Raw genomic sequence first — 137,845 nt, 5'->3', positions numbered from 1 at the left:
AAAAGCATTGGCATTAAATAGATATTTAAGTGCTTTCTGATAATGTGCAAGAAGGGCAGTAAGACTCCATAATGACCTGTCCAATGTGTGAGGACTCAACTTGGCACATGACCTAAGAGAAAATGAGTTTGCACCAACTATTTGAAAAGACATAACTAGGTTCAGGGATCTCGCTACATGCAAAGATACTAAGCTTTATTCTAACTTCTACTTAAATCTTAAGGGTTGACTTTTTAAAGCTCTTAATCATGTTTGAATCTGATAACACATGTAATACATCCAAACAGAATCCATCAATATATACCCAAAAGTCGCTGTGGCGACACATTAAACAATGACAGGTTCAAGAGGCTTAGCACATTTGTTGTTAACATTATTTTGAGTAACTAAAATTAGCAAGACTACACTGTAAAAATATGTGAACACAAGTAAAAGTCATTCATTGACATTTCTCAGGAAGCAGTGTTAGTAAAATGTATGTACAGGATCACAATTTGCCCTTGTGGGTGTTATATCTAACTATATATAGCCTATTTTATATTAGATTATTATTACTAATACATTAATGTGTCCTTTACATAAGTAAAAGTTCAAACAGTACACTGTAAAAGTCATCATTGACATCTTCAAGCAAGAATTATTGGTAAAATGTATGTACAGTATCATAATTTTCCCCTGTGACTGTTATATCCTACTATATATATAGCCTATTTTATATGAAATTATTATTACTAATACATTAATATGTCCTTTACATAAGTAAAAGAGACATTGCTACACTGTAAAAATATTTGAATACAAGTAAAAGTTATGCATTGACATTTTTAAGCAAGTTAGCAAAATGTACTTACAGTATCAAAAATCCCCCCTGTGAGTGTTATAGCTTACTATATAAAGCCTATTACATATTAGGTACATACATATAGGTTATTATCACTGTAAGTAGCATTTTACTGTTGTAGTTGGTTAAGGTAGAGCTTACTTGAAGCTATTTTATATACTTTTGAGGATGTATTGAAAATCTCATGGCATGTCTCGTTGTAAGTTTAAAGTTATTAATAACTATCACGTAAATGCAGTGAAATAAAAAGTTCTCTCAGAACTTTAGCACAGTGGGAGTATAATGAGACATGAAATGGAAATATTCAAGCAAAGTACCTCAGAGTCTCTAAAATGTGTACATAAGTTCAGTATATAGAGTCAATATGCTAAGTTACATCCCACCTAGGCTCAAATTACAGACACTAAAGGCAGGCATTGCTTTAATGTGCTCAGAGATCTGTGGTGTTCAGAACAAACTGTAAAGTATTCATGCAGTGCTGCATGAAAGGGACACAACTTGATTTGTAAATGGAAGCAGACTGTAGCTGCTGTCCATTGATTAAACATGGCATCTTTTGTAGCCAGGGGAGCTAAATGAGTCAATCCCTGCACATTGACAACACATTGTCTCAATGCATCACAATAAAAGGAAGAACTGACCATGGCAAAACCATCCAGTCGCCAGAAAAAATGTTGGCGTTGTACGTTTCTGCAAGTCACTGATACATTACATTTTTGTTATTTTGTAGTGGATACACTGAAAGTTTATGTTTCAACAATGCTCTGATTAACATGTGGTTAACTTTAGGCACAAAAAAGGCTTGCGTATAGTTAGAAAAAGATCGTGTTTTGGCTTAAAATACTCTCTTTTTGTGGCACTTACCTGGGTAAAAACAACCACTTATTGCGGCACTATCCCTGATGGAAAAAACAGCGACAAGTCACAGCAAAACACCCACGCTTGGTGGCTAAAATGCTGCTGGAAACAAAGCAGTGACTCTCTGAGCACAACTGGTTGTGCTGTTTGTTGGTCTCGAGCAGTGTTCTATGGTGTTCAGCAGCATTGCAGGCATCTTGTCCAGCGTTGCTGCCATCCACCGTCCCCTCCACTTCTTGATGACAGTCAGCTCATATACTAAATCATCTCTGAAATATTGATTTGATAGGTGTGAAATGTGCACATTTACTTAAAACAATGTTTTCTTGTGGCGACTGGGCTTTGCATAATGTGGCCATTTAGGACTAAGATTGCCTCCAGACATGTTTTAAGACACATGCAGTGATAAGATACATCAAGTGATAATTTGTTTCGGATATGTTTTCCTAGAAAAAAGTTCAGTTACTTCCATTATAAATTAACATCTTGTTCCTCAGTAAAAAAAATCCAGAATCTATGAATATATACATACGTTTAACTGCTTGACACAAGATGTCTCTTAATTCCCGTGTGCACATTGGTGGTGTCAAATTTCCACATCACACTTGTGCATGTAACGAGTTGGACTATATTTGGCTTCCAGACTATTTTTTAGGTGTCAAAAAATCCTACTCATACAAACACTTTAAACTGATTTTCAAGGTGAGCACAGAGAAGCTTTCTTTCTGCTGTCAGTCTGCGCATACATCAGTTAAACAACGTCAAATAAAGTGGTTGAAGATTAAATTTTGCTGCTGCTGCGTCGCTTGCTGCAGCAGTTGGAGATGAATTCACGCTTAACTGTGGCTGCCCGGCCAGCCGCTTTCTGTGAGCAAGTGCATTTGAGATGGACATTTTTTGCAGTGCAGGGGGGAATGAGGAAGAAGGCGCAGGCAGGGAAGAAAATGGATATCTGTACCTATTAGCTCCAGAGCTCCCGTCTCAGATCCCAGGAGGATTTCTAACACAATGTTCTACAAACTGATGTTACTGGAGGTCGAGCAGGGTTATCCGCAGCCTCGGAGAAAGAGACGTACTTCATCTGACAGCCCAAAGGGTTCTGATCCAAGGACTGTACTACCTGAGACTGAGGCTGGTTGGAAGTCTTAATATATACAACCTTACCGTGCATGATTGCGTTCTTTTATCTGTTTGGTGTCATTCACGTTTCTGTAAAGCCTCAGGGAGTTTGGAGAGTTTTGCTGGGTCAGTACCCTCCTAAGTTCCCCTTTGATGCTCCATTAGAAATTATTCAAATTTCATGTAAATTGTGTGAAAGAATTTATTTTGAAAGTTTACTCACAAGTGGATGACCTCTATGAATAAAAATAATCCCACGAAACTATTTAGACAGTTTTCTTTAATTGGATGCAGAGGATTTCGCTGTGCCCCAGGTGCTGCTCACTCAAACTGTAGTAATTATGCAGTTTTTCAGATACTTCCCATATGTTCCCCTTCCTTTGCTTGTTTGGCTTTTTCCAAAATGCTACTCAAGATTTGTGTTGTCTGTAAATTTGGAAGCAACCCTCTGCCTGTGATCATTTGACAAATGCCCTTTCAAGGGGCCCCAGCTCTGTCCTAATGATACCAAAGAAGGCTGGTGAGAAGCTGTAGTCTTTACGTAACCAGTGTTTAATGGGTAATCCTCTGATTTAGGGTCACTCCGTTATTTCGCACCGTAATTAAGAGGCAAATATCAGCTAAAGTTGTCCATTTTTCAGCCTTTTATTGTTGCGCCTGTCTGCCAGCTTCACTAACAGGATGACAGGCTACCTAACAAGGTGACACATTTGTTTTCATTAACATGTACATTATAAATAGACAAAAACACACACACACAGACACAAATTTTACAGTTGTCAGATTTATGGCAAATCCTAGTTGAAAAAAATATATAAGAGCTGAGTCACCTGTTTTTTTTTCTTCCTTAAAAATGGTTAGATGCTTTTGTGTTCATTTCTAAATCATCTGTATTGGTCTTTAAGCTGCCCAGTTGCAAGAAGGCCAGGTCGGGCTGGGCTCGGGCTCGGGCAGAGAATCTAAGCTCTACCGTGAGGTACCGTAGTACTACAGTACTCCAACAATGCTAGCGCGGGTGGCAGCCAATCATGCGGGACATGGTCTCAATTTGTGTGACGCGTGAAAAGAGACAGAAATGCTCTGCAGTCCCACACAATGCGAGACGTCTGGTCACCCTACTTCCACTGCCACTCGCAAGCAGCTGCTAGTAGGGGGCCCCATTAGGGAGGATTCCAACGTGTTGTCGTTGTTGCAGTGTCTATAGGGGTTCCATCATATTGTCATTGATATGGACCAATGTCAGCTGTCTCTGGGGGGCCCCTTCCAGCTCGGGGCCCTAGGCAATTGCCTAGTTTGCCTGTCCGGTTGCGATGGCCCTGGTTATATATCTGTGGTTTACACAAACATACAATGCCATCATTCATCCTGGAGATTTAGTTGCTGTAAGAAGGCTCAGCGTAATTAAAAGCCAACCTGGCCTCATAGATATATGTGAAACGACCATGACCTCTTAACACAGCATTACATGGTGATGGTATATATTGTGCTGAAATTACGTGCCAATGGAAAGTCGGTTAAGATCCTTTGTTGTGGTGGATCCATGAATTCCTTGGTTCAATGACGTCATGCAACGGTGTTGATTAATGTCATGACCCCATAGGAAGTGTGAAGAACAGGAAAGTCCTTGTAGCATCGGGTGGTGGATGGGTCAACAAACACCAGACATTCAACTGTACTTAAACCCAACTGCTCTATCCGGCACGTAACAAACATAGTTATTTAAACCAAAAGTATGATATTTTTCCCCGAACCTAACCAAGTTGTTCTGATGCCTAAACCATGACAAGATGTTACCCCGCTCTCACTGAAAGAAAAAACAACCACATATAAAGGTCGACTGTACAGCTTACCGCAAATCATACTTACGTTTCTTGTAAGGTGACACCCTCTAGTGGCCATAGTAATTATTCCAGGAGCAGAGGAGGAAGTGACGTGACACAGCAGTAGTGAGAAAATTGGTGTAATGTTGTAGCAATGTTGAATAAGCCCTTATAGGCTGGGCAGACGCAGTGGTGGATGGGTCAAACCAACATGACTTTCACTCAGGAGACTGGCAGTCGCATTCCAAAGTCTATGTTACATTCTTCTAATAACAACGTAGCCTAGTATGTCAGTGCGTGTAGCAAGCTGTGCTCGTGACATATGACATATGTCACATCAAAAACATAATATACCCTACATGTAAGGGTTATACACTCTGGATTTCAGGAACAATAAACAAGACTGAGATAATTAATATTTTCAGAGCCTATTTATCAAGCATTGCAGAATCTTGTGTAAGAGAGGATTCACTGTGCACAAGGTTAAATACACAGACAGCCCACGTACTAAAGTTTTCCATGTCTGTGTCACTGACTATATTCCACACTTGAATAAAATAAAGCAGTGTCCAGGTGTTGCCATGACTTGTACTAATGTTCCTCATGTGCATACTGGTGCCATGCCATTGTTCCGACGGCAGAAAATTACAAAGCCCCATTAGTCCAAAAAATGTTCCATTTGATGCCGAGCCATTTCTCTGGTTATCCCAAAGACAAACACCCATTGCTCAGAAGTCCCATTTCTCGGAATATACAAACTCCTTGCAGTTAGTTCCAGTTTACCAGCCGCCTATGTGCCAGGGTTCTGGATGTTTTTACTGACCCTTCATGGCGTTTCTCAGCAGCATTGGAGCCACCAACCCCAGTGGCCCCAGGTGTTTTTACCTTTGTTTTGCAGGGTTTCCAAGTGGTGTCCAAGCAATGACAGCAAGTGTTTTTACCAACCCATCCCTGCTTTTCCAGCAACTATTGTGCCACGAAAAGTGTGTTTTTAAAGCCAAAACATGAGAAATTTCTAACCATATCCGAGTGGTTTTTGTGCCTAAACCTAACCACACATTCATCACAGCTAATCTCAGGTGCTATATCATAGGCAACTGGACTCACATCTCATCCAAGAGGCTTCTTCACTTCATGCTGAAGAAGTGTTTTTCCATGTCACATTAAAAACTATGATGTTTTTCCTAAACCTTACCAGGTGGTTTTGCTGACTAAACCTAACCCCATAATTAAAGAGCAGAAGTGCAGCTGATCCATGATGTAAAGAACATGTTTAAAACTGTAACCCTTAGAACAGTAACAGGAACCAATTTCATCATTTAGGTATGACAAGTATAACGTGATGTGGTGTTCAGAGGTCGTGGTCATTTCACTTATTTCCGTGAGATCCTGTTCATAGCGTTGTCTATTGATGCCAGTTGTAATTTTAGACATTTGTGCCCCTTATTTTTGTAATTATGCCCCTTATTGACTAGAAGTGCAGTTATACATTTCATCATGAATCTTTTTTCTGATGCCCCGTCATGCTACGTACCAAAAACCTGGGCCGTTATATACCAGAGCTGCATTATACTATAGACAACATGGCTGGACATGAACAGAGAAAAAAGCAGCATCCACAGAAACTAAAGGCAAAGTTTTACTCTAAAACCAAATGTGAAGCCAGCTATAAACACTTCTGTCATCAGAAGCGGTCAGACAACACATACATTATATTTGCCTTATGTTTGCATTGTAAACCCTGGATAAACCCTGTATATGTTACATTTGTCAACAATGCTGTAATGAATGTTGGTGAAGAGGCTTCTTCAGCATGAACTTTAAGGGAAATTTCCGTTTATTTCAATCCGTCTCCTATCGTCCTAAATTTGTTTCAAGCCACTAGTGACATAGAAATAATAGTTAGCATTTTAGCCGTTAGCCTAGATACAGCCGTAGCGTCAGACCTGTTAAAACATAAGTGAACGGGCATCCCTTCAAGTGCAAAGTTAGTCCACTAAACAAGCTTTTTCTCCACAAAGACCGCCTCATATCATTAGGATAAATGTCAGAGAACATATAGAAAATGACATGTAAACGCGTTGTCTTACCTTACCGGTGTGGTGCAATGTTTGTTGTTTACCATTTAGCTAAGGCTGCAACCGGTCCTATTCCTTGCAACAGAGATATTCCTCGTCTGTGGGCATTGGGGTACAGCATTCACAGGTAATGTTACACCACCGATCTCCAGAGCTAAAGCCTTGCAGCAGCCATTGCTCCTCTGTAGTCCTCTACCTGTTGTGCCTCTCTCTCTTTCCTCCTCCGTTCTTCAATTTCAAGAAGCTCTTCGTCAGTGTATTCTGGCTCAAATAAATAAGGGCGGCCATAAAACTCTGCAAAATCAAATTCCTCCTCCACAAAGTCGAAGTCTGGCAAAAAGTCAGCCATTATTCTATAAATCTTTCATAAAATAAATGAATGAACCTTTCAGGCTACTGTCCGGTTCTGCCTTGCAGCTGCTGCGGCTTGTTCTCGCGATATTTCGGCCGCGCTTTGGGAAGCAGAGATAAATGGTAAACAAACCGTAAAGTAAGACAACAACTCTGAAGACCACCTAAATGTGTAATGTTAGTATATAGGCTTTCCACATCGAGAGGCGATGGCTGCCCTGGCTGCTGCAAGGCTTTAGCTCTGGAGATCGGTGGTGTAACATTACCTGTGAATGCTGTACCCCAGTGCCCACAGAAGAGGAATACCTCTGTTGCAAAGAATGGGACCGGTTGCAGCCTTAGCTAAATGGTAAACAACAAACATGGCACCACACCGGTAAGGTAAGACAACATGTTTACATGTCGTTTTCTATATGTTCTCTGACATTTTTCCTTAACGATGTGAGGCGGTCTTTGTGGAGAAAAAGCTTGTTTAGTGGACTAACTTTGCACTTGAAGGGATGCCCGTTCAATTAAGTTTTAACAGGTCTGACGCTACGGCTGTATCTAGGCTAACGGCTAACATGCTAACTATTATTTCTATGTCACTAGTCACTTGAAACAAATTTAGGACGATAGGAGACGGGTTGAAATAAACCGAAATTTCCCTTTAAGACGCCTCTTGGATGAGAGGTGAAACGTCTTCAAGAAACTCAAGCAAGTCCAGTTGCCTACGATAAAGCACTTTATATTACCATGACCTGGATGACTGAGAATCTTCACCAACATTCACCACAGCGTTGATGACAAATGTAACATATCTGGGGTTTACGGAAACTTACAATGCAAACATTGTTTCTGGTGATAAGGTGCACAGAGTGTGTATTTTCAGGGAAACGGGACTTGTTTGTGGGATAACAGGCTGTCGGAAAAATGGGCTTTTGGTCCAATCGAACATTGTTGGGACTAACAGAGCTTTGAAATTTTGGGCCGTCGGAACAATGGGCAGTCCCCTGCATGTATTTACCTTCTTTGACAGAAGAAAAGAAACATGAACAGACTTTAAACAAAAAAGACGCATGCAGGTTTAAGATATAACACAAGCTAAAATTCATTATCCAACTCAAACAACTACAGAACTTTCTGTTCAGTATTAGGTTGAGATCTTTTGTCACATTCTCCTCATTAAACACGAGCTTACAATAATATTAATGAAAACAAGACAGAAGGTTGTTTTAAAACTCTTGTTAATGGATTCTCTGTTTGTACTCGCCTGACAACGGATCAAAGAACAAACTGATGCAACAGAGACATCAGTTCAGGGAAAATGTTTAGGTTAAAAAAATACCTCGCTTTTCCCTTCATGAATCTAAAAGCTATAAAACAAATGATATTTCCCTCTTTTTAAAAAAGAGGTCATTCACAAATAAGAGCTGCTTTAGTCTGTGCACTGATTAGTGTGTCACGTACTGTCTGACCACTTCAGAAGACAGAAGTGTTTATAGCTGGCTACACATTTGGTTTTAGTGTCTGTGGATGCTACTCTTCTCTGTGCGTATCCAGCCATGTTGTCTAAGGTATAATGCAGCTCATGTCCATAACGGCTCAGGTTTTTGATATATAGCATGACAGGAGGCATCAGAAAAAGATTCATGATAGAAATTTCTCATGTTTTGGCTTTAAAAACACACTTTTCGTGGCACAATAGTTGCTGGAAAAGCAGGGATGGGTTGGTAAAAACACTTGCTGTCATTGCTTGGACACCACTTGGAAACCCTGCAAAACAAAGGTAAAAACACCTGGGGCCACTGGGGTTGGTGGCTCCAATGCTGCTGAGAAACGCCATGAAGGGTCAGTAAAAACATCCAGAACCCTGGCACATAGGCGGCTGGTAAACTGGAACTAACTGCAAGGAGTTTGTATATTCCGAGAAATGGGACTTCTGAGCAATGGGTGTTTGTCTTTGGGATAACCAGAGAAATGGCTCGGCATCAAATGGAACATTTTTTGGACTAATGGGGCTTTGTAATTTTCTGCCGTCGGAACAATGGCATGGCACCAGTATGCACATGAGGAACATTAGTACAAGTCATGGCAACACCTGGACACTGCTTTATTTTATTCAAGTGTGGAATATAGTCAGTGACACAGACATGGAAAAACACTTTAGTACGTGGGCTGTCTGTGTATTTAACCTTGTGCACAGTGAATCCTCTCTTACACAAGATTCTGCAATGCTTGATAAATAGGCTCTGAATATTTTAAGTATCTCAGTCTTGTTTATTGTTCCTGAAATCCAGAGTGTATAACCCTTACATGTAGGGTATATTATGACAAAATGTAGCTGCAATAATACATTACCATATCTTAACATCTTCTGCTTTTCCATACTTGCAAGGACCAAAGCCTCTTTTAGATGCTCAGGATGACTGGGGCCGTGATGGCACCATACCCAGAGCTGATTCTGCATTTTTGCCTTGAACCTTTATTGTATAAGTTGACCGCGGTGACTTCACACCTCATGAAGCCAGTCAAGGGTGCACTCAGTGCATCATAAAACCCCTCCAACACAGCTTGGCAGTGTCAAGGAGGAGTTAGGATCTCACACAGACAAAAAAGCAGGATATCGCCCCGCTGTGAAAAATCTGCATCACATTTACTGCAATGAAACATTAGTTTGGAGGGGAGGGAGCTTCCTGTGAAAGAAAAGACCTGAGGTGTTTACAGTGTGAGTTATGTCCTGGCTCATTCTTGTTTATTGCAGGGTTTGGGGAATATTCTGAAGGCGTTTCATGGTGACATTTTGTGATGTGTTCCGCAGGGGGAGAAAAGGCTGCAGAGGGCAGTAGAATTTATTGACTGAATTTCACAGTTATAAATGGGTCTTTTACAAGTGACATAAAGAAAATGATCTGTTCTCTGCCCAGGCGGTGGAGATCTGTAAACTGTGTTCTGTGTACTGCCAGCAGTCATGGCTCTTGTATTGAATAAAGTTTCATTCAATAGACTATAACTTTGCTTTTGATAAATATGTGCGTAGAATCAAAGAGGAAGGGGAAGTATTTAAAGCACCTGAATGGTTCCTTTAATACAAACCTTTAGCCGCTGTGCATATTCTGTCTACCAGCAATATGTTCATTCTGCTAAGGCAGTGTATGAACAGACTGCATTTGCATTTTCGCATGTAGCCCGAACTGTGTTCACTATCATTGTCTTATGTGTTTTGTAAAAACCTTAGGCTCCCATTCTGCTCTGAAGACAGTCTATGGGGAGATTTCCAGAAGAATAATCGTCTCTAGAGAAAAGCTGTATACAAAGAGACCACTGTCTGTGCTGCTCAGTGTTACTCAAACAATACATATCCCTCACAAAACCACCCCAAGGCTTTAATGTCTTTCCTCAGACTGCTGCGGTCTGAAAAAGACAGCTGCATTGCTCGCTGCAAAAATGCACTGTTTAGAAATCTGACAATTTTGTCTTGAATTTTTAGTTTTCCGCAAACTTGGAAAGTTATTTCAGCAAATAAAAATTGCTTGCTGGTGGAGGAAGGAGACGGTCTAAAGTGACGCTCAAAGTAAAGTCAAATCATTGAAGAGAATTCAGAGAAGCAGCTTTTCACAGGAAGTAGGAGATTTTTTGTCAACCATTGGCAGATTTTTTTTTGTTTTACCAAAAAAAAAGGTGGAAGACATACTTACATTCCTTACTTAAAGGGATAGTTCATCCCAAAATCAAAAATACATATTGTTCCTCTTACCTGTAGTGCTGTTTATCCACCTAGATTGCCTTGATGTGAGTTGCAGTGTTGGAAATATCAGCTGTAGAGATGTTTGCCTTGTCTCCAGTATAATAGAACTAAATGGCACTCAGCTTGTGATGTTCAAAGTGCCAAAAAATAAATAAATTAAAAACTTAACAGCAATGTCTTTCCCCTGAAATCATGGCCCGTTTAAGCGTGATTTATGGATGGGCACTCAACACTTGTGATAAGTGTCGCTCAACAAAAATGACACATTAAAATGTTGCTCAATACTTTCCTTTTATTTCATGCACCTGGAGAATGTTTTTATGTTGTAAACACCATCATATTTTGGAAAGCAATGTGACTGGGTAGTCATGGTGAGCCTCTCTGATGTATCGACTGAAGTTTTTTGTGTCCCAGCATGAGAAACATGATGCCGGATCTGGTTGACCACAGGGGGGTTGGGGGGGGGGGGGGGATTTTGAATAATTCCCTGTTAAACACGTGATTTTAACGTATTTTGACAAAGAATGAGCACTCGTCTTTCATCTTCTATTATTGGGTTGCCCAAATTGTTGGAAACCCGAAAGACTTTGAGAACAACTTTGCAAACACAGTCTGAAACAATGCACTGATCACAAAGAATATAGTGATGTTGCACATCAAATTTAACAACAGAACCTGGGCTACAAGGCTGCCGTAGAATAGCAATGAAAAAAAAACAAAAAACTTTTTTTTGTTGTTGTTGTTATTCAGTTTCAGTTATATATTCGGGGGGACATTTTGGGCATATCTGAACATTGGGGGGGACGTGTCCCCCTCAATGTATATGGTGACTACTGCCCTGATGGACACACTGACCACCTCTTTTTCTTGCACTGCTGTTGTCTTCCTACTAGATTAGGTTCTAAATATCCTCCTCTTCAATTAAACTAATTGATTTCATTAAATCCTCCATTATCAAAATCTAAAGGAATACAAAGCAGCACAAATATAGATACATGACAAAACTGTCAGAGGGACATATATACTGATCGAGATGATATGGTCTAACCAAACAAGCTAGCTGGTAGATAGTGTCTGGTTACCATGAAGATGACCGAAACCTTCTGCTGAAGCCTAAATCGAAAACGTAGACCGGCTCTTTAATTTCTGTCAAGCCACCGTCCTCATCAAAAGTGTCTAGCACCCTACCATAAACCAGGCTTTGCTCAAGATAATCCACAGACCTTGTTGTGAGCAGTTTCATGAAGGAACCATTTTCTTTCTTCCAAACTACACCAGGCAACTGTATCACTGCGTAGAAGGAAGTGTGCATCTACTGCAAGCTCACCTAGCACCACAGAGCTGGGTAACGTTACAGCTCAGCTGAGGAGGACATTGTTAATGTTTCCATCTCGTACTGTCATGAGCATAGGCATCTCGTCCTCCATGAGTAGATGCATGGTTCCTTCAGCGCAGTGATACAGTTGGTGGGTGTAGTTCAACTGAAAGAAAATAGTTCCTACATGAAACTGCTCACAACAAGGTCTGTGGATTATCTTGAGTAACTGGGTCGTGATTTCAGGAAAGAGACATTGCTGTTGAGTTTTTCAAATGTACTTTTTTTTTTTTTTAGCTTTGAGCACCACAAGCCAAGTGCCATCTAGTTTCATTATACTGGAGAGAAGGCAGACATCTCTACGGCCTATACTGTATCTCCAACACTCAGCAACTCACACCAAAACAATCTAGACTGATAAGTAGCACTACAGGTAAGAGGAAAAATATGTACTTCTTATTTTGGGGTGAACTGTCCCTTTAAGTACAAGTGGCAATACGATGCTTTGAAGATTTCATTATAGTTTACGCCTGCATTCACATTTTTAGGTAAAAGTCCAGGCATAATAGCAGCAAAACACAACGAATCAAAACCTTACAGTACCTTGTTTATTCTACCGATATAAATTGTAGTACACCATGCTTCTCTGAATGGCATGTCTGTTCAAAGATTTGCCTTCTGTAACCTTTAGCTCATTAAGCTTAATTTCTAGATTTTCTGTAACATTTGATCAAAACTTTGGTGCTGCAGGCAGTCAGTGTTTTGTCATATTTGCCCTGAACCTGACAGAGATCACCTGTGTGGGCAGCAGTGTTTGGGCTTGTATTCTCGGTTAATGAGGTTTGTCAGCGGCACTGTTTCCTTTGTCTGTTTAACCATTGTGGCTGTTACTGTGTGCACTCTTGACACTCTCTAAGTTTTATTTTTTGTATTTCAAGCAAACAAGTTCCTGTGCACCAGAGACAAAATGCTGCTTGTTAAGAGGAGCTAATGTGAAAGTTCGATGTACATTGAGTCACTGCTACCTACAGTGTTATTTCAATCAGTGGCGGAAATGAAAATATTACACCACTGAGTTGTAATTCATCAATATCCTCCAGCGCTGGAGGCCTTTAAGGATCACACCGATCACGTTCCCTTGAAGATGCCGTTCTTAGCTCTGATTCCAAATCTATTTCTAGCTAATCACACCCACTACAATGGCGGTGACGTCAAGCATTATCCCTCATGGGTGCTTCTTTAAATAATAGTTGAGACTCACAGCGCAGGTTTGGGCTCACAGCGTCTATCTGTGTAAAACAGAACAGGCAGCCTGTGCTTTGGTTAAAGCCCCGAAGAAATGACAAACCTGGACGTCAGCAGACTCTTAAATGCAGGTCTCAAAATTCCAATTAAGCTCTTTATTCTCTTGGAATTTGCTTCGCATGTGCTGAGAATAAAAGGAGACAGAGATACAGATATATCTCTGGTCTGTTTAGCTGTTGTTGTTTTTTTGCTTGTTTCTGTATCATGCTGTGCCTGATTGAATTAAACCTAGTGCCCTTTATAAACAACTGAGGGAAATTGTATTTTCTTCCTGATAATCATACATCCATGATGGATGATATAAGAATACCCCCACAAGTAATGGCCCTGAATGGGTTCAGAAACAGCATGCTGTCTGCGATATTACGCATAATCTGTTTCATGTTGGAAATTTTAAAAATACCTCCTGCTACTGTATGTAAATAAGTACATTTCATAACGAGATGTATAGATAGAAAATAAGCCTATTTGCTTTACCTCCTGTAGCGATGAAACGCCAAACATCGCTTACACTTTACCAATTTGCATCACATTCATAGTACACGCAAGTCAACATCTCTAATGATAAAATGGACAAATGCTTGGAGTCCGCATGCTGGATCCTGAGTGAGTCATTATGCCACAGTATGTGATGACCCACTTCACATTAAAAGACTATCTGGCTGTTGTGCGGCAGGCCAATTTACTTCATAATGATGGCAGAGGAAGAGAGAGTGACAGGGAGCAAAAGAACGAGAGAGAGAGAGGAAGAGAGACTTGTCATGTTAGCTGCACAGACCTTGTTCTTCTAAAGCAGTCATAATGCTTCAGTTGCGCCCACACACCTCTCTGAACCTCCCACACGCGCATGCACACACACAGATGCGCATACACTTCACAGCCTGAGGCACGATCTCCTAGTGTGGTCAAAAAAAAAAAAAAAAAAAGCCTGGAGAGTACTTCAAGTGCTGATCAATATGCAGAAAATTTTCAGAATTAAGTCAAACAGCTTTTTCAAAAACTCACTTATGTGGTCAGTTTCTTGACTAATTGACCGTTCGCTAAGCCTCAACCTCCCTTAGTTTGGTTGCTATGCCTGTCTTTTTTTCTGGCATGGCACAAATGCAGTTTACAAAGATAACTGTGGAGGATGTACAACTCAAAACTCTTTGTATTTTTGTAACAATGGGTCTTTGATTTCAGACAGAAAAACAAAAGCAGTTTTCTCATTTCTAGGCAGTGACCATCAATTTTGCTGCCTAAGATATCAACTGTTACTGGCAGGTATAATCAGCTATAGCTAGCTTGCTAATTAAGCTAATATCTGCTTCACTGGTTTGTAGAAAATGCTGTCTTTGACTGACATTTTAATGTTTCCAGTTGACTCATTTCAAAAACAAGAATTTTAGGGGGTCTTAAATATATGGCTACATACATGCCGTCATGCTAAAAGACTGAGGATAAAGCTGCATGTCCCGGTTAAAAAGTGAGCATAGAAAAGGCATGAAAATAAAGAAGCAGCTTTGTGTTTATATTGCAGTGTAGAGCTCAAAGTATGATGAGGAAATATATTACATTGCTGTTATTTCCCTCTAACGTAACCATGTTTGGCTCAAGCCCCTGCGACCAGAGCTGGACTGTGAAGCCTCTTTGACATAATGGCCAAACCATCGATGTATAGACTAAACAGTGTCATCTGGTCAGCATTGGTCATTGGGGGGGGTGTTGAGGGAGCCCCTCTGCATGTTCTGTGTCAGTGTAGGTTTTTTCCAGGTACTCCAGCTTCCTCCCACAGTCCAAAGACATGCAGGTTAATTGGTGACTCTAAATTGGTCGTAGGTGTGAATGTGAGTGTGAATGGTTGTCTGTCTCTATGTGTCAGTACTGTGATAGTCTGGCGACCTGGCCAGGGTGTACCCTGCCTCTCGCCCATTGTCAGCTGGAATACACTCCAGCCCCCCTGCAACCTCTAACAGGATAAGTGGTTACAGAAAATAAGCCATAGTGGCCAAACCATGGATGTATAAAGAGAGCTAAATATAGTGGTGGTCATTTCTATCATAGTTGTTCAGTGGTGCATGAAGCCAAAAAAAAAAACACTATCTCTGGTAACCAGACTGTAAACATTCCCAAAGCCAGTAAGATGCAGGACACAGCTGCTAATGTTAGCCAAAATTCGATATATCAGTTTTCAGGACTAGGGCTTGGTATCGATGCTCGATACCTTTAAGGTATCAACTGAAATAACCCGGTATCAAGTAGTGTTGAAACGTCTCCAGTTAAACGATACCTGCCTCCGATCTTTTTTGCGCTGGAGGCCTGATCCTGGACAATCCCGACTCCCTGCCGGATGAGCAAACTATCTGTTGCTGCCATCTCAGCAGCCACTTTCCTGTTGGCGGATGGCAAGTTCAACATCTGCCCAGTAAGCATGAGTTAATAAAGCAGCAGCAGCTCACAATCCTCACAAGCCTTGAAACGGTCCCAGTCACAATGACAAAGAGATGGCTCGACTCTGTTGATAAACCTGTTAATAACTGTTAGGCAACATTAGCCGTGCAATGCTAACAGTTAGTTCTGTCACAGCATGTGTGCTGCCAGGCGGACTCTCACAACTGTCCCCAGCGCAGAGCTCACACTCCCTCAGCAGGGGGGTAGCATACAGTCTGTGGTGTGATGGAGTCTGGCACGGTGTATTGATGGAATTGGCAGGTCAGCCCCTTGAGATGCCACCAAAATGTTCAAATGTATGGCTTTAGCCTACTACAGGCTGGCTCGTTCACATTATGGTTATCGCGTTAAGTATTCTACTGGCATCAGTATCACTTTAATGGCACTGGTATTGGTACTGGCATAATGATTTTTTCCACTAGACCCAGTCCTGTCCAGGACTAGCTGCCACACAGTGGATGTGCTAATTGTGAACTGGGACTTTTGTGAAAGATAATTGATATGCAAACTCCTGGCTTTGTTATTAAAGTGCGGTTATTTCCAAGACCGGGTAGTGAGCAAGTTAGCCGGACATGCTGATGAGTGCAGCTTGTGTTAAAGCAAATGATCACACTTTTTAATCCATCTCTGACAATTTTGGTCTTGTGATTTTGGTGTTAGAGAAGCCTCCAAACTTTAAATAGTATCACTCTCACTACAGCCTCAAGCACACTGCTTTAGTATGTAAGGAACTCCAAAGCTTGACAGGAACTGCTGTGCCTAGTTACAGTTGCTAAGCTATGATTGGACAGTCGCTGTTCAGGGGAGGTGTAACGAAGGGTCAGTTTATCTGGCTGACCAAAAAAATATCTGTCTCTGTGTTAAATATTGAGAAGTAAAACAGAACAGAAGATGCATTACCTAAGGGGGCTGTACTGTAACAAAAGATGAAGTATTTGTCAGCGGGTCAGCTTGGCCACAAGTTCATCGTGCTCAACCTCTCCAGCAGCCCACGGTGGTTGCTCCGATGCCCTTGTCAAAAAGATCACACCTCACAAGTAACAACTCAATGCCCTACCGTAGTTGCGATGTTATGCAGTCAAAAGAGAGCTAACATTTGTATTCCTCATCATCCTCGCCGCGCTGCACTTACTCCTAAGCCCTGTCTACAACGCAAGCAAAGTTTACGGCATAAAAGCTAAGTTTTTGTCTTTTCACCGTGAGAGAGCTGAGGCTGAGGAATATTGCCTGAGGATGTTTCATATCCCCACAGCCCTGACTGCACACTCTCTGCTCTCTGCTCCCTCCTTTATCTCTTTTTCTTAATCACTCGTCTTTTCACTCTATCTCACCATATCTCTCCCTTTTTTTTCTCTCTGAGACTAACCTGCCTCTTTTCTCCCTCTCTTCTTTCAACTCCCTTCCCCTTCCTGCTCTCTGTCTCTGTGCATGCCTTTCCTTCACTATCTCTTTTCTGCCCGCCCCCCACCTCCCTCCTCCCTCCTTGCCTATCTTGGTGAGAGTGCAAGCAGGTCTCTCTGTGCTTTCTGGGCCTCCCCTCTCCCTGTCAACCCAGCAGCATCCAGAGGAAGAGACAGCGCTGTCACTATGGACTGGCTCCAAGAAAGATGATGCAGAGCAAGTGAAAGTTACAGAGAGGAGGGAGAGTAGGAGAGAGGGGGGAGGAGAGGGGGAGGAAAAACATGACAAGGAGGAGGTGTACAGATGACAAGTCCCTTCATGGGGGAGTTTTGTGAAGTGAGGGAGCTGCAGAGAGGGAGAAAGAGAGAGAGACGGGAAGGAAGGGAGGGGGACACCAGCAGGCATGCAGGATGTTTTTTGAGGAGAAACAGCTCAGGGATGGCACTCGTGCACTTCTCCCCACAGGTTGGCTGTTCTTCTGCGAGCACTCCTCGAATAAGCTAGCCGACTGCACAGTGCAGTGGGCAGATGTTGCTCACATCCAGCACCGTGGCTGAATGCATAATTCGCTGGCTGTTTACCTAAACCACATATTACCCGTCAGTTGAAGGGCATGCAACATGAATTTATCGAGTCAGGTACACAAGGGCGGCTTTCACAGAGCCGTGTGCATTCGCTTCACGTGTCATGTTTTAGCCTACTTTGTTCATGTGTGATACAGCCATGTAAGGCTAATGTTTTGATCTGTCCAACTCAGCAAGCATACATCCTCTTTACCTGAATTATTGATTCACAGAGCTCTGTCGTTAGTTTAGCATTAGTGTTTAAGCCAGCACAGTATGGAGCCTTAATAAGTCACTGGATTGGATAAGAGAACATTCGCCCCCCTTGATCCGCCATACCTATTTCTGCCTACTCTCAGTTCGCTGTCCCAACATCCGATCAATAAAAGCTCTTTCACTTCAAAGTGCAGATGCATTTATTTTGAACAATTCCACATGGGAGGTTGTAAGGCCTGTTGATCACGGCTCATGCCATTCTCTTTGATGTGCACACATAAGTTTTTGAGTTAAATAACCCTGAACGGTGAAAAAAAGCTCTACAGATGATTTATGTTTGTCCCTGAGACACTGTGCACAAAGATCAATTACTTTTTTCCCCCTATTGAGACCAACAGGAGTAACACCGCTCTTTTGATGAGACAATTTGACCTGGAGATTTGGAGAGCTGCAACACCACAGTAGTACTTCTCCAAATGATGCTACAAGGACCCACTGGGCAAAAAAACACATCAGTGTAAAGAGCAGTGGTGGGTAGAGGACTGACAATCTGTAGTCAAGTAAAAGTACAAGTGCTCCCATTAAAAAAATGACTCAAGTAAAAAAAAAAGTAAGATCAAGAGAATGATTTTCAGGTGAGACTTCTCTGATCACTTTTGGAAGCTTTAATGAAGACAGGTGGAGCGCACGACAATCTGTATATGTCAGCCAGATGGTGCATCATCCTGCATCAACCCTTTTAATGCTGGGATCAGGATGATAGAGAGGATGGCTGTGTTAGATAAGGCAATCCTAACGTCATACAATCATGCTGTGACTTGGCCAAGGCACACCAATCTTAGCTTGCCGTGTTTCACGGCCTGCGTGAAGTGCAAAGGTAACTGATGTCTACTAAATAAACAGAGGCCTTTTTTTTCGGTGTTCCTATCACCCCTCAGCCCCTCTCCCCGGCTGGTTACACTTTACCTGCTCTCTGGGGGAGATGAGCAAGTTATCCGACATCTTGTGAACACGCTGTATCGTTATCCTGTCAAAACGATAAAAGCTTTCTGGTGCCAATGATGATTTACATTGTGGAGCGTTCAAGCTCTTTTCAGTAAAAATGAGTATGGGGCAAAGGTAAATTATAACATTCTCATGATGTGTTCATTGTAATCTTGTAAAATGTAGCTTTTAGTGAGAAACGATTAAAAACAGCTGTTTGAAGGAGAAATTTATTGATGATTTCACAGCTCTGTAAAATAGATATTAGAGAGGGAATTATGATGTGTCATATGTAGTAAAAGGCTTTTTGCTTTTTTTTGTAGATGTTTTTCATAAATGTGTATTAATGAATTGTGCTCATATAAAGGTAGTGTAATGAATGAGTAAATGTTTTTAAAACTGTCCTTTTTTTCATGTAGATTTGCATTTTTCCCTGAAACCAAAGAAGTATAATAACAAAATTTAAAAAAAGAAACACCAATCTAAGAAACACTGGTGTCGGCTGTTGGCGAAATTGTTATTTGAATCACTGGGATCAGTACTGGCCCAGAATTTCAACTAGCTCAATTAGAAAATTAATTTTACATTTTATTATTTTACAATGTCATGTGTTAATTTATTGTTTATTCTTCTGAACAAGTGAATGTGTAATTCTTTTTCTATTGATTATTGATTTATATTATTAATATAACACATGTACAACACGTTGCCAAGGGCATCAAATGTGCCAGGACCGCAACTGATTTACTAGATAAAGATAGTGGAGTAATGGCGTCCCATGCAGTGATTGAAATCATGCTACCCCTTGTGTTGTAATTTGAGCTAACACCGTTGGCTCTGTCAGCACTGTTGCCGTTGTTTAACATTGTTCATAGAGTTAGCACCATTAGCTGCTAACTGCCGACTCAGATCTGTGTCCAGACAACTCATATGCTCTGAAATTGCACAGAGCCCCTTTTAAGGGTGTGCAGACCGGTGCAAAACAATAATTAAAAAGGAAAACAAATCTTCTTCAACCATAATTATGGGAAATCATTTTCTAGCTACAAGTTAATGTCATTATCATAACAGCAAAGATTAGAATTATTAGCTAGCTAGCTACATTTTCACTTACAGTATGTGCTTGTTCGAGGAGATTTTAAGAGTGGATATCTCTGTGTTTTACAGGAGGCATGGCAGTCACTTTGTCATGTAACTGTTGTCCTTTTACATTTTGGTATAAAAAGTGTGGCCAGATGTGACCAGAGATTGTTTCTGAAAGCTGCCTTTTGTTCTGGGTTTTGCTCTGCATTGTGATTAAACGACAGGTGGCACTTCTTTTTCTTCCAAGCAGATGGCAACAGAGGTGCTCCTTGCACACTCTCCCTCCCCTACACTTTATCTGTGTATTTAGAGCAAACTAGCTGTATTGAAGGCAAAACTGGCAAATGTAGCACAGTAAAAAGTAGATTACTGGTTCAAAAATATATACTCTAGTAAAGAGCAGAAGTACAGTTTTAAAAATGGAAGATGAAAAGTACTCTTTCCTAATAAAAAATACTTTTTTCAACTCATGTAAGCTGCATGTAACGCGTAGCACTCACCACTGGTAAATTAAAGCTATATCTTTGCCCCTGATGAGACAAACATGGGGTGAGAAGAACATGAATGTTAGGCACAACATTGCCTGGTTTATCCTGTGCAGTAGAGGAGAATCAATGCAGCATGGGGCGTTCCAACAAAAAGACTACCATGTTAGAATTTTTCCCCGTCATGACTTGTTCTATGACGCTTTTCCACAGTCTTCCAACTACAACACTAAACATGATGAAGCAAAAGAAAATTGTTTGTGCTGCCAGCGTGAACAGAGACATTGGTTACCTTTGTACCTCACACAGGCTGTGAAACACAGCAAGCTAAGATTGGTTTGCGTCCAACATGTATCGCACCATGTGGCCTTGGCCAAGTCACAGCAAATATGTATGACGTAATGATTGTCTTATCTAACACAGCTATCTTCTCTATCATCCTGATCCCAGCATTAAAAGGGTTGACGCAGGATGATGCACCATCTGGCTGACATATATAGATTGTCGTGCGCTCCACCTGTCTTCATTAAAGCTTCCAAAAGCGATCAGAAAAGTCTCACCTGAAAATCATTCTCTTGATAGAAAATGAATTGTTAGTGTTGTGTATGTTCTTACACGTGTTGTAGTACCTTTCAGATTCCTCTTCATTAAATTGACAAGACTATAGAGCTGTAGTGTTTCACCTTTCATGAAAAGGCTGTATAAGATCCAGTAGCCTCTAGAGACAACAAAACACACCTGAGCCCCTGCACTCAGCTGTTGAAGGTGGAAGAAAATCATTGCTTTTTTAAATGCTCATCTCTCACAGCCTGAAATTGGCTCATTAACAATATTTGTTATTTAAGTGGTTGATTTCCTTGATTTCATTTCCCATGCATAGAAGAGAATTAATTAAAAGTGTTTTTTTTTCCACTATCTTCTCAATGATGCACAAAAAGACTCTAACATAACATAGTAGGAGCAGGCATTAAGGTCAGTGTGTAATGTCTGACATATCCTCATGCACAGTTCTTATGGTATCTTGCAGAAATGCACATACAACAGTTCTTGTGATATGTAACGAATTAGCACCACAGGAATGGCGTCATTACGATAAGTACTTAACGCACAGTTACATAGATTAGGTGTAGGAAAATAGAGCCACTTAGGTTTAGGAAAGTAAAGTCATGTAGGTCAGAATTAGGAAAATACAGGTATGTGGCTTTAGGAAAGTAAAGGTTTGGCTTAGAAAGGTAAAGTTATGTAGGTTAAGCTTAGGAAAGTAAAGTTACGTAGGTTAGGTTTAGGAAAGGAAAGGTACATAGGTTAGGTTTTGGAAGGTAAAGGTATGTAGGCTAGGCTAAGAAAAGTAATGGTACGTAGGTTAGGTCTAGGAAAGTAAAGTTATGTAGCTTAGGCTTAGAAAAGTAAGGGTACGTAGGTTAGGTTTACAAAAAGAAATTGTTAACTGCTGGGATGATTGTACTTAACATAAATTTACATAGGTTAGACTTAAAGAAGTAAAATTATGTAGGTTAGGTGTAGGAAAGTATAGTTGTTGTAGGTCAGGTTTATGAAAACAAATGGCTGAACATTAGGATGTTTTGTACTTAAGTGAAGTTACGTAGGTTAGACTTGGAAGACTAGGTTAAATATGTAGGTGGGGTTTAGGAAAGTAAAATTATGTAGGTTAGGTTTTGGAAGGTAAAGGTACGTCGGTTACGTTTAGGAAAGTAAAGGTACGTCAGTTAGGTTTAGGAAAGTAAAATTATGTAGGTTAGGTTTAGGAAAGTAAAGGTATGTAGGTTAGGTTTTGGAAAGTAAAATTATGTAGGTTAGGTTTTGGAAAGTAAAGGTACGTCGGTTAGGTTTAGGAAAGTAAAATTATGTAGGTTAGGTTTAGGAAAGTAAAGGTATGTAGGTTAGGTTTTGGAAAGTAAAGGTACGTCGGTTAGGTTTAGGAAAGTAAAATTATGTAGGTTAGGTTTAGGAAAGTAAAGGTATGTAGGTTACGTTTTAGAAGGTAAAGGTTAGATGTTGGGATGATTGTTCTTAAACTAAAGTTATGTAGGTTAGGCTTACGAAAAGAAATGGTTGGATGTTGGGACGTTTTGTACTTCACGTAAAGTTATGTAGGTTAGACTCAGGAAAGTAAAATTATGCAGGTCAGGTTTAGGAAAGTAAAGTAACATCAGTTTGTTATGGGAAAAGAAACATGATGAGGACATACCATTAAATCACTTGGTTTCACATGGGACACAAACGCTGGTCTCCTGGGGGGGATGGTCCTGTGTTTGTTTGACCCATCTACCACCCCAACCTGCCTCCTTAAGCAGACTTTCACTCTTTATACTACTGGCCTCTTTACTTTTGACAGCACATTGCTCACATGATTGCAGCCTTCCTGTTTATGTGGTTTACAAATGAATTCCACTGCATAACTTTTCATAGTTACACGTACCAACACTGCATGAGAACAGCCTGGTAAAATCTGAGTATGTCTGTGGTAAGATATGTAAGTAAACATCTTATGCAGAGTTTGTGCTAATCTAGTAAGTAAGCAGTAAAAGCAGTAAAATAGCAGTAATAGCAGTAAAATAAAGTTTACCTGATATCTGCTGCTGTGTACAGGAACTTGTGCTCTAGCGAGTGGAACAAAGTTAGGAGAAATAACTGTGGATTTAAAGGCAGGTGTATCTGACAGCTCCCGCTGCTTCCACCTACTGTGATTGTTGCAACAGCAAGTTTGTTAAGGATAAGAGGATTTTTTTCACTTCCCACTCTCTGGCTCACCTCTCCACCAACTCTCCACAAATACAGCATCTCAACAACCCTAAGAAGGCCACACCGAGTTACGCAACATGAACACTTGGGGATGCAAGCGTTTTTGTGATTTCTTTTCCCCTAAACAAACGATCATTACATCTCTCTTCCTGTTTGGTGGCGTTCTGTGCGCAATATCGGGGCGACAATGACTGCCCTCTCAGCGCGGCTCTTCAATGGCTTCCTGAAATGCTTCTTGTTTCTCTGTTGCCTCATTATAATCCTTTGTGTGTCCTCTGTGAATGGCTGATGATGATTATGCAAATGTTCCATCGGAGAGCAGCATGGGTAATTATCACACCAGAGAATGAGGCTTTTTGAAATTCTCTGACTGCTGAAGAGAAAACCATGGCTTTTCGGTGTGTGTGAGTGTGTATTTATCAGTTGGAGCAAGCTAGGGCCTTTGAGATTGCGGCCGTGGTGATGCTTACCAAACCTGTTGAGGCTTTTTGAGGTTTACACTTTGTGAGTTTTTTATCCTCCCTAGAATTACTCCTTTTGCATAGCAAGTAAAATTGTGAATTTGGTCACAATTGTGTTGCAAAGTAGTTTATTTTATCCTGCAGAACCCATTTTTCTCCAGCTGTTTTATCCACTGGATGTGTTAGAGCTTGTTGCAGGGCCTGCCCATCACTTATCTCCAGGTTGAGTCCAACTTTTATTACCTGCCTGCATCCGTAATTGACACTTGATGTGCTCTGGCTATGATCAACATTGAGACAGACACATGCGGAGCATCAGTATTCACCCAGGCACTAATGAGGGCAGCCAGGAGGTGCAGGGGCCCGCGGTGAACAGGTGGGGTCCTGGCAGCAGACCTCAGCACGTCTCTCTGAGGAGGGAAGTGTCTCATTACGCATGGAGCGGTATACACAGATAAAGTGAGAGAAACACAGACTGAGACAGACAAATAGAGTTAGAGGGGTAAGAGAGACAACACAATTTAAAGCCTGTGGTTCAGGAGGAAATGGGAAAGGCGCAGACTCCCTCGTGAGAGCACAGCTTTGAGAGCTTCAGTACTCAGGCTTAGTTGCCCCCTGACTAGGATGAAGGGAGGTAGACTGCCTGGGGTCAATTAACCTCTAGAGCAGCCCGATCTGGGCTCTAAGGAACACTGGTTTTTATAGATACTGACGAGGCACAATTTGTCTCCTCGAACTGCGAGGGTGCTTGCATAAAGCAGGTCACGGGGCAATGAGGCGTAGAAGGCTTACCAACTTAAATCCGTCCTCACTTTGGCCTGCCATGTCATTTCCTCTCAACAACACTTCCTCCAGCGGGGTCAGGTGCTGGGAGAACTTTTCAAGGAATTTCGTTGGCAGCAAAAAAGTTAGTTCGCCACAGAAATTGTATTTTCAATTGATCCATTTTCACTGTTTTAGAGAACAAAGGCATGTCATCTCCCAGCAATCTGAACAATAGGTTGGATCTAAAATCCAAGGGACTCAGGTTCGGGGTAGATCACCACAGTCATTGAGGACAGAAACACAACATAAATCATCACCCTGAAGAGTTGCCTTCCCCCCTCCAAGAAATAAAAGTCCATTTGTCAGTAAAGTCAGCAAACTTCCCACAGTTCTTGTAGCTGCCTGGCGCGCCGCCAAATAAACCAAATGAGCAGAAAGGCTGAAGCTATGATGTGTGTATCTGCGAGGGTCTGACATACTCCATTCTCTTCTCTCGCAATCCTAATGTGATTAAGTCAGGCCAGTTAATGCAATAATCTTGCAACAATGCACAGTATAATGCCCCAATCAATGCCAATAAAACTGCACCCGTCCTCCTATTGGTTATGCCAAAAACACACAAGTCATCAAGTCTGTGCTCCTCCTCACCTCCCTCCATTTCATCTGCAAGCATCCCGCTGCAACAAATAAACAACAAAGACACGAGGAGGAAGAAAGAGAGGAAGTGACACCATGATTCACATACATAACAAACATCTCTCTTTTGTCTCTGCTTTCATGTAAAGCCAGGCAGTTTCTCCTCTGTCTGTCTTTCCACATCCATCTCTTCTTCCTCTCCTCCCATCGGTCTGCGGGAAGCTGTCACAGAGGCAGCGAGCACGCATCAGAGGAAAATGGTGGCAGTGCATAGAAGCCCATGCAGAACGCAGCAGGTCTAAGGGGCCATTAAAAGTCATCATTATGGGACTGTCACAGCTGCAGCTGTTATGGGAGGAAGTGGAAGGGAAGAGGAACAGGACTTGATTGGAAGAGGGTGAAGAGTCAGGCAATTGGTGGTCATCTGCCTTGCCCGGGCTTCACACTGTAGGGAAACTTTCAGCGCATTGGCAACAAACTGGGAGGTTGTTCCTGCTGTTTCTTGGTCAGCTTTGCGCATTGTTTATCTTTGCTTTAGTTTTCTTCGCTCTCTGCACCATATCCTCAGACATTGAGCTGCAAATAAAGAAGTTAAGCTATACTATACTCTAGCTAATGCTATACTCTCTGTTTCTAAAATTCTATTTATTAGAAGAGGTAGATGGTTTTATCAGTCTAGCCAATCATTGGGCACCAATAAGACATTTTACATAGTATCCTTATCCATAGAAGTCAGCTCTGATAGTGGCTGATGGCTATGAAGCCTCCACCAGTCAGGTAAAGACATACATCACCAACCAGCACTGGTTTAGAGTTAAAAACCCTCCAGTGTTTCATTCATAGTCCAACCATGTACAAGGTATTGACCCAGTCTTGTTTTTTATGTTCTATGAGTCATTGAGAAAATATTGTGAGTATTTTGAAAACACAAAAAACCTCCTCTATTAAGTATTTTGTTACAAATTACATTCAACTTTTTTGGCCATGTCAAATACCAATTACGGAATACTGTAAAGTAATTGAAATATATATTTCAAATGCAAGTAACAGAAATACTGCCCATCTCTGATCACTGTTTTGCATGGAGGCTCTCTACACAAAGTCAAGCTAATGTCATTGTACCTCAGGTTGAATTTCAAGTTGACTTTGAGGGAAAATAATAGCTCAAAAAATTAAAATTGCTCCCACCCAGATTTATTACAGTTAATTGATGCTCAGTACCAGATTTATGTATTTATTTAGGGATATATTTTTTGAGTTTGACATTCAGTGATCCAGGTTTATTTTTTTATTTGGGTATTTATTACTTTGACCTATCCAGTTTCTCATAAAGTCAAAGATTGCTCATCTCTGACACTATTACATTTTTTTCTGTTAAGGGTGGGAGGTGATATTGGCTCGGCTATTTCACGTTCCAAATTATCTTTATTATTTTGTCCTCTATGTATTAGACTTGTAGTTAGACATGGAAGCAATCCTGGTGATATTATAATACAATATTCACATCCATAGCTTTATTTAATAAAAATATCCTCTTGAAGCTGGATGAGCTGTTTTAAACTTTTCGGAAGTAAAAGTCCCATCAGTTTTTCCTATAGACAATATTATGTGACTGGCAGTTGAAGCACTTTCCCAGCCTGGGTCAGCATGAAACTCTTCAGATGGAATCATCAGTCCAAAAGATTAACAACTGCCTAAGCAAATATCTGGTCCTCTTGATCCAAAATTGAGGACACAAGCCATTGTCTATTACACATTTGGAATTTTAACTACCCACAAGGTGCATTTAGGCTTGAAGCATCCAATCACACAATTTAAATATCTGTCACTTTACAGTTTTTACAGACCTAAGCATAAATCATTTCACTTTCATTTGAGTCAATTTTGGAGGAATTCAGCTTCTATGGGGCTGTGTTTGGTTATCATCTGTTAACATGTCCTCCCAGAAGCAACAGCAATCAAGGCTCATGGGTAATGTAGTGTGTAGAGTCGTCTGCTTTGCCAAAATGACAGACAAAACATTATTTCTCAAAAACAAAGTTAGGGTCATGGAAACTGATGACCGTAACATCAGGATGGGTGTTATCTAGGAGAGTCCCATGTTGTTAAAGTAACATTGGGTTACGTTTACCAGCACCCGAAAATTCTGCTATTACTCCGAAAATGCCAATATTCCAGAATAGGATTATGTGAACAGCACATTCTGTTTGGATATTCCGAATTAGGCCTTTTTCCAATTGAAGCATTTTCTGATTTAGACAGGAAGGATATACAGGTATTAATTGGGTGTTAGGAGCATTGTTTGGGCATTTGGAATATGTGTCTCAACTGGGGCTTTTACCGCAGTTTGTGACACACAGCCTCTTACTTCGTAATCTTCAGCTCTTTGCATTGTCATGGATACATTGTACACAAACCAACTTGCCAAGTTAGAAAAAAACACATTTCAGGTCATAAAGAGTAACACAGCTACTTTTAAACATTATGAAAGACTTGGATTTCAGCAGGTTTTTAATTATGCACAAGTATCGTAACACTGACCTTTTCAAGATGGTGGTTAAAGGAATGAGAGAGGAAGGCTGTGTTCGCACGATTTAACAGGTCCACCACAGGTGGACAAAATCCTGGCGACAGCCATTCCACTTTTTCCATAATTTGACGTTATAAATGACATGTTAGGGCACATAAATCTGAATATGCACAGCTGCATGTCAATTGGAAATAAAAGTGCCATATTCACTTTCATTAGCCATGAAAACAGCTTAGCAGGATTACTGTCTTTTTTTTTTTTTCTTTTTTTTTTTTTGATAAGTGCAAGAAACAGAATATTTTGTGAAGGTAAATGTAGTCACTGAAGATTTCATTAAAAGAGAGAGAACTTAAATGGGAATACAGAATAGGGAAAACACTTTCAGAACCAGCAGCTTCCACCACTTTGCAACTCCCTATCTTTCGTCCACAAAAGACTTCCAGATATACCTTTTCAATCGGTCAAAACAATAAAACGATGACCATGCCACTCTAACTGCACATAAAGACCAGTGTAGCTCCAGAAGTAACAGCCTGTGTGAAACCAAACTGAACTCAATAGCTGGCACTGTGTTATTTGTGAATGATGTCACTCCCCAATCAAAGAGATTGTTTGCAGGCAGATCATCGACTGAGGTCTGTTCCATTTACCGCACCATTGGAGGAATCAATGGGACATATAGTTAATGAGGAATAACTGGAACTAATGGTTGTCTGCTTCAGTGAACACTCATGGGCCAGAGTGTAACATCCCATTTACGCTCATTATCTTGCATTAAGCTGCTCGTGTTATCAATTAGAAACTTTCTGCATTCATTGTATTTACAGTATATTTTGTAGAATTCTATTAGCTTTTTAGATATGGCACGACTGTAAGACATTTTGCAGTGTTGTGGTATATATATTTTCTCACAATTACAGCGGAATTGTTGCCACCAACAAAATGTCAGACTTTAAATAAATAAAACTGTCTTGATTGACACTCACACAAAAAATATTTCAGCATCATTTGTTTAAAATGAATACATCATTCCTTGTTATTATTTTAACAGTTTATGTCCCACTCAACCAATGCATTAAGCCTCATAAAAACAGTAATCCACTTTATGATAATTAGTTTTTTGTTATTTTCTGTCAATGTACTATAGAGAGAAACCGTAGAAGTATCTGTCAATCTTCCATAGAATAAAATGCATAAATATGTGAAATTAGAGAGTGGAATCATGCAGAATAAAACACCAGCAGTCCAGCTGGCTTCTCTGCTAATTATTGAAGCGCAAAACACTTTTTCACAACTTTTCTTTCTCTTAAATAAGCTTTTATTTTTCTCTGACCGACAATGGGAAACAGGGAGATGGTGGCTGAAACAGTGGCTGGCTAAATATGGGCCTTTCATCCGGCTTAACTCTACAAATGGACCTCATTGTCTTGAGGAATTCGATTTTCTGCCATTCTGAGTGCACGCTGTGTCCCTCTCTGGGGCCCGACTGCAGCGAGCAGGGCCCTTATCAACAGCACTCAGGGTGTGGAATTGAGGAATTGAGTTCTGCCTCAAATCAAACCATGAGAAAGAGCGACAGAGAGCGAACAGAAGTGAGAAGAAGAAGAGAGAGACACAGAGAGGAAAAGGGGGGGCTCAGGATAAAATCTCCAGATGCTTCCACTCTCCCACTTAGACGCAAGCCACACACACTCGCACATCACATGTGCACCTGCTCAATCACACGACAAGTGCATGATTTACACAAAACACATGCTTACAGTATTATCACACCTGTACACACACATGAGCACACAGACACAGTGTGTAAAATTTGCCATGGTGATGGCGCTCCCAGTGGGGAAGCTTTCATACACTCTAATTTCCGGTGTTATCTTCTAGTGCTCGGAGCTAATGCCCAAATAGACCTGTTTTTATCTACGAGGTGAAGGCTGTGTTCCTTTGTATGCGTTTGTGCATTTGAGTGGATGTGTATTTGGGTGTGTGTGATATCTGTAACAGTGTTTCTTAAATGGGGGTACACGTGTCCCTATGAATACTTTGAGTGCTGCAGGGGTATGTGAGATATTTTTTAAAAAAAAAATGTTAATTTAAAAAAAAATCAGTTATGTATATTTACTAAAATAGTTTTGCTGTAATAAAATAATATAATACATTAAAAAAATAAATGTAATTGTATCATTCAGTGTTATATATTCAATATTCTTTTTTTATTCATTGTCTGAAACTGTCAACTGCCGCAAGGAACACAATCATGTTCACCTTTACACTGGTTCACAATTAGGCTTCTCATACTGCAATTCTTTAGCCCAGGGATGAAAGTTAGCCCTTGGCTAACTTAGCCTCTTTTCACACCCTTTTTCACATTTCTAAGCCAGAGTTAACCTAAGCCCAGGGCTATACTACGATGCACCTCCACAAACCCTGAGTTGAATGTCCGTTAAAAGATGTAACCCATATTAAGATTCTAAAATTCTGTTGTTTACTTGGTCCCCTTTCCCACTGGCAACTTTTAGCCCGAGGTTAGGGGGATAACCCAGCAAAGTTGGTCTAACCCTGCTCCAGTGCAGGGCCAGCAAACCCTAGGCCAAAGTCGAGGTTAGCCAATTTGAAATGTGTCAGAATTATGCTATTGTGAATGATGTCTTAGTCCCAGACTAACAGGTCCCTTAGTCCTGGGCTAAGTACAGTGCAAAAGGCCTATGTGACAGGGAAGCTAGTTTTGATATTGGAAACAGATTTGTGGTTAAACATAGCATAGCTAAAAACACAGAAACAGAAGTGAAAAAGGAAGACGGTACAAACAAAATACCATCGGTATCAGGAAGAATATGTTTGAAAAGGATTCACCCAAGCAGCAGCCTCCAGGGCTGTAAAATCAACTTTATAGCACAAATAAACATGTTTACAGCCTGGTGCCAAAAATGGATTTTGGCGCTTTAGCTAATTTCCTCTTTCATATTAACTGTATTATTTTGTAGTTCTGGGTTTGGTAATGCCTTTTTTTAAAAATGAAAAACTTAATATTAATTTGTTTAGAGGAAAAAGTACAGTGGGCAGTGGGTACTTGTACAAGGATACAAATTGAATATGGTACAGAGAATTATGTTTGCTTTTCTAATTTGTCAAAAAAGCAGAGATCTTTATGTCCCCAGCTGAGATCTGGCATTTTACCTCTGGCTGTGGAAACTGGACAGTATGTTAATTTAGAAGAAGAAAGACGGATTTGTCCAGTATGTTCTTTAAATGATATAGAAAATGAGTTTCATTTTGTTTTCTACTGTCCTTTATATTGTGAACTGCGTGAAGTTTTGTTTAGTAAGACAAGAATGAATGTTGATTTTATAAATATGGATGACGCACAAAGACTGAGTTGGCTGTTTACACATGAAACATATAAATTAGCCAGGTATCTAGAGAAAGCTTGGGAGAAGAGGAAAACAGCTCTTTATAATTCATAGATACAGTCAGGTCCATAATTATTTGGACAATGATACAGTTGTCATCATTTTGGCTCTGTACACCACCACAATGGGTTTTAAATGAAACAATGAATACGTGCTTAAAGTGCAGACTCTCAGCTTTCATTTAAGGCTTTTTTCAAAAATGTAGTATGAACCGTGTAGGAATGACAACCATTTCTTCACACAGTCCCCCGACTTTAAGGGCTCATAAGTATTTGGACAAACTAACATAATCATCAATTAAACAGTCAGTTTTAATACTTGGTTGCAAATCCTTTACAGTCAATGACTGCCTGAAGTGTTGGACACATAGGCATCATCAGATGCTGGGTTTCTTCCCTGGTGATGCTCTGCCAGCCCTTTACTGCAGCCGTCTGCACTTCCTGCTTGTGTTTTGGGTCTTTTGCCCTCAGTTTTGGCTTCAGCAAGAGAAACGCATGCTCAATTGGATTCAGGTCAGATGATATGACTTGGCCATTGCAGAACATTCCACTTCTTTGCCTTAAAAATGTCTTTGGTTGCTTTTGCAGTATGCTTCAGGTCAATGTCCAACTGCACTGTGAAGCATTGTCCAATGAGTTTTGAAGCATTTGGTTGAATCTGAGCAGATAATGTAGCCCCAAACACTTCAGAATTCATCCTGCTGCTCTTGTCAGCAGTCACATCATCAATAAATACAAGAGAACCAGTTCCACTGGCAGCCATACATGGCCATGACATAACAGTACCTCCACCATGCTTCACTGATGAGGTGGTGTGCTTTGGATCATGAGCAGTTCCTTCCTTTCTTCCTTCTCTTGTCTTCCCATCATTCTGGTAGTTGATCTTTGTTTTATCTGTCCATAGTATGCTGTTCCACAACTGTCCAGGCTTTTTAGATGGTTTTTGACAAACTCTAATCTGGCCTTCCATTTTTAAGGCTAACCAACGGTTTGCATCTTGTGATAAACCCTCTGTATTTATTCTAGTGAAGTCTTGTCTTGCTTACAAGAGCAGCAGGATGAAAGCTGAAGTGTTTGGGGCACCATTATCTGCTCAGATTCAACCAAATGCTTCAAAACTCATTGGACGATGCTTCACAGTGCAGTTGGACATTGACCTGAAGCATATTGCAAAAGCAGCCAAAGACATTTTTAAGGCAAAGAAGTGGAATGTTCTGCAATGGCCAAGTCATATCATCTAACCTGAATCCAACTGAGCATGCGATTCTCTTGCTGAAGCCAAAACTGAGGGCAAAACACCCAAAACACAAGCAGGAAGTGCAGACGGCTGCAGTAAAGGGCTGGCAGAGCATCACCAGGGAAGAAACCCAGCATCTGATGATGCCTATGTGTCCAACACTTCAGGCAGTCATTGACTGTAAAGGATTTGCAACCAAGTATTAAAACTGACTGTTTAATTGATGATTATGTTAGTTTGTCCAAATACTTATGAGCCCTTAAAGTCGGGGGACTGTGTGAAGAAATGGTTGTAATTCCTACATGGTTCATACTACATTTTTGAAAAAAGCCTTAAATGAAAGCTGAGAGTCTGCACTTTAAGCAGGTATTCATTGTTTCATTTAAAACCCACTGTGGTGGTGTACAGAGCCAAAATGACAACAACTGTATCATTGTCCAAATAATTATGGACCTGACTGTATATAACAGTTCTTTTATATTTATTTAAATTGTTTGTGTTTCTTTTCTTTTTCCACATGTTTCGGAAGATGCATATTTTGTAAATAATGTGTCTTGTAATCCCATGTGGGATGGGCCAAATATATGGCATGACACGGAAATAAAATATAATGAATGAATGAATGTATGGCAGTTGATTTTTTTATTTATTTATTTTTCTTAATAACTTAACTTTAAGTGCCACTGTGTATGCCTATAGTGACCTCAGCCCAACGTTAGTTTTTCTTTTCTTTTTTAAGATTATTTTTTTGGGGCTTTTTGCCTTTAATGGACAGGACAGATTGAAATGGGGTGAGAGAGAGAGAGAGAGAGAGAGAGAGAGAGAGAGAGAGAGTGGGGGTTGACATGCAGCAAAGGGTTGCAAGCCGGAGTTGAACCTGCGACCGCTGCAGCACAGCATTGCCTCTGCACATGGGGCGCCGGCACTATCCACTACGCTACCGACACCCCCAGTGTTAGTTTTTCTATGGATTAATCTAAAATTATTGTAACTCTTAATGTTGCTTTTTTTTCTTTCTTTCTTTCTTTCTTTTTTAACTTAAATTGGTTTGCACTGGTCAGGAGGTAAAAAAAATCTTTCAAAGCAGGAACATTGCTGAAAAAAGTTAAAGAACCACTGATTTATAAGGCATGTCCACATTTACAGTACCTCTATTTGCAAGGTCCACAGTTGTTTGCTTCTTACTGCTCCCTGTCCTTGCAAAAGCAAAAATGTATTAAAATATTTTTGTAAAAAAAAAAAATTAGAGCTGATGAGATTTTAAAATCAGCGGTAATTAGAAAATCTGTTAGTCCTCTTAAAAACAGGAAGAAATGCCTGGGAATTTTGTTTTTGAAGTCCACTTTCTCAAAGTCAATCATCAAAAGTATTGCCATCTACTTCAACGCAAATTAAAGACATTCTCCAAGTTATTTCAATAACGTTTTGCAATACAAAAAGGGACAAGATGACGGCCGGACTGATGATGTGTTTTGGGAAATTGTAATAGAAACACTTCAGTATTGGCTGTTCCTATTACAGCGAATACTCGTAACTGGTGCCAGCGAACAGGGGAGAGACCAGCCCAGACTTACTGTCAAAAGCCTTTGATAAATATAATCATGAAATCTTGAGACCAGCAGCATTGCAGACCAACAGCAGTTTCAGTTCTTCATCATGTGAATAGTAAACTACCTCCTGTCACTGCCTATAGGCTACATGTGCACCTTTTGTGGCGTGCATGTATTAAAAAGAACAAGCGTTCTCATTTGACTGCTAAGTAGGTCCAGTGTGCCGATTTCTTTCTTTCTTTCTTTCTATACTTGATTAATCCCCAAGGGGAAATTCAATTTTTCACTCTGTTTGTCAATTACACACAGGTCCGAACACACATGCACAAACTGGACCTATACATGCACTAAGTGGAGAGATGTCAGAGTGGGCTGCCCATGACAGGCGTTCCGAGTGGTTGGGAGGTTTCGGTGCCTTGCTCAGGGGCACCTCGTCAGCTACCAGTCCACGCTCCATATTTTTGGTCTGGATGGGGACTTGAACAGGCGACCCTCCGGTTCCCAACCCAAGTCCCTATGGACTGAGCTACTGTCGCCCCCAAACAGTACTATTACCACTTTGCTTCAGGCTGGTAAAAATCTTCCTGGGAGGGATTAAAGTTAAAGTTTTGGAACTCCCTCCCCCCTGACCTCCGCAACACGGACTCCTTACCCCTCTTTAAAACCAGACTGAAAACCCATCTGTTCAAACTCTCATACTCCGTCTGATCTTTGCACTGTCCATTGTATTTTATTGTTTGTTTTTATCCCTGTTTTTATGCACTTCTGTACTTTTGTAAGGTGACCTTGAGTGCCATGAAAGGTGCCCTTAAATAAAATGTATTATTATTATTATTATTATTATTATTAAAGTTTTAGCCAACTCACGTAGAATATGCTATTATTTGAATGTAGAATATGTCCAAAGTTAATGTTTGTTTGTGTGGGGAGGGACAGTAATAACTCATTTTTGTCCCAAATCCATACTACAAACTAATTCCATACAGTAGATACTAAATACTGATTATCACAGTCGACTGTTTTAGCAATCTGCATGTCTAAAAATAAATACGACCTCACATTTTGTCAATCAATTCATACATTAACTCAGAAACTTTCATCCATCATTAAAGTTTTTGGAAAAGGTTTGATTTTCCGCAGGTTTATTTGTTTGTTTGGGGGTTTTTTTTGCATTTAGAGAGTTGTTACGTATGGAACGCACGATATCCTTTCATAATTCAAATAGCCTAATTTCAACAATAGTATATATTCAGGGGGATGATGATGAAGATGAAGAGGATGCGGACAACACACAGACATTTAGAGAGTGACAGTGTAAAAACAGAGAGGCAGGACAGCTTGGACCCTTCAGCCGCCCTGCGAAACACAAGACGCCAGCAGAGTGGTGACAGACGGGGTAACTCTTGAGGAGAGATGCAGGGGAGCAAATGTGTCTTTACATTTTCTCTCGCATTGCAGATTTTCTCAACAAATAAAACAATAAAACACATCAGAGTAAGAGTTGAAGGTTTCTGTGTGTAATGATGTTTTATTGAATGACGACCATACATGCCACTCTCTCATTTAACCCAGTAAATTTCCACTTACTCCGCCTCTCCACCACACCTACCTGCCAGCCTATCGCCTGTCCACACATCTTCTGCTCCTGCCGGTCCGCCACACCCACCTCATCAAGCCAACTGCTCTCACCTGTGGATCACTGCTCCCTGCCACTTTAAGTACTCCAGCATCACAGACTCTTGTTGCCAGATTGTTCTTTGCCATACACATGCAAGACTTTCCACAGTTTATGCCTGGGCTGCTTCGTTGTTGCCGACCTTGCCTGCCTCTGACTCTCCCGCTACGTCTGCTCCCCGGTAAACCACTCAACCCCCTGTCCTGGACCAAGAGTTCTGCTTTTACGATCCTGGTTTCTGTTTCTGTTTCCTGTGGCTGTGTGGAGCCAGCCACAGGAACTCAGTCAACTCTACGTCGTGGGTTTACCTGTTCTGCTGCCTGTGTTTTCCTGTGCTGTGAATAACCTCGCCGTGGGGCCGCACACTCTGCCTTTGTGTGTTCACCGCAGAATCCACTCATTATCACCGCTGGTTCCTCGACTACTTGCCCGTTCCAACCTACCTACAGCTGGCTCCTCACAGGTGTGTTGGCTTCCCTTGTGTGTTCACCTGGTGTCAGACCCTCTGTTCCTGTAACATTGCCTCCCGTCAGCTGCCTTACGGTACCGCTGCACACGTTTGAACTGTTCGCCGTTTGTGTGCATGCAGCGGATGCCACTGACTCACTGCTCCCTGCTTCAGTTTGCTACACCAAGTGCTTTGGACTAAAACCCGTGTCTTGGAAGGTTCTGGGCCAACAAATTGACTCTCACTGCTTTTTTTCAATTGCCTGTACTCTGTCTTTGACAAGTGGTTTCATTTCAGACTGTCCTTCTGTCTTTGGTGCTGCTATTGGATTCAGACCACACCTGTGACAGTTTCTATCTTACATAGCTTTGGTCTAGTTTTAGACTGGAATTCTGGGCATCTGCATACATCCCTCAACTAATTAAACCAATGATGCTGGTTATATTGTGTTAGACAGTTTTGGGCAAGTTTTTGAATGTCTGATAGCCCACCACAAACACATTTATCCTTTCTTGTCTCATTAAGAACAAAACATGCATTTCATCTGGGTTCAGTATACATCCTTTCCACATTATATACAAAAACACCTGATTAGAATTAGTTTGTATTGTGCTTTCGGACACACTGAGAGCCTACAGGTGGATGCAGGGGTGGAGGTGGGTGGCTGCCTGCTTTCAGCTAAGCAGTGCTGCAGCAGACATGAGAGTGTATAGATGAAGCAGCAGTATAGAGGTGGCTGCCTGAAAATGCTTGCAGCCCTTACCTCATAAAAGCCATCTTTCAGCCCAGTGAAAATCTGCCTTGTATTTGTATTGTTACTTTCAGTTTTATGTTTTTAAATGACATGCAGATTTTAACATGACATGCTAATTCAGTTAATGGCTGATCTTATGTATGAGTCACACAAATGTGTGACGCATACAGGGGGCACTGTTGTATGCTTGAGAGAGCGTAGTGATCGACTTCACCAAAGCTCTCATTGCTATACAGCGCTGCTTCCTTAATTTTGTCACTGCTCTCTTCCCCAGGCTGATGTCATGCATCCCATTAACCAGAGAGAGACAGAGAGCCTGTCACAGGTGAGGACGCACACACTCGCACAGAAACACACGCACCACTATTATCAATCTGATGTGAAATAGTGCCACTTACAGCAGGGCAAGCGCTGAGTCACCTTGCCAGTGAGTGTCATTCGCCGGGACACGGTAACTAGGCCCGGTGGTGTTCTCAAACCACCGCAGGGCATCAAGCCAGTGTGTGAGGTGTCAAGGCTAAGTTCCACATTGAGGTGTGACATTACTGCCGGTTGTTGGGACAATAAACCAGTGTTGCCAGGTGCTCCACGGGAGCTTTCACCCACCGAGTTCAACTTATCTGAAATGTCTCTGCTGGGCTGCAGCTGTTAAGTGGTGCTTGGTGCGGCCAAGCTTCGCATCTAGTGTAGCAGAGCAGCCAAGCCGAGCCGTAATTTTAAAAGGTAATAAAAACAGGGGGCAGAGAATTATTCAGTTTGAGTTGTGAGTCAATATTTAGCAATTTTGCAGTCATTTTAATCAAAATGATGAATTCTCAATATGTTTTTTGTTTAGTGTAGAACTTATTCAGGCCAATGATGTGTAGATGACTTACTGTCCTGTAGTTTAGAGAGAAGTAATGTGTTTTTTAAAAGCTGTATTCTGTAGTGGTAGGTCAGCCAAACAAACAAATCAAGACTGGTGAACATATATGTTTATAGCATTTTTAACATGACATACATCATTACACAGCATGTTTCCTTGTGTGACTGTCTAATGTGCGTGACAACACTGTAACCTTCTAGCTATTCAGCGTTGTTGCCTTGCATGCAGTACCTCACATTATGGTTTCTCTCTTTGATGTCTGCATGTAAAATAACAACCACTTGGATCTGAGTGCTCAGGGCAAACATCGTTGTCCCTCCTAGTGGGCACACACACACACATATAGACTTGTAATGATTTTTAGCTATGGGGCGCCTCGTCTAACATGCACCGCCAGCAGTTGTACCAGAACAAACGATGTTGCTCTTTCCATGATAGGCATCACGTTGATACAACAAGTGCTACACGGAGCTACACTTACCTAGTTTGTGTGCGTGAGTGCTTCAAGGCTGTTTGCGCTTGTGAGCGTATATGGAAGCATATGATGTGATATTGCTGATACTGACTTGGGAACAGAACATCACAGCCCCTCTGTTCATGAATGTAATGTAGAGAAGTTGTCCAACTGACCTTGACCAGTTTTTCACCTCCGTTATTGCTCCTGCCTTTTATGTATGTGAGCATGAATGAGTACAGTGTGTGGTATGTGTTGTGTGACCTCGAGTAAATGTAATGCATGTAAGATGGAATGGCTGTGAATGTTGTGTAAAAATGTCCTCGCTCTGGTTCCTACCAAATGCAGTGGCTTTTTTACAGCGATGTTTGCACGCTGTTTTATTTAATTAATGCCAGATGCTATTTACACAAAGGTGTCCATAGCTAATAATGCTATTTGCACCTGGGTGTATGTCCCTGGCAAGGGTGGATTATCAGGCAATGGCCCCCTGAGCACAGATATGGAAAAGGCCCCCCTACTTCTCCAATATAGGACAAGACACGTTTTTTTTTTTTTCTGTTTCCACTGCAAAAACTTTTGGATGGTACCAATGGAACTGTTCAGTACCATCTCCATTTTTGGTCACTCCTTCTGTTGTGGTACCTAGGAAACAGATCTGGTACTAAAGGGTGGAGCTGTGAACACTGCAGTCTGTTGATTGGTCAGTAGATGACGGTCACTCTGCTCAGGGCTGAGTTGTGGCTGGTTTTGAGGCTCATGTAACCACTGTTCATACTGTGGAGAGTTTTATTAGTAAACTGTAACTATAAAATCAAAGGATGTTTTGCTGCGCCTCGCAGCAGCTCTAGTTGGATAAAAAAACAACTTAATTCACTGGGCCGACTGCCAGTGACTTTTAAGGTGGAACGTTAACTTGTAATGTTACTCAATGCATGAACTGACGACGGGAATCAATCAACACACCTTAAATTTCGAGATTTTAATTTTGACCGGGTTATGTGAACGGCATACATCCCAATCCTCAATCTGAGAAAAAAAAAAAAAAGAAAGCGTCATGGAGCATTGTTCCTGTGGGCTCCGGCAATACTAAACCCCTGAGTTTGCCTGAGAAGGACTAAAATGGCCATTTTTATATATCCCTCACTGCAGCCTGTTCTATTTTGTTCTGAAAATGTCAGAGTGCAACCCCGTTCTGTAGACGATAAATGAGGTGCAGACTTCCATCTGTGTCACCGGTGATAAGGAAATACAGCGGTTGCTTGACAGAGTAGTGAGTGACAACAACTCTGCCCACATTTAAGGATACTGTTTGCAGTGGAAACTGTAAGCAGATCTAGGGTATAGATATCAAGGGTTACTCTTGGTTCCAAAGGTAGGAAACAAAGGTTTTGTGGTTATTTTGTGTCTGTTTAAGGTACTTTAGTGTCTTTTTTTGATCATTATGTGTCTCCTCATAGTTGTTTTGCCTCTTTATGTAGTTACTTTGTGTCTCTCTGCAGTTCATTTGCATCTCCCTGTGGTCATGTTAGATCTCCTGGTCAGAGCATGTTCATGTGGGTGACATTTTACAGGCGAGGGTAAGGGGGGCCCCCCTTACATTTGGGCCCCTGGGCTTGTACCTGCTAGAAATATATAAACCTTTATTTAATCAGGTAAGTCCCGTTGAAGAAAGACATAAAACGAACAATTTAAATGTACAATATCAGTTGTAGTAAATACAATTATTTTAAAAAAATCATAAAAATAATGAAGCACAGTAATATAATACAATAATAGCTTAATTAAAACTAGGTTTATAAAGCCACAGTTAGAATTATAGGGATGAGCAAGTACACATGATCTGTATCTGTGTCTGTATCTGTTCAACCAATTAAATTATTTGTATTTGTACTTGGAATGGGCAGTGTTTATTCCCCTCCCAGTCTCCACAGATGTGCCCCAGGGCTCTGTCCTCGGGCCCCTGCTATTCATCATCTACTTACTCCCCCTTGGTCACATTTTCTGTAAAAACCACATTAACTTCCATTGCTACGTGGGTGACACCCAGCTCTACATCTCCTCCAAATCTGACTCTACCCTCCCTCCCTCATTCCTTACTGATTGCCTTCATGAAATAAAGTTCTAGTTCACATGCAATTTCCTCAAATTAAACAGTGATAAAACAGAAATGTTACTAATCAGCACTAAATCCACTCTAGCCAAAGCCCACAGTTTCACCATATCGATCGACAATTCTTCCATCCTCCCCTCCCCTCAGGTAAAGAGTCTGGGTGTCATCCTCGACAGCACGCTTTCCTTCTCATCCCACATTAACAACATAACCCGGTCAGCCTACTTTCATCTCCGCAACATCAACCACCTACGCCCCTCCCTCACACCACTGCCATAATGGTTCACAGTCTTGTCCCTTCCCGGCTTGACTACTACAACTCCTTCCTGTTTGGTCTCCCCCAGAAAATCCTCCATAAACTAAAAATGGTTCAGAATACCGCCGCCTGTATTATCACTAGGACCCCATCCACCAGTCAAATCACACCCATCTTACAGCAGCTCCATTGGCTCCCCATCACCTACCGCATCCACTATAAGATTATACTTCTAAGCTACAAGGCCATCCACAACTTCGCCCCTCCGTACCTCTCTGACCTCCTCCCTATCACCATACCTGCTCGCACCCTCAGATCCTCTTCTTCTATTCACCTCACTGTCCTCTCCGTTCGCCTCACTACCATGGGGGGCAAAGCATTCACCAGCTCTTCTCCCCAACTCTGGAATGCACTCCCCCCTGACCTCCAAAATATTAATTCACTACCACACTTTAAATCCAGGCTGAAAACTCACTTGTTAAGGCTTTCCTTCTCTCTTTGAGTGGGTAGATGTTTTGTTTATGTTTGTTTTGTTTGCTTTTTAAACTGATGTTTGTTTGTTTGTTTGTTTGTTTGTTTGTTTTTGTTTGTTTGTTGTAAAATGTTGAATTATCTTGTACTGTATTTTACTCTGTAAGGCGACCTTGAGTGTCATGAAAGGCGCCCAGAAATAAAATTTATTATTATTATTATTATTATTATTATTATTATTATGTTTATTATTATTATGTTTATTATTATTATGTTTATTAAAATTCAGTGTGGCTTAAATTGAAAGTGGGCGGAACCTTACCTGAAGTTGCCATTATATATAACAAGTTGTGTATATATTTATAATTCATTGTAAAATTATTGACAGCACAGTCTGAGAATTAAGCTTCAGATCATCACTTGTCAGTTCTGGATACTTGTTTCATCCAAGTATTTGGCTCAACCCTATAAAATCAGTCAGGATTTTGACTTGATTTCTGAATTGATCCACTGGAACCAGTGTATCAAGCTTCAAGGTTCACTGCACTTTCTTTCAAATGTATGGGTCAAAAAATCTAAAAGCAGTCTTTCCCAAATCAGTGTTAGCTCTGAACCTGCAGCACTAACTAGTCCTGTGAGCACGTGTTATGTGTTTCAACTCTCCAGCCCAAAAGTGACGTCAGATATGTGGACAGTTTCTAAAAAGTCCTTGAAAAATAAATAAAAACAAATGCTGGTCTCTTCTAATAGAAAGAAAAGGCCAGGCCATTTTTTGATAAAGAAAACAGTGAGTGCCATAGATGTCTCCAGTTATAAATCTAAGGACTGAATGGTAGACTTTATTAAGGAGGATAAGAGTGGATGTTGCCTCGATAAGTCACATCATCATAATCTAGCATTGACAGAAAGATTGCTTCCACAATCTTCTTTGTATGAGATAAAGGAAAACAAGACTTTTTTCTGTATATAAAAGGAGCTTCATTTTTAATAGTTTTGTTAGTGCATCAATATGTGGTTTGAAGATGAGTTTGTCATCAATCCAGATACCTAAATATTTATAACTGTACCATTTAAAGTGCAGATTTGGAGAGTACTGTAGTTAATGGTTTTGGCTCTGGAGCACAGCACACATTTTGTTTTACTGGCTTTTAATACAAGTTTGAGATTTCTAAGTGCATTTTGAGAGGTACTGAAAGAAAGATGCAGGTTTTTAATAGCTGATTTTACAGAATGGTCACCCATTCAGTAATTCTTCCATGATTCTTGGGCGTCCTAGCAACTTTGAAATATGATGTCAACGTGAACAGGTCCATTCAGCTGGTCTGCTAAAGTTAATGTACACAGTGTGCATTTAGCAGCTTTATACATCCTAAGATCTAAAAATAATAAGCCAACGTTGACTCGTGCAACCCAAATTCCAGTCTCTTGTGAAAGTCCTGTGCCTAAACCACTAACGCACCATGTCTTACTCCCTCCATGAACTGTGTCACTATTTATTAGAGCTGCCACTGACTAAGAATTTTCCTAGTCGACCAATAGTCGTCATTTAGCACCATTAGTCCACTGGTCGCCTGCATGTTTACGGTATTAATTTAATTAATAAATTATATATTTTGGGTGGGGCAACACAATGGTTTGATTTGAAGGTGTGAGAAAGAATAGTATCAGTAACATTGTTAACACTGTGCTACATTACAGAGAAATACAAAACCATACTAATGAACCTCCATTAATATAGGCCTATATTTTATCTACAAGTGCACGTCACACACTGAGCGAGCTGCCTGTTAATGACGCTGTCGGCAAAGCAGTAATGATTGTGCTAAGTGGCTAATGGACATGGAGCTACTTCAATGTTTCAGATGATACGTCATGTTTGTAGTTGACCAATGAAGATGAGTTTACATATCACCTTGGGTTCGTCCTTCACCTTCTCAAAATGATCCCACACTTTGGATTTCCTGCCTGACATGTTATTAACTAGCCTGTGGAATAACCACAGCTACCAGCCCTGGAAATTAACCTGACTCCTGTCTGACTGCTGAGCGTGGACACTTCCTGCGTCTGTCCTTTCAAATCAACGTTGATTTATTTGATATTTGACTAAGCAACCAATGACATCTTGCCGACTAATGACCTTTCTAGTCAACTAACGTTTGACCATTAGAGGGGAAACCTTACTCTTTATACTATGTCACCTGACTTTCTGGCAGTATTTTATTTTTTGTTTTTTGTTTTTTGTAAATTTACCAGTTTAATCTCAGAGACTATCCAACATTGACAAGTACTAGCCCTGTCTATAACCTCTTTACCCTAATCCTAACCACTTTCTTAAAGATTATTTTTTGGGCATTTTTTGCCTTTAATGATAGGAGAGCTGTAGTGTGAAAGGGGTAGAGAGAGAGGGAATGACGCGCAGCAAAGGGCCGCAGGCTGGAATCGAACTCTGGAGGCTGCAACAAGGACAAAGCCTTTGTACATGTGGCGCCTGCTCTATCCACAAATCCACCAACGCCACTTCCAACCTCAACATGTCTGACGAGTGTGTGCTGTTAACAGCTTGCAGTGGGATCCACAATAACCTGTTGTAGGGATGTGTGTAATGACAATTCTCACCCGAGGTGCAAATAGACACTCTTAGATTATTCAGGCAAGTCTGTTAAATGACTAATCAAGTTAGCTTTACTGCATTTTAATAGAGTTGGACGACTTATGAGAGATAGAGAAGAAGAAGAAGAAGAAGAAGAAGAGTCAAAATTGAAGCTGCAGATATCCTGACTTTTTGTCCCTAGTGTGGGCCAAGCTCCAAAAAGGCAGCCTGGATCCTACACTTAACATAATAAAATTTGATATACATCTTGTTTGACCCTCTTTGCCTGATGCTTTAAGACTGGAAGCTTTGTAACACAAGTTTTCTGTGTAAAATAACATTAATAATTGTAGTCTTTGAACCCAAACCAGATAATCCTGATGACATCATGAGGGATTATTTCCCAAGATCCCCAAGGCCCACATACAACTTGCACAGTTTTAAATTATTTTTAAAAAATGGATTTACAAACTACAAACTGTTTGGAGGAAGGAAAACACATTTGCTAGACCTCAGTGATACAGACAGTGCATTTTTGCAAGTATTAAAATTAATGTAAACAGAACTGTTTGTTTACAACAAAACTCCGCTGGGAGCCTTGAAATCATCATGAAAAGAACCTTTTCATGTCTTGTTTTTTTTCTTCTGGCACACCATCAAACCTGCCTATGTCTATAGCTAATGCTGCTGTACATAACTTTCTACACTGGGGTGGTTTTTCATAAGGTAATATCTTCATCATCAAACATCAACAAACCATAAAGGACACTTTGCACTGAGCAAAATGATTACACTTTAACCTGTATTAAAATAAAAAAGAAAATCATAGAAAACAAATCATTTACCTGAGTAGCATGGGCAGATTATGAGACAATGGGCCCCTGGGCACAGATATGCAGAATGCCCCACCGCCTCTCCTGCACTGGAACAAGACACACAGACTTTGTGGTGGTTTTGTGTGTCTTTGTGGTCATTTTCTGTCTTTTGTAGTTGTTTGGGTCTCTTTGATGTAATTTTGTGTCTACTTTGGTCATTTTGCGTCTACTTTTAGTAGTTTTGCTTCACTTTGTGGTTGTTTTGCATCTATTTTTAGTTGTTTTGTGTCTTTTTGTAGTTGTTTGGGTCTCTTTGAAGTAATTTTGTGTCTGTTTTGGTCGTTTATTGTTGCTTTGTGGTCCTTTTCTGTCTCTGGTTGTTTTGTGTCTCTTTGTGGTCATTTTGTGTCTTTTGTAGTTGTTTGTGTCTCTTTGATGTAATTTTGTGTCTATTTTGGTCATAAACTGTTGCTTTGTAGTTTTGTGTCCCTTTGAGGACACCTTTGTGTCTTTTTTGTTGTTGTTTTGTGTCTCTGTGATTGATTTTTGTCTTTTTGTAGTTGTTTGGGTCTCTTTGATGTAATTTGTGTCTCGGGGGTAATTTTGTGTCTATTTCAGTCGTTTAGTGTTGCTTTGTAGTCATTTTGTGTCCCTTTGTGATTACTTTGCATCTATTTTAAGTCATTTTGAATCTCTTTGTAGTTGTTTGATGTCTATTAGTACTTGTTTTTCTTTTTGGTTTTTGTGTTATGTGTCTCTGTAGCCCCTCTCCCACAACAGATAAAAAAGCGAACACCTGCTAATATCTGGGTTTTAATGCATTGGGAATGGTTTTAATTGGCATTCACGCCCGCGTCAAATATTTATTGCTTGATGGGAACACAACACCTGGGTGAACGTGCTAATTTTAGCTCCTTTACTGGTGAGATGCAAAATACACAAAATACCATTAGTCTCTAAGCAGTACTCAAACATCGATCTCAAGTAATCTGCACCAACTTTGAAAGAGAGTCTGAATAAGTAAGAGATATATAAAAAGTCAAAACTGTCAGATGAGATAGGCTCCAGCCCCCTGGTGGCCCCTAACAGGATAAGCAATTAAGGAAATGAATGGATGAAAATATAAAGAGAATTGACCACCATTAAGTTTTCACCAGCCTGTTTTCCAGCCTGTCCATGATGTTTAACACAAAAAAACATGAACACACAAAGGCATATTTGTCTGCTGCAGAGCTGTGAATACAGCTCTGATCGACTGGCAATGTGAAAGCAGTCACCTAGTTTACCTGTGTTTAAAAACCCCACGTACACGCCTTAGTTTTGGTGGAAAAGGGGTATTAGTGGTCATTTGGAGTTTCCTCTGGCTGTGTATGTGTTAATTTGAATGACAATTTGTAAGTGAAGGCCAGGGCCCCCCTGACACTTTGGGCCCCTGGGTCTGTGCCTGATAGGCCTGTTCAGTAATCCATCCATGCTGAGTAGTACACTGATATTGATGTGTAAAGTCAGTTGTGTTTCCCTTTGAGCAAAAAAATAGATTAAACTAATTTTAACAGACAAAGCTTCTCTGATATTCCCCAACGTGATAATATCTACTTTGTAAGTGTGTGCATGTGCACGTGCCTGACTAGTGCATGTGCACAAACATGCATGCATAAAGCCATGAGTGCACGTATGTGTGTAAGGTGCGGTACAAACTCGAGCAAAGCCACTGCTCGAGGGGCGCGCATATAATTGAGGTTAGACCACTTGCCTCTCGGCCTTGTTCTCCTTCCGAGTCTCACCAATTTTTCTCTGGTCATTTCTCCTGCAAAATGTCCGTCATTAAAACCTCCCGACAACGACGGTGGTAATCCGGCCCCATTAAGATTTCGATTCCCCTTGTCCTCTGAGGACAAGATGTAATAGCTCAAAAGCATCTATTTAGGCAGATGGGAGAGGATTTATTAAAGAGGCGTATTTCATGAATATAACCCTATCTTATCATCAGCCAAAGCACTTTCGATCACAGGCCTTAATAAGTGAGTGTCTTTCAGAAGAGTGAGTGCCCTGCAGCTGACCTGGACCTATTGATACACTGGAGGAGTTGGCCATTGGAATGTGTTCATTTCATCTGCCATTAGCAAAACTTGATTAAAAAACTGGTCGGAAAAGGGCAAACACTTTCACTTACACACCCACATGCACACTTAGAGAGTGAAGGGGGCCTCTGAGGATATGAGAGGGAATAAAAGCAAGAATTTCTGATGTGATCAATGCAGCTTTTGTGTTAGCTGCTTACAGTACTCACAGGAGGGAGATAGTGAATGTGTGTGTGCAGTGTGCTCCTGGTGCAGACCTGTCCTAAATGCATTTTGATTTATTTGTGTAGGCGCACAATATTTTTCCTCCACATTAAATGCTGGCTCGGAGGCTAACCTTTACCACTGAGTAGAAGCCTGGTTTGGTGGAAGGGGGAATTATTTCAGGGTCAGACGCTGTGCACATAAAAGCTCTGCTAATGCCCAGAGTTGTTGTTTACTGCATTGGGATGAAGCAGTTGAGTTTTCTTGGGGGTTTGAAGCTTTAGGGATCTTCAATGCAAGAACAACGGAGTAAGACCTCTGCATGCAACATGAGGACACGGGAGACATGCACTGACATCTTGATCACAACTTTTCAAACAAAATCACGGTCTCTTTTTTAGCTAGAAAAAAAAAGTACATTGCAGCTTACTAGGGCTGTACCCAACTCAAAGTTATCAGCCAAGTCAGATTTGGCTGTTCAATACAAATATTCGACTATTCATTCCTTTTTTTTTCTATATAGAGTTGGAGACATTGAATGGGGTTCAGCAGGACGTTCAGGGTGACAGGGTGACTCTGGCTTGGTGGGGGTGGAAGGCTGGCTGTTGTTAGAGAATGCTGCAGCAAGCGAACACATCGTCTGCGGGCAGTTTGTAATTAACTTGGAAACAGGTGTCGTGCCTTTTGTTCTGAAAGTGGTGACTTGTCCAGCTAAGTCGCAGGTGGCTTGAGTCGAGCTAATACGGGCTAGTCCACACTTTTGGAACTTTTTCCTGCATTATTCTAAAACGGTTTCTTCTCATTGCAAATTTTTGGTCTGAATTGAGCTATATATGTGACGCTTGTCATGTCTCGTTTGCTTCCATAACAGCAGCATGCTATGTAAAATCATACAATGGGGCGGCATGATGTGGCATTGTTTGGTTTCTGTGTAAAAAAGCAAAGGCGGCGTAATAAAAGAACTTTGTAGCGGCCCTATCATGTGACATTTGTGTAAAAAGGGCTTCAAACTTACCCTGGGTCTGCATCCACATATCTGCCCGTACCGTGGAGCAGCATGAAAGCGAGGAGTGCTCACCCTGGAGCTAAATCTGGGGACTGAAACCCCCCCAGAAATACACTGCACACTGACTGCTCAACTTGAAGAATCTCTGGTTGACTGAGGGATCTCGTGATGATTCCAATTTTAAACTTTCAGGGGGCTGCCCTACAGCTTACAACGATAACAGTCTCCCAGAAATCTGCGTGCCGCCCCTGCTGTTCAGTCACACAAGGTTCATTTCTTAATGGCGGAGCTTTAATTCATTTGTCTTGTACAGGGCAACTCCTTGACCTTGTGGATGGAGATTAATGAAGAGCTTTAGTGGTGATGAAGGCTATCAGGCACCATGCTCCCCTCGTCTAATAGAGCAAGAGTTTTACATAGCCAATTATGTCGTTTGCATTCCGCTTGTAAGCACAGTGCTGTCAGGGGGAGCGCAGTCGGCTGACCAGGCTGTGGGATTTTTTATGGTACAAAAATATTAGGGTCATCCAGATAGAGCAGGCCAGAGTGAACAATTATTTCATCTAGTTTTATTTTTATTTCTAATTTTTGCAATGAGGGAAGTAGGGGAGCAGTGAGGATGGAAATGCTACCTGTACAGCTTGTAAAAAAATACATTAACATGCAACCATATACATTTCTGTAGCCTTTGAAAAGCTACATAAAGGCTGGCATGTGTGCCATTTTGCAGTTAAACGTTACTGTAAAAATGCTCACAGCCTTTTTGATCACAGGGTACAAAGCGTACGAGTGCAATTGTGAGCCATTACCACTCTTTGCTGCAATTATTGTCAGCCAGGCTCTTTGGGTACTACACTCTGGTTCGCTCTGCCGTTCTGTGTAATTTTTTTTCTCTTTTTACTCTCCAAAAAACAGGACTTGAAATTTTGATCTGCAGGGCAGTTCAGCCTCACTATCTTGTCATCTGAAGAAGGGCAAAGAAAGATACAGATGATAGGTATAGCAGAGGCGAGAGGGTGATGGAGAAATCTACTGTAATCAATAGGTGTGTAATTGGAAGCTGTCAGTTAAATGTTTTAGTATCCCCGTTGGTGATAGCAGCTCTGTCGTTTTCTACACAAGATAAGGCAATTTGGTTCAGGCTGCAAGGGGCTAAAAAGTGTGCTCAGCGGGGCCTTGTGTGATGTGAGGGAGCTGTTCTCTCTTTAACCGTTCAGAGCGGATGTATCTTTGATGATGTTCAAATGACAGCGCAGTGTTCGCTCATCATAAACTGTCAGGCTCACTTTTATTGATGCGAGATCTTTTGAACCCCAGGATCCCAGACAGCATGGAGAGAGATGAAGAATGATTTGCACATCAAGTCATGTAAAAACCCTTTGAACTGTATGTTTCACTCGGCACAGCTCCTTATTCTTGCATGTTAAAGTTGGCTTTTCTAAGTTGAATCTAGATGAGCAAACATTCAGCACCATTGTCCTTGGTGGCGCCCCAGGGGTGAGGTGCTTAGTACCCTTAATGGATCCTAAAGAGTTTGGAGCTGCACACAATAGTGTCAAGAGAGGACAACACTTTTCGAATGGCAGGAACTTAAGTTTTAGTGGCAAAGACCCATGACCATAAATGGTACTGTGGCATTTTGAAGTTTGCTATTTTGCAATTAGCCTAATGGAAAATGTCCTCGGATTAGGAAGCAGGGAAAGCATGTTTCATTAAGCTCTTCGTAATGTATTTATGTCAGTTGGTTGTGGCATGCAGGCTCTCTCATATGTTTAAATCTGTTCATGTTAATGGACTGGATGCTACTGAAACGGCTCAAATGGATGAGTGCCGTAATGTGTCTGATACTGATATATCTAGCTCTGATGAATAATGCTACAAAATAAATAAGATAAAACAACTGAAGTGCCCAGTGGGCCTTATTCTCAAGATACAGAGAAAACTGCTAATGATTTTATCCAAAAAATGACCTTAAAGGAAAAGCTTTGGCAAATGCCGAGAATTAGATAAGAGGGTCAATACCACTGACCACTGACCTTGAGCCAGGAGACAATTAGCGTAGCTTAGCATAAAGACTGGAAGCAGGGAGGAAAAAGCTGCCCAGGTTCTGTTTTAGATTTTATAGCACACCATACATTGTACCTGCACATTCACAAATTAATGTTGTTTAATCCATTTACAAACAGAAATGTAAAAATGACAGGTTGTGGTTTTACAGGATGTTATGTTCTGTAGGCATTACTTAACAAACAGTGTCTGGGGACTTCCTGGATTTGATGCTATTTGCAACCTCACACTATCAATTCAATATGACTCCAGGTAAGCCACTGCATCTGGCAGCATAACTCCTTGCTAAACCACAAAGTTATAGAGCTTTAGAGGTTTTAGTAGGTGTTAGGGATGGGTATGAGTAGAGATTCACAATATATCAGGCCTACCAATTATTGGATGATAATGAGACATTTTTATTATTATGTATTATTCCAATAATGAAATTACAGCCAAATAAATAGCGTCACTAATACAAAGCCAAACTGCTTTCATTGACTTTACAAAGGTAGCATCCACACTAGGGCTGTCAAAATTGCTCAAAAATGACGTTGAATATTCCTTCTAAAAATAACTCATAGGTTCGAACCATTCAAATTTTTTTTTCGCTTTATGTCCACAAGAGGGCAAACTAATACAAGGAAACATACTTGTATATGTATTAATACAAGGAAACATAACTACTTGTAGGTATTTTTATTTCAACATAAACGTCTTTGAAAACATTTACATACCTACACATTAAAACACATAAAACAATTATCTATAACATTATGTTAGAAACAACCGCAGACCAATCGCCGACCCAGTGTAGAGAGGTTGATGGCAACATCACAGATCCCCCCGACCCGTCAGGCCACAGCGGTCGCAGAAGCGCTGCGAAGAGCCTCGAAGCGCCTCGAAGTGAAGCCAGTTTCCTTTCGGCACCCATGTTAACCGATTGTGTCATCCACACCGGCTGCTCCGTGGCCGGCTCTGGTCTATTTTCTGTGCGAGCCGCGAGCAGATGTGTCAAACTGGGTGGAGACAACAGCTGGGAGCAGAACCGCTTGTCGACCAGTGTGGAGAAATGCGCGTCTGTTGTGAACGGAAGTGCTCCGGCTCATGCGCTGCGCTTCGCAGCACCTCCGCGGGCAGTGTGGCCTTATGCAGTGCGTTCAGTGCAGCGACCCAGGCCAGCGCCCACAATCGAATATCAGTTTTCACATTTGAAGGTCCTTTTTTTTTTTTTTCAAATTCGAATTTAGAATATTCATGGACAGCCCTAATCTACACACCCCGATATAGTGGGTGGGGGTCAGTGTTGTGCTAGTCACTGAAAAATAGCAACTAGTTACCGTTACTAGTTACTTCATTAAAAAGTAACTCAGTTAGTAACTCAGTTACTTAAACCAAAAAGTAATGCGTTACTGAGAAAAGTAACTTTTTAGTTACTCCCCCCCCCCAAAAAAAAAAAAAAAAAACCTTGACTTAGGACTCTCATCCTGGCTCGCCATCACGCCATGACCTTGACGCGCGCGCACTAGTGTCATCTATGCTCTGAGTACATCCTGACTGTAGATAACTGAGTGGGGACGCTAGAGGGCGCTAGGTGCTTTTCTTTTTTGCAGTGTAGTTATTCTGAGCCACAAAGAAGACAACGTTTCTAAGAAGGATCATGTTTTGGGAAACTCAGCCCTGCAGCCCAAAACATTTCCTAACTGTATTGGCTCATAGCTACATCACCTAAGCGACAGCGGATGGAGTTTAACCAAGAGACTGTTAGACTACAACTTGACAAAACAATTGAACGGTATAGGAAACATGCAACCATCTTCTACAGTGGAGTCACTCGCTGTCAGGCAGCTAAACGTTTTACAACTATGGTACTTGGATACAAATATGGAAAATGAGCTAAAGAGAACATTTGAAGAGCTACATGACAATGTCAAAACTGTCGCCCACCGCAGACATTGTCTTTCCACAATAAAAGCTTCTTTGGGATAACAATGGATATCAAGTCACTGGATAATATTACTGGGACTAAAAGTCTACAGAAGCGATACCGTTTAATGTAACATTACAGCACTGTGGTGAGGCCAGCAGGTCGACAGTGACTTCAGAGATGGTGAGAGACATATTTCATTAAGATGCTCTGGTAAGAATTGTTCATATACCTCTATCTGACTTGACTATCTTTTATTGTTGAGGGCAAAAATGTTTGAGTGAAAGGGAACTTCAGTTTGTGAAGGGATACTGCATGCTGCGCGCTGTTTTAAAACCTGGCCAAAAATAACGGAACAACGCACCATTTGGTAACGGTAACTGAGTTACTGAATTTAAAGACGCGTTAGAGTATTAGTTTCTGCCAAAAGTAACAGCGTTACTGTAACACATTACTAATAATGCATTACTGCCCAACACTGGTGGGGGTACACCTTTAAAGTTGGTTTGAGCCAACAATAAACACAGAAGAAGAACAACAACAATAACAACATTAGCATGCTGATTAGACGGCAAAACATAGTGGCCATTGTTGAAGTCTTTCCCAGTTTCAGAGGAAGACAACATGATTCTGCCTGCCCGCCAGACTCCCCACAAGATCAGCAGACCTCCTGCAGCTGTTGAACAGGATAGACGCAGCGCTGAAGGGCAGTGTTCGGAACCTTAGCATGAACTAACACCGCAGCAGCAGCTCACATCCAACACCAAGCCTTTTAACGGTCCCAACAAACTCACATCATCAAGGCTCCACTCCATCATTAAACCCATCAATAACCACAAGCCATGTGATGCTACAGTTAGCCCTTAATTTATATGGTTACCTGGCGACCCATTCTGGAGCATGTTGACCCCACATGACTGCGCTTCACTCAGCCTGTGCCCTCTGCTCTGACGCTAACAATCTCTCGGTCTCGCTTTGATTGAAGATAGGGTTATTGTGTGAGCTGAGTGAATAGCACATTGCTATTCTACTTGGTAGTTGTATGCTATAGTCCATCTTGGGACAGTGAGATGGTGCCTGGATGTGTTTATAAAAAATACGGTGTGACGATGCAGACAGATGTAATGCAGACCTGCTGATGCGCATTACACCCACATTGTACCCATTTGTATGAATCAGCTGTCTCTCTTTTTGTCTCTGTTAGTGTAGTTTAAACACTTCACTGATACACCAGAGAATTACACTGTAACACTGAGCTTCATAATCTCACTCTCTCTTTTTCGCTTTTCCTTTCTCCACATATAATTGTGTAGGCTACAAGACATGTCAAAACACGAGGCACTTTAGACTGTGAGACTTTATGCTGTGAGACTGTTAGCTCTGTGTTGGGACATTTGGGCTAACCGTTAGCTTCACATGGCTAGCGTTACCTAACAGTTATTAACTAGTTGTTGATGTTGGTTTGTTGGGAACATTTAACGGCTCGTTGTCGGATGTGAGCAACTACTGCTGTGTTAGTGCATGCTAACTGGACACGTTGAACTGACCATTAGCCAGGAGGAGAGCAGCTGTGGTGGGTCCATGTCATTGGTCCGACAGCCCATCGGTCCGACATCCCATTAGTCCGACGGTCCACGGTGCTGAAAGGCTTCCGGCGGGCGTATTTCTGCCTTGATGGTGCGCCGCGACCGGCTCTGGGTCAGCTGGGAAAGGCTTGAGGCGAACCAGGCTCACGGCTTATGTGTTTGTCACTTTCTTTTTCATTTTAACCCACACCATGATCTTTTCCTAACCCTAACCAAGTGGTTTTTGTGTCTAAACCTAACCAGACCTTAACCACAGGGCATTATGATGATTTCAGAACGGACTTCGGAACAATGGGTTCAATATGGTTGGAACAATGGGATGTCGGACCAATGGGCTGTCGGACCAATGGGCAGTTCCCGCTGTGGTGGCATTTCTTTGGCTAATCTATATTCCAGCAGCAACAGAAAGTTTGCCTTTTTCATGTTAACTTTGAATTAATGGTTCAGTAGGTTAACTGAAGCCTGGTTGTTCAACAAATACATTCAAGATTGGAGTAGTCTACAGTCTTTGGCAAATTTACATTCCTATTTTTTAATTAGGTTTTTTTTTTTTTTTTTTTTTAATGAGTACTTGAGTACCTAATTTGATCCGAGTACTTGAATAGGGAAATTACTTAAACTGCCCATCCCTAGAAGGCATATTTTAACTTTGAAAATAGTGCCAGGGTGGCTGCTTCTTCCTGCTTTCAGTCTTCATGCTATGCTAGGCTAATTGCCTTTTGGCTTTAGCATCATGTTTAATGGACAGATATGAGTGATAAAAATCCTGTCATCTAACTCTCAGCAGCAAAGTGATTATGTGTGGTGTCAAACTATTCTTTTAAGAGGTTCTAGAGAGAAAAAAAATTAACATTGTAGTGATGACTTAGTGACTCATAGCTGTAGGATAGACATTTTTTTATTGTGAAGACTGAGTGTTGTGGCCTGATGAATTCAGAGCGTGACAGATGTCAGTGAGATCGTTGGAAACCTGGTCACCTCCTGCCAATGCCAGGCACACGGCAACGCCGGCTGCCTGACTCCGTCCCTGCGGATCGGCTGACGCTTCCAAGCAGGCTCTTAAGTGGGATCTGTGATGTTGCCATCAACCTCTCTACACTGACAACACACTCTGTGGTTGTGACGGCTGTGAGCCCAGGCCTCGTCCCAGAGCATCTGTTCTGTCCTCTCACTTGCTGGCTGGTTTTCTGCCTGTCACACCAGATCTGTCCTTATGCGTTTGTGTTTCTGTCTTTGCACCTGTCTACATATGTAACTGCGCCTGTCTTTTGGGCTCTCTGGAGGGTTCTTGTTATGTCATCAGTTAACTCCCTTGCCTGAAGTGGTCACTCAAACTTAAAGGTTGTTAGTTCCAACACTTTGTCATCCTTTGTTTGCACTCGCAGTTCCGCTCTTTGTCATCAGCTGTACTGCCAATAGTTTTAACAACCACTTTGCCCATTTTCAGCCTTCCCTGTATGTCTCTGTCATAGCCTTACATGCCTGTATTCAACTAGTCAATACTACAGTACACGAATGTTGTAAAAGGCTCATCCCCAAATCCTTCATCTGATGATGCAAGTATGAGATAGATGGTAGCAAGAACGGCTCAATTTCATTCCAAAGATCTCTCATTATCCTTATCACCAGATAAAACAGAAAGGCTGTAAAAACCAGAAAAATTGCAGTTTTTCTTGCTCAGTCTGTAACTGTGCCAAGTTTAGGGTTGGTGAACAGAGCCCGTCTAAGCTATACAAAGAGTATTGATAGGTGTAATGGTGTATATAAACAAGAACATTAAGATAAGATTGAAAATCAGTAAAGTAGTCATTCGAGAAAACAGCCAAAATCTCCCTGTAATTGGGCGTTTGGAGCGGATAATAAATCACTGGTTTTGTTAAGAGAGCTGTCATTATTGCCAAGCAGACCTTGGTGTGAAGTAGAGGGTCTTGCTCACATTAAAGAAGACCCAGTTTTACAGTAATTACTGGCTTCTTGTTCGTGTTTCTGCACATTACATGGCTACACACCAATATATTAATTATCTGACAAGAAAGTGTTGATTAAAACTGGTTAATTACAATGTCAAGCAATTTACAAGTTTGGCAGGACCCAAAACATGGAAGCATTTGAGGGCCTGCCACATTTGTGTGATGAAATTAAATTTCATATCATCACATATTGTGTTATTGATACCATATTATATAGTGTCACATGAAATTATGCATGAAAATCATTGATATCAGCATTAACTAATCATCCCACATTGAATTATTATGTGTAATTGCCTTAAAAAACTCACTGCAGCTCCGCTCAGTCGCCAGAAAAAAAATGTTGGCATTGTACATATCTGCAAACCACAAATACATTACACATACAAGTTTAATATGTAGCATTTCTGTTCTCACAAACTGTTTATGTTTTCCTAAAAAGTAATGCACCTAAATTTGTACATGTCCCACATATTTTGAAAGGCTGTAATCATGTGACCAATGCGCTGATGGTGGTAAACAATGAAGCAATTCCAAGCAGTCTTTTAAGGAGGCACAAAAACGCAGACTTTCCCCTGCAACATTTCCCTGGTGTTCAATGGTGTTCATTATGTCTTCAGTTTCTGATAATGACTTTAGTTGTTCTTTTATCTCAGACATGTGTTAGGATGTTACATACCATGACATGTTTCGGCGGAAACTTCCACCTTCCTCAGAAGTGTCACTTGGTGGTGGTTGTGACGCGTCTTTATCAGCTTAACGATATATCATCTGTCAATCAGCTGATATCAGCTTGTCAAACAATTGACAAGACAAGATTGAATAAAACAATAAATGCAATGTCATATACGAGATACCATGCCAATCATGCAATAAAAGATACATCGGTGAGACAGAGAGGAGCTGCAGCACATGAAGAAAAGAACATCAAAAGGAATGCGAGAAGGAGACAAAAACAAGACAAACAAGATCAATAAAAGAAAAGGCACAACAAGAAACCTACAAATCAACCATAACAGATCACTGAAAAAGAGAAAACCATCTTATGGACTGGGACAAGGCCAGAGTCATACACACCAAGAACAACAAATACTGGCGCTGGATCAGGGAGGCTATCGAAATAAGGAAGTGTGGCCCAGGGACGATGAACAGGGACGAGGGGGCATACATGCTCTCCCACACCTGTAGCAGCGTCCTGGAGAGATGGCGGATGGACAGTTGATTGACAGATCAGCTGATAAAGACGCGTCACAACCACCAGCAATTGACACTAATGAGGTAGGCGGAAGTTTCCGCTGAAACATGTCCAGGTATGTAACATCCTAACACATGTCTGAGATAAAAGAACAACTAAAGTCGTTTCCCTGGTGTGTTTGTAACCATTTGAACTTAAAGTCATTTTAAGGTACATCCTCACCTTTTCTGAACCCAAACCTTAGTAGGGTTGGGAATCTCTCTGTGATAGACAATTCAATACATATCTAGATACACGGGTTACGATACGATTCAAAAACGATATATTTTTAATACAGAACGATTCGATACAATTCGATACAGTGTAGGAACGATACGATTCGATTCGATACAGTGTAGGAACGATTCGATACAGTGTAGGTTCGATTTGATACAGTGTAGGAACGATACGATTCGATACGATTCAATACGATTCTATGGTTAACATTTGTTGATGTAGACATTAATCATACATTATAAAATAAAGAAGCCAATTCTATAAAAGTGACATTCTTACAGTATTTTCAAATTTGTAAAAGACCACATCCCCAAGCATTGTTGCTGTATGGCACTGGCAAAAATAAAATAAAAAGTCAAACAACAACAAAATCACATGTCAAATGTATGTATTTTTAGACATGGACCAAAAAAAACTCTTGCTGAATGAACATCATTTTGTTGGATGGGATCAATATAAAAATGAGAAGAAGTTTTAAACTTTAAGTGAAGTGAACTTTAAGTAAAATTTAAGTGTTTTAAACCTACTTGTTGTGTTGTTCTTATGGTATTGTCTGTGTTTTTGTATGTATCTTATATGGACTTGAGTCTGGAATAAAGTTTATTATAACGCTGTACAATATAAACATAAAGCAGAATAAAATAATAACATGCAATGTAGGGGCAGAATCTGACATCTCCTGTTATTAGTTGATATCTGCTCGTTTCTCCTCTGACACGTCACATACCTGTGTGCTGCCACGGCTCGCCTGGTATTTCTGGGCAGTCATGACACCGACAAAGACTTCTTGGACCTGGAGCCGGGCTTGTCAGTCGCCGGTAAGCCGTTATCATGCGCCGCCGTATTTGACAGGAATACGTATTTCTGTCTGTGTCTGTGACCCCGCATTCAACCCACAACTGGCAGGATTCACCTTTAGTTTCTGCTGCGGCTTGGCTGCTCCCTGGTTTATCCAACCAGCATTAGCTTCTGTTCCTCAGCTCCACCGGTCAAGCTGGCGCTGATGTTTACATCCATTACCGTTGTCAGTAATGCCTGCTACGAGCATGCCGCCGGCTCTCGCGTTGTTTTCGAGATGCAAACTGTTAAAGTCAGTCAACCGATTGCTAGTCTCGCAATACCCGAATCCATGACTGTACAATCGATTCATCTAAGGGTTCATGGCTGATTCGTATCGATTGAGGAGGCTGCTACCGACGTAGCCGTATCTCTCGCTTGTCAAACCGGATGTCCGGTCGTATCGGTTAATCGTTCCTAAACCCTAAACCTTAGTAACTTGAAGTTGATTATGTAACTGTGTGTTTGGGACATAACATCATTCGTAGGGTGCTAATTCGTAGTATATCAGATTAACTGTTGTGCCTGCATTTTTCGTAGGTTATCATATGAACGGTTTATGAGAACATGTTGCGTATCAACATTTCTAAAGTGACGTAGTATGAGCTGACCAGGATAGTCCAGGATACATTTCTAATGTTCCCCATGTCAACATAACATGCAAATGTCACATATCTATGGTTTGCAGAAATATGTAATGCCATCCCATCATGTTTTCTGTCAGTTGGGTTGTGTACCTTTTACAGAAGCAAAAATGTGAAACCAAAGCCTTCCTCTTTGACTCAGAGTGAACAGAGGCAGACAAACAGTTAGGTCAAACCCGAAAATCAATAAGGTGGACAGTGTCAAAGCCGAGGTTCAACCTGGTCCTCACACACCGCTTGTGCAGAAAATTCACAGCATTTGAAATAATTTGCCGGCCACTCAGCATCCAACAAGAAAGGTGGCGGGGTGGTGAGGGGCAGGGGGCTGAGCTCTGCAGCCTTCAAATAATGAGGAAGGAAGGAATTCAGTTGGGATTTCTAATTCTGCCAGACTGTGATTAATCCCATCAGTAAACAAAGCAGAGGTCATCGTGTTTTGGAGAACTCCAATTAGAGAGTAATCAGTGCTAATCAGACAAGCTGCTCACCGGCATCTTGGTGATTTCGGCAGTAAAGGGCTCTCTGGTGAATAGTCTGCCCTCCACACTGAGAACGACCGACCCACACTCTGTGATCCCGTGTTAAGGGAGTGGGAGGCAGAAGAAAGGAAGGAGGCTAATTAGCGGTGCCATTCATTAGCGACTGCGTGTGATGTGTGCTTGGGTGGGCTGGCGAAATGTGAGTGTTGCTCTGATGTGGCAAGTGTGTGCTTTAAGATGATGTGAGTGCATGTAGGTCTTGTGTGTGTAAGCTCAGGTACAGTCAAGAAAAAAAACTGCAAGTCAAGAATTAAGAACAGTCATTTGCCTAGATACCAGAGGGCATGTTGCTACAGATGTAAATGAACAGTGACTCACTGTTTTCTTGCAGTGTCCAGCCTTGAATCATAAAACTTGCCTTTGCATCTGATGCCAGTTTTCAAGGTTAAGGAGATTGTTTGCCAATTGATGGGACACTTTGCATTTTCAGCGACATAAGAGGGAAAAATTAACGTTTCATCCCCTTAAACATAATATAGAAAAATGAGCTTTGTGGATGTCACTGTGAGACACATGTCCACATTTGAAATGAATGAACCGTTACAAACTGCAACACTTACTGTCCTAAATTTGACATTTTGACATCTTGAAAGGCTCCAAAAATGTTATCATGAAGAAAATGTTTACATCAGTTTATATCAATAGTTATGACAATAAATGTCAAATCATTATTTCTGTCAAGATTGGAGGCTGATTTTTGCTCCCGAATGAAAGTTGAAGAAACCAGATGGTTAATTGTGTTTTTAAACTTTATTGTCAGAACATGACAGACACTTGCTGAACAACAGGACATTTCACAAAACTGAGGTAGATTCAAAGCAATTTCAATCAAAATACTATTAAAAAATAAAACCATAGACAAATGAATCTTAATTTCTGGTCAGGAGCATATCAAACTCTGTGTACACACTGTTTAAAACATGTCTGAAAGTGTTTTGGCAGAAAATGTCAACAAAATGAATAGACAAAAGAAGAATCTCAACTGTATTTTCTGTCTTAGTTTTAAACGCACAGCTTGTAATTGCTGCCATTTCTCAATTGAAACTATAACAAAGGACAGATTCTGATGACATTGTGATGCAGCTTAGTGTCACCTATTGTTAAACCACCACTGAAGATTAAAACGTATATCTCACTAACTCTGGCAGAAATCATGTTCACATATAAGGGGATGTATTTAAGTTTTATACGGTTACATTTGGTCACGTGTCATTTTATTCTAATGAAATAGCCGCAAGTCAGTTAGCTAACAAAACTTTATCTTGCTAAGTTACCATTAGCTATAGATGAGTTGACTACCCATACAGCTTATGCTATGTGGTGAGTTTAATCATGAGGTAGCCCAGTGCTGTTATCTGTGGTCAAAAAAATTCTACTAAAAATATTGAGTGTGTTGAATGTTGTCATGCTTTAATTTTATTCTACGCATTAGCTTGGTGGCTGGTCTTGTCTTATTCTTCTACTGCTTCCTCTCCTTCGACTGTTCAATGGCGTGTGGCAAAGTTGGAGTCCCCCCCTTTTCTAGTGTATGCATGGTTTGATTATATCAAATACACATCAAACATTTGTTGAATTTCTATTGAGGAAAATTATATTGAAATAATTATCGTCACCGTTTTATTGCCCAGCTCTACTTTCTTGCCAAGATCGATACCACTCTTGTGTCTCTTGTGTGCATTATGAATATGAAGCTAGAGGAAGTGCCTGTTAGCACCCCTGGAGCTTGACATGCACAAACCCAAGTAAAGAAACATCAATTTATGGTTTTACACTGGGTTATGTGCTGGATTATTTCTTTAACCTCAAGGCGACAAAAAGACTCCAGGAATTTACTAATCCCAGTTAAGAAATATTCCGACACATGACATCCTGTAAAACAACAAATTGTGTGTAATACTTGGCCACATGCTTCAAACTAATAGGGGGCAGCATTTCACCTCCAAGCCAATTACTAACTACCAGTAGAGCAAGAATATGTGAAATCCCACCAAACTGCTGAAACTGAATTTCCGTGTATGGCGATGGCCTATAGCTAACACTGTAGCTTCCTCAGCTCAATTTTAGTAAGACAATGGTAGGAAGAAAACGACCACATCAAAACTATATACCATTTGGAAAGTTTTTCGGTACCATTTGTGTTCATTAGTTACACTAACGATACCTTTTACTAAATAGCCAACGTTAGATGTTACTTATCAGTCTAAAAGAAATGTACCTAGTTCAGCATCAAACCTCATCACTTCACTTGCCAGGAGCTGTTTCAAGCATTAAAAAAGCCACGCCAGTGTTTACTGTTTTTTTGCTTCTTTTTAAATCCCTTCTTTTCTTTGCCGCTGAACATTGTTTCTTGCCGGAAGCGAGTATTTGTGTTTAGTGTGTCACAAATTGGGGGCTGTAGCCTCGGGGCAGCTCTACTTCTTAGTCCTCTCATGTTGGACTGGACACTACGATGACTTACAATCACCTCTTGGAGTACAAGTGGTATAACAAGGAAGAATGGGCTGTAGCTAGCTGTTAGCATGCTCATCTCCATAGATATCTCTGCACCACAGTACACAGTCTTTGACATAACCTCAAACTTACTTACTTACTTGTTACTTCGTCACATTCTGTTGATAATACTTAATAATACATTTTTTTAATGTTTTCAACTAAGATTCTGGCCATATCTATCACAATTTATTATTAACTCATTACGAGATATAATGTGTTCATAAGTGAGCTTTATGGGGGCTTTAAGATGGATTTTGTTACCTTTGGACAGAGCCAGGCTAGCTGTTTCACTTTGTTTCCAGTCTTTATGCTAAGCTAAGCTAATAGTCTCCTGTAGTAGTCTATCATTTTGCTCATGTAGCTCTCAGCAAGAAGCGTGTAGGTGTATTACCCAAAATGTTGAACTGTTCCTACAAATATGATTGACTGGTTCAGTCACATATACAGCACATTCTCTTTCTCTCTCTTTCTGTCTTTCTTTCTATGTAGCGGCATGATTGGTCTGCAGGGAGCCCTAATCAAATAACTCGCAGGCCATCGCAGCTGCCATTTCAGCCATTTCGCTGGAATACACACAGATGCCGGGTGGGTTCCCTTCTGGCCTATCAGTCCAAATAGTGATGTAAGGCTTTACTCATCACTATTACCTGTCTCAGCTTTTGAGACATTTATAGGCCAAGGAGTGCACTGCAATAATGAGTTTGTGTTTATTGCTAACGTGTTGCCAGTAGAAAATGGCAGATCCTAAGTGATTTGTGAGTTTAATTCCTCCACCTGGCCCTCCAATGGCCTATTGTTCCCCCCACACCCCAATATACATAAATGACATGTTAATGACTCGTACACTGATAATGGCTTCTGTGGGCGGTGATTTGTTGGCTCCATTCATACCTCAAGGTTATCTGTGAATCATACTTCTGTATGTGAGCTGTGATTGCTCAGCAAAAATCAATAAGTACTTTTAAGTTGTTTTAGGCTCTCCTCTTGTCAGACAAAATAACAGGATTTTTTATTGTCTAGACTTTGGAAGGGTTCCTGATCAATGTTCATTACGTCACCCACATGTCTCGGTTGCTTTCAGGAACTCTCTGTCTTTATCCTGAGGGGAGTGTGGTTTGGTGATCTAACATGCTGCAATGTTAAATGCTTTCCATGGCAGTTTTATGTCTTCTTTACATTTTATTCACACATCACACATTCATAGTTGTTACTTAACTCAAAGTACTGAGAGAAAAATCAAAGGGCAAAGCCACAAACAATTTGCTGACACCTTACTCTATACCTTTCTTGTTCTGTCACGTTTGCAAAATCTCTTGCCTGAAAAGAGTTGCTGTTTTGAGGGCAATCGACGTGGCTCCTTTAAAAGAAAAAAACACTGCCGTAGCCCTTTTGCCTAAAAGATTGATTAAAAAAGAATGTAGCCTCGTCTTGGCTAGCACAGCCTCCAATTAGCATCTAGTTAAGCTATTTGGAGTAATGTTACTGTGGAATTTGAAGGCAGTCCGTTGGGAATGTCTTTCTCGCTGAGGGAAGAAAGGAATCCTTATATCCTCCTTAATTAAAACATGATTTACGCTTAGTCCCAGCTATGAAGTTGCCTTTGATGGTTCTTTTGTCAATTAAAAGTAAGTCCTACGGAAGATTACGCAGCGCTCATTACAAGCAGGTTATTCTCAAGGACATGCAAGTTCTGGCTTTTAAGTAAGGAGCTGCTGGGTGGGTTGGCGCAAGGACACAAAATGGGAACTCACAAAATGAGTAAGATTTCATACTTTTGTGTTGTGTAGCTCCTCTATCGAGGGCTGGTCCCTCAAGAGTATCTCACACCTCCTCGTTTTCCTTCGCCTCCCTCTTTCTGCCTCCCCCACACAAACAAAAGTAGACGTCTCATTGCTGTCGTCAGATGCGCGCCTCTGTGTTCTTTCTTCATGTAATGGACACGGCTGTTATCAGCTGAATCCTGGGCTGCACATCTGCCAAAGTCCTCACGCTCCATTTACGCCCCGCCATCGAAACACCGATACAGCACTTATGCACTTCAAAAAAATCTTAGCCTGCCTGAAAGAGAAGGGCAGCATGAATATTTAACAAGGAAACTGCTTTTAGATACTCGCAGGCAAAAAAAAAGGAGTGCACGGCTGGTCTAAATGTCCTTAACTGATGAGACTGAGACAAAGAACAAGCATTCAGCTGCCCTGAAGTCACCTCAAAGCTGTATTCAGGATATTCATCGGCCCTGACGGAATAAATAGTATGTCAGGACATTGAGCGTAGTTGCTGGAGGTATATTCTTCCCTTTGAAATTTAGCAACACAGGCCCACAAAATAGTGTTGTGTCACCAAGGTTTATCTTGTGCTTTAGAACTTCATACACCTACTGCTATAAATCTTCCATACACTCCTCATACTCCTAATGGAGAAGCTGAAGCCTACTCTGTTTTTCCCCTTTTCCGTCCTTTTTTGTGCTGAATTTAATTGCCGTTCCTAAGTTGCCAAACTCTATGAGCTGTTCAATATTCGACTGCAGATTCAATATTGCTAATTCCCCTTCTGGCCCAGAGAAACCAGTGCGCCATGATTTAGGCTGACAGCCCAACAGCAGAACGTATATTTGAATGAGACAGTAAGATATAAGACCTCCTTCTCCTGACGTTAGTCACCTTGCACCCTCACAATCTATCGTAACACAGCGTCATTGCTCCCTGTGATTTCCTGGCCACAGCTGCCCCTCCCTCTTCTATCTGCAGGCTGTAGGTGTAGATTGAAATGGAAATCGACAGGATCAAATGGGATCAATTATTAAATCCGCTGTTTGACAGAGGATGGAGTAGCGGTGGGTGGGCAGGGGAGGAGAGGGGTAGCAGGAGACGCCTTCCCCGAGTGGAGTAATATCTTTCATGGCTGGAAAAAAAATTGAAGATTTGTGCACTCGGGTGGGTTTAAAAAAAAAAAAAAAAGCAAGCCAAGCAGTGGCACGATTGACAGTTTATTTAAGAGGCCATTAACTTTACATACGTTCCTTTGAAAAGACAGACACTTGCGTTGCACTTTAAGGCCCCAAGGCTCTGAGTTTCCCAGCAGCCACGATGCCGAAAACATACCAGATTAAGGCAAACACTTCTCTAATGACAACATTTCATGAATGGAGGCTTGATGTTGCTACTGGAGTTTAACCCATGTTGTTTTGCTAATAGAACCGGGAGAAATATAGGGCATATGACAGCTTGACCTTTTGAGTTTCATGTTGGTCTTATGGAGGCACTTCTTACTGTAAATCACCAAGAAATGTACATGAGTGCTGGAGCAAATAGTGAAGAAAAACTAGATGAACATGGCCAAGGAAAAGTCAGTCCAGTGTCTTAATAATGGCCCTTTATTCCAAGATGTTTTTTGTTAACTTGTGCATTAAGACAAAGAATTTGAAGAGAAGATCCTGTTTTTCCTCTATGAAAAATGCATGACAGAGATACTTGCACTTTGAAATGTGTTTTCCTATTACAGTTTTTTCCTCAGGCTTCGTCTACTTCAACATCTAGCATTTAAAGAAACAATTTACTTTGATGCAGCCCTATAATTACTATACACAGACAACACATTTGTGCAAGCCTGGCAACCTTTACAAGCTTTTTCACGTCTTTGCATTTTACATTGTGCAACACTAGGTTGTATTTCAGAGAAAAATTTATAAAAATGGAAATATTGTTATAAAAAATATCACACATATTTTCCTTTTCATTACAGCCTAACTTTTATTGTTCTCATTTATGCATTTTTACATCTGTCAAAGATTTTAATAGCTTCGCTGTTGTACAAAACAGTGATTGAGAGTTGTAGAGAACAGACAACAGCAATAAGGTTTTAGGAAACTGGGGCCTTTGAAGGTACTGTAACTTTATACTTGTATTAATTTATGTTTTTTTTATTGCCAGAGGATGAATGGATTGATGGATGGATGGATGGATTATAACTTAACTTAAACTCTGAGACCTCCCCCAACTTTCTCAGATGTCTGTAACAGCCTGTGGGCTGATTTGTAAATGATTCGGGCCAAATTTTTGGTGAAAATTCAAAGGATGTGACGTTATGCACAGTCCTGAGTGCCTTGCCTCTCTTCAGCTCTGCAACAACACTAATAGTATGTTACAATAGTTGATGTAAGCTAAGCAATGGAGTCTGCTAATGTTTACAAATGACCAGCAGCCAACACAGAGTCCACACATGCTGTGTTTCCGTACATTTTGTAGGCAGACATTTCTTACTTAGTTTCTTACTACTTCGCAAGTAGGGAATAGCAGCTCTGGGGACAGATGTAAGCCCAGGTAGCATCTTGATTTTAAGCCAGGTCAGTGGGTCTGAGTCTCCTCCCGGTCCACCCCGACTCCCCATCATATTATCAAACCTTCTGTTGCTGCCATTACACAAGTTCAACCCATCGCAGCTGCTGGCCACCAGCCTGCTGTGACCCCCGGTGCTGGGGTGTATGCAGGCTGAATTTGAGTTGCTACAGCAGCTAAGGTCCATTTCCAAACCTGCCCCCCCCCTCCCCCCTTCTCCAGGTGAAGCAGTGTCCTCACAGCAGAAGTGAGGCAGAGGAAACTCATTTGTGGCCTGATCAACAGTGACTTAATCAAATTCAGTGCCCCTTGGTGCTAAAAAAAACATCCTAGAGAAAACACTGTCATGTGAAATAAATTTTGTGATATTGTGGTTTTAGCTGGCTAATGTTCACTAACGGGGATAAAATTGTAAGCTAGTGAATGTAGCAAATTATTGGCTCGAGAGGATTATGTCAGCTATTTCATCCAGACTCCAGGAGCTGATCTCGCTGGGCAGATGGTTGGCTTTACATTTGCAAATTACTTTAACAGCTAGCATTAAGAAGCAACCAACGCCAGATCCGTGTGGCTTAGTTACAGCTAGCTGGCTAACCTTAGTCTGTTTGCTTTCTCATGTTATTGCTAACAAAATATTATCTGAGTGGATATATTGGTTGACTAGTTAATTTCCAAATTACTTTACCATCTAATGTGATACAAGACACCTACTTATGTATTCTGACAAGCAATATTGCTTTGCCAACAATAAACGATATAATGGTACAAAACAAAGGTGTACAACAATAGCTTTTACTTAGCCAGGGGTGATGTAAGGCAGCATAACATCAGCAGATGAAGTCATTTAAAAACAGCAAGTTTGTTAGTATCATTGAGACAACGATCCAAATAATAACGTTATTTTAAATATATTTGTATTTTATTTTCCAGCATTTTATCAACATAATTGCTGCCAGTGAGTTATTGGCTAGCGCCCAGGTGCTGTTGGGAGAAGTTGGTTCAGAAGGCCCTCTGCCAGGAAGAATTTTGTTGGTTAAGGTTTGTAAGAGAAATGTTTGGGTTAAAATTAGTTGATTTCTGCCAAGCAGAAGCAAACTTCTCCCATGTGATGCCCAGGTGCTCACTCACATCTATGGATTGTCAGCAGCGCTAACAGGATGCTTACTGCATTTCACTTAATGCCCAGATGTGTCACTAATAACAAGCATTTTCTGAAAGTTATATACAGAACCTTTAAAGATAAGGCAGACAAAATATTTCACCAGGCACATCAGGTACTTTTTGGGCAGCAGAATGGCAGAGAGACTGCCCATTATCTGGAAGGCCTCATTTAAAGTGTCCATGACAGAAAGCCTCTGCCCTGCTGAAGAGTCCTTCATTTCCCCCAGCTCCACTAGTGCTATCCTGTAACTGATCCTGAACTCTGACCTCCCTGGTAGTCTGAGGCAATTACAGACATTTTCCAGGACATGAGTAATATCACAAACTACCCGATTCCTTTTTTTCTTCACGTCGGAAACAGTTTGGGATAATGTCGAGGGTTTCCCGCTCTTTTGTTCAGTGGCATCCAGCTGGGTTGGATGGAGGACAGGGCACTGAGTCAGCACAGCAAGGCGGCTGCAGCAAGGAGCTGATTTAAACCACCGCCGAACCAGGGCTCAACTTTCATTAGCCGTTGTCATTATTCCCCAGCCGCTGTCTGACAGATGGCATTGTGGGATATCGGATTTTATGGCAGGTCATCTTTCATATCCAATTTCTTTTCCCATTTGATGAGAAGTTCTCGCTCCAGTCAAATTCATTTTGCAGTTTGAATATTGATCGGACTCTGCGCTCTCTCTCACCCTCACTCTTTTCCCCTCTCTATCTTCTTCTTTCTTTACCGACATCTACTGCAAGTCTCTTAAGACTTAATGGTCTCTTGCTCTTGGCGTTTGGTGTGGAACACTGGTGCTTGTCTCTGATGTACAGCGAACCACCGTGAAAAAACATGAATAAATATGAAGTGAATTTGGGAGTCAGTTAATAAGCCTGCTTTTGTCAATTCTCAATTTTCAAGTTTGCATTAATACAATCATTGCCTATAATTACTGTAGGGCCTAATTACCAGAGTACATTTAAATAAGATTGAATCAGTAATGCAGTACAAACAAGTTTAATGGCATACAGGAGCACAGTGAGGTTATAATGCTGCTCTGTTTAATCTATTATATCAGCAAATCCTTTGAGGGCTGTTGAAATTAGCTTTAGCCTCACCCTGAAATAAATTGATGGCTTTTGAAAGGTACCGTCCGTCTCGGAGCCACTCCACAAGGACATTAGGGGTCAAGATCTGGCTCTGATATGGCAGCAGCGAGCGTTTATACCCTGTCGTTTTTTTTCATTTGGCAGACAGGATATAGATCAGGATCAGTGGAGATATTTTGCCTGTGCAGACGGTGACCTGACGGAACCTTATTCCACCTGTTTGCACTGACAGAACCGCTGCCGGAAAATGGCCGAGCGTAATGACCCATTAAAAATTCAGTATTTGGCGTAATGAGATGATCGTGCCCTGCCAGAAGTGTCTTGGACCTGAGGAGCATTGCATAGAGGAGGGCGTACAGCAGCACAATATTACAGTCTAACTGATAAGTCTTGAAGGGAACTGTAGATATAAGTAGATCTGCCAGATGAAGAAGTCTTTTTCATGTAAATATGGCTTGCTTCAGTGAGGCTGGGAAATATGGGGCCTTTGGTCAGAATGAGCTTTGTGTCATATTAGCGTAAGTAATGGCTCATTTCTGAATAACACGATTTGCTAAAACAACCCATAAAATGACTTTTTCGGTTAGGCACAGAATGAAACAATCCGACCTAAAACCCGCAAAGCATGAAGGAACAGATTTGTCTTGGCGAAATATTGCAATTTGAGAGGTGATCAAGCATGAGATAATGGAAATCTCAATCTGGACCTGTTCATTTCCAAAACCCTTTTTTGCTCTCCGGGGCTACAAAGCCGAGCTGTCAGCGTGGTGACACACAAGTGTTCAGAATGCAAAAAAAACTTCACCGCTTGTTTGTTTTTCTGCTCCATCAACTCGGTTCCCAAAGAGGTATGTCAAATACAGAGTGCTGCCTCTTTTTTTCTTTTCCCAAATCTTGCTTATATGCAATCACATTAAATCCGCATTGAGACCAATCAGCCAGCTGTCTTCAGTGGTAATGCATCAGTAAGCATCATTTTCCATCATGTTCCCATGGGAAGCTATTGGATCTCCATGGACCAGCGGGGTTATCCACTCATGGACTCTAGGCAGGACTGGCAGGAGTCGGCTATAAAGAGCTTCGAGCCAATCTAACAGTGCATGAAACACAGAAGCTTCCTTGGTCTGCTGATCCTCCCCAGGGCCAAAGTGAATGGCGGACATTGCAAATAGTAGGATCTATGTGTGTGTGCTGTGGGTGGGTCAGAAGAACAGAACAGTAATGTCTCCTGCACAGCATCTGTCCAGTTGCCAGGGAGACCCTCATCCCCACTCTGAGCTGCGAAGCGAGACATCACAAAGTATGGAACAATGTGGAACGGAGCTACCATTGGCTGAAAATCGACCCCCGGCGTTGTATCACAGGCGTGACACCGGTGCCGGCTGCCAGATCCTGTCGTCACGGGAACAAGGCCTCAGAGGTGCTCAGGAGACTCTTGGCGGAGGAGGATAGACAAAAGAGGCATGTGTTTTTCTCTTTGTTCCTGTCTGCATGCAACTTTGGGGGCTTACCATCGGATTTGTGTTATGTTTTTATGCCTCTGCCAGTGTCATTGTTTCATTCAGCGTTTAGGGGGTTTGTGTTCGTGAAGGGGGTGTACCTCTCTTTTGTTCTTGTCAAGCCACTTTGATTTAGTGCCTTCAATAGAGCAACAAACAGAAAAACGAAAAGACAAAAGAAGAGTCTACAGCCATGCTGAGGGCTCTGTGTGGCTGTACGTAGGCAGAGCAGAGCTTTGAGCTTTTCACATTGACAACATGGTGACATTTTGCATGTATACTGTCATATGTTCACAAACCTACTTTAGTTCAATGGAATATTGGGGCTATCGTAGGTAAGGGGTAATATTCTTGTATGAAACTGAAGTGGTTTGAAAAAAGCTCACTAATTTACATTAAAAAAAAACAATATTCTCTGAGATTATCAAGTCATGAAAAAAATCAGATATTCTTTAGATTAAAAGTACAAATTTACAAGAAAAAAAAACTCAAGGTTGGATCAACCTCATCACACCACAGAAGCAGCCAAAGTTGGGCTTTATTTTCTAGCCTGCTCTCACTGAAGAAACAACCACGTAAGTATTGTCCAAGCAGCTTTTTATGCCCCATTCTTACGTGTATTGTAAAGCGGCACTCTCCTATTGGCCATAGTTATTATGACAGGAGCAGAGGAGGAAGTGACCAGACGCAGCATAAAAAGCAACAAAGCCTGTGTAGTGTTGTACAAATGTTGAAGAAGGCCCCTGAGGGTGGGTGGGACAAACAAACACAGGACTTTCAACAGGTGTTTGAAGTCAACATTGATTTCTTTTGATAACATAGCCTAGAATGCTAGTATGTGTAGTATGCTACGCAAGTGACATATGTGACACATCAGATGTCATGTATGTCACGTTACATTAGTGACAAAAGTACTTATTTTAAGTCAGACCATGGCATTTTTCCCAAACCTAACCACCTAGTTTTGTTTCCCAAACCTAACCACCTAGTTTTGTTTCACCTAGCTAGTAGCAACCCGGCTTGCTAACATTAGCTAACATTATTAGCCCTACTCTGTACAGTAAATGTGAAGCACTAGAGAACATCAGTTGCAGATTTATTTTTATATCTTCTGGGACCTGCGACTACATATTAAATAGACAGTTTATTACATGGCAAAGACAAAACTAGTAAAACAAACTTCAACATATAAGTAAAACATGTACAGCAAGTTGTCTCTCTCCTCTAGTACGTCTCGTGTCTGTCTGTCTGTCTGTCTGTCTGCATTGTGGGATACTTTGAGTCCACTATATTGGGTATAATAATTCCCACTATACATTCAGACAGCACTACAAAATGGTGAACATACTATATAGTGGACTCTATAGTGAGTAGTGAGTAATTTCAGACACAGCCATAGTTTTGTTTTCTAAACCCAACCACCTAGTTTTGTTTCCTAAACCTACCCACATAGTCTTGGAGTGGAACTGCCACCTTTTCATGACGTTAAGAACATGTTTAAAACTGCGACCGTTACAACAGTTTTAGGGCTGGTCACATAAATCTCTTTGGAAGTCAGTGGAAATCAATATATTGAATATAGGAGAGCATTGGGGTTTTTTTTACAATACAAATGTATGTCTCCTCATAAAATTTAAGTTATTTATCGCAAATTTCTGGCGTTTGTTTTTTTTTTTTTTTCGTAAATTTACCACTTTAAAGGGAAATTTCGGTTTATTTCAACCCGTCTTCTATCGTCCTAAATTTGTTTCAAGTGACTAGTGACATAGAAATAATAGTTAGCATGTTAGCCGTTAGCCTAGATACAGCCGTAGCGTTAGACCTGTTAAAACTTAATTGAACGGGCATCCTTTCAAGTGCAATGTTAGTCCACTAAACAAGCTTTTTCTCCACAAAGACCCCCTCATATCGTTAGGATAAATGTCAGAGAACATATAGAAAACGACATGTAAACGTGTTGTCTTACCTTACCGGTGTGCTGCCATGTTTGTTGTTTACCATTTAGCTAAGGCTGCAACCGGTCCCATTCCTTGCAGCAGAGGTATTCCTCTTCTGTGGGCACTGGGGTACAGCATTCACAGGTAATGTTACACCACCGATCTCCAGAGCTAAAGCCTTGCAGCAGCCATTCCTCCTCTGTCGTCCTCTAACGTTACCTGTTGTGCCTCTCTCTCTCTCCTCCTCCGTTCTTCAACTTCACGAAGCTCTTCGTCAGTGTATTCTGGCTCAAATAAATAAGGACGGCCATCGCCTCTTGATGTGGAAAGCCTATATACTAATATTCCACATTTAGGTGGTCTTAGAGTTGTCTTACCTTACGGTTTGTTTACCGTTTATCTCTGCTTCCCAAAGTGTGGCCGAAATATCGCGAGAACAAGCAGTGATTTCATGCCATGCCTGAAATCTCGCGAGAACAAGCCGCAGCAGCTGCAAGGCAGAACCGGACAGTAGCCTGAAAGGTTCATTCATTTATTTTATGAAAGATTTATAGAATAATGGCTGACTTTTTGCCAGACTTCGACTTTGTGGAGGAGGAATTTGATTTTGCAGAGTTTTATGGCCGCCCTTATTTATTTGAGCCAGAATACACTGACGAAGAGCTTCTTGAAATTGAAGAACGGAGGAAGAGAGAGAGAGAGGCACAACAGGTAGAGGACAACAGAGGAGGAATGGCTGCTGCAAGGCTTTAGCTCTGGAGATCGGTGGTGTAACGTTACCTGTGAATGCTGTACCCCAATGCCCACAGAAGAGGAATATCTCTGTTGCAAGGAATGGGACCGGTTGCTGCCTTAGCTAAATGGTAAACAACAAACATGGCAGCACACCGGTAAGGTAAGACAACACGTTTACATGTCGTTTTCTATATGTTCTCTGACATTTATCCTAATGATATGAGGCGGTCTTTGTGGAGAAAAAGCTTGTTTAGTGGACTAACTTTGCACTTGAAAGGATGCCCGTTCAATTAAGTTTTAACAGGTCTGACACTACGGCTGTATCTAGGCTAACGGCTAACATGCTAATTATTATTTCTATGTCACTAGTCACTTGAAACAAATTTAGGACGATAGGAGACGGGTTGAAATAAACTGAAATTTCCCTTTAATCTCAGGTACTCTGAGTTTTTTTTTCTCCCCAGCTCCATATTTGTATAATTTTTTCTTTACTTACAATGGCCCTAATATATTGTCGCACTTTAGTCTTTTAGCATGTTAACATTTGCAGATTAGCACTAAATAACAGCTGAAGGCTGATGAGATTGTCATTATTTCAGAGGGAGCTTGCCTAGGGTGCTGAATATGCCAGGTTTGGCACTACTGGTGATGGTGCTAACTGAAAGGTTAAGAGGTGACAAAAGTATTACAATCTTGAGGGTGTCATGAATGTCTGTACCAAATTTCATGGCAGTCCATCCAAAAGACATTTCACTCAAAATCCCAAATGTCGACTTCATGACGGAGCTAGAGGTGAGCTCATTTTGATCTGCTGGTGGTGCTGCAGAAAAAGACAGGTTATCACCAAAGTCTCTACGATCCATCCTCTGGGCATATCTCCACCAAATTTTGTTGAAATCCATCCAATGGTTGTTGAAGTATTTCAGCCTGGACCAAAGTGGTGGAACAACAAACCAAACAGCAGACCACCATTGCCACTAGTATGGCTAAAAATTCAAAATTTAACAACAAATGGTCACAAATGAAATATCTGTCTGTGTCTGTTTGAAAGTGGTTTCTAGTGTGTCTTTGTTCAAAAACATAATGTCCTCACAAGGACATGAAGCTGCAAGAAACCCTCCAAAATGAGGGTTATAGGTCAAGAAGTGAGTTCAGGTATAAGGTTTACATTTGAATAAGAATGTTGTTGCTTGCCTATTGTATGTGGTTTTTACTGACATCACTCACCTGAAATACTCTACTTAAGACAGATCATAGTGTCAAGGTTGCCATGTAGCTAAGGAGTCCATCGAACATCTAGAAGGTCACGAGTTTAATCACTGAAACCCCCTGTGCCCTTTCAAACATTTCCTTGTATTAAACCATTTTTAGCTCGCCCTTGTCTTTGTGGTTACAAGAGTCACTTGAGTATAAGGTTGGTTGAGCAAATAAAATGGTGCATATTGTAAGACGTATGAAATGGTAAGTGTAGGGTTTTGACATTGGAAATAGACATAGAAGCAGAAATGAAATGGCCGTTTCCAGGAAGGAATAAATGAGCAGTGAAACGTACGGACAAGACAAGCTCAAAAATATGGGTGAGCATCAGTACTGCTTTTTTATGGCCGATTGCCTGTGCTTGCCATCTGCTTCTTTGATGCCTGTAGTAGCCTTGTGAATGCCAGTTTCTTCAGCCTCGGGCTAGATGCTGTCTCAAGGTAGACAGCTCATTGAGGGCCTGAACCTACCCCTCTGGTAGGGATGAGAGCAGGACTGTTGTGCTGCACCGAGAGCAAATATTAAATACTGTAATAAATTATTAAGACTAACCTTACATTTTTCAACCAATCAGTCATTTATTCGTCACATGGAAATTATACAAGGTACAACTCCAGTGAAATGCAATCCCATTAGCTCCTTTCACATGTGCACTGTGATTTAGTCCTTTTTTTTAAGTTCTTTTTTTTTTTGTCTCATCTCATGTTGGCTGCTGCTTTATAATTGTCCATGTTTCCGGACATATCTGGTAATCCATGGTTTTTCATTGTGGAATGATATAACTGTCCTCACATCCTGCTCTTCACAAGATGGCCGCATGGTCGCTCTTCCTGAACGTCAGCGTTGCACTGCAGCCACCTCTGCAGTGTGTGATGTTATAGCAGTGTTCCACAGCAGGAATGGGATAGCGCCTCACATTCCCACCATCACACTGTAAAGCACATGCCTCCTCTCATTCTGTCACCAGAGTCCTCTGCTCTGTCAAATGGTCATATAGAAAAAGAGCCTTCTGGCTGAATGGCACTGTCCAGGATTTAGCCAAGTTTCAGTCAATTAAATATAGTTGTAATAATTCAGTGAAATATTAGAGTTCCTGATATCCTTTTAGAAACTGATGCGGCACTGAGGTAATCCTGTTTATTTCCAACACCTGTACAGTGGCCAGCAGGACGCCAGTTCAGCTGGTGCCCATTTTTCTACATCTTTTTCTCAATATTTGCTGATGTTTACATTTGAAAACTTTGACCCAGCTAGCTAGCAGCTAGCTAGCTAAAGTCGGCAAAAGGAGAGTTTACAGACTGGTGAGTTGATTTTTTTCATCCTGATCAGTGACTTGTAGCCACATGCCACCATCGTCTAATACCAACCAGTAAAAGCACCACTAAGACTTGCAAAATAGGCATAAGAGCCTACATTTAGCACACATTTAGCACAAATTTATGGATGGAAGCGTCCACCATTATGGAACTTTATTTGTTCAAATGTTTCCACTTTTTTCTTTTTTTTTTTTTTTTTTTTTTTGTTTGTTTTTTTTTTTTTAGGTATGCACGAATTGTAAAATTCTGGTCCAATACCAATGTTTTGTTTTTGTTATTGTTTTTGACTATTTTGATTTTGTTATTATTTTGCCTTTTGTGCCAGGGAGACAAACAAATCTTCATTATAAAAGAATGTTCCATTTTATATTGCTGTAAAGAAAACTTCAACAAATCTCTTCTCCAAAAAATGTAATTATTCAAGTTTCTCCCCAAAAACTACATTTTACAACATTGTATTTGAACACATCATGAGAACATTATAACACAGTGCTTCTCAAAGTCAGGGATGCTTCCTTGGTAGGACGAGTCCTTCCAAGTCCGGTCCTTCAAAGGCTAGGCAAGACTCCTTACTTGCATTAGGTGAACACACATTGGAACCAGCTAGGGAGTGCCCAGATGTACATCAGTGAAGAGGCCCCTCTTTCAATTCTGGCAAATCATGCACAAAGAATTGTAGGTACTTCATGCCAGCTGAGGATACACACATGCAACCTTGAAAATTCTCTAAAGGAAGGTCTTGATCCTCACTAGAATTCACGGGATCCTTGATATTGGAACAGTCCTTTGGTGGAATTCAATGGTGTAGCCTCCTTGAATTTCAGCTGTTTCATGTGGGTTTTGTAACTGCCCCGCCCCTTCAGGAGACTAGTGTAGTCCTGAGTCCATGTTTAACTATAAATTTTTAAATGTTACATTTATAAAATATGATAAAAATGACAACAGAAATCAACAATTTCCCCAACTTACATATCACAGCAATTGTAATCAATTGCCAGTTTTCTACCCAGAAAGCCCTACTTTTCAGCCTAAACAAAATTAATGTGACACAACAGAAAAACATCGGCCATTGCCTTCAGTACATGTCATCTCGTTTACTGGCAGATATTGACAGATAGCAACATTTGGCCAATACATCGGTGCGTCCTTGATGCCTTCTTGGTCAGACTGGCTGGTTGATACTCAAATCAAATGTGATGTGGAGCTGTGTCTATGGAAGGAACATTGAATTAAAGAGAAAAGTCGATTTCTGTTCTTATTTCACCTCAAGTGCTCTCGATGACAGTTTCTGTTTTTTGACATCAATGATAATTCAAAACAATATATCAATAGAGTGACCAGGGCACAGTAAACACTTGACAGCAATGGCACTGGCTCTGAAAAGTAGTTCACTTGAAAACCAACAACTTGAGTCAAAGTCAACACTTAAGTACCAGCCGGTATTTCTGCTTTTTGGTCAGTTGATTTATTTTTGACTTCTGAGAGCACACCCTGGACTGTCTACCCGTCACTCACTTGTCAGAACAACAAATGCAGAAAAGAAATAGGAATAGGAGTGGAGAAAAAGTACTTTCCTCTCCGCAGTTAATGTACTGCACTCTATCAAAGAAACATGCCGCTTCAAAAGATGAGTTTTAAGCTGAGATTGAACTTTGAAATTATTCTTTACAGTCAAATCAGACTCTTTAATATGCAGCAACACAACCTTAAGTTATTGTTTATGTATTTCAGACGCATTCCTGCATGCCTCAGCTCTCTTCTTCTATACTGTATAAAAAATAAAGACACTTCGTTTTGGGCTGTGAGTCAGCCAGTGAATCTCAGAGAGGCCCAACCGTTAAATGTGTGGGAAGATCATCTGGCATTTGCATAGAGGAATATTAATAGGGGCCATGGCTAACTTCACAGGATTTTTTTTTTTTTTTTTCATTTGGAAATTGGCTTGTCCACTGAGGTGCTTTTGAAAATGGCTGCCAAGCCTCAAATAATTAGGCGGTGGTAAATATTTCATGATGGAGTGATTTTAACGGTCCCTAAAATCTTTGTCGGCTTCACAACTAATGCCAAAATAATGAAGCGAAGGCTTTGTGGGCAGTAAATAATTATATCTTACACTGAAAAAGCAGCACTGGAAGTGTTATTGTGAAAAGTGTTTGAACGTTAAGTCAAACAGAGACAGGAAGTATTTTGGTACCATTGTAGCATACTGTAAATAGAATGTGGTGGGCATGCCAGGTGATATCTGGCTCCAACACTCTCATGTGAAGCGTAAACAACAGGTGTGTGAAAGAAAATGGAACATTTGATGCATACAGTGTAACGTGGGCATAAAACTTCTCATTTGACGCAGCCACATCTCAGATGGAAGTTCTTTTGAGCCTGAGCACCACCTGACAGCTTGAGAGGAGGCTCTGGGCCAGTAACCAAAGTTGATTTAGAGCATGATTCACTTTCTGTGCAATTTTTCTAATTTAATGTGATCCCCTGAATTGAGTTCCCTCCCCCTATTCCTACTTCGGATGGTAACCTTAGTGCTTTCCAACCCATGACTCATCTTTCTGCAGAGACAGGTGTTCCTATTAAGATTGATCTATATGAACATTTCTACCCATAGCTGTAGGTATGTTAATGTGGACACATAACCATATCCACGCAACTTCCCCTTATGCTCTGCTTAGATATTCACAGCGTAATGTAAATGAAGGAGACTGCCTGTGTGCAACACACATCCAATTACTGTCTGGGATGCTAAAGGCTGCCACACGATGGACAGCTGAGGAGCCTGGCAGCAGAGGATGTGAGGCTTGGAGTGGGATCTACAGTGGGGAGTGAGGGAAAATTGATTTTGATGCCGAGGCAGAACGAGTCAGGTGTAGTGGAAGCATGTTGAATTATCTTCAAACAGGAAGAGTCACTGGTGATGAACAAATCAAACCACACACTCACACACACACACACACACACACACACACACACACACACACACACACACACTCTGGGTGCACTCACCGTGTGTGGTGTGAGTCACAGAGGAGGTTTGATATTTTCGGGCTGGGAAATAACATAGATGAGTATTCCCTCTTTGCTCCTGTTCTTCTTTAGACGCCACTGAGGGCCTTCTTTTCCAGGACATTTTCAAAGAGGAGACAGTTGGTGGCTGCTGGCACCGCTATGCAGTGTTGCCCCTTCCAAAATGTGGAGGAAATATTCATTCAGAGCCTGTTGCAAATTTCCAACAAAACCCCACTCTCAACATCAAACAATTTTCTTGGACAAGGATCACAGAAATTCAAGCAATCTCGGTGGATAATTTTAGATGCTAAAAATACAAATTCGATGGAGGACGGCCCCTAGAATGTTCTGCATGATCACAAAATAACAAGGACACATTGATGCAAAGCTCCCAAAACCAGGCAGTCCAACACACACCACCTTTTGGAACGAAAAGTAACAGCAGCACTAATTTAAAGCTGCAGTGCTGGTGTGCACCATTTACAGGCAACTAAAGACCCATTTGCACATGTCTCATATCTAATAAAGTTTGTGCATACAATTATATTTTCACAAATGGGCTGCTTCAGTTATTAAAAACCTATCAAACCTCAAACACACACATAAAGAAAACTGTCGCTATAAAGAGGAAAAGAGAAAAACGACAGTTGTAACACTTATACCCAGCAGGTGGCAGAAGTCCTAAAGTTTACAGCGACAGTTCACCCCCAAATCAAAGATACATACTTTTCCTCTTGCTTGTAGGGTTTTTATCAGCCAAGATTGTTTTGGTTTGAGTTGTTAAGTGTTGGAGATATCAACTGTAGAGATGTCTGCCTTCTCTCCAATATCCTCCTGAGACCCGAACATTTGTTTGGTATGCATTTTTAATCTCTCCTAGCTATTTGGAATCAGTAGGAGTCGATAAGTATAAAAACTGTCAACAAAAATAAAATCCCAATGTCCTCAAACGAGTACTTCCTAAAAAACAGTGTCTTAGCTTCCTGTTGCTTACATTGTTCAGATTTGAACTACATATCATATTAAACTACAAACATTATTAATCATAATTAAACAAGTTTCAACCTATGTGATCAGGTTTTGGACCTTGTCCTCTTTTGTGTCAGGATCAGCTTCAGACCAATCTGGAAATCCATCGGTTAAAAAAAAAAAAAAAACCTTTTTTTTTTTTTTTTTTCCCTTCCTTTACCTCTGGAGGCACAGCCCGGAGTTTTTCGATGAACGAAGTTCAGGGGCCTCGGCGATCGCTCACGCCCTTCACATCCGGCGGTGCCCCAGGGAATCGCTGTGTTGTTTACAAATACTTAGGGTAGAAAACCAGCAGAGTTTAGCTATCACATTTTTCACATCACTATATCACCGTGTAGACTAATCTGATGTTTGTTAAGTCTATAAACACAATGATTGAACAAACATTACTATTTCTGTGTGCATGTTTTGTAATTAACATGATTATCGTAGATTAGCTGGGCTAGCCGTTAGCTGTTAACGTTAGTCGTTAGCAGTGTCTGTAATAAACATACACTGTATAAAAATAAGGTATTAACTCAATAAACGGTCCGTGAATAAAATATTTTTTCCAGCGGATATCTTAGTTACATCATGATTGAACTAGCAAAGCAGTTTTGTGTTGCTATGTGTGGTATTTATTCAGTTATGGGAAATCACGATGTCTAGAAAGCATCAGTGGCTGCAGCTGACAGGGACAGTTAGCAAAGCTAACATCAGGACGTCATCTGTTAAAAGCCTCCCATTGTCGGATACGACATGAAACTACTCCAGTTAGCTCAATTATGTTGTAACTCAGACATCCGCTGGAAAAAATATTTTTTTTCACCTTGACGAGACGGCGTTTTGGGTGGAGCGGTCGCTATGGACGCGGAGCTTGCTGTTTCTGTAGGTACATATTTCCTGGGGACACCTGCACGTCTCCGCCACGCCCCCTCCATTGTGATTGGCTAAAGCGCAGCATCGTTCAAACTCAAAGCCCCCCCCTCCCCCCCTCTCTAGTCGTCTTTCACACAGGGCTGCCGACAGATTCTACAGTGTAAAATGCAGAATCTGTCTTGTGAGACTAGCTTCAGACTGACTTGGCAGAGATGGCTGCTATCTTGTTTTTACATGGATTATTGTATTGTGGTCTTACTACCACTAGATGGCAGAAGAAAGTGTCCACAATTGAGGACAGCAGGTCTGAGTTGAGAAGAATGAAGTATAAAGTCAAGTAAACCCAAAATGTGATGTCCTCTGATGAGGACACGGGGATGTAATGGAACTAGATGGCCCTCAGCTTGTGGTGATCAAAGCACCAAAAAAAGATACATTTGAAAAACAACAGCAGTGTCTCTTTCCAGAAATCATGACCAGGTTACTCAAACTTTCATGTAGGAACTACTTTCTGTCTATGAAACTACACCCACCAACCTTATCACCACACAGAAGGAAGAGTGCATCTACTCATGGATGAGAGTCTCACGCTTGTGACAGTATGATATATATACATTAATGGCATCCCCTTTGGCTGAGCTGTAACGTTAGCTAGCTCAGTGGTGCTAGGTGAGCTAGCAGTAGATGCACGCTTCCTTCTGTGCGGTGATGTGGTTGGCGAGTGTTCTTCAGTAGAAAGAAAATCAGCTCACAACAAGGTCTGTGGATTATCTCATGAAACCAGGTCATGATTTCTACACTGACATCAGGTCCAAACTTCTGCTGGTGTTACTTTCCTTTCATGTAGCTGGTGCAGGTTGGTATATCGAATTCGTCTGATGTCAAATCACTCAACCTTGTGGAGAATCTGCAACCTGCTAAATATGAATGACTGAGTTTGGGAGATATAAATCTTTTTGATTATGTGCTTCACATCAAAGCAAAAAACATATTTTTCCTGGTTTTCAGTTTGAAATAATTGTACTGTGCTTTTTAATGTTGCTGTGTTTTTTATGAAAACACAAGTAATATTCTTTGAATAAATTCTCTGAGACACCAGAAGATTTAAGATTCCTGTCACTATAGAACATGTCCCTGATACAGTGTGTTGCTAATAGTTTTTTCAATTTTTTTTTTGTTTCAAATTAAAAAAGGGATTTATCTCATACAAAGCACTGAAAGGATTTCTATTTTTTTTCTCACCCACTAGTTGTGGTATCTAGCCATGCACATAGACTTGGTTTTATCTGCTCAGCTTTTGAGATATCCACCTCTGCTGCCACCACAATACAATGGTGGAGAATGTAATGTTGTTTGTGGAGCTTAAAGCATTGAAAATGACATTTGAAAAGACTCAGCAGTGTGTCTTTCCAGGAAAATTGTCCCTGTTAATCCACAGACCTCCAGTTTCTACCAGAGCTTCTTCTTTACTGAAGAAATAGCCTCTATATGAAAAATTACTGATGCTGAGGTCTGAGTAACCGGGACATTGTTTCTGGTAATTGCTGGGGGGGCGGGGGGTGGGGGGGTTCCCCTTTTTTTTTTTTTTTCAATTACTTTGAGGGACTGCATAATGAGCAGCTCATATGTGTTTCTCTCATTTTTTCCAAAGCTGTGCTTTTAGCAAAAGGACATCGTTTGCTGTTAACTGCAGTGAAAAGTGTTATGTCGTAGCAGGAAAAAGAACAGGCACATTAAAACCATGTGAAAATGGGTTTTAAACAGTCAACTTCTTATCACAAACCTATTTGTTTCTCATCAAAAACTAGTGTGAAAGAAACAGTGTGAGATTTAGGGGGATTTAGTGGCATCTAGCGGTGAGAATTACTTCAGTGTTCAGGAGCCAAATGCTCCGCAGAGGACCCATCCTCTCAATAACAAACAGACCAGGTAATTAAAAGTAGTAGTATTTTTATTTTAATTTATTTCACAGTAATTGTAGCTAGTAACATTCAGTTCTCGACATCCAGCAGCCGCTACCACCAGTTTCTCCTCCATTGTTTACCAACTGTAAACTTGTTGTCGTGACCACCACAGAAGGCCCGCCTCTCAAATCAGCTGATTAGATAATAGCAGAAAAATGGAGATAACTTGGGGCGCTTTTCTGCTCTGAGTTGAAGTATTTTTAATTGAAGGAGTTCAGAGCACTCCGGAAAAATCGCCAGAGTACAGAAACGTGAGGTGCATAGCAACAGAAAAACAGCAAGCAAAAAGCTTCATTGTCATTCAAAACATTTTGTAGGTTACAAACGCGAGGTGCGCCACTTTTTTTTTTTAATTCAATGCCACTAGTACACAATTGCTGTGCCTTTTTATTGTTGCCAGGCAACCACCCCATCAAATCCTTACCTTAACCTTCCCATGTAATCAGTCTACCGTTTATTTTATTTTTTAAATTTATTTCATAGTAATTAGTTGCTAGTTCCTAAAATGTTGAGGCAGAGGGTACTATAGCTCTGGTTCAGGGTGAGAGGCTGTCAGCAAATAGTTTGTTGGGCACAGGGAAACAGAGATCTGTGTGGGTACATGAGACCCTAACAAAGAGGGTGGATCACGGGGAGCATCACCAGTTGGTCCAGGAGCTTCACCTCGATGATGGCCGTTTCCAGGCATGTTTTAGGATGACTCGAGGGCAGTTTGACAATCTGCTGTGTATCGTTGGGTCATATAGCTCTGGGTATCCGGCAACTGCTACCACCAGTTTCTCCTCCATCATTTACTTGTTGTCATGACCACCACAGAGGGTCTGCCTCTCAAATCGTCCGATTGGACAATAGGAAAAAAGCGGAGATGACGTGGGACGCTTTTCCGCTGAGTTGAAGTTTTTTCAACTTGAGGAGTTCAGAGCTCTCCGGCAAAATCGCCAGGCTCCTAGAGCTCAGAAACGTCAGGCACATTGCAATGCAAAAACAGCCAGCAAAAAGCTTCATTCTCATTAAAAACAATCACAAAAGTGCTAAAATGCTGTCTGTGTGATTGCGGCCTTATGCAGTTTCAAGTTATAAATCAGTCTTTCTCCTTTGCTGTTTGGCACGTCGGAGACAGGCTGTTAGCACAGCCAATGTTAATGTGTGCTCACCTTATTTCTGATCCAGACATTCAAGAGGTTTTTACTGAGACCAGATTTATCTGCAGAGGTTTCCTCCTCTCCAAAACAAACAGACCCGATGATTTAAACTGGTAAATTGAATAACTGAATAAAGCAGTTTTGAGTAATGCTCTAGCGCTGTAGGGCATGTCAGAGACAGGCAGTTTGCCCATCACCTGCTGATGTGTGCTTGCCTTTTATCTCTGGGAAAATGCAAAAACGTGAATGGCCTTATCTAGAGCGACTGTTTTGTTTGTCTCTTCTGGGCTACTGTAAAAACATGGAAATAGATATGGAAGAGGGCCCGCTCCCTTTGTAGATAAAAACAGCTCATTCTAAGGTGACGAAAACATGGCAATCTTTATTTTCAGGTTAATAAACACTAAAGAAAACATCTCTGCCAGTATATCACTGTAAATCCTACTCCGCACCTTTAAATTAACCATGAGACCTAAATTTATGTATTTATATATCAAATATGTAATCTGATCCCACAAGAGATCACATTAGGATGGAGTGTGTTTTTGTGGAGGTAACTTAATACGCCTGTGTATGCTTTTGTTTTGGTGCAGGTTTGTGTGTGTGTGTGTATGCATGCATTTATTTTCACAAAAGGAAGGGAGTGAACACATTAAGATGCAGGAGATGTTACCCCTTCTGGGATAAACTGCTTATTAATCCTGCACTTTCACTTGTGCATCATTTACCCCAGCAATTCTGCCAAATGCAGCCACAACTGGCGTTGTAAATACATAAACAGCTCACAAAAATAGTCTCCCTTTGTCCCGTTGTGTCAGGGTAATCACACATATCCTCCTGCTGCTGTTCTCAATAATTCAAGCTGTTTATATCGCCCTTAGTTAGAATGTAAAATATGTGTGGATAGTTTGTTAGAGCTATATGCGTCGCATATTTATATAAGTTTCAGAAAAATGTACCCCTTTTTTTCTCGTTCAATATATCTTCCTTTATTGAAAATCCGTCAGTATGTGCGTATTTAAAAATCAAATTAAAGCAGCAGTGGCTGCCAATCGCAGCGCTCGCTGTTGCTGTGTGTGATATGAATATGAAATGACACTGAAGTACATGCTCTGCAGACCTGGGAAGCATCCAATACTGTGTGTCCATCTTACCCCTGTTACTTACCATTCCCCAGGAGACATGTTTATCATGGTAATCTCTCCGTGAGCAGACTGAAAGAGTGTGTTCGTGAGTGCATTCGGTGTTCCCCTGCAGGGATACCCGGCACCAATATGTACTCACATTCATACAAACTGCATGGTTGCACCTTGTTCCATGCCTTGTTTATTTCACTACAGTAACTATTGGCTTTATTTTAACCAACACCCCTCCTTTTCTATAAATGTATAATTCAGGATAACCAGGAAATACGGTGTTTTAGTTCCCCCATACCACCTTTGAACAAGCGTTTAGGAAAATGGGCATTTTGGTTTCAGTGCTTGCTCAGATTTATTCAGCCCAGGTAAATTATAAATAACTCTCTTTTCAAAGCTGTAATTAAAAAATTATCTGACTAACAGCACTTTAAAAAGTTTTCTTTAATAGGCACATGACTGAAGTTTAAAAAGAAATGACCCTAGCCCATTTGCAAACCCCTTAGCATGTCCATTTTTGCAGGTCTTGTACAAAGCAGTCTCTTGGGTGAGGATAGCTTTTACCCTCACTTTTATGTATCACAACAGAAAAAGTAAGGCAGACAGAGAGCTAGTTCAGTAGTTCAGTGTTAAATTTACAGGTGTATTGAATGCAAACAGTCTCCCGACACGGCTCCGGGCAATATGTGAAATTAAAAGCCAAGACAGTTTGATGCTGTATCTTGACACGAGTTTGAAGGCTTATGCAACGGAGTCATTCATTTGGGATGCCAGACCCATTACATGCATGAATCATCATCATCGTGCATTTCCATCACATTCGCTTCTCAGGCTGAAATATGCATTGTGTTTTCCTTCTTCTTCTTTTTTTTTCCCTTCTCCCTCATGTGATGATGCCGGAAAGAAAGTACACAATGGAGTGAGAAAACAAGGGTGTAATATAGATGTTTATCTGTGTGGGATTCATTTCCAAAAAGGAATCCTATAGTGGAAATCATGAGACAGTCACAGTTTGGCGGTATAAATAAAGCAACGGCATTATTGCGAAAGCTTTGTTTACACCCTAACGCAATTTTCACCGTGTTATATTTTATAATCTTGCAGCTTCTCCATTGTGCAAGAATGTTGGGTTGTCTTGAACAATGTGGAGCTGCACAGAAAATATGAGGCAATTTATCCAGAGTTCAACGGCGCTGCTTTGCCACTTAAACATTTTATTGTGCATTACATGAAAGGTCGGGGTCATTGAGTGGACGTTTGCTGTGCACCAGGCAGAAATGTGCAAGAGCCCTTTTATAGCAGCAGGAAAAACATCAAGATATACCACTGCAACTTATTCCCTCCCTGCACACATACACACACACACACACACACACACACACTGGAGATCCCTCCCTATGGGTGGACAGAACCACTTCCTTATCCACACTACCTTGCATAACGCCTCTCTGCACTGCGTAGGGTACAAGCAGCAATCACAAGCACGCAGGACTTCTTCAGAGCAAACCCACAGCTCACCAAAGTCTGCACTCAGAGCTCTCCATTGACTTGTTTGGCCCCAAGACCTAAGAGCCAGCAGCAGCAGGCAAGACCCCCGCAGCTACCACTATAGATCTGCATCGAGGTCTGAAAAAGTTTCCAGTCAGACGAGCAGGCCAGAGTGAGCGATAGATTTCTCTCGAGGTCAGAGCTCAACATGTTTGGCACAAGCACTCTTACTGTTTCCGACAGGGAGTTGACATACAAGGCTTGAGAGTGTGTGAACACGTTCGGCCTCTGGCATGTGTGCAGTCCCCCGGGGAAAGTAATATTGACAAGACAACTGAGTAAAAAAAGGAAACAGATATTCACAAAAGTAAAACTTTCTCAAATAAAGTATATTGGCATGCAGAGGTTGTTTCTGTCACGAATACAGTTGATTTAAATTTCATGTCTAAAATAAAGGGTTGAATTTGCCAGAATATTCGCTGAGGAAGGGCGTCTTGTGTCCGTGTAGGGAAATATTAAAAAGTGAAATTAAAGTGCTCTTCTAGTCTTTACACGTCAGTGATAGCTGCCAGAGGCATTATGTGTTTTTTTGGTTATCCGTTTGTATGTCTGTCTGTCCATCTTACTCTTGTGAACGTGATATCTCCAGAGCACCCTGAAGTAATCCTCAAATTTGGCACTAACGTCCTCTTGGACTCAAGGATGAACTGATTAGATTTTGGTGGTCAAAGGTCACTGTGACATTGTGTCCATCTCATTCTTGTGAACATAATATCTCAAGAAAACCCTGAGGGAAGTTCCTCAAATTTGGCAAAATGTCCACTTGGACTCAAGGATGAACTGATTAGATTTTGGTTGTTAAAAGTCAGGGTCACTGTGACCTGTGGTCCATCACATTGAACGTGGTATCTCAGGAAAGCCCTGAAAGAATTTCCTCAAATTTGGCAAAAATGTGCAATTGGAGGCAAAGATTTACAGATTAGACTAACCTTCTCTAATGGTCAGTGGTCAATGGACAAGGTCAAGGTCACTGTGACCTCACGAATCATGTGTTTTTGGCCACAACTCAAGAATTCATATAGTAATTATGACCAAATTGCACGCAAATGTCTAATAGGATGAAATGATGAAGTGCTGATGTTTTATATCCAAAAGGCGGAAGGTCAACATCACTGTGACATCATAATGTTCTGTAAAAAACACTTCTCCAGCCATTATTCAGTGTCAGATCTCAAGAACAGAAGGGGAGACAATTGGTTGCATGCTGAATTGAAGACACTAATCTTGGGTGTCCATCGTGAAACTCTCATGATTGTATAGATCCTCTGTGCTCCTGGGTTGAAGATGTGTGTGCAGCATCCACGTTTTAGAACCTGCTGCTTCTTTGCCGCAGCATTTTCTACTGTCATGGCTACATACAGTATGACTCTGGATACACATGGATGTAAAGTGTAACTGCAAGTTGACTGGTTTGCAGAGGCATTCAAAAGCAAGGCAGTAATTGTAGTAATTATCTACACTGAGGATCCAGCACCCAGTCTCTTCAAGGTCTTATCTTGAGTTGAGCGCGTTGTCTCTTGTGCCTTACTTTGTGTAAAATAAAGGCCTGGGAATTTATTCTAGGTAGTCTTGCAATATGAAAAACAGAGATCTGGTTGACCATGAGACATAAATTATGTTTGTGCTTCATACAAGAACATATATTTATGCATTATGGTTAGGCGATGTCTACAAATTGACATATGACAATGTGCACAGTGAATAATCCTTATGGACAATGACATTGTTATCTTGTGTGTGTGGGGGAGCTCAGTGATCGATGACTGTCATGGCAACGTCCAACTCTATTGTGTATACTGTCTATATGTATTCTTATTCTCCGTGTTTCAGGTCTGATTAACTAAATTCTCTTCACTGCACAAACTGTCATATAACATATATAAGTCATCTTACTGGTCATAGCAGGAAAATCATAGCTGAAACACGTTTTGCTAACAATGGCTCAGTTCCATTAAGTGTCCCAGTGAACCAGCATGCACAACACCAAAACGCTGGGACTGGCTCACCCAAGTGGAATGCAGTCATTTTGAATGTTATCATTTATGCCTGTGCTTTTCCTGCTACAACGTGCCAAAATGTCTCCCTGAAAATGGTCTATAGAATATTAGACAGTAGGTGATGTTACTCTAAAGGGCTCAGCAGACGATGATCCAGCACACACACCCTGAGGCAGCTGACAGAGGGAAAGAGTTTTCCGAGCAACTATTGAACTGTAAAGGTTCAATAGTTGCTTCAGTAAATTGGCAAGCCATAATAATGATGACATGAAGTTTACTTTAGTTATTTACTTTTACTTGCGTTTATTTCTGTAACATTTTAACTCTAACTTAGATTAAGGCAGGGGTGCTCTGTAGATGTACAGACAGCTATCACTGGATTACTGTGGCGCTGGAGAAAACTTTTAAACATGATCATTCTTGGGCAAGCTCTCTAGTTATAAGGAGCATCTGTTTTTCTACACTTCCTGACCAGATTTATGGTTATTATTTGTGACTGACACTGAATAATAGGGCTGAGATGATATGCTTATCTCCAGACACAAAACGATCATGACACTCGAGTGCTGATTCAGTATGTATTGTGATTTTTAAGTAACCCAGTTCTACAAGTATTTTATTCTATATTGCAAGTTTTTTGGGGAAAAGTTAAATCATATACTTCTTCAGATCACAAGGCATATTTCCAAAAACAATGCACATCCCGAGTCAGTCAGTCTTTCTGACTTTTCTTTCAGCAGCACCATATTTTGCATAGAAAAGTGGTAAATAGTCTAATAATTATTTTAATGGTCTTGCTTTTACAAATTGTATCCCAGTGAAGCGCTGTATGACCTTGCTCTGTGAAAGGTGCTTTATTAAATTAACTTTACTTACTTCAGGGCGGTTTAAGCTCAGGTCGTTTGCCAGTCGGAAGGTCAATGGTTTCGGTACCTCGTCCCTGCAGGCCACATGTCAAAGTGTCCTTGGCAAGATACTGAACACCAAACTGCAAGTGTTTGTCTGGTGAGAAGGTGGCACCTTGTACAGTATTGCAGTCTTGTCTGCCAGTTTATGTACAGTTAAGGACTAAAATGTACAGTTAAGGACAGATACAGAAAGTTTGGTGATCCTGCCGGGGGTTTACACTTGGTTGGCTGAATTTGAGTTGCTATACGAGCAGCTGAAGGTCTTTCTCACTTTGGTTTTGTTTTCTTAAAACAGATTATGATATTATGTTACTTATAGACTACCACAACAAGAGACACAACTACTCTCCATCTCTGCATTTGATTTATATCAAGTCAGGTGTTAAAAATAGATAAAAAATTTCATCTAAAGAACTCGTGATCCTTAAGCGAATCATTTTTTTCCCCCACCTGTACTGGATAATGGTATGTGGAAAGACAGTGTGCGTCCCAATAAGACAGAGCACATTTTAGCAGCCTGGTTTAGCTTTTCTACAGCACAAAAAGTGCCTGATATCATCTGTATGTTTCTGTGTTGACGATGACAAGTGGATGCTTAAGCCCAGTTCAGACCCAGGACTGGCAACGAGACAAAACCATTTTAGAACGTTGCAGAGAAAAGTTGCAGCAGTGTGAACTGAGATCAACTCAAGCCAGCTGATGGTGTCACCTGCAACTCAGTTGGTCAAATTGACAGTGGCTGGTTTTAGAACATAAAGCACATCACCCGTTTCTAAAGCCAGTGGGCTTGTAATGACTTCCGCTGGTCAAGTCAAAGTGACCCAAGATGGCGTGCTGGCTTGCTGCGGCAGGTGCTCCATCCCCAACGAGCCCTCTGTTTCTGTCCTCAGAGTGTGCCTATGTTGGACGGTGGGTCGCTGCTGCTGCTTGCTGTATGTGCTTGTTGCAAATCTTTGGTCTGAACTGGACTTTACAGTGTAAATCTAACGTTAGCTTACCTTCATCATCACCTTTCTAGGCAAGCTGCAAGACATATCTAAACAAACTGTAGCCCAAACTATTTTCTGATGTTTTACTAACCGTAATCAGGTACAACGATTGACAGCAAATAGTCCAATCTCATCCTAAAATTAGCCTTGAAGTGATCATCATCCGAAGCTTCTGGACCACCTGCTCCCTGTGATTTCTTCTTTCTCTGAGGGTCTCATGTTCCCACACAGGTCTCTGTTTCCCTGTATCCAGTGGCCATTTCTCCATTTATTATGCAGATATTAAGGGACAGATCTGTGAGTTATTTTACAGCAAAATAGTAAACAAACTAATGACAGGTGATTTGGTGGTTGCCAAACAACAGTTTAAAAAAAGCTGCAGTCGCCTCTAAGAATATGTGTATTATGTGTTTAGATTTGACAAGGTTATGACTCTAAGAATTCGACTGATTTTTGAAGCAAATCGAGTGAGAAGTGGAGGAAAATATTTAATATGCATCCGCTTTTGCATTCTCTCTTCAAAAGTTTTGCGAAGGGAACTTCTCAGCGTGCTTGTGGATGACATTGGCATCTGCGAAACAATGTGAGAGAGCATGAGAGAGCACTTCTGAAAGATGGCAGTTACACAGAAAACTACAGTAAAGAACTAATGTGAAGTGATGACAACCAGCTAGTGATTTAGGGAGATAGCCCTAAATGAGACCACTTCAAACCTCAAGACAATGAGCCTGAGATATGGATTACACAGCTCGATATTATGAAGTTGGTCCTTATATTTTTTTTTCTATTTGATATACTACATAGCTTGAAAAGCAAAGAGTCTCTATCTTCGAAAGGACTCTTTTAGCCGACAGGCATCGTAAAAAAGATTCACAATAATGGCCTTGCATCAAGATCGCAGTGAATTCTTGTTGTCATATCCACAACTATCCATTAAACACCTGCCCATAACAGCATTCTTAACCCCTGCATGCTTATACAGGCAAGAATGCAACCCTGTAAACATTTAGCACAACAATTTTGCTCTGTCACAAGTGATAGATGCACGGGTAAAAACTGCAATATTGGCATCCAAACAATAGGCAAAGCACTATAGTTAAGCATTTCTCCAGAGAAATCTAAAATTATGTTCTCTCAAGGACATTGCCGACCGAGCATAAAAAAAAAAAAATAAAAAAAAATAAAAAAAACGGAAAGGGGAGGAGGAAATTGCAGAGCACCCTGTTTTGCTCCACAGCTGTTTACACAGTGCTGCAGAGGCTGTAAATTCTAAAGAGCTGAAGCATATTGGGCATCATCTCCGGCACCCATCATTCCAGAAATTGCCTCTCTTTACCCCTCTCTCTGAAGAAGTACACAGTTCATTGCCGTGCCCGCGGTTCCCTTTGCACTGTCACTTTGGTGGTGACACTCGGGGGCCCCATAAACAACCAGCCTCTACGATATCTCAAGGGTAGGAGCCTGGATTGGACGCCTGCCTCCTCAAAGATATAAAGGGTAATAATATTTTCCTTACCTAGACCTTTTTCCACCCCTCATGGCTGGGGATGTTGGGCTTTAAGAGACAACATGAAAGCCAGGCGCTACTCAAACTCCCATTTTACAAACATTGAATCAATATGTGAGAGACCATTTTTGCTCTCTGCTAACATATCTGCAGTCAGGGAGAAACTTTGACTTGTTTTTGTGTAGCATACAGTATGTTGGTGCACAAACGTTGGAGATTCTAGGAGCAACTAAATGCCACATCCAACTGACAAAACTCTGTGCATTACACCACCCTTTACTGCAGAATAAATTTAGGGTTCAGTGGGACATATTTAGGTAGGAGGGTTAGGGGTTGAAGCCATTGTAGTAGTTGATGCCTGGTTGTGATCAGTTCAACCAAAGAATGCTTTTTCTTGTTTTATTTGAATAATTTCCAGAGTCCTGATGAAGTTAATGGCATACTATGCCTTTGTAAACACAACATTTAAACTTGGCCCCTCCTCCCTAAACTGCATGTACATACACTGCAAGCTGCTACTGTAGGAAGGTTACATTGTTGTCATGGAAAAGCTGATACTTTCGCAGGCTAATTAAGCTAACTGCCGGCCCCTACCAGTCCAACAACAAAAAGGCAAACTCTGTGTCGCTCGTCATCATCTTCTTTGGTGACGACAGGTGAAAGTAAAAGCCCCAAATTTATTCTTGTCTTGGAAAAGGCTTTGCCCGCTTGGTGTTTTGCTTCGCTAAACTGCAATTTATTCGGCAGAGTGTCTACCATTCTGTTCCTTGCTCTTGGTCATTGAAGCTTCTACCTGGTTGCCTCCTTTTTCTAAAATCTCAACCTCACCTGTGTGCTGTTTGTGGCTGGAAGCTACATGCCCATGAACATCTTGAACATAGCAAGAAGAAAATCTGAAAATCCAGGCAGAGAGCAGAGTCTCTGTTGATAAATACACCACCACACATCTAGAGGGTCATAAGAGATTATCCAGAGGAGTCAATACATTGTTTTTAGGAAAATTCTAAAGGTATACCTTAAAATTACCTGGTTACACAAAAAAAAGGCAAAAAGTAGAGAAAGATTCTGGTAGTTTCAAGTTTCCTCTCCTGTCAACATATCCTCATACAACGGTTCATATGATATCCAATAAATTAGGGCGTCACAAACATGACTACATAAGGCAAGTTAAGTTATGTAGGTTAGGTTTAAGTGAAGAAACATGGTGACAACAGACCTTAGTTCACTTGGTTTTTCACGGTCCCAAAAACTGGTCTCATTGGGGAAAGTCCTGTCTTTGTTTGACCCATCCACTACCACAACCTGCCTCCTTAATAAGAGTTCCCCTAGTTATGCTACTACCTTCTTCACCCATGTCAGCACATTGGTCAGGTGATTGCAGCTTTCCCAATCACATGGTAACCCTAACCCTAAAACAAATTACTCCCACATGATTACGTGGATTACACAGTCAGGTCCATAATTATTTGGACAATGATACAGTTGTCATCATTTTGGCTCTGTACACCACCACAATGGGTTTTAAATGAAACAATGAATACGTGCTTAAAGTGCAGACTCTCAGCTTTCATTTAAGGCTTTTTTCAAAAATGTAGTATGAACCGTGTAGGAATTACAACCATTTCTTCACACAGTCCCCCGACTTTAAGGGCTCATAAGTATTTGGACAAACTAACATAATCATCAATTAAACAGTCAGTTTTAATACTTGGTTGCAAATCCTTTACAGTCAATGACTGCCTGAAGTGTTGGACACATAGACATCATCAGATGCTGGGTTTCTTCCCTGGTGATGCTCTGCCAGCCCTTTACTGCAGCCGTCTGCACTTCCTGCTTGTGTTTTGGGTGTTTTGCCCTCAGTTTTGGCTTCAGCAAGAGAAACGCATGCTCAGTTGGATTCAGGTCAGATGATATGACTTGGCCATTGCAGAACATTCCACTTCTTTGCCTTAAAAATGACTTTGGTTGCTTTTGCAGTATGCTTCAGGTCATTGTCCAACTGCACTGTGAAGCATCGTCCAATGAGTTTTGAAGCATTTGGTTGAATCTGAGCAGATAATGGTGCCCCAAACACTTCAGCTTTCATCCTGCTGCTCTTGTCAGCAGTCACATCATCAATAAATACAAGAGAACCAGTTCCACTGGCAGCCATACATGGCCATGACATAACAGTACCTCCACCATGCTTCACTGATGAGGTGGTGTGCTTTGGATCATGAGCAGTTCCTTCCTTTCTTCCTTCTCTTGTCTTCCCATCATTCTGGTAGTTGATCTTTGTTTTATCTGTCCATAGTATGCTGTTCCACAACTGTACAGGCTTTTTAGATGGTTTTTGACAAACTCTAATCTGGCCTTCCATTTTTAAGGCTAATCAACGGTTTGCATCTTGTGATAAACCCTCTGTATTTATTCTAGTGAAGTCTTGTCTTGCTTACAAGAGCAGCAGGATGAAAGCTGAAGTGTTTAGGGCACCATTATCTGCTCAGATTCAATTAAATGCTTCAAAACTCATTGGATGATGCTTCACAGTGCAGTTGGACAATGACCTGAAGCATACTGCAAAAGCAACCAAAGCCATTTTTAAGGCAAAGAAGTGGAATGTTCTGCAACGGCCAAGTCATATCATCTGACCTGAATCCAACTGAGCATGCGTTTCTCTTGCTGAAGCCAAAACTGAGGGCAAAACACAAGCAGGAAGTGCAGACGGTTGCAGTAAAGGGCTGGCAGAGCATCACCAGGGAAGAAACCCAGCATTTGATGATGTCTATGGGTCCAACACTTCAGGCAGTCATTGACTGTAAAGGATTTGCAACCAAGTATTAAAACTGACTGTTTAATTGATGATTATGTTAGTTTGTCCAAATACTTATGAGCCCTTAAAGTCGGGGGACTGTGTGAAGAAATGGTTGTAATTCCTACATGGTTCATACTACATTTTTGAAAAAAGCCTTAAATGAAAGCTGAGAGTCTGCACTTTAAGCACGTATTCATTGTTTCATTTAAAACCCACTGTGGTGGTGTACAGAGCCAAAATGATGACAACTGTATCATTGTCCAAATAATTATGGACCTGACTGTATATGAATTGTGGTGCATTACTTTTTGTAGGTATACATACAAACAGGGCAGCACGGTGATACAGTGGTTAGTGCCGTCACCTCACAGCAATAACGTTCCTGGTTCCAACCCATGGTTGAGGGGTTCAGCCCTGCAATAGTCTGGTGACCTGCCCAGGTTGTACCCCACCTCTTACCCAATGTGAGCTGGGATGGGCTCCAGCCCCCCCAGGACCCCTGACAGGATAAGCGGTTATGGGACATGAGTGAATGAATGAACATACCAACAGTGTATAAGAACAGAGTCTTCCTGTTAATCTCATGACTCATCAGATTTATCATGTGATCCATTGTGGCGTTCTTGATCCCCAGGTTGGGGACCATTGATCTAATGTCAGTCACAGAGAGAATTATCAGATAATGCTTCTGCTGTATACTGATTTTATCCATGTTCAATTAGCTGATGACTGCTGGAGAGTAGCATACATTAGTTTAGTTAATTATGGTAAGACTATGTAACTTTTGAGAAAATCGTCTTCCTCCTATGAATGAATGTTGAATTCATAACACACCTCCATTTAAAAGAAGACAATTAGCAGTTTTGCTGCTACAGTATGTCTTGGTCTGGTTACGGTCATCATATTAGCATAGCATAGTTGATTTGCTAATGTTAGCTTAATAATTAGTTTACTGATTATATGACTATTCTCTACTTGTGGTACTGTTCTACACTACTAATAAACATCAAGAAAAAAGAAAAACAAGATGTAAACATTTCTCTTCTCACTGCGAGACATGTTTGTGGTTTCCTGCTTGTGGTCTGCTTGCACTTGCATTCAGTCAGGCTGCCTGATGATGATGTCTCTAAAGAAACTAACTCAAGAAAGTTAAGAAATTAAAGTGAAATTAATGTGCCAAACTGATTTTTTATATAAATATTCAACACAGAGATGCAGATTCATTGAACAGCAGGTGAAAACAATCAGTAATTCAGCACTATTGAAATTATCCACCTCACACAGCTCATTTGTACTATTTTAACTAGAAAGCATCGGTGTCATGACTGCAGTCTATTCCTCTCACTCTGTTAGTGTATCTTTGGAATATTTATTCCTCGCAAGGTCACGCAGGAGATCTGTGGCTTCTTCACACCGGCTAATTATCCCTGCGCCATCCTTTATTGAATCTGACACTTTGAAGGGCTTTCTGTTGGCCCATCCCTCATTTTTAATAGTATTGATTTTTCACCGATCATATCAGGCCTTGCATTTTCAAAAAGATGCTGCCAGCTTTTTATCCTCTCTCGCGCCCATCCACCTCGCAGCCTTTCGCTTTTATTCCTGCCCAAAGTGTTTCAGAGCTGGCAGGATTGTAACTGCGAAACACACATCTTCTGCTCAGCAATTATCAAAGGGGGCAGAGTGGGAGAGAAATTGATCTGCCGGCTCGCGGTACAGTAAACAAAGCCTCCCTGTCCCATGTGTGCTGAGCAATTATGAAGTGCAAGAAGTAGCAGGTTTTGCATGAGCTATAAAAAGACTAAAGACAGTTGGAGCCAACAAGGTGCGGGCAAAGAAACACTTACAATTAGCTTTAATTATGCATTGCAGATACATCTGATAAGCACTTTGCACTTTGTTTTTGATTGTTTTAAATATGTGATATTTACACATTGTCGCACAGGTGGATCGGCTATGTCTTTGTCAGGGGCAACGTCCTCTCGAGGCGCAGCACAAATAGCTTTCTAGAGAAACGTTTTCCCCATTTCTCATGTCACTTTCCATGCAGCTATTCAATTCATTCCATTGTTTTCCATGAGCTTGTTTGTCACCTCTCTTTCTTTCTTTCGCTCTCTCTCTCTTATTTTCTCATGTCCGCCTTCTGTGTCACTATATTGTCTTTTGGCCCTCTGTAGAATCCATTCATGGAACATTAGATTTAAACTCTGATATGCAATGTCCCTGGGCGCTCGGCAGAGATGGATATATGAATAGCATTTAGGAAAATAAATTGATCTTTGATGCTTGTCCTTCAGGGGGAGATTATGTGACATTGGTTACTGTCAACAGTCTGTTCTATTTCTATTTTAGCTGAGCGCCATGGGTGAAAATACACTCATGAGGTCCATTGGAATCTAAACGAAATGGGCTATTACCCTTCAATGTGATATTTCGGAGGCGATGGAAATGAAAAGAGGTCTCTCATTTGTGCTGGAGTGATCTGGTTATAGCTCTGATGCACATAGTCAGAGGGAACCTGTGAGGTCCACATTTATCAAATGTTAAGTATGTTCGGCATATTAAGTGTTTCACCAAATCGGAATAGGAAATAGATGGATTAAACATACTGTATTCATGAAGATAACATGCTGGTAGGTGTTGATGTATCCTGCACGTCTGGTGGTGTCTTGACACATGGCTGTATAATAAAATCTGAGTTTTACATAAACCCTATTTTATCCTCCCCCCTCCTCTCAGTTCACCAATTGCACAAGAGTAATCGAGACCATCTGCCTAAAAGATCACAGTCAGCAGAAAGGCATCGTGAGGGCCGCAAAGATTTCAATTATCAATATACCATTTAATACATCGCCGCCAGGCCAAACAGCCTGGCATCCCGACAGGGCGAGATGGAGAATGTTATTTCTTAAACACATCAGCAGATAGCTGCAATTTGGCATTGTGGTGCAGCGGGGTTCAACCCAGCCTCCATCCATCAAACTGTACTTGGAACATAGAGAAGCAGGAAACCCTTAACGTACGCATGGGCGATCGTGTTAGAGCAAACACACAGTGATTACAAAAGCGTAGTACCCCTCCGAGAGCTGCCTTTGATTCCTCTGATCAAGAGATATGAAATACTATTGTAGTTGTGTCAGCCGCTGCATGAATGCCTTTGATTCCTATAAGGGAATATGGCCGCTGATATGGTTCTTGTTGCATTACAGTTGGGCTTTACAAACTAAATTTAGATGCATATTGTGTAACAGTATAACTGTAGTGAAGACCGAAAGCTTGAGGTTGGTTTCTTGAACAATCTGGATATATGAGATAAACAGACAAAAGTGTGTCTTTGTTGCATTGGTGTTCAAAAACAAAGGGTTGATCTGGATTCTTGCACACCATCAGTCCTAGGTAATTGTGATCTAAAGGAACAAAGCTACAAAAGGAAAACTACTTCTACATTTAGTTCAGGTGGTGAAAGTTGAACCAGGACAGGACTCTGCAGTGTGTGATTCTGGTACATCAGAGACGAAACTTGCCAATTATGAGAGAAACATGGTGAAATCTTCATTTGTCGATCAAAAACATTTGTCTTATACTGTACTATTAGTTCACTGGAAGCTTTGATGCCCAAAGACAGACTGCTTCAAACAGGCTGCTTCAAAATTCTGACACTGTTAAAGATGTAGGACCCAAATCCTCCAACGTGACTGTTATGATTCTTACACTCTCATGTTCTCCTATTTTAATGTTTTTCATTGCATAGAAGTGGCAACGCCAAAGATTGTTCATTAGTTTGCTATCTCTTAGCTCGATGCTAGAGGTGTGATTCTACGGATGGCAATGATGGTTTGTCAGTTGGTCCACCAGTTTACTCCAAACTAAAATATCTCAACAACTATTGGCTGGATTGCCATGATTATTTTCAGTTATTCATGAGACCTACTGACTTGTGTGTGCCCCTGACTTTTCATTCAGTATCATCCTGAGGTTAACATCTAGTGCCATCGTCAGGACTAAACTGTACTTTGTGCTTTGTTTTATGCTTATTACCCAATCTTAGCATGCTCACAAACTAAGATAGCGACCATGGTAAACATGACTTAACATCTGCATGTTAAAATTATCATGCAGCATATTAGTAGTGTTCAGCAGGATTTATACTTCTGTGTCAAATTGACGCTGTTGCTTGATGTGCACCTCCCCAGAAATGTAAGTACATGTCACAGCAACACATACTTCCTGTCTATTTTTGTAAGCTGAAACCATTTCCCTCAGTAGAAATGAAGCTTTTTTTTACTTTCATTTCACAAATAAGAAACAATAAATTGTGAAGACAATAAAGCCTCCACAAAATAGCATTTTAAGTCTTGTGTGTGATTTATCCTGGCTTCATATGAGCAGAGGAAATGTCCATTAGCCACTAGGCCAAGTTATACAATGTAAAATGCCATAGGCTTGTGCTAATAATATTAGCATGTTGTATTTGTTTGGAAAATCTGTTCAGCAAAAGACAAATGCTTTGTCTGTGAATGCTGCGAGTTATAGTGAAGCTGATTTGTTTGTATATAACAATTTTTTTTTCATAGTTATGTTGTGGTGACAACGTAATCATTGCCTGAATTATGATCAAAAACCAAGTCTTTTTGAGGTAATGAGATGCTACATTTATTCACCGCACTGGATTTACAAGGACATGGTCTGGTTGGGTGGTGGACATACAAAGTACAGGACCTCGACACCAGAGTCCCAGGTCCACATCTAGTTTCCTATTTGTGGTTATGTTTTGGCAACAAAGGTGCTCAGGTTAAGATTAGGCAAAGATCATGATTTTGGTTAAATGTTAAAAAATGGCAGAAATAGTGTCTGTAGTCACTGTAAGTGGATAGTGCATTGCAGGTAGGGCCAGTCTGGAAATCCAGACTCAAATCTAGAAAGATTTTGAATCTGGCCCTCACTGATACAGGGGCGGCACTAAGTAAGGCATATTAAATGCCTCCGCACACAAATGGATAACACGAGGGCCAATCAGAGCAAAAAACAAGGTGACGTATTCATTGCACTAAGACCCATTTGTTTACCGACCAGTGGGGCTAACTAATATATTATGCTTTTGCCGTATCCCGTCGGCAAAACGGCAAAAACGTCCTTATTGGAAGCGAAGGCTTCTAGGGCAGTCTCCTGTTCCTCTCTCAAGGAAAAAGATAAGTGTAGTTGGCTTAGCGTTTCTTCCAAAGCTAAATTGAATGGACACGGTCATTCAGCAGCTTTTTGGCTGTTTACTTTTTGACTCCTGCGGCGCAGCGCTGTCGTCATCACGTTACTCCCGCCCAGAGCCTGCCTCTGTCAGATAGACTGATCTGATTGGTCCAATGGTGATTCACTGGGCTCTGCTCATCGGGGCCAGATCCCTGTGCAGTGTAAATTCGATTTTGCTGGGGGCGGGGCATCTGGATTTCCAGGTTAAGACAGGGCTGCTCCCGACTAAGAATTTTTCTAGTTGACCAATAGTCGTCATTTAGGGACATTAGTCGACTAGTCGTCTGCATGTTTACAATATTAGTTTGATTATTAAATTATATATTTTTGGTGGGGCAACACAATGGTTTGAGTTGAAGGTGTGAGAAAGAATAGTATCAGTATCAGTAACATTGTTAACACTGTGCTACATTACAGAGAAATACAAAACCGTACTAATGAACCTTCATTAATATAGGCCTATATTTTAACTGTTATTAACTAGCCTGTGGAATAACCGCAGGTACCAGCCCTGTTACTTAACTTGACTCCTGTCTGACTGCCGAGGCCACTTCCTGTGTCTGTCCTTTCAAATTAAATTCCCACATGGTGCAGTCATACAGGTTGTGATGTATTTTGACAACTCTTACCTTTTTTCTGTGACTAAGTGACCAATGAAATCTTGAAAACTAATGACCTTTCTGGTTAACGAACGTTTGGTCGACTATTAGGGGGGCAGCCATAATTGCAAGTTTGTCTATTTTGGCAGCAAACAAATAACTTACATTGTCAGTCAGCATATTGAGGATATATTCAGTATCAACATTTTTGCGACTTACCAGTTACATTATTGGCAACAATTTCTCAGTGTGTTAATAATTAGGTCTCCCTCAAAAACGGATTTGCTGTTTCAAGTTAGTTGTATATAAATGTAATTTCTAGGAAACAGGGCTGAATGAACTTCACACACAGTCTACTGGCACCAGTTTTTGTAACAGTTGTAGCATTCATTTTCTTTTTTCTTTTCTTTTCAAATAAATTTGGCTAATTTCAGGGTTTGTTTGAGTCAGATAGTCAGAATATAAGACACCCTGACAGTCTTTGTTCCACACTCTGTCTGGAAGTTTTTTAGCAATTTCACCTCGTTCCATATCTCAGCAATTAACCAGCTGAGCATGATGTTATTCTCAGCAAGAGGAATGGAGGCTGACACCATAGAAATATATCCCATATTGTTATAAAACATATCATCACCTGAAAATTACATGGTAACAAAGTGTAGGTACAAATACACAGTGCAGCATGACAGCATCATACTGTACATACATAATACTGTTGACACTGAATTGTTAAGATATAACATACAAACATAACATTCAGCTAGCATGTTGTAAGGTCTGGTTGCAGCTGTAGAGCAGAAACGGTGACAAGTGAAGCATGAAGTAGTTACACTCAATAATGTATAAGTCCTGAGGCTGAAACGTGTCATACTGTGAAAGATTTGTGCAAAGAAATGGTGGCTCAGTGTGGAACTGCTGCATCAGGAGAACTCTGAAAGCTCTGCTCTCATAACATCTTCATTATCTGAAGGTGTATGGCGAGAATTATATGCATTATCTGAGCCACTGTGGAGAGGCTGTACCAGAAGAGAGGTTTTTGTGTGCTCTTCTGAGCCCTTCTATGTGTTGACAGACAGACGGACAGGTGCTTCTATGTGTATGTGTGCACCTGTCTGATCTGTCAACTGCCTGTTATAAGTGTATGTACTCAGGTATGCGTGTATATCTTCTTGGAGTGTCTGTTGCTTTGGACTGTCACTGTGTTCTGATCATGGTTTCATATCTTGAGTCTTAAGCTTTCATCATTTGGCAGGGAGAGAATTCAAATAACCTGCTTTGCACAGGGACTTTTGAATTTGGCTTGGTTGTTTACCAAGACTACACTGTGTAAGCCTGACAGATTTCCAGTCCATCGCTGAAACTCTGTGACGCTTTCAAAATAGAATGGATAATAATGAATGTTGTACTGAAAATCCCCTCAAGCCCCATATCCTAGACTTTTTTTTTTCTTCTTTTAGCTGCCCCTTGTACCAATATGGTGACACATTATTACATGTCTGTGAGTGCTCTCAGAGAGATTGTCAACAGAACTACCAACCAAACGAAACACTATGAATTAAATGGCATTAACATATGAACGCATTGATTAATAGTCTATCCATCTCACAACAGTTTTTGTAAATATTTAAAACAAGAATAAGAGTCTGCATCCACACCATTGTCACTGAGAGCCTGTACTTGAGCTATGTGCTAACATTCCCTTTACCCTTTACCCTTGACTTCTCATTTTGTATTTTCAGTCTTTAGTTTATTTGCAAAACTGTCTACACAAATGTATATTACTTATATTTTATTTTTGCCCTGTAGTTTAACTTTTTTAGATACTCATTGATTATTGTTCATTTTGTGAACAAACACTATGATGAAAAATGTTCGTCAATGACCTTTTTTCCATCTTGAGGACGAGATGTTGATGAGCTAAAAATAGATCTTTAATAATAAAACTATGACAAAATGTATGTTTTGTTTTTGTAAACAAGACAAGACAGGACTAAAATGTTACTGGTCAACATATTCTCAGGAATGGTGCGTATGATATCCCATGAAAAATGCATGCACAACAATTCATGACATCCTATGAATTAGCACCCTATGAATGATGTTTCATTCTTTTGCCTCATTCCACTGGAACATTACAAAAACAGGTACGCCAGGTACCTAGCATGTTTTGTGAAATATTTAATTAAAAACACGTATAAACCGCTGAATGACTCATAATGACAATCTGACTGTGTATAATGTATAACCATATTTTAGCAGTATGACATTACTCAGATTCACAATGTATTCAAAGTTTTTTTAATCATACAAACGCTTGACAATCAACACAAGCAACTGAATTGAAGGAAATACCCTGTTAGCTAAGATAGCACACTGCCATATGGTCTCTCTGAAGTCCACGGCAAAAATTCCGTTTTTTAACGTACTTTAGGCAAATTCTAGAGAGATTCCCATAAGACTGAATGGACTCCCCAGTGCCTCGTCTCTGTACACATAGATAAGTAGAAACAAGGCATTAATGTACAGTTACGTTCTTAACATAAAGTTATAGAGGTTAGGTTTCGGCAAGTAAAGTTTCAGTGGTTACATTTAAGAAAAGAAACACGGCAAAGACGTACTATAAAATGACTTAAAGTTCACTAAAAGTTCACATGGTTCCAAACCCGTGACTCCAGCGCAAAGTCCGGGTTTTTGTCACCCAACCCACACCCCATCCTGATTTCTCACAATTCCCTCGGGGCTTCTTCCTTGTTTTCTCCCATCGGCGCATCGGTCACGTGATCCCAGCCTTTTAAAATACATGGGATATTTACTGATTTGGGCTCATTACTTTTGTACAAAAACATGGGAACAGTTTGTGAGATGATGTCATGAAGGGTGGTGAAGCCGTAGTAGGATAGTGAACCCCCATGAAGTCTACTACGACACTGGTGATGGTGATGAGAAGAAGACGGGGCATAGGATCTGGATGTGATGAGGCTTGAGCTTTTGAGGAGCTCATCTGGGCTTGGGATACGATAATGTTTTAGACGATTCTTCTTGAAATTATGAATGACAGCAGTAGAGAGGAGAACAGATTTGAAGTTTGACAGTAGCTGAGGGTGAGATAGTGAGAATAAATGAAGCATAAAGAAAGTCTTCCTCACTGAAGTTATGCCGAGCTTCATTTGTCTACTTGTCAGACATAGTTATTTATGGTTTCAAATTTTAAGATTTTGAACTTTTCAAATGGTGATCAGTGTGTGCTCGTAAATCATCCTTTAAATCTGTCAAAAACTTTGCTGGGGAAATGCAAGTTTGCAAATGTGTGGAAAATATTTGTAGTTTGTAGATTCATCAATATTTTCTTAACTGAATTTGTTTCTACTTTTTAAACAAATTCAGAACTGCCAGACAATACATACACAAAAATGGAGTGTCCAAGTTTTGTTTTTGTTTTGTTTTTTTTTGTAATAGAAATTGGGTATATGCTCATTTGTAGCCAGCTGGTTAATTGGTAGCCCATTAATAGGCATGTAGGGTATATAAAAGATTGTGATCTACATCCAAGCAATTGTTAAGATGGCATATCCATCCTTGCTAGAAGATGTTGCAGTCCGTACCTTCAGGAGAAAGTGCATTAGAGACCGACATGTTTGAACATGTTTGAAGAAAGTGATGAATGGCTTATGGGCTCTTTGTGACTTCCTTTAGAATTCACACACACTGATGGTGTGGCAGGGCCTTAATATGTGCATGGAAACAACTTCACTGCTTTCTCAATAATACACTTCTGGGCAAATGTATTTCCTTATATTGAGACATGGGGGTGCGGCAGTGCACTGATTATAGATAGTGGGCACGCGCCTGACAAGTTAGAATGATTCTGATTTAACGTCAAAAGGCATGGTGGGAAGAACAAAATCAGCTGATACGCGCATCATAACTCCGACATTGATTTTGCGTGCAGAGTAAGAACATTTCTGCACACATAATAGTAAATAGGTACAATGACGTTTCATCAGCTAAAACTAAACGAAATCTATAAAGGAAAAAGACAAAGACTAAATTTGAAGGCCAAAACACACCAGTAGAAAATGCCACGCATCCAAAAATACATCCCTATTATTTTCAATGTACAACCACACATTGGCGGAGGCTGGACGTGCATCTGCACTCCTGAACGCGTTGCCCCACGGCACTTTACACCACTGTCCTATTTCCAGCCTCACCGCTCCCAGAATTAAATGCATTTTTTCCCAATCGCCCTCTGCTTGTACATACCAGTTCCCGTAGCAGCTCTTCTTCTCTGCTCCTGTGGCATCTCGACTCCTCTCCCCACCATGGATGCATAAAGAGAACTCTGTTGATGTTGCTGTCTCATGTGTGACAAAGACTGGATGATGAGACTTGCTGTTGAGGTCAAGATATATCCCAAGCTGAACAACCCACAATCCCCTCATTATAAAGACAATGGCCAAAAAAAGTCACTTCCTGGCAAGTTATAGCTCTGGAGATTGGTTCTTCAGGTGAGAAATCAAGTTTAATTAGGGGCTTGACGCGTGTCACATGATGCACCACGCTGCATTAGGCCTAAGATTACCATTGCCAGGGACTGCTTGTTGTACACATCACAGGAAAATGATCTTGAACATGATGAGACAGACTTTGTTTACATGTTCATAGCTCAGCATGTTGGCATGCTAACATTTCCTAATTAGCATTAAGACACAGTACAGCTGAGGTTAATGGGAATGCTATCAGTTTTACTGGTCATTTGCAGGTCTAACAGTCATGGACGGATCAAAATGTTGACCTACTTATGGCACTACAAAAAAGTTAAGGGATCACTTAAGTTATTACAATTAATCCTGAGGAGGATAGGAATGTGTGCACCCAAGTTCAGGGCAATCCTTTTGATAAAAGCCAAGAAATTTCATTAAGACTAAAAATGTCAGCTAGCTGGTGGTGCCAGAGAAAAAGTCGGAGGAACACCAAAGTCATTTGTATTTCTGCACTCCAGTTTTAGTCTTAGCCTGCATTGCGATTTATGACTAAAAGCAGACATTAAAGATGTGAAGCAAATGCTGAATGCTAGCATACAAAGCCGTCAGTTCTACCAGGCTTTGCCCTCAAGTCCAGCCGATTTAGACAAAGCAAGCTCCAACAGCATGCAGTCATATGTCCTTGGGCCAGTATTCATTTTATACCTCTAAAAAGCATAAGATTGATTTCATAATGATTAAAGAGAATAAGAGAAAAGATTCACAGTATAACAGTATCTGATGTGAGCACTTGAAATTGGAAAAAAAAAAAAAGATTCCCAAGAGTCAAGATGAGGTCAACCTGGTGTACCATCTGTTCTCAAATTAACTCCTTCATGAAAATAGAATGAGATGTGATTACCATTTTATAACATCTTTTGGCATTGATCTTACACTGTAGAGTACAATGAAAAAGCTCACATGCATTTATAATGTGTTCTGATGTGGCTGCTGGAACAATGCAGGGTAGTGCTCACTGAACACTTTGAGATGAAAACTGGTGTAAAGCTCTTTCTCTCTGTTATTATCATGACCTGAAAAACACTCCTACGGTAAACTCACTCAGATAAAATACAAACAGAAACACAATGATAGGAGATTATTTGTTTTGTATGTCCATTGTCAAACATATGATGACATTTAACTCACTTGACGAGTCAGTTTTTATATTTGTCCAATACTTTGATTTAATGCTAGGCAATATATCCATGTATTCTCGATACGGTGATACAAGACTACATATTGTCTCAGATTTTGGATATTGTAATATCATAAGTGCTGTTTTTTCCTGGTTTTAAAGGCTGAATTACAGTAAAGAGATGTTACTTTCTGAATTTACAAGAATGTTCAAGATGTTCTATCCTTTGCTTTTACCCACTTAGTCATTATATCCATATAAGTAATGATTATTTATCAAAAATCTCAATGTGCAAAGATTTCTACAATATCTTCACAATATCGATATTGAGGTAATTGGTCAACTATATTTGGTTTTCTCCATACCTCCAAGCCCTACTTTGATTTATCACCAGATCCATGCAAAACCAGTGACATTACCATCAACCCTTGTGTTTAGTGCTAATCAGAAAATGTCAGTGTGCTAACATGCTAAACTAAGATGGTGAAACATGGATATCTAAAGAGAACTGGATAAAGCTGTGGAGCAGAGGCCATTCATTCCTACGGCAACTTTTGGGTGGCACATAAACTCAAAAAAGTTTGACTTCTTGGGGATAAAATTGCCCAGATCTTCCACATTGTTGTGCCTATGGAGCAGGCACACTAGAGACTTCAGCTACCCAGATAGCTCACATACATCTGGCCGACGTCGGCCCGATGTATCAAGTTTAGATCGTTAAGACGTAGCAGGGAGAGCGTTTGCTCATTGCCAAGACGTCGCTGAGACGTTGGCCTTTAATCGAAAATGACCACCACGTTCAAACGATCAATAAAATAAGCTGCGCTCAGTAGGCGTTCCTTCATTAATATTTATATGCTTCGTTAACTACGACCTTTATTCATTTAGGTCGGACCTTTCAAACTACAAATATTTCACCATCCAATGTGAGAAATCAGTGCTAACATTCAAAAATAGCTGACTGTTACCCTATTTCGTGTGTAAATGTGCACAATGAAGAGACAAAAGTCAATTTGACAAACTTTATTTTCAGATTTCCACAAACAATATCTGACGGCCAGTCCGCTTCTCCTGGCAGCCTGCAAGACACAGAAAAGACGATGAGCACATAACTTCAAGAAACAAATCCCAACTTCACCACTGTATTTTTTTTTTAGCATTTCAGCTGTCTTATAGCCAGATTGAAGGCTTTGGGTCCGTCACTCTGCTTAATTTAGTGTTGAAACGGTTAAATAACGGGATCCGTTAACTCCGTTAACTGTTAACAGCAGCTCAACAATCAGTCCTTCATCTCGGAAAAACTGTGGTTTCAAAAATGCTCTATTACCTGTAGCCACCGGGTCAGTTTGCTTTGCAGAGGAGGAGACCTCGACTGATAAATTGCCCATAAAATCACATTAACAACATACTGAAGGCATCCTTAAACTTCACTATTTCACCTCCGCGCTCCTCTCTGCTGGTCTCACCGACACTTCAGCACCCGTTCTGGGATACACAGTGTCGGCCCGCCCCGCCTGACCTCCGTGCTCCTCTCCGCTCCTCTCCCAGACACTTGAGCACACATCCAGGGCCCCGGAGGTCAGGCCGGGGGGCCGCGGGACCACGGGTGGCAGCTCCGGGCACTTCCACTTTAACCCAAAATGAGTGCTCACGATAACCAGATGAGCAGATAGCGTCAACTAGGGAAAATAAAATGAAAACACCACAGTTGTAGCCTGTTAGCATAACATGAGCTAAACCGCTAAACTAGCTAACAGCTAACAAAAGATAACGTTAGTTGGTGGGGACATGTGCTAAGCTATATACACCCAGTCGTGCCTCGCCACTCACCAGGAACCTCTTTTAACGGTCACAGAAGAAACAACAAAGCTATTTTCTGCCAGTTTATTCCAGTTAGCTTACCTGAAACCAACTGCGATGAGATGCTGTGTGCTGTGAGCTCAGTTCCGAACAAACATCGCGGAGATGAAATCCCGCCTCTGTGGCGACTTCCGTATGTGGGCAGACATTCTACGGCACTGGGCCGACCCAAAGCCGACGTAACAGAGACGTTTGATGAGCTGGGACAAAAGAGTATTAAATTTAAAGATATCCACCCATGCGGTCGACGCTTGTCAGACGTTATAAATTCAGGGCCGATGTGTCGTCCTCAGGCCGACGTCGGACAGATGTATGTGTGCTATCTGGGTAGCAGCTAACTACCAGTTTAGCCCGGCACTAACTTGAATGTGGAGAAAATTATTTATTTATGCGACTCTTCTAGACTTTTGAAACGTTATTTGACCAAGCAGATTGCTTCAGGTAGGGAAACAAGTCATATTGCGGGGACTGTAATGCTCCAAAAAATGTATTCACTGATTTACAGATGTCTCTTTAACAATGTAAGTCCATTGGAAAATGTCTTTTTGGGCCCAATAGCATAACATTAAAGACCTGCATGTTGTAATTCCATCATTTGGCCACTATTAGTGTCTTTACATGGAGATGAATAACTTGTTAATGATTGGGATTTCTGAGGATCTTGTTCTTGTGTTTGAGCATGTAAGCACCATATTCTGTGTATGAGAAGCTCAAACACGCTAGCTGGAGTACTCTGACAGCAACTGAGTGAATACAGCAATATGAATAGATTGATTTCTCTGTGCTAATGTAAACACCATATCCCAAACTTGATTGATATGATTATAACCGAGATATGCCTCACAAATGGGTTATTCATGTCCATGTGACTGCACTCGATGTCAAAATGCCCTCAAAGCCCGGCGATGTTCCTAAGGGCTTGTGGTGAACATGGTAAACATTATAACTGCTCAACATCAGCTCGTTAGCATACTTATGTTAGCATTTAGCTCAAAGCCCAGCCTCACAGAGCTGCTACTGTGGCCGTAGTCTTGTTGGGAGGTGTAGACCAATGGTAGTCTGTGGTTCAAGAAATGAAATCTGGCTTTTGTGATCTTTAAAAGACATTTGGTGTAGTCACAGTGTTAAATCACACCAAGAGTGGACCTGAGATTACAAAGAGGTAAGAATTTTGTTGGGAAGTGTAATCTTAACTGCATGGAGAAATGGAACTGCAAGACATTTTGCACTGTTTTTTGCCAAAGCTTTCTATGGCCATGTTAGTAACTCACAACCATTTTAGTGGTAAAAACCATCCTAGAATTACAAGGGTTTATAACCCAATTAAGACTGCCGATGCACTGTAAGCCCCTGACGAAGATGAAACCCCAGGACAGTGCTGGAGCTCAGACCACATCATATCCAAGTCAATTAGGATCATGCCCAGCTGAGTTTGAGACAAAAACGGGTCTATGGGGAGTTTAGACAGGCCAAGCCTGAAACAGAGCAAACGAAGACATATTCCAAATTAATAAGAGTTTGCCACAAAAAACAAGTCATTCCAATTTAAAACAATATTGCTCAGATTGTCATGTTTTACAAATGTAGACCATCCAGCAGGAGTTTTGTACCCTTAAACGGCTTATGATCACCTGTTGTTGCTCTGCAGAACACAAATTACTCTGACAAAGCTACAAAGTCTAATGGAAAAATGTTTTCTCTAGGAGTGACTAATAGTCTTTGCTATAATTCATGTTTTCACAGTGTGAGACAGACAAGAATAAAATACCCAACTTTCCCAACAGTCTCGTGCCATAAATGTGAGAGGTGCCACCTCTGCTTCAGCATTCTCTAACAGGCCCGCAGTGTCTTCTGATCGATCTGCACGCAGACTGCCAAACCAGCACATTTGCATCTTTAAAAGTTAAAGCGTAGGTGGACAAAAGTGGATCCAAGTGTATAGTGGTCTTTTATAACGTGCCATGTTTTTTTTTTTTTCCAAGTTGCACAGCAGCAGGCACCGGTGACCAGTATAAGAGCTCATCAATGCCAATGAATCACGCATCTGAAGCTGTGGCAATCTCTGTTATTTTTGCCAACATCTGCTGTGAAGGCTCAAGGTTAAATTTGCCTCCAGGGTAACCATAATTGTTGTGAGCATATGTTGTTTATGAGCTGTGCTGGAGCTCTAAAAAGAAGACATGGATATAAAGATGCTCCAGGATTCACAGTGGTATGTGCTCAGAAATGGTTAATGGTTAATTAGTAAGGCTAATTATCTGTTTGATTCATGCTTTAACAAACTATAGAAAATTAAGAATAGAGTTAAATTGTGCACTCTGGGCAAAATTATGATTTCAATTGTCTTCGCTGTAGTTTGAATCTCGTGTTCCTTTATGGGCCACCCGCGAATCATTTGCTCTGCATTGTGAGGTGGGCAGCAGCTGTTTTGAGTGCTAAGATTACATTTAGTCTCCTCCGAGGCAGAAATCAAATCCTATCAGAGGGCTCTTAGGCAGGCTCTGACTTCAGACCAGTGACAGATAGCTAAAAACAGTCTGTCCTCGGGGACAGCAGCCATCATTCTAATGTATGCCAATTTGACTTTTCGTTCCTCTGCCAAGGACAGAATACCACCTGCAGAGGGAACTGATTTTATGTGCATGTTTATGGACATCTCGGCTCCAGAGACCCTGTTTGAGCGATAGCTCACTGCTCCACAAGGAGAAACCTGCCCTACCTACTGACACACCTTTCTGGTCATTCATCATAACGACACAGAGAGGAGAGAATATCTCCATATCATCACATCCTCTTTGCTTACATGGAGGGGGACATGATGTCGGCAGACCACTGACAGGTGGGAAGAATTAAAGACAGCAGGGCTTGGTTGAACGCTGAGGGGAAAATGAAGCCAGTGAAACAAAGAAGGGCTGACATTTGGAAAGTACATAGAAGGTAAAAACAAAATACCCGACATGTCCTCCAAAATTAAACTTTAAAATACAGCACTTTGACACATAGAGGCATTTTCTGGTCTGATGCCACTATCCGCAGAACAGCATCATTTGTTTGTGCCTTTCAAAACTCTTACAAACCCCTGTTTTTATCTGTTTTATGATCTGACAACTCTGTGGTTAATGTTCAGTGGTATGAGCACAAAAATGAATTGGTTAGATTTAGGGCAAGATTGTGGTTTGAGCTAGAATAAGTACTTAATCAGTGCAAACGCTACAAATCTCATCAGACATTACATAAAGTGGATGCAGTGCAACAAATTAGTCATTCCTGTTACATTCAGTGTTCACCCAGGTACACTGAGGCGACTTAGAGGCCATACTCTGATGGCTTCAGTGCACCTGAGTGGAACACTGAGGCTGTAGTAGGAATGGCTAATTTATGACACTGCACCAACTTTCATGATGTCTTATGAGATATGTTGTGTTTGTAGTATGTTTTTGTTGTTAGGTTACATGTCATTTTCTGTATTTGTATTTATGTGAAACAGCTGACGTCCTGGGACATGAGGCAAATTAATTTTTTTTCTGACAATAAAGAGAAGTCAAATCAACACAAATCAAATCAAATGTTATGTTTCAGCGACCCCTGGATTGATTGCTTAAATGTTGCTGGAAAATACTGCGATAAGTTGGTTAAAAATACCCAGTTGTAATTAATCATCATCAATCTGCCATAGTCTTCAATGAAAAACTTGCAAACATTCATAAATCCATTGCCATAAACCATTCAAAGACACAAATTTTCAACATTACATTGAGCAGCGTACACCTGACTTCATGTGGCCTGGCGTTGTGGTCAAAAATCTATTGGCAGAGACACCCATGACAATACAATAGCAACCTACACATATCTTACACCACAGATGGCTCCTATACCCTCCACCTCTCCATGACAAAATCAGTACGTCACTTTAGAAATGATGATTTGCTACAAATGAAACCTACAGATGTAAGGTATCCATGTTCAGATTACCACACTGTGAAGGTTAGGGGACAGTCATCACCATGGTTACAATAATAACCAACTTTGACTGTCAGTTGGAAATGGAAACAAGTGTTTGTTTATTGACCCGTCCACGTTGACTTCCTCCCTCCATGGCTTTTATTGCTTTTTCCTTCCTCCTTTACTTGGATCCATTCATCATTACTGCGGCCACTAGAAGGCTTTGTCACTTAAACATAAAGATTTGTCGCTCTTGGGCACATCCTGTAATGACAGATTTTTTTCTGGAGGGGATGGTCACATAATACCAGATATCAGAGATGTGATTTAGGTATGAGTATTAATTGGTACCAAGAAAAATCTTGGTATGGATGTCATGTCAGTGCTTCATTACTAAGATTTTCAGTGGCAGTAACAAAAGCTTTAGATTTCATACTGATTTATACAGAATACCAACATGACCTTTTGACCCTCTCTCATGTATTCACTTAATGTACTTTATTTAGCCTGTCACATCAACTCCCCAGTCAACCACATCCACACGCTCTATGATCATATTACAGAGGTGTGCACACTATGGACCATTTACACACTTTCAATGGCTTCCCTTTTCCTCAATACTCCCCTGATCGTTTGAAATTCAATTATGCTAATCACAGCTAAGGTCGGGGACATACAGGCACTCTGCCTCTCTTTTTTGCTTCGCTTCATCTGTGTGCCTTTGAGAATAATTATTCTTAAAAGCATATCATTTAGACCCTTTTAGGACAGGGGAGTAATTTGTGCATTCTGGAGTTTGTTGGATCCTGATACACTTTAAAGATGTTGACTGGTCAGAGGTTGTGGTTGCTGAATAGGCAGTGTGGTGGTTTCCAAAGAAATTCCATGGGCTTTATTGGGCTTTATGTTTTTGTATGAATACTTTGGCCATAGAGTCAAGGATAGTGTTTACAAAGTGCTTCACAAGCAAGCATAGAACACAGCTTTACAGTCTTGTTATGGTTGTGGCATTAGGTCATGCCACTGCAGTGTAGTTAGTTTGTAGGTTGAATTGACGGTTCAGTGCCAAATATCAAGCTAACTGTTCTCGCAAGGCACACTGCAGACAGAGGCAGTCAGAATCCTTGGTAAATTTCTAAAACAATGAGCCTGTTTAGACCTGTTATTAACATGTAAAGACACGTTGCTGTTCACACCTGTGCCTATAATGTGTCTCCAGCCAACCGTGTTCAGATTTCCTTACAGTCCCATGCAGAGTTATTACGTCCACACTTTTGCTTGCTGCTCTGTAGCATGCTCGCTAGTCATGTTAGCAGTTATGTCACATACCGCAGTCATCAGAATTCAACACGCCTCCTTCCACAGGGCAAAACAATGGATGATCACACAATACTTTGTCCAACCTGACATAAAATAGTTATACATGTAGAGCATTAGCGCATTGTCACCAAAACAACCTCCATGTCCTGCACTGATGACGTAGTCCTTGCATCAGGACACATTAGTTTTTATACTACAAAAGGTATGTGGTCAGATGCATCCCAGACCACCTCTGCAAGTGGTTTGAATGATCAGATCGCAATGTGTCATGGTGGTTATTTACACTTGTATTTAACTTGTGATTGGATCACCCAAGACGTATCTTAATACCTGGTGTAAACAGGCTCAATGAGTCCTTGATTTCAGACAGAGTGCAGACAGCAGGCTGCAGATTTCTAACTGGCTTCCTTTGATTGTTTTAGCTAACATACAACTGTTGAGATTTTGCCAGCTAGCTAGCTAACTAAGCTAACATCAGCTCAGTGAGTTGGTTAAAAACGCCAATAACGCCTGACATTTTAATGTTTCCTGCTGATTTCTTTCCCTTGTCTCTGTAAAAGGGCTCTACAGTATGCTTGTAGTGGTTACATGCATTATATCATGTTATATTATGTTGAAGACTGCTATGCTCTGAGCTAAAAGTTAGCGCACTCACTAGTTGATGATGTTGAGTTGATGACACCTGAAAAAAAAGTGACAGTATTGATCTTGTATTGCGGGCTAAAGCTAGTTAGTCCTAGTAGTACGAGTAGGATATATAAAATGTAAAATTACAGTTCACACTTTTAGTCAGTTTCTATGGTTAGGTTGATGTTCTCACTCTCTAGATTGCAAGAGCAGAACAGTGGTGCACCATAGTGACATATCTACCATGCCATTCAAATGGTTTGTTGAGGATTTTTCTATTAAATCTAATTAAGCAAAGTTTCAACGCTTCCGTCATTCGCATGACTTCACCAATATGCAAATGTGCATATGACGTAATCTTGTGACTTTTTGAGCTAGTGCTAGCTGCCTTCACTGGATAAGAGTTGGCAACACTGGTTTCAGCCTACGGTGCAGCTGTAACTTCAGTGACAGCCGTCTGAAATGGGCAGCTGAGGTAGCTGTGCATAAGCGCGTACATGTGCGCATGCATGAGTGTGCAGTACGCTTAAGGGTCCCGGTTTAACGCTTTTAAAATATGGTCAGCCTAGTCATTACATAAGCAATTCTGACCTTCATACTGTGACAAGACAAGCAATGGTGAAGTGTTATACTGCTGAGAAAAGAAGGTAACTGTATTGTGTCTGGTTTTCACACTGAGATAATTTGACTTTAAGTGGTGTGCCAGTCTGAAACACCACTGGTTAGTGCTTCTCAATATACAATTACAATTCTGTAATATCATTAGATTGCACACTGCAGCAAAATTCACTGAGCTCCTTACAATGCACGAGTTGTTTCAGTAATGCTCAGAGCCAGTAAACTAATAATACCATCTGGCCATGTCAGCGTAAGTGTAGTTGAATCACTCAAAAACCAGACACAAACTGTGAACCCAACATGTTGTTTCAAGAGGTCAGCCACATTCTGAGCTCCAGCACCTCTCACTCATCTGTCATTGGATATGTAGCAGACTTTCTGGCCCTTTTATATGCATCCATTTTGTCATTTTAATATGAAATGTAACCTGGTTTGCAGGAAAGTCAGGGTGTCTCATTCAAAGAAAAAAATGCACAGGTCAGTCGCATATCTTTGCATTAACACACATTAAAAGCCTTGAAAGGGACAAATCAAATTGTCTGAGTGGCGTGAGTTATGCTCAGTAACAGCATGAATCAGTTAGAAGGCACATAACCCTGAATTTTACATCTTAGACTTTAAGCTCACAGCATGGTGAAGCCATTTGCACAACCGTGGAGAAAAGAACTTTATGTTCCTGAGGGGAGTAGGAATTTGATTCTGACAGAATATCAGACTAAAGCCCACTGTTACAGCCCAGTTTCTTTTCTAAACACAGTGGTCACTTAACCTGATTTGCATTAATGTGCGTGTGTTTGCTCTTGCTCCAGTTGGTCGCTGTGACTGATATTGTTTTGGGATATTCACAGAGCGGGTAGGAAAACTGAATTGCCTAATGTACTGTAAAGAACAAAATGTTTCGTAAATACATTATTTGGCTTGACGAGAGTGCCTCAGGCGCTTGTGTACCTTCGCTGTTTGGCCGAGCTATCTTTCAGCACACTAACTCCATTATCACCGCAGCAATCTTCAGCAAAAAAATAAATGGTGATTCTACAGAGACAAAACATCAGCGGTAATATCGACCATTTGTTACCATTAAATTTCTTTAAGTGAGTCCACTTCTTAAAGTACATACATTTCACTGAGATTACTGTGTAAATTGGACGTGTTCGTTGCAGCCAAAAAAAAAAATCTGCAGATTCATACGTCTTCCTCAACAGGCTGGTGTTTAATAACACCAATTACACAGTAACTTGAGGCAGAGGGAGTGAAAAAGAGAGAGAAGGACAGGGAGAGAAAGTAAGGCACAATCGGAGAGCATGAACAGTGGGGCTGAGATATGATAGCCATTACAGAGATGGCAGCTCTGGCCAGGTCGAGGACATGGAGGTCATTCACTGTGGGACTTGGCCACACATACACTCTCACCTGCCAAGCAGCAAAGGCAACTTCAATAGCCGGGTAACACATGGCTACAAAAGGCAAGAGGGGGGCTGTCCTTGGCTGCGATGCATTCAACAATGTCATCTTCACAACAGATAGATATATTTAACTCTGACTGCGGTTATGAAATATTATTCACATTGGCTAAACCTTACAAAAACAACAATCTGACCATGTCAGATCAAGCAGATGTGTTTCACAGTCACACTGAACTGTGCCAGCTGACCACGCATCTGACATACTTAACCAGCTCTCCCCTTGATGGTGTATCATTTGGTATTCATCGTAAGGCAAGTCAATTAAAGGTCCCCTGTTACACTCATTTTCAGGTTCATACTTGTATTTTGGGTTTCTACTAGAACATGTTTACATGCCCTAATGTTCAAATAACACATTTTTTTTATCGTACTGTCTGGGCTGGAACATCTGTAGTCACACTATTTTTGAAACGCTCTGTTTCAGCACCCGGTGACATTTAGTGACATTCAGTCAACTGAGCACCACCAGGAAAACATGACGGAGCTGTTTATGTGTGCAGGTAACAACTAATCACTGATCCCAAGCCCCCAGGAACAGCGACAGGCTTTGAAACCAATTTGACATAGTGGCCAAACTGGAATAACAACTTCCAGGTCTGTCACGTGATGCCACTGAACCCAGAAAGATTTTCTGGGTACAGACTTTTTTACTTCTGTAAATCAGTGTGTACATTTTTTTCAGTGTAAAAATCCTTGTGAAATGATTTGTTTTGCTATCAGGATTTGATCCATTTAGTATGATAACAATTCGAAAGTCGAGAGGAGCCACAAGATTACAACATTTTTGTTGTTTCTTGTTTCCCAAGCATGCGGACATTTGTAGCTGCTGTTCTATGAATTTGAGTTAGCTGCTAACTGCTGCTAGCTGCTTTTGAAATCTCCCAGTGTTGGGTTAAACAATTAACTTCTAATTGTCATACCTGTCCTGTTGCCAGATTTCCCTTTTAAACAGACATAAATTCATTGCTGTTACTACCCAGGCTGCTGGCTCAGAGGTGAAACAACTCTGTCCCCCCCATTCCATGTTTGTACCTTTGATCAAGAATGTCGGGGTGGAATAACGGTGCAAAATGTTTGCCTTGAACAGGCAGTGTAAAAGGGGCTTTTGAAATCAGATGCAAATTGATGAGGTGTTAAGATCTTATAAAATAATAATAACTAATGATAAAGTAAGAGTCTGTTACTTGGGCGTGATTTCATTTTTAGCATGAATGAGTTTTAATAGTGTACATGTGTAAATAGTTAGTGTTAATGTAAATTTGAGAATGCTGTCATGTGAAGGCCCTGAAACACTAGGCCAACAGTCGGCTGTTCTCAATGTTAGGCTGTTGGTAACACCCTAGTTTGCACCGTTGGCCCCCGTCAGCCCCTGTCAGCTTTTTGGGGCCAATTCAGCATGTTGATTCAGCAATCACCCGTCAGTGAATAGAATCACAGTTGAGTTCAGCTCAGCGCATGAGAACAGAAACAGATGTGAAGAAAGTAAAAAATAGCTGAATGTAAGAGGGAGTGAGACCAAAACAAACTTGTTACAGGGTTATGGGGCGGCAGTAGCACAGTCCATAGGGACTTGGGTTGGGAACTGGAGGGTTGCTGGCTCAGGTACCTGTCCAGACCAAATATGGAATGTGGACTGGTAGCTGGAGAGGTGCCAGTTTGCCTCCTGCGCACTGCAGAAGCGCCCTTAAGCAAGGCACTGAACCCCCAACTGCCCAGGCCATCCATCCATGGGCAGCCCCCTCACTCTGGCATCTCTCCATTTAATGCATGTATAGGTCCTGTTTGTGCATGTGTGTGTATGTCCGACCTGTGTATATGACAAGAGAGTGAAAACAATTGAATTTACCCTCAGGGATTAAGTATTTCTTTTTCTTCTTCTTACATAAGGAAAGGTTACTTTTCTTCAGCCACTGAGCTCATTAGCAGAGATGTTTTGTGATGGTTTGTGTTATTGTTAACTGGCGCATTGTGTTGTCAATGTGCTATCTGACTAACTAGCATCAAGATGGTCTTCCAGTTTCCCTTTTTCAATGATGAATACAGACTACCGCCGCCTGCTGGTGTGGAGAGTTATTTTCTTTCACGCAGGCGCAGAATGTACGTGCTGGTTGGCCACCAGCTGTGGTCTTTGCAGTGTGCTCATGTGCAGCTTTTTGGCAGAGACTTGGCGGCATCAGGTGACACAGCAGGGGGCCTTCATCCCCACTGAGCCTTTAGCAATTTCCAAATAAATATAGTTGCCAACACTGATTTCTGCTCTTGTTGTAGAGGCTAAGCTACACTTCCAGCAGCAGGGAGACCAACCTGATGTCAACACTCTATTAAACCTCCAGTAAGACAGCGAACAAGTAACAAGTAGCAGTAACGTTGTTTTTGAATTGTTATATTACACTGTGTATTACTGAAAAAAGCAATACCATTATTGTAACGCATTAATAATGGACTACTGCTCAACACTGTTGGATCTGAATCAACTTTAAATACACTCATGCATGTTAACTACCTGTGACACTCAGGGAGATGCAGTGATATTGAGGAAGAAAGTCTTTGCTAATGATATCGTCCCTTCACTCTCTCTTGTCATTTTGCATCCTGACAATACAGCTTTAGAAGAGAATGTGGCTTTCCTTATTGACTGGCACTGCAGTCATTTTAAATGAAGCAATTTTGAATCATCCATGGCCCAGTGGAGTGTTAAACATGTAGACTGCAATTAAGCGATGATAACAAATGTGGCATTAAAACTCTGGGGCATATTCTGTCAGTCCCTGATAAATAAAATGTTTAGATTGACTGTGGGGGATGCTTAGTAACTGCGCTTTCAACGAAAACATAAGCAGGCAATTTTAACAAGAGAAATGCCACTGCCTGTGAGTGACAGAGCCATGTGTTAATATGATTCTAATGCACCGCAGAGGCATGTGAAAAAAAAAAAAATAACTAGATGGAATAAATTCATTCTAGGAAATGCTGAAAGAAATAAATCTACATCCCAAATGTCAAACAAGATATTGAAAGAAGATGGAGTGTCAAAGGCAGCCTGACTTCTTCAACTACATCAAGGCACCTTGAGTGTGGTGGCCGTTAATGTATTCCAAACACCAAGACGGTTTCTTAGAGCCCAGCTGTCCCTGGCTGCAGCCCAACCGCCAATCATCTTGCAGAGACAGACTCATTCCAAAGTTGAGCCTAAGGCAGAGTTGAAGCGGAGTACAAACATGAAGGAGAACCCATATGAGAAAGGAACGAGGTGAAGGGAGAAAAAAAATGAAATAAAATGTGAAGTCCGGGAAGTGAAATGTAGCCTCTGGTGGAGTTAAAGCGGTGTGTGAAATACTTCTGGCTTTCAGACATGTCTTTGATTTGATTTATTTGATGACCTTAAAAACACAGTGGGAACAAATGAAAACATGACGGATGCCTCAAGAATGAAGAGACATGCTTGTCAGTGGTGAACAGCCACAAAATGAGGGAAAAATCCTGAATTCAGATTGGAAACAAGCTATAAACTACTGTCATGTACAATATTTACAGTGTGTCTATGATACTAAAGCAGTTCTTTCACCTCCAGTCTTAATATGTCAGTGTGTTTTTATGTTACTTTCATTTGCACACGGCTCATGCACAGTTTACAATAATAGAGGTGACAGATTTACCACTTAAAATTCTAGTAATAGTAATGTTTTAATCAATTTCTGATTAAAGACAGAAGTAATTAAAAGCAGCCTTACCAATCTCCACTTTTCATTCCATCATAATCCTATTTTTATGCCTCTGTGCAGGCGTCAGCCATGGCCAGAGGCATTATGTTTTTGGGTTGGCTGTCCATCTGTCCATTCATCCGTTCCTCTGTCTGTTTGTTCATCTGTCCATCCGTCACTGTGACCTTGCATCTGAACCAGATATTTCAAGAGCGCTTTGAGAGAAATTTCTTCCAATTCGGCACAAACGTCCACTTGAACTCAACGATAAACGGATTACATTCGGTTGTCAAAGGTCAAGGTCACTTTGACCTCACAAAACATGCTTTTGGTCATAGCTTAAGAATTCATACGCTAAATTTGACAAAATTTCACACAGATGTCCAATAGGATAAAAATAATGAAGTGATTTGATAGCCAAAAGGTCAAAGGTCAGCATCACTGTTACATCGTATGTTCTGCAAAAACACAACAATGGTGATTCAGTCAGGAACACTTTAGTCCAAGAAAACCTTATTTCCGTTAGTAGTGTTAAATTTGGCGGTATGGCTCTGTTCTGGGGCCTCTCTGCCTTTCAGCAGTCCTACGCAGAAAGCCTGAGGCAGAGAGAGCACACCTCTCTGCCCTTCCATGCGCAAACAAAGAAAGCCTGAGGCAGAGAGAGCAAACCTCCCTGCCCATCCATGAGCCTCCATGGAAAGCCTAAGGCAGGCAGAGCAGCAGCAAAGACCCCCCGGGAACAGAACAGAGCAGCATCAGTGACAAACAGAAATGACATTGATAAGTCAGACACAACATGAAAACACGGAGCTGGGTTGGAGGCAGGTTGCAAAGTGGCTTGCAAAGGAAGCAGCAACGGTCGGCAGGCCAGAGCAGTTTAAATAGGGCGCCCTGACTGAGATTCGCCAATTGCTTGCATACAAAGGAATCATGTGTTCTATCAGCTGACTCCCTTCCATCAATCAGCTGCTCCATCAGTTGATTGGGCTGTTTGAGATCAGCTGATGTAGCAGGGATGTGAGCTGAGCTTGACATCGTGTCCTGCCTGAACTAACACTATACTCAGTTTTTTCAGTGGCATAGCAAGAGGTGAAGGGCTATTTGTGTATGTACCAGAGCACACCTATGATGTGCATACATGCATGTATGCGCATGGTTAAGTAATGGCGCGTTTTGAAGGTTATGCAACCACTGTTCCTACGGTAATGGTAAATGGACTGCATTGGTATAGTGCTTTTCTATTCTTCCAACCACTCAAGGCACTTTTTACACTACAAGTCACATCCACTTATTCACATACACAGTAACACACTAGTGGCCGAGGCTACTGTACAGATTAAAACCTGCTACTCAGTAACCATTTCTCGCACTCACACAACAGCCATCGGATACTGATGCCTGGAGGATACTTTGGTACAAGGATACTTTGTACTTTGACATGCTGACTGGATGAGCCGGGATCAAATCTTCCGATTAGTGGCCAGAGTACTGCGGGAATTGACATCATGAATCAAGCAACCCACCTGAAATGTCAATATAATAATTGTGATAGTGATTGGATCTTCAGTGTGTATGATTTTCAATCGGATTATGTGAACTACAAATATTCTTTTTCCTTACCTGTAGAAAAAAATGGCGGAGCATTGTTCCGATGCATTCCCGCAGTACTACACCCCATGACTGACCATATCTCAGGATCAGAAGGGGAGACATTTGGTCGAATACTGAATTGGCGACACTAATCTTGGGTGCCCATCTTCAAAAACTGTGGTGAGTGTATAGATCTTCTGTGCTGCCGAGCTGAAGATGTGTGTGAATCATCTGTGTTTTAGAATATTTAGCTTCTCTGCAGCAAGATAAATATATTCAAAGCATGTCTACTGCCATGACTACATATGAGTCTGGATAGACATGAATGTAAACTGTAATTTGACTGGTTGGCAGAGGCATATAAATGCAATGCGGTTATTCTAGTTGTGATTTGGGTTTTAAAAGCTCTAAAAAAAAAAAAGACACCACCCTCCAAACTCTTCTGAACTCCAAACTCTACTCTGCTGATACTGAATATCTGCCTTAATACAGCACCATGTACATCTCCCTCCTTATGGAGAAATTCAAAGCTTGACAGGCCTGCAGACCCTAGTTACTGTTGCTAAGCTATGATTGGGGAGGGGGTTAATTCATAATTAACAGTAATACACATACAGCATCTTGTAGAGGGTAGTTAGCAGAACAGCTGGTGAGGGTTCTTACTGCATTTCATACCAGAGTTAGAATCAGCTTTAATTGCCAAGTATGTGAGCACATACAAGAAATCTGACAGATTCTTACATAGTGCTCAGTGTACAAACACAGAACAGACAACAAGGACAGCAAAGCTGAACAAGGTAAATGTAAAAACTTGATTACTATATACGGATATGATAAATTGATGGTTTGAGTATATAATTAGACAATAGTGCAAAGGTTGCTGGAATAAATAATCAGGTCGATTATACGCATGAGGCAGGCGGGTATGACAGTGTACACAGCATGCTTAGGCTATGTTTAGATACATACATGTTCACAGCCTGTATTTAAAACTGCAGAAATACATAATGTGCTGGTGAAGTGGGCGCTTGTTGTTAAAGGGTTGTTGTACAGGGATTGTTCCTGATGCTGTGTGACTGGTGTTAAGTGTTCATTATAGTGACAGCCTGTGGACAGAGACTGTTCTTGTGTCTGTTTCTTTAGCGTACAGTGTTCTGTAGCACATACCGGAGAGGTGATGCCACTGACTTTTTTTTTTCTTGTAGCAGCAGTATTCACAGAAAAGAGAGGTGTCGGTATGTTCTGTACAAAGTGCTCCATCTCCCATGGGTGCCACCCCTACATTTCTGCTGTAAGACTCTGGTTTCAGCGATACTGACCCCCACAGTCCCTTTCTCACTGCAGCAACAGAGAGGAAGTCGAGGTGAGGGAAACTGTCCTTGAAACAAGTAACAATGGCTTCAAGTGGAATGTGACACGTGTCTCCAGGGTCTGACAATATTAATCTATCTGCCAATCACCACAGGCACCCAGTCCACTCCGGCACCCCCAGAGTGTGTATTAATTAAGATGCTGTCACACTAAACGAAGAAGTATTTGGTGCATAACAAGACAGTATCTCTAAAGTCATTATCCTGGGCGCTATGTGGATGGCAGAATGCTTTTATGTTATTACTCAAGTGACATTTTTACAACATTTTTTTGGTGACATTTTTATGCATTGTAGTTTTATGAAATAATGCACTGTGAATGTACCTGTCGACACTCGTCTTTCTGCTGTTGTACTGTATATATAACGGGCTGAGTTATTCAATACTTAATTCATCACTCTAACATCTTTGTCTACGGTGTTAAAGACTAGCACATAGGAGACAAGGCAAATCAGACATTTCTGTCAAATCAAGTCTCAAATCTAAAGCAGGATGGAAGTGAAGGACATTGTGTGCGCCAGCTGACCGTGTTTCCACAGCTCGGCTATATAAAGAACGTGGTAATGTGACTCAATGACAGGGACTTGGCAAAAAATGAGGCTACCTTCCTCAAGGGTCCTTGTCCGTTTCAGAGGATAATTGAAAATAATGTAAAAATAGTCGTGTGCTGAGGACATGGGTTAACTCTCTGAGGACAAGGTCAAACCCTCTCCCGTTACTTTAATTTCCACATGATTAATTACACACCCTCAGTTGGTTGGGAAGCATGTTTTACATGTTCTGTAGGATGTTTTACACTGATTTCCTAAACTAATGTGATTAAACCATGCTGGGAGACTGGTTCTGAGGTTGGATCAAAATGCACATATGTAATATAAAACATATGCAAACACACACCGGCTTCATTCATATAACGCAGTGCTGCTTCTTTTCTCGGCTTCACACCTCCCTCTCTTCAAACTGACATGATAGCTTTGAATCTGATCATCTCAAAGCTGATTGTTCTCCGCAGAAGGACAATAGACAGACAGACAGTGAAATCAAAATGTTCACACCAATCAGCTGTCAGATTTCAAGTATATCACATGCAGGGTTTTGTTGCCATGGACACTGCTCGTACGAAATAAAAAATTCATCTTTTTTTTATCTACAATCAATCAGGAAATAAACTATATTCTTAGATTGTAATGAATGTTTCAGCCTTTAATCTTCTTAGAAATCCATGATACGGCCGGAGTAATCCCACTTTGATTTTCCGACTGATCAGAGGAACATGATTCTAATCTAGAGGTCCAATAGGATTACGTCAATAATGAGCGTGATTACACAACAACACAAGGCTGAACTCGTACTGTTAATTCAATCACTTCATGTAAAACCTGACACATTTACCCCCAGTAATAGCTTTGAATCAAATGCATCAATTCTCTTAGCACTGAAATGGAGCAAGTGTGTTAATTAGTAGCTTCCCCTGGATGTGTAATGCATTTTTGCTGTTTCAAACTACTTAATTAACACCAGAGCTACTTAGCAACTCTCACACAGGCATCAGTAATGTGCAACAGAAGTAGGATTGAGGAGCATTTAAAAAATTGTCATACCAATCCAGTGCCAAATACCAGTTCTGTCCAATAGAGTACTTCATCTGATACCTTTTCTTTCTACTTTTTTCGATACACATCATGTGGATGGAGGCATTTAGTTGTGTAAAATGCTATGAGAATCCACAGGCAGGTAGTATAGCCATACTTTAGAATGTTTTAGTTGCATCTCGGCACGCTGAACTACCAATTACATCAAATACACCGCACAGCCCACTGTGCATGTGTGACCACATAGGTCAACTGTGCAAGCAGCTTATTACGACCCATCCTGATATTTAATTTAAGGTGGAACCCTCTAGTGGCCATAAAAATTATTACAGGAGCATAGGAGGAAGTGACGTGACATAAAAAGCACCAAAGTCCATGTAATGTACAAATATGGAAGACACCCGATAGGGATGGTGGGAGGGGTGTTGAATGGGTCAAACAAACACAGGACTTTCACCGAGAGGAGTGATGTTCGCATCCCAAAGTCAACACTGACGTCTTTAAATAACAACTTAGCCTAGTATGCTAGTATGTGTAGCATGCAACGCTAGTGACATACCGTAAAACTTCAATTAAAAGCCTAGTCCAGTATAAACGCCTAGACCCCTTTATTAGCCCGGTGTGGCTACACATGTTGACAAATAAACGCCTGTCTCAATTAGTAGCCTGGTCTGGCTGCCAAGCAGTTCATTTTTTTAACAGAAGTTCTTCGGATTGATAAAACTGGATTGTTGGCTACCTCAAATTATGTTTACATTCCTCGATTATCCTGTAAATTATTCTTATTCCTTTAGTCCATCAGGGTACTCAGATCAAAAGAATCAAAAGGGTTCAAATGAATGATTCATATTTGATATGTTATCTGAAGCCGAATTTTTTAACAAGTAATATTCATACTGGTTTAAATAAACAATTTGATTGTATTTCCCAATCTTTGTTGAGCAACAATTCTGTGTGAAAGTAATCAAAGGCCTGTCCCATATAGACACATGTCCCAAATATAGGCCTGTTGAAATCTGTGATTTAGGCATATAATAGCCCGGGCTAATAATTTAAGTTTTACGGTATGTTAAGTGTTGTACGTGACGTACAGTACAGGCCAAAAGTTTGGACACACCTTCTCATTCAATGCGTTTTCTTTATTTTCATGACTATTTACATTGTAGATTCTCACTGAAGGCATCAAAACTATGAATGAACACATGTGGAGTTATGTACTTAACAAAAAAAGGTTCAGGTCTGGTGACTGTGGAGGCCAGGTCATCTGCCGCAGCACTCCATCACTCTCCTTCTTGGTCAAATAGCCCTTACACAGCCTGGAGGTGTGTTTGGGGTCATTGTCCTGTTGAAAAATAAATGATCGTCCAACTAAACGCAAACCGGATGGGATGGCATGTCGCTGCAGGATGCTGTGGTAGCCATGCTGGTTCAGTGTGCCTTCAATTTTGAATAAATCCCCAACAGTGTCACCAGCAAAACACCCCCACACCATCACACCTCCTCCTCCATGCTTCACAGTGGGAACCAGGCATGTGGAATCCATCCGTTCACCTTTTCTGCGTCTCACAAAGACACGGCGGTTGGAACCAAAGATCTCAAATTTGGACTCATCAGACCAAAGCACAGATTTCCACTGGTCTAATGTCCATTCCTTGTGTTTCTTGGCCCAAACAAATCTCTTCTGCTTGTTGCCTCTCCTTAGCAGTGGTTTCCTAGCAGCTATTTGACCATGAAGGCCTGATTCGCGCAGTCTCCTCTTAACAGTTGTTCTAGAGATGGGTCTGCTGCTAGAATTCTGTGTGGCATTCATCTAGTCTCTGATCTGAGCTGCTGTTAACTTGCGATTTCTGAGGCTGGTGACTCGGATGAACTTATCCTCAGAAGCAGAGGTGACTCTTGGTCTTCCTTTCCTGGGTCGGTCCTCATGTGTGCCAGTTTGGTTGTAGCGCTTGATGGTTTTTGCGACTCCACTTGGGGACACATTTAAAGTTTTTGCAATTTTCCGGACTGACTGACCTTCATTTCTTAAAGTAATGATGGCCACTCGTTTTTCTTTAGTTAGCTGATTGGTTCTTGCCATAATATGAATTTTAACAGTTGTCCAATAGGGCTGTCGGCTGTGCATTAACCTGACTTCTGCACAACACAACTGATGGTCCCAACCCCATTGATAAAGCAAGAAATTCCACTAATTAACCCTGATAAGGCACACCTGTGAAGTGGAAACCATTTCAGGTGACTACCTCTTGAAGCTCATGGAGAGAATGCCAAGAGTGTGCAAAGCAGTAATCAGAGCAAAGGGTGGCTATTTTGAAGAAACTAGAATATAAAACATGTTTTCAGTTATTTCACCTTTTTTTGTTAAGTACATAACTCCACATGTGTTCATTCATAGTTTTGATGCCTTCAGTGAGAATCTACAATGTAAATAGTCATGAAAATAAAGAAAACGCATTGAATGAGAAGGTGTGTCCAAACTTTTGGCCTGTACTGTATGTCAAATGACATACATGACATTACCTTAGTGACAAAAGTACTTATTTAGAGCCAAATTAGGATGTTTTTCCTAAACCTATCCAGGTAGTTTTAGAGCGGAATATGTGTCATTTTGGGACCGGTCAAATAAGTCATTTAGAAAGTCATTGGAAGTCATCCTATTCTGTCAGTTACGTATAAGAAATTTGACACTGCATTTGACCTCACCATGCCACAGACTACGTGGGTTGTAAATGCAGCGGTAGTGGGTCAATCATACATCGCATTAAATTGGAGAACGCTTGCAAGTAAAACCACTAAGAGTCTTTTTGTACTAAAAGCATCATAGAGGGGGCGTCGGTAGAGTAGTGGATAGTGCCGGCACCCCATGTACAGAGGCGATGCCTCGCTGCAGCGGTCGCAGGTTCGACTCCGGCTTGCAACCCTTTGCTGCATGTCAACCCCCACTCTCTCTCTCTCTCACCCCATTTCAATCTGTCCTGTCCATTAAAGGCAAAAAGCCCAAAAAAATAATCTTAAAAAAAAAAAAAAATAAGTATCATAGAGAGCTTTCAGTACTACATGATACTGGGTTATTTCAGTCGATACATTAAAGTTATTAAGCACCGATACCCAGCCTTAAATCTAACCAAGGTAAATCAAACACATGCAGTACTTGCAAAGAAACACAACACACCTGCAGTTAAAGCAGGGGTGCCACATACATCCCACTTTGATCTCAAGTGGGCCGGACCAGTACAATTGCATAATAACCTATATATAACAAAACCTCCAAATGTTTCCCTTTCTTTTACTGTGAAGACGCACATTCTGAAAACATTCACCGACTTACAAAGCACATGATGAACAGCATAAAATGTTGTTTAAGAAAATAATAAGTGCAATTTCAACAATATGTCTCAGCTTTTCCGCATTCAGTCAGTCGACTACTCACTTTACATGTGCATTTTTCCATACATTTCCACTCCTGTGTAGTAATGCTTTTTTCAGAGAGCTGGGTTCTTGGGTGGAAAAGCCTCAGAAGCTGCATTTTAAGGTTCATTTGTAATCTCTTTTTGCTAAAAACAGATATGTTCATGTCAAATGTTGTGACCGTTAGTGACCATGTATTTCCATGCATCCTTCACATTTGCATAGATACATCCAATAGGTGGCACTAGAGGGCAGAGTCAACACTTTCTGACAAACATGGTGACAGTGGAGGTCATAAGTGTTGTCAACAGTGGTGGTCTGGGAGGCCATTAAATTATCACAATATGTGGACGGAGAATTCCTTTCACTATATTACTGATACCTTTCGTTCTGCCATTTTTTGAATGTCTTTGTTGTGTCCTATGGTTGTATCTTGCTTGAACCATGCTTCACTGCCCCGACGATCTCTGGTGGTACTGCTCTGTTTTGTCCATATCTATACAGGACAGGAGGCTCATCTATTGTTGAGCACAAATGAGCCATGACATGAAGTAGGCTACTCACTGTTTAACTTGCTCCTGAGACCTGACACCTCTTAGCCCTAACAAGTGCATCAATATTAGGTGTGCAAAGTCATCCAGTGGGCCGGTTTGGGCCCTTTGGCGGGCCAGTTCTGGCCTGCGGTTGTTATGTTTGACACCCCTGAGCTAAAGGACACCGTACAAATGGATCCTCTCATTTAAACTGAATGAAAATCTATCTATGAATAGGAAAAAGCATTGATCACAGCAGAATACTTAACTTAATCATTATATTTCCAATACAATATACTTAATACTGAAGAATATGTACAAGTCTGGAGTCTGTGATTGGCATGAGGTTTTATTCCTGTCCTCTCAAGGTCTCCAAAGCATTTACTCAGCAACACTTCAAAAGGTTCCACAACACACTGAGTGGGTGCATGATTAATGTCATTTACTGCTAACCACCCTTAGTAATGTACGCACTGTATTGCACTCTAACTCTCAACTCTCTTGAGCTTTAAAAGGCTTTCAAGTTGTTGTATTTGATTTCAGCAGGATTTTTAATGTGTCTACTTTGCAGTGGCAACTTGCAAATGCCTTAGCACTTGCTGCCTCGCATTAACGCTTGCTCTAAAGCTGTAGTGAGCCTGATTGAGCAGTCCATCTTACTACAGTTGCTTCAGTTTCTTCCAGGCTTTGTTCATGCTAGCAAGGGAAAAGCGGCGAGTGTAGCTCACGGTATGGTGTACAGTCGTGTGAACTCCAGCGCTATCGTGGAAGTAGGAATATGTACATTGTGTGTGTGTGGACAGACGTAAAAAGTAAATGGGAAGGAAGGAAAGTAATAATGAAAGTTTTAAGTGGCTCAGTCCCTTACTGCAAGCGAGATCAGTCAAACTTTGAAGTTAGAAGAAGAAACATTCCAAAATCAACAGCCCCTGTAATCTACAAACACAACAGAGACAGAGAGTTGCTAGCGGGAGCCAGTGCCGAAGGGAGATCCAAGGCAACTTCAGATTTGTCAGTTCACACGCACACAAACAGGCAGAGACACACACTCTTACTCTCCCAGCTCTCCTTAGAAACACACTTACAGGCAGAGAGACACACACACACACATACCCCTAAAGACACATTCACTTCCAGACACAAATGTGTGCCTTCACATTCATACACACTCACGCAAACTACAGACGACAGACTTGTGGGGTTTGTTGTCAAGATATCATAAAGACAAAGAGCCAGCCTCCTCTCGGGATGACCGAATTTGATCAAAGCAAAGCTTTGTCCCAAGTCAGGATCACTTTTCAACTTCTTAAGCTAATGAACAGTTTATACCAGCTAATGAAGTCGGCGGCAGCTAATAAAGTTGACAGTGTTTTTGTGTTGTTCACAGCACATTCTAAGAATAACATTGTTACAGTATTGCCGTACAAAGGCGAACAGCAGCGAGGAGTGAAAATGAGGAAAATGGTTTCACAGTCTCTCTCCACGAGAACAAGCATGTCAAGGATAATCAATGTTCCTGTATTTTTGGATCATTTAATTCCCGCAGTTCTCCTTCAGTTATGGGAAATGTCACATGTAGAAGTGTGCCGAGGATCTCTCTCTGTACTGTAGCTATGCCTCCAAGCTGCCAGCCTACCACCCCCAGCAGTCCACTTGGCCATATTGTTAATGTGCCATAAAATACAACTGTAATTGTCCATTAATCTAAGGTTGATCAGCATTCATTATGGTGCATGCAGAGAGGCCATTGAAACACTGCATGCCTTGTATTGCATAATTTTACACAGTGGCTTGATGGCTTAGTTTACAAGATGGCTACATTTATAATGTTGGTATAATTCTTGTTCAGAGGGAGAGTGAGTGATCCTCCAGCCTGTACAGGAAATTAGCTTCAAGATATGGAGAGAATATGCAGCGTGTGAGTAAGGTATTACATATTGCAATAATGATATGGAATCCAATTTATGTGTACTATTTTGTGGCTTTGATTACATGTGCTGTAAATGTAGTCCCTGAAAGTGAACGGCCTTGACAGCCTGTGCACAATATAATGAAGTCAGATTATTTATTTATTAGGGTATTAATACAGTTTCACCATACATTATTGCTTTGATCTACATGCAATCATCAGCATGCTAACACGCACCCAATGCCAGTGCTAATTTTAGCAGGTACAGTGTGTACCATGTTCGCCATGTCATGCTGTGTTCACAATCCGAGCGACACAACAACAGCATGACCAGCTATATTATTGCCAAGTTGCCGTTAAAGTGTTGGTCAAACGCTTGTTAATGTAGTTACGTCGTCACAGGCTTGTGTGTGTCTGCTACTTGCCACAAAGCACCTCGACTGAATGTCATCCGAATTTTAAAGATCTATACTTTTGCTTAATGTCTGAGCCCCATTTAAATATCACATTTCATCGACCTGTTGCATCCATTATGTGCACTGCAATGTACGGTCAGTCAACTGAGCTAAATAACACAGTACAAGAGCTAGAAACCAACATGTGATTGGTTTGCACTTCACCACGCCATTGGAGCTCTGGATAAATAGAGGCTTTGTTTTGTAGCATGTGACGCCCATCCGCAGTGGTGTTGGGTTTCAGTTTCAGTTTCAGTTTGCTTCATGTCACCAGCTTCCACTGAAATCGACTTGTCGCCTGTTGCCATGTCACTTCTAGCATGAACACAGCATTAGCTTAGCGCATTAGTGTGCTAGCATTTGCCAATTAGCATTATATACAAACAGGCAGGGACACTGCGGGCCATTTGGTTGCCCAAAGCACAATTGCTTTGCTGTTATGCTAACATGTAACAGAAGAAAAGTCACAGTACTTTGCAAGGTTTGCATATATATTCCACTACAGAACTATAAAACAGGCATTGTTCAGCAGTTGCGGGAGGTTTCTCAAAAGCACATATGTCTGCATTACCCGGCTGAAAGGTTGGTAGGTCATTATATGACAGCTTCTGAGGGAGTTCTGCAGTGATATTGATGGCAGCTTGACCATTAAGACCTTCCTGTCCCTATGTTGAATGCAGGTATGTTTTAATAAGCTTGAGTTTCGAAAAACTTTGCTCAGCAGAAGCAACTAACTGGATTAATAACTAAGATTCTCAGTCACCCAGGTCATGGTAATCTTAAGTGCTATATCGTAGGCAACTGGACTTGTTTGAGTTTCTTGAAGACGGTTCACCTCTCATCCAAGAAACTCAAGCAAGTTCAGTTGCATACAACGTAGCACCAAAGTGTACTGTGTTCACTGAACCAGCAGCAACGCTGCTCAAACCACTTGGTGTCTGAAAGGGCCATAACTGAAAGAATTAATGCAGTATATATGATTATGATTGATGATGATCATATTGGACTGTTTTGGTGCCCCCTCTGGCACCAGTGCCCTATGCACAGCGCATGATGCACGTGCCCATAGCGGCACTGCAAACAGGGCTGGTGGATTCCAAAATCTACCAGCCACCCAATAGATTAGTGAAGCAAATCTAGCCGTCACTCACATATTTTACCAGTATTTGGCTGGTGGCTGGTGCTAATTTGCAACCCTGTATGCAAAACACAGTTTAGGCTGATGGAAGTGTCATTTAGTTTGGCAGGTTTTTGGTCATTAATCTCTATAAACACACATTTGCATATATATGCATTATCTGTAGGGAATGAGACATATTTTAGTGTTGGAAGCGTTCTTGTATGGCGCTAGATGGATTGTCAGAGGATTATTACAATTCATCCTGAGGGAGACATGAATTCCTGCACCAAGTTTCATTATTATTCAATCCTTTCAAAGTTGATATTTCCACATAGACCAAATTGTAACTCATGAGGCTCATGAGGGTTATGCAGATGATTCCACATTAGATTTCAGCTTGCGACAGCTGAGCTTAAAACTTCATAAAAATTCATGAAAACCAATTAAACCATGATTTGGACCTTAGATAAAAAGATAATTGTATCTGAATCTGAGAGTGGACGTTTGCTACCTGGAAATTTTGTTTACCAGGATTCTGATCTGACCTATTGTGATATTGCTCTGCTGCAATGTGTTGACGGTCTGTGTTCATCTGCCAAAGACAGTAAAAATACTTGTGATGGGATCAATCCAGCCACAATACAGCCATCTATGACTTCAAACGAATGTGGGTCATCAATGGCCCCTACTCTATTTCTTATCCCTCTCGTTCTGACGCCCTTGATTGGACCACGCCAATCTTCAAATGCAGCTTTCTTTGAGATCTCTGTAAAGTTTCATGAGCCACAGGTGGGACCAATGCCCCCTTCCCTACTTCCTACCCCCTTACTTCCAGCCCCTAAAGTACAGTATTATATTCAAAACAGCAAAATACACAAAACAGCTTCTGTGGTTGTTACTGCTATAATAGATGCCAGTAGGACCACGTTTGCCGTGATGACACACACACACACACACACACACACACACACACACACACACACACACTCACAAAGTGAAAATAATACCAGCCTTTGCTACGTTGTCGTGGCTTGTAGCAATATATTGTGCAGGCCTGCCTCAAATGCATCAAACTTCTTTATTTCATGGTGAGAAGGATCAGCACTGTCCTTTGGATCAAGCACGCTTATACTGTAAGTGAAATCCTGCACCACCTGCCAATCTCTTCCTTGTAATAAAAGTGTGCTTGCTCACACAAAAGACGGTACGTGCCTTCCTCTACATTGGCATAGCAAAGAGAGGAAAGTCACAAATCACTTATGGGCCGAGAGACAGTTTTACTGCGGCAGTAACTCTCCCTCTTCACAGAAACACACACACCAACACTGCGGGTCGACCACAGCGGCATGGTTGCTAGGAAACACCCTGGGGCCAGCTCCCTTAGTATCTGACCTGATTAGTTAATTGCAAAAAGTGAGCAAGTGGCAAAATTGCTCTAACCGTCATCGACATCACTCACTCAGGTTGCAACTCTTCTTTAGTTTGCTGGTGATGGCTGTTTAAAACCAACTCCTTAGTTAGCATGTTTTAACACATTAAGAGACAGGGAAGAGAGGTAGTTCTGTAGCTCAGTAGACTTTAGCTGTCTTTCGTCTGTCAGTGGCTTAGCACAGACACTGGAAACTTTACTAATTAATACGCTTAATATCTTTTGTGTACTCCAAACAATAAACATAGTGTGAAAATGACTATTAGCAGTTTTAGCAGGGGCTAACCTGCAGACAGAGCCAGGCAAGCTGTCCCCCTGTTCCCAGTCTTTATGCTAAGCTAAGCTAACTGACTGCTGACTCCAGCTTTACTTTTATTCTACAGACATGAGAGTCGTGTCTTCTCATAAACTCACGACACAAAGTAAATAAGTCTATTTCTGAAAATGTAGAACTACTCTTTAAAGAACGAGGCTTTTGATTGCCATTTGTGTGTCGAACTGTCAAGTTATTAAATGATTGAATTAACAGTCAAGTAATTGTCAGGAAGAAGAACTGAATTTAAACTGAAGTCTGACACTGAAACCAAATTAAAGTGCTCATTATGTTAAGTAAATGTCAGATTTTCAATCACGCCTGACACTGATTTACCCATTATCTAAAAGGGTGCGTGGGATCCAGTGTTACTGAAATAATGTTACACTAATTAGCTACAATAAACCAGACCTTTCCATGACCTGTTCTTGATTTATATAACACAATATTGTTCTCTACATGTAAAGTAAGTTCAAGAAAATGTTTGCTTTTATTGGGAGAAAAAAATAACTAACTCATGAACACTCACACAAAGTAGATGACAGGAGGATCAAACAAAATTATTATAATTAATATAATTAAATCTAATGGAGCTAAGAGGGGTATTAAATCTATAGTGTCTGTCTTAACTTTAAGTTAAACTACCTTGACATACACTCACCAGGAACTTCATTAGGTACACTTATCCAACCGCTTGGTTAAGCAAATAGCTAGTCAGCCAATCACATGGCAGCAACTCAATGCATTTAGGCATATAGACATGGTCAAGACGACCTGCTGAAGTTCAAACCGAGCATCGGAATGGGACAGAGAGGTGATTTAAGTGACTTTGAACGTGGCATGGTTGTTTGTGCTAGATGGGCTGGTCTGAGTGTTTCACATCTGCTGGGATTTTCTCACACAACCATCTCTAAGGTTTCCAGAGGATGGTCCCAAGAAGAGAAATATCCAGTGAGCAGCAGTTCTCTGGGCGAAAATGCCTTGTTGATGCCAGAGGTCAGAGAAGACTGGGCAGACTAGTTTTGATAAAGTTTTTCTTTGGGGACATAACTTGCAGTCAAAAAAACGGTAATAAACTACAACATATCCAGTGTATTTTTTATTGCAATAATCAGCACATTGCAACACGTTTAAAATCACAATAATATTGTATCAGGACTTACGTATTGTGTATCGTATCATGGGCCTGTGGTAATCCCACCCTTATATGATACACCCAGCCATTCTCATTCTCAGGGCGTCAAATACAGCAGCTTGGTAACTGGCTGTTGGTGTCTAAGGCACCCTTAAACATCTGTATGACATTGTGGTGGATAGGTCAAACAAACACAAGACTCTGAGCCAGGAGACCACTGTTTGTGAGAATGCTTTGGATATACCACATGGCCTTTGTAATACCACTCACCAAAGAGCTTGTAAATCATATGCAAATATCACTTTCATCACCAGTGTGATTTTACCGTTCACTAAACCCATCCTTCATCAGTTCTAGGCGGAGAGGACTTTGACTTGTGCCAGAAAATGACCTTTGCCTCAGAAAGGAGTCATTGGTAACCCAATTAAAAGGAAATGTCACGCTGGTAATTGCGTCTCACAATGTGAATCATCTGCGCGGGGTGGCTCACACTGAATCCAGGGACGGGGTGATATGTGGCATTGAAGTCTCTCCGCCTCTCTGCCGCTCCCTGTCCTTCTTATGCACTCTCTGCAGACAGCTAATTCTGATTTTTCTCTGTGCTCTTTGAAGTTGGTGGTTGTTTAACTGTCTCTTATTAAAAGGGTCCTGCAATTTATTTTGGTTTAATAGTGTGTACTGTTTGTCCAAACTTCCTTTTTGATTTACATATTTCAGTGAATCATATTTAACTATTGTTCAGCTACTCAACTCTGTCAACTCTTTCAGCCTTGTTCCCTTCCCTACATATGTGCTGGTTTTGCTTGACTCGTTTGACTCAACACATCAGCCCGGTGCAGCAGGGATTTGCATCTCTGAACAGCAGCACTACCAGCTTTAATGATTGTCTTTAACTGATGACGCCCTTGTCTTAAGTCGATGATACTGAAAAGCAGCGCCCTCATTATCGAAGATTACTATTGCACTGTGCAACAGTTGTTGGTAGCCAGTTACGATTTTGCTTGGCATCTATCGTTTAAAGCTTTAAATACTGAGACAGGATGACAAAACAGATCTAAAAGCGGAATGAATTGTCCCTTTATTGTCCCTGAATGATGACAAAGCCCATCTGACATCACCCCAATTTAATTGGAAGTGGTCTGGTGTGCTTTGTCCCATCTCCAGAGATGGCCCATGTTGGACACAATTTGGCACAGCTCAGTGTGTTTAATCCTGTGGCCTAAGGGCACAGTCACAACTGAACAAACTTAACATTGATGAATATTGGCCTCCCATTCACTTTCATTTCAGGCAAGCGAAGGGGCAAATAAAACATTTATTTCTGGTATCAAAGCAAATACGCAAAATTGCATCTTTGCATCCTGTGGGGTTCAACTTCAGTGATTGTTACTATGTCTAACCAGCCCATATTGAATGATATTGGCCATGAAAAATACAAACTGCCCCACATAAGAGATGTGCTACCTGGCAGTGAGTCAGGAGGCAGGCACGGAACATCAGAAAATTAAAAATACATACAAAAAACATCATATTTTGCTGTATTTAATAGCAAGCTAGCAAGTTAGCTTTAAGTGAGTGTCAAATCCGGCACTGCCCACATTTGACATGAATCGCTTGGCCAAGTCACTCATGTGTGACCATGCCCTAATGGAAATACTAATCAACTCAGCATGGTTTGACTCAGCGTGGCCAAAAGTGCTAATGGAAAAGTCTTATTTTTCTATCAAGCTGTCTATCAAGGTAGCTATCTTTCTTGAGAGCTAGCTGTCTTACTATCAACAGTATTTGTCTTTACTATCATTATCGGAAGTATCTATCTGTCCAGAGTTGGCACATACAGTATTGATGTAGCTAGCTAACATGCTAGCTGTCAAACCACCTAGCCACAGTATCCAGCTTGCTAGTTAATTGTGTAGCTCTCTATCATCATAGTGTGCCACAGGAATGAGTCATAAAACCCAGAAATGAGTTAGCATTTCAGCACCTGGTTCCCACCAGGTTAGATGCCTGAAATAAGGTCTGTGGTTAACACAAGCCTAGGAAACTTTCATGTTTTGTTCTTCGACACAAAATATGTCAGTACATACCCCACTCGCAAACTTTAAAGCTTTTATGTATCCTTAAAAACGTGGTTGCTAACAAATAGCTAAAGTAGACTACAAGCCGCGCCGATCACAGCTTTACAGTCTTGTTATGATGGTGACTTTAGTTCACACAACCGTATTGTAGTTTATGGCTAACGTGAGCTTTTGGCGATTTCATTTAGGCTTCAATAATCAAGACAGTGGCATTAATTTGTGAAGATTATCTTGCTTAACAAATCATGTAAATATGATAAACATTTGTTTACCACAGAGTTCATTTTCGGAAGAAATCCAAAATACAATGGAAAAATCTCATACAGTTTTTGATGAGGGAACTAGTACGATGCTAACTTCTGTGTCGGCCTACAGAAAAACATCATCCCTGGGACACTCTATATCTCAGATTTGTGCATTTCCTTAGGTTTTGTACTTTATAACAAAACTTTTTTTTTTAAGGAAAGTACATAGTAGACTTACAATGGACCAAAGGCCAAGAAAATCTACAAGATAAACTAAAGCAACAAAATTCAAAGCTGTTCAAAATTCAGTCTGTCCTATCTAATCTTGCTATCTATCTGCCTCAATTCCTCCTTTGTCCTTGTAATTTGTGGAACCCAAGACAGAATCTGAGAGTGATGTCTGGCAGATGTTCAAATACGAGACATTTGTCATAGACCCAAGGTCTAGCAGAGGAGGCAGGAGAGATGTGATTTGATTTTTAAAGTATAGTCCTGACATTTGATTCTCGGGAAATGATTATTTCAAATCTCAAACAGCATTAGTTCTTGCAATTGAAAGATTCAGGTGTGCTAATAACGCTAATATTTGAAATAAATGGACTGGGATCATGGTTGTGACCGAGATCATGAAATAGCCTGCACTACATTTATCGTGAAATAATGTCTCAGAGAGTTATTAGAACAAGTTGAGCATTGCAAATGAATAATGAGATTACCTCTTTCCACTGGCAGAAATTCCCACACACAGATATGTATGGTGTACTGTATGTACTGTGTTGTATATTAAGATATAGTGTGTCTCTGATAGCAGATTGTATAATCTTGGGCCTGTTATCTAGATTGCTTATTTTTCACAGCTAAATGTAAATGTTAAAACAGATTCAGGCACAGATGGCTGCTCTGCCTCTGTCCAACAGCACAGCAGATGGGAGGTCTCAGCTTCACAGCCTCACATTCATTTTGCCCTCCATTCCAGTTGTAAATCAAAGTTAGGATTTTTTCTGTCTTCCTATCTCCCTCCCTCCCTCTCGTTTGTTAAACCTTGCTTCTCTTATCGTCAGCTGGGGCAGCACATCCTGCAGCCTCATAAATTAGGTGAAAAACACACAGCACTCGCGTATTGCACGCTTAGTTGATATTTTATTGTTTCAGAATTACAGTGTTGATGCAATACAGAAAATGGATCGTGAGTTTAAAGGTTTGGGCTGAGTACTGTGCTGAGACTCACCTGTTGTGTTTGGTTGTGTTTCCCAAAAGAATAAAATCTTGGAAACCATCAACTATCGGTCTGACAATGATACGCCTCTGAGGGCAAAGGCCAATTGCCAGCTGATATACGGGCCAAGACCTCGGCTTTTGTGCACCAGCATGTGGGCATTATGAGACAGTAGACCCCTGGGCATAGATATGCAAAAGGCCCCACCACATCTTCTAGGTAGGAGCAAAACACAGACTCTGCGCTGGTTTTGCCTCGTTTTGTGTTGTTGTTTGCGTCTCTTTTTCGTTGTTATGCATCTTTTTGTGTCTCTTTGAGGAAATTTTGTGTCTTTTTTGGTCGTATAGTGTCTCTTGGTAGTAATATTAGCCCTTTTTAAACAGGAATTGTGCAAATTTGCAGGAAAGCCCAATCAGTCTTCGTTCAGCATTGGCAGTATAAAAACAAAATCGGGGAGTGCAGCGAAATGGCTCCTGCCTACTTTTGCTCATACAGAATGCGCCTTTTTCGGGGCAATGGGGTGCGTGAGCAAGAAATAAAACGTGTAGCTCAGCGTGTGATGTAACCAGTGACGTACTCCGAGGAAAGCCGCGGCTGGTCAGTCCTTCTGCGATTCTCTCATAAGTCAGCCCATCCTTCACCGTCCCCGTCATCTGACGGTTAATGGCCTCTTTGTTTACGAGGGCAAGGAGGGTGCGCAATTCCTTGTCTCCCCAGTTGCTCATCTTTACAGTGTCTGTCAGGTTTGTGTTTCCCTCTTGCTACTAGCTGCTCGCTAATTCCTGCTATCAGCTTTTTCCTGTTAGTCCACAGCCAGTGGGTCGCACGTGCAGCGTCATCAACAGCTCCTCCCACAAGTCATCAACAGCCCCTCCTGTGGCGGAAGGGCGCCTCGTTCTTTTTAAACTAAAAAGGTTCCACCAATATGTTTACCCCTACGCGGCGGAAAATTGGGCACCTCGGATCAACTCACCAATCCGGCTCTGTATGTCTAAACGCTCGCAGCTTGCCGGCAAAACAGCCCAACATTCGCCAAAAA

The 137,845-nt window shown here is 41.0% G+C and overlaps 1 long non-coding RNA gene across 1 annotated transcript; it reads left to right on the top strand.

Annotated features, from left to right (window-relative positions):
• The first annotated feature begins 35,660 nt into the window (after positions 1-35,660).
• Positions 35,661-120,148, top strand: LOC144461747 (uncharacterized). Its single transcript, XR_013490386.1, has 3 exons — positions 35,661-36,062; positions 37,076-37,126; positions 120,040-120,148. It is a non-coding gene; the product is annotated as an uncharacterized LOC144461747 (long non-coding RNA).
• Positions 120,149-137,845: the final 17,697 nt, after the last annotated feature.

Source organism: Epinephelus lanceolatus, chromosome 23, assembly GCF_041903045.1.
Source record: "Epinephelus lanceolatus isolate andai-2023 chromosome 23, ASM4190304v1, whole genome shotgun sequence".
NCBI classification, from domain to species: Eukaryota; Metazoa; Chordata; class Actinopteri; order Perciformes; family Serranidae; genus Epinephelus; species Epinephelus lanceolatus.
Note: the sequence above shows the minus strand (reverse complement) of the source record. Positions and strands in the feature narration are given on the sequence as shown.